The sequence below is a fragment of the Equus przewalskii genome, chromosome 15 (genome assembly GCF_037783145.1).
Source record: "Equus przewalskii isolate Varuska chromosome 15, EquPr2, whole genome shotgun sequence".
Classification (NCBI taxonomy): domain Eukaryota; kingdom Metazoa; phylum Chordata; class Mammalia; order Perissodactyla; family Equidae; genus Equus; species Equus przewalskii.
In genome coordinates this window covers 65,074,157-65,218,335 of record NC_091845.1, presented here as the reverse complement: position 1 = coordinate 65,218,335, position 144,179 = coordinate 65,074,157, and the positions used below count along the sequence as shown (strand labels likewise).

The following is a 144,179-nucleotide window of genomic DNA, read 5'->3' as shown; positions in this document are numbered from 1 at the left end:
ATGAATGAAGTGCTGTATGGGCTTGGAGGCCGTGATGGAGAGAACTTGTCTTATGACCGTTTCCACTGTACAGTTCAGGCTTTCTGTGGGGTGCAGACAACGGAGAGAGAGGGAGAGAGAGAGACTGATAAGAGGCTCTGATGGACAGTTCACTCCTATGTGAGCACCTGTTACATCAATCTGGGATTTAGTTGATTTTTAGCTACATCCTGTTAGTGGTCTTCATCGAAGCAACAGCCTAAGGTTTTCTAAGAATCAAGTGAATTCCACATACAATAGGTTTGATAAGTCAACTGCTGAATATCTACAAGTTTGTGACTCAAGAGTTTGGGAATAAGAAATCTAAAGAAATCTCAAAGTGACAGAGTGACCCTAGAAACACCTTAGAATGATGGATCAGAAACTCAATTGCCATTCAGGAAGGAGAGGCCTGATCTGGTATACTATACCCTGTTTGAGAACTGATAATAGATAAAGAATAACCAAAGAACAATAAATTGGTATTTCTGTTTCTTGGAAGTCAAGTAGGGTGATCCCTATTAGGCTGTTGAGAAAATCCATCTTCCAGTCAGATAAATCCTAATTTTGAAGACTTCTCAGTCTACCAAGTCTGATGCTATCAAACCTGCATGTTCCATTTCTCAAGTTTCTGGTAACTCTGATTTGCATTTGGTATCTGCTCTTCTATTTTGCTCCACATAGAGGTCGCACCACCCAACAACCTGTCTCTTTGGCTGTCTATAAGGACAGAAACTTATCTGTTCTTCCAAAGTTGTAGCTCCTTGTAACCCTTGAGATACTTTGCTCCTGCTTGCATGGGCACTCTCCCTCGCATCTTCTCTCCCTTGGCGTAATTCTTTTCCATCTGCCTACAGCATAGCTCCATTTCCTTCATATGAAAAGTAGGCCTTCTCTTGTTCCAACTCGGCTCTTATGTTACATGTATCTCTTTTCCCTTACTCAACCACTGAAACTCTTGAAAAAAATACTCCACAGTACCTGCCTTTGTTTCCTCACTGCTCACTTATATCCCAAGCCCATACATCCTGATTTTGGTGCCTACCATTTTGCAGAAACAGTCATGTTGAAGATCGCCAGTGATATTTTCATGAGCAAATCCTGTGTCTTCTCCCAGCTTGACTCTCCTTCATCATTCTGTATTGGCTGAGTCTATGTCCCACTTCCCAGTCCTGAAATTCTCTCCTTCCTTGACATTCATGATATCGTGCCTCTCTTGTTCTTCAGTCTCTGATTGCAATCTCTGATTGCTGCTTTTATGTTTCTTTTGCTTGTCTTTCCAAAAGTACTTCATATGTATATATGCTTTGTATATATTATCCAGAACTCTAATGGGCTAAGTATACGGTGATTGCCATTTTACAGATGAAGAGGCAGAGGCTGAGAGAATTTAAATAACTTGCTCAAAGTCGCATACCTCATAACTGATGGCGCTGGAATTTGACACCAGCTCTATCTCCGAAACACTGTCCCATACAGTCTGCAGCTAATAACATCAGAGGACTCTGAGATGTTTTCTTCTCAGAGCCCAAGGTGATGAAAAATAGACTCATTTATTGCATCTTATAACTCTGGCTTTGAGAATTCTTCGAACTTGTGAAGTTGCGAAGCCACAAGCAATATTATTGGAACTCTTTTACCTTCTGAGCCAGCCACTTAATACATAAATGTGTCTTCGTCTGGACGCATATTTTCCGCTTTTCCTCCTAGAACTATAGAAGAACAACTCCTTCCATTTACCCTCTGTATTCCTCTTAGGTTGCTTTCTTAAGATCTTCCTTTCTCTTTCCTAGTTTCATCATTTTTTCCCTCACTATTGCATCAGCTTTGTAGGCATGCAAGTCCGCTCCACTCTTTCCCATTCTAAAACAGGTCCCCTCTTGTGACCTTGTCCTATTGCAGCTTCTACTCCGTGTCTGAAAAGATTCTGCATTCAACTTTCTCCATTTCTTCACTTCTCGTTTATGTTTCAATCTATTCTGTTCTGGCTTACATCCCCACTACTCAACTGAAACTACTCTTGACAAGGTCTCCAAAGACCTCCTGTGGATTGCTTCAGTGAAACCTTCCTGATCCCACCCTGCTCTACTGCTCAGCAGTTTTCCTACTCCTTAATTGGCTTCCATGCTGCCACACTCTCCTGGTTTTTCTCCTACCTCCTGGCTGTTCCTTCTCTTCACTCTGCTGGCTCCTCTCTCTCTCCCCTACTATTAAATGTTGGAACGTCCCAGGGGTTGGTCTTTGGCCCTCTTTTATTTCATCTCTACCTCCATTCATCATTGATAATTTCGTCCAGTTTTGTAGATTTAAATGCCACCTATTTGACGACAATTTTAGATTCTTACATCTGACCTTCATTTTTCTGCAGGTTCCAGATGTAACTATCCAACTATCTATTGTTCAACACTCTAATTCAGATGGTAACTCGCATTTTAAGCTTAATTTAGCCAAAAGAGAAATCGCATTCATCTACCTCAAACTTGCCCTTCGGTAATCTTCCCAGTCTCAGGAGATGGTACCATCATCCATCTCAGCTGCTCACTGCAGAAATTCAGGAGTCGTATTTGATTCTTCCCTTTTCCTCACTCCCAACATCCAATCCTTTGGCATTCCAGTCATTTCTCCTCCAAATTATATTTCAGTTTCATCCTGGTTTCCAATTGCACTGCCACAATTCTTCTTCCATTTACCCTCATATCTTACTTTTGAACAGGCATCTTGCCTTCCATTCTTGCTCTCATCCAATCTGTGCATCACATATGAGCCTGTACTTTAAAACGGTAATCAAAACAGGTCATTTCCTTGAAATCCTTTTAGTGATATTCTACAGAACTCAGATAAAGCGTAGGGTTTACTCTTTATCATGACTCCCTCCTCTACTCCATCATGTACCCCTTACTCCCTCTCACAACCCTCCAGCCACATTCACCTCTTTTCTTCTCCTCAAGGACGTCTAGTTTTTTCATGTCTCAGAGCCTTTGCACATACAGATCCTTTGCTTTGACAGCTTTTCACTGAATTGAATTTTTTAAGTTTTAGTTAAAATGCACTCTCATTAGTGACATCTATCCTTATCACCTTATAAAGTGACCACCCCAGTCTCTAAATAGTCTCTGTCACATCCTCCTGTTTATTTCCTTGAGAGTTTTTATCATGGTCTAAAAATATCTTATTTATTCAATTATTTATGGTTTGTTCTGTCTCCACCCTCTAGAATAGCGCTATCTTAGCTATCTTAGAGAACTTTCTGCAAGGTTGAAATGTTCTTCTGTGCTGCCCCATATAGTAACTACTGGCCACATGTGGTTATTGGTCACCTGAAATTTGACTAGTGGGACTGAGGAACTGAATTTTTAATCTTAGTTAATGTATTAAATGCAAATAGACACATGTGGCTAGTGGCTACCGTAGTGAACAGAACCCCTCTCAAATGTATGCTCCATGAAGGCAAGGATCTTTGTTTAACTGGTTCTTTGCTGTATCCCCACTGCTTGCAAAAGCGCCTGAAACACAGATGATGCTCAGTAATTTCTGGTTGGGATGAAATTCTGGGAGAAAAGAAGAATTATTCGTAATTGTGGCATGCTTTGTAAGTAATACGATCCTCCTTCCAGAAATGTATTTGGACTATATATGGCTGTCCTGAGATTTTTAATTGGGATTCTAAGAGAGGAACCCAATATTGTAAATTAAATTTTTGACCATGTTGAAAACTTACTTGATTCTTTTGCTGAGTTTTGTTAACCGGTGATACAATTATGCTATCTGTGGAGTTATCATACGTAATTAATGAATTAATCAATTTACTTAAATCACAGGCAGAAAGATATTCTGTTTTCTAGTGTTGTCTACTAATTATGCAGTAAATCAAGGCTTTGAAGAGTTTCAACAACCATTCATTTTTTATGAATTAATCTTCCTTTGGCTTTCTTCTCTAGGGGTGAACAAATAATGCAAACACAGACCCAAGGATACATGAAGTCTGAATGCTAAGAGCAGGCAGAAGATGTAGCTGAATATAAAAAATAGATGGAATTAATTTTCAAGTGGTGTACTAACGTCGCTGGGCAAAGATAGGGTCAATCTGTGCCAAGAGCAGGCAAGACCCTGTGGTGCAAGGACAGAGAAGTGTTGAGGTCTTGCTCCCTTGGAAAAAGATGCTAAATTAAACATATTATCAGTAAAAAGATGAATAAGAATTTACAAGCAATAAATACAATTAAAAAAACAATGCTTGGCTAAAGTACAACTTTGCCAATTTTGATATTAATACCTATTTAAGAACAGCTACCACTATAATTGCTGTGACTAGCATTACTCCTGCTGCCATGCTACCTTTTTTTGAGAGCCTACTATATGCCAGGAACTATGCTAAACACTTCACATACATGGTTCTAATTAGTAATCAGATCAATTCAATATGAGGGATATTAATTTCTCCATTTCATAGATGGTAAAACAAGCTCAGTTTAGACTCATAGTTTGTGAGTGGCGAAGCTGCAATCTGGCCCCCAAAAAATCTGACTCCAAAGGCTGAGCTCTTAAAAAGAAAAAGGTTCAAAATCTGGTATTCTCTATGGCATTCAAATATAGACAAATGGGATTTTCTAGGTGTGTGGAATATGATGCACTTTTGAATATGACATTTTTGTAAAGCTGCTTCCTTTTTTCGAATCCAGTCATCAGTTAATATTCATGGTCTAGAGCAAAGGGAGAGCAAGTCATGTAAATTAATAAAGCAAGTGAAGTGTGAGGCAATATGGAGTGATGGAACCTGTGGCAAAATCAAAAACATATGTCTTTCCAAAGATATGAAAATTCATTTTAAGATGATGTTATGGGTTGAATTGTATCTCCCAAAAAGAAGATATTTGGAAGTCCTAACTCTTAGTACCTCAGAATGTGACTTTGTTTGGAAATAGGGTCACTGCAGACATAATTAGTTAAGATGAGGTCATGAGGGGAAGAGTATGATGGGTTCCTAATCAAACATGGCCAGTGTTCTTATAAGAGAAGAAGAGACACAGATAGGGACACAAGGAGAAGGCCACATGAGGACGGAGAATGAGAGTGATGCATCCACAAGCCAAGAAACAGCAAATGTTGCCGGTAAACCACCAGAAGCTAGAAAGAGGCAAGGAAAGATTCCATACAAGTTTCAGAGGGAGCATGGTCCAGGTGTCTCTTTGATTTTGAAATTCTACCCTCGAGAGCTATGAGACAATAAAATTCTGTGGTTCCACGCCACCCAGTCTGTGGTACTTTGTTACAGCAGCCCTAGGAAACTAACACAGACACACTGAAAGCACTATCCATTGTCTAGATGAACATACCAAATATAGTTGATTTGAACCATCTTAAACCCTGATACAATGGTCTACAAGACAAATATAGCCATTGACCGTGAATAAGTAAAAGCTAACTAAGGCATTTTTCTGATTTTATTTAACAACTTACAGAGCGTTAAGTATGTGCTATATATTGTACTAAGTGCTTTGTAAATGTTAACTCATTCATTCTTTATATATAATCCTATTAATTAGGAATTATCACTACCATCTCTATTTTATACAAGGAGAAATTTGGACACATAGCTTAAATGGCACCCATGGTTTCACGGCTAGTAAGTGGCAGAGTTGAAATCAAACCCAGGTAGTCTGGTGCTAGAGGCCATGCTCTTGACCACTGTACCATGCCAAGATATGTGAAGATGGACATCATTCATCGTCAGTGCTCTAACGCCACCCTTAGTTTTAATGACTGGTACATGACTGTCACACTTCCCCTACGTCCATCAAGTCTGCTCCAGAGGCTCTGATTGCCATGCTCTCTTCAGGGATGCTCAGTGCCTTTTGATCTGCTTTTTTGATATGGATGAGGAGCAGCAACTGATCCCTTTCTGTAATAGCCCTGACTTACTCAAAGATCTAAAGAAGAAATTCTGACGGTTGCTAGCAACATCTATTCCAACTGTATATTAAAATCTGGGGAATTAACTCTTAGAAGTATTCAAGATCCCATTGGGTCTACCATAAGGAAGAATTAAGTCAAACTTCCACTAAATTTTTCCTTTTCCCTGTGCCCAGTTACCTTGATACACATGTGCAGGCCCCTTTCTGGAAGGGCTACACAGAAAGTCTACAATAAGCACCAAGAGTGTAACAGCAGACTTTCTCATCCAGGGACTCCACCTTTCTCTCATCCTTAGACTCTGGGTCTATAACTGACTCAGGCCTGGGATGTGGTGAGGGGTTATGGGTCTCTAGGGTGATGGCTTAAGTTGGACTTCTGGTCACCAGATCTGGTGTTTTCGATTGTTTATTAAATAAATCAAGAAAGACTTAAGGGTGGTTGCTTATTAATTTTAATCCATGCAAGCCCATGTTTAATTAAGCACATCCAGAGTTATCTGTGGGTCAGAGTAGCCCCAAAATTTTGGTTGCCTCAGCAGCCTTGATGCCTGTTTCCAGTTGGCATCTGGTCTTTCTGCCACTATGAGATGATCCCCTTTAAAGTTAGAGGGAGTTTCTATTGTAGTCCTTTCCACGGGTGTTGCCATCTTAGAAAGAAGAGCCAAGAGAGTTCTTTCTATGGTTTCATGCTCAAGGCATTCATGAATGAGAGAATCTTCTGGGCTCTCTACAAGGGCATTGGTGTGGAGTGAGGGGGCAGAAAGTACCTGATAGAAACAAACCAGCATTTCAGCCTCCCTATCTTTAAATTCATTCCCCTACATTTGTGGTTCTTAAACTTGAACATACATCAGAATCTCCCGGAGGGCTGGTTAAAACACAGTTTCTTTTGATCCACCCCTAGAGTTTCTGATTCAGCAGGTCTGAGGTGAAGCCTGAGAGTATGCATTACTACCAAGTTCGCAAATGATGCTGATGCTGCTGGTCTGGGAACCATACTTTGAGAACCATTGTTCTATATTGTGTCATAGGATTTCTGGCTTTTCAATATAATTTACTGAAGAAAGCATTAGGTCTATGTTGCACTAACCAACCTAGAGAGCTTTTAGAACCACAGGCAGCTGTCTGAGCTACCACATTGAGGGAAAACATTCTGAAGCCATATTCATATCAAAGAATTCAGACAAAGCTTGCTTTTTGATCAAGTATCTTCAAAATCTATGCCCATGAATAAGCCACAAATTTTTATGATATACGTTAGCAAGTTGTGCAACTCTTTTCTTTGCTCTGACTCTACATTTTTCACCCCAGTCCATGCTGCGATCAGATTCTGAATACTGGCCTGTAACAATTGCAGGGGTGAGGGGACGGGTAGAGAGGAGGTAGTTATTATTAGTCTCCTCTCTGCTACCTCAGGCAATGGAGGTAGTAAGGGACTATTTCATGGGAATTTTTTAGAGGACGTTGGTGGGTTCAAGGCTTTGCAAGTACTCTGAATTCTCTCCAGATATTGTTGGGAGCCAGGACACTACCTAACCTTCACATAAAAGGCTTTATGTGGCTGTGAATTCAACTGTCACTATAATTCAGCAACCTTGTGAATCCTACTCTGGGCTCTGTATCTTGGTGATCTTACCCCTTATCTATATGAGGCAAGAGATTCTTTCAGTATGATCAGGGCAGTCTCTGAATTTCGATTGTGGCCTTGAGGCAAGAACTTATGTATCTCAATTCGCCATCCTCTCACCTTAAAGATAGCCAATGCTAACTTCACCCCAGTCCCAGAGTTCCTCATCCCTTTTTAAGTTGTTCTGTGGAGTTGAAACATATACCCTAGATTTTTGATTCCAATGGGCATATGAAAGCCAAGTATTCAGAGGTGATGACTTAGTTATTTTGCCATCGTGTCTCAGTGTCCTTTGCCTAAAGTTTCCTGTAATATTTCCAAATCTTACACATTTTCCTGATGGTGTTAGCTGTCCCCTGCTTCATGTTCCAATTTTTGTGTCAGGGTTCTTTGGTTGCAAATCAAAGATCCTAAGTAAAAATAATGCATGGTCTTACTGAATGGATATCAGATAGCCCTTAGAACTGGAGGAAAAGCTCCAACTCAAGCTTTGGAAACTACTAGAACCAGAACAGCTCTGTATAAATAGGTAGCAAAAGTTAACAGGCAGTCTCTTTAGGGATACGTGGTCAAAATGAATGACCTGCAATCATTTTTGGTCTCTCAGTAATTATGCTCAAGAGATTAATGTCTCTCACCATGTGCCCACCCATTTGCCAGGAGACCTTGATTAACAGTCTCACCAATATTGTATTCAATTAGGGAGGAGGCATTTCCCAAAGCAAAATTAGTCTGTTATTCCCAGAAGAAAGAAGAAAAGATGCTGGTAAAAGTAAAAGCAGGCAGTGTCCACTCCAATCACTGGTTACATTAAATACTCCCTAGTGTATGTGAACAGCATTTGTCAGTTGTAACAACTTTACATATATTCGAGATCTTTATTTTACTAAATCTTTGGCTTTGGGACAGCCTAGTTTCTGGACTGTCTTTGTTCTTATTTTGGCTACCGTGAGCGCAAAATTGTATGTAACTTCTTAATAAATCACAACATCTTTTAAGGACAGCAAAATGAAGGAGGACACAAGAGTGTAATAGCATAAACCTCCCTTTAAACTTAAACCACATGGGTTTACAGAGTGGTTGAAAATAAGTCTGAAAGGCATTAATAGCCTTGACTAAACAGAAACAGACATCGAGCTGAGCACACAAATAGCCAGAAAACAAATGGGATGATAGAGATAGAGATATACAATAAATACAACCAAAAAGACTCAATCAAATGCAGAATGCAGCACATCAAAGGTAAAACCTTTACCTATTATTAATTATGACAGTAATTTCTCTCTCATAACATTGCACATAGCAACTGTAACCAAGAACATCTGCATTTTAAACTGAAGGTGCCTCATATGCCGAGGGGAAGCAGGATATAAGTGCATCTTCTGGGAGCTATGGAAAATGGTTGCACAACATCCAAGCTTTCATGCAAACCACCTCTTGCCTTATTTGATGGTGGAAAAATAACATCTTCTGTATTACACAATGGTATGCAATTCTAAATAGAGGTTGGACAAAAAGGGAAGATAATGTAAGGGTCTTAAGTTTTTTTAGTTGCATAGTCTGTGTTTTATATTTCAACAAATGCCATTAAAAAATAATACCCTCTTTTCATAAGTGCCATTTAACCAAAGGATAAACAATCATAAATTCTTTCATCTAGAAATAAGAAGACAAAAACAGTCACAAAAGGCCAAGAATTCTTTGATAAGCAGGATTTTATTTACAATCAAATCTCTCCCGATTTCTCTCATGTCTGTTCAATCAAATTTCTGCTTCCCAGGAACCCCTTGTGTCTATTCACATGAATCGATAGAAGACTTGCACCTCCTTTCCAAGTCCTTCACCCCATATCTAGGCTTGTGGTCTCTATACTCACTGGTTAAGGCCTTGTTCTTGATCTTTTTAAAGTAAATTCGGGTTAGTGCTATGAGAGTCTTAGTGGTTGAGCTAATTTTTCCTGACAAACCATTAATTGGGGCTTAGTTTGTGTATCCAGGTCATACCCAGCTTCATATAACAACTATTAATAAAATCCATCCTTTTTTAAAGGGGTATTATGGGCTGAAAACCTAGTAAACATCTTCTGTGCATCACCTCAAGAGTTCCCTACTCCAGTTATGTCTGATAACACTGGCAGTGGACATCTGTTGTTTTGATAACACCCTGCATGAGTCCCACTCTCCCAAGGTGTACACAAACGTTCACCTCCCCAGGCTCCTTTGCAGCTAGGGTGGTTATGTGTCATAAATTCAACCTAACTGATCCACCCTTGCAAAACTTCATTCAGAACTGAGTGACCTGAGGCAAGAGGCTCTGCATGAGTGAGGAAGGGCCTTTGTTTTTCTGGCGTGGTAGAATCGGAAATGAGTGGCAGTGGTGAATTCAGAAGAGTTTCTGTCAACTGGGGCTCAGGAGGCAGCTGTAGGCGTAGCTTCCTCATTCACTCCATTTTTCCTCATGATTTAGGCCATTGTTTATTTTTGCTGAAACTTTAGAAATGAGCCTGTTACTTCATTGCTCCTATGAGCTGCTTAATATCCTTAAAAAATTCAATTTCACCTTAAAATAGGCAAAGTAGATTCTGTTATATGCAACTAAGAAACCCGAGAATACACCGCTATTAGTATTATCCTCCTTTTAAGCATGAAATCAATTGAGGTGCATGGTAGTTAAGTAATTTGTCTAATACCACATTCAAAGAGTAAATAAATGTTGGAACTAGAATTGAAATCAATGGCTTTTTAATACTTCATGTTTTTAACTTCTACTTTCATAATAGGCAGCATTTTGAGTGGTTAACAATCACATATTCCTCAGAACATGTTTGTGTCTGTTCATTTTTAATGACAAGTTTTTAGACCATAGGAACATGATAGGACATGAGGGAAGAAAAGAAGTCACAAAAAAAGTGAGTTCATTGTCTGGGGAGGACTAGAAGGAGAATAAATCTGCAAAGTGAAGTTTCACAGGTTAAACTCTTTTTCATGGAAACTTCCATTTAAGGCATATTCATTCTGGTCATGTCTTTTGTAAAGCATAGTCTGAAAATCAGAGAATACCATAGTAGGTGACAGCAAAACTCTTCAGGCTACTGTATCTTCGTGAGAGGGATGCAGGTTTATGTATTATGGTATTCAATTCAAATAAATTAAACTATTCAAATTATGTGTTGTCTAATTTGTTTCCAAGTTTTCAATGATATTGTCCCCCTCCCCCACTCCCCCCATTGTAGCTCGTATCCACTAGTGAACACACAGCCCTATTTTTGGTATCATGAAGGACTCTTCCAGCTTGTGTCATTAGCGAAACATTTGGAATTCCTCGTTTCTTATCTTCCCCACAGATTGTTTGGGGTTATATAACTCTCTAAAAATGTTTTGTTCAATGCCATTCGACTTTGAATTTAGCTTGTTCTCAAAGATCAGCAAAATGAGTTTTGAGATGTCCATGTCCCGTGAATAGACAAAAATTCTTGGTTTCTAAGGAAGCTATTTTTGTTTGTGCTTTGGGTGAATCGCTTTGTGTTGAGACCCTTTTATGGCCCTTCCTTGTTCCTTTATTAATTGGATCCTTAAATGGGTCTTTCAAAAACTAAAGTTCCCATTATTATATTTAAATCATGCTTTTATTATTATTATGTGCGAATTATCCATCATTCTTAAACTTCAATTACTCTTTTTCAATAGAGACTAAGCATAAACTGCCTGAAAAGAATATGGTCCAAGTTGGTGGGGATGAGTTTTCTCTTTCTTAAGCCCTCTTTAAAGACCACGTGTTCGGAAACTTAAAGAAAATATTCCCAAAATGATGACTACTAGGCTATTGCAACAATCCGGATCTACTCAGGACAAGAGAACTCACTCCACATCTTTCAATAGAGGGAAGTTTATGTTAGGAAATAATTAGAAAGATATTGTAAGAACAAAAGGGAAAAGAGGAGATGGTAAGGCAGCCCAGATATTAACAACAGCAGAAAGCTGCTCTTATCTGTAGGGCTAGAAGGACAAATGGAAGAGGTAGGATAATCAGAGCCAGGTGCCAGGGCTTCCCTCCAAAGAGCTGGACCAGAGAGGACATGCAGCCCCTGCTGGAGGCACAGCCCAAAGCAGGGAGAGGAGGAGAAATCCACGGGGTTTTCCCCTCCTTCCACGTCCAGTTTCCTGCGAGGACTTCCTATTAATGGAATCTGACTAAAGCCAGTTGGCAAGGGAACCTGGGAAACATACGTTTCAGTCCTTTGTGACACATAGCAGGGTAGGGGAAGGGTGGGAAGTCAATTGGAATGCAGGCTGATGATAACCCAGCAACCCAAGGAAAAGGGGATGAGACTAGAGCAGGATTCTGTCTGAAGCTGGCTGCTTCCCCTTATTCTTCTGCCTGCAAGTTGTTTAATGGGCCTTTCCGTAGGCGAGTGTTGTGTGAGGGTTCTCCTTGAACGAAAGGCTGTTCTGATAATACACACAAAACATTCTCTTATGTCATCAGATTATAGTTATTTTTTAAATATTAGTTTATTTGCCTTGCCTTATGATGAGCTATTTATTTTTCTTTCTTCTATATATAGAACTCAAGATAGTATCAGTGCTAATGAAGTCTTATAATAACAATTATTATTAGCACGCTCTTATTCCACAAACTGGCAAGTTTCCGGTACGCCTTCAACTGCATTCCCATTATTATAATCATGTAACGTCTAGCAGTAACATCACATTAAAATTTCAAAGAATTTTTCTCTGTTCCCTGACAAAATAAAATCTTTCCTTGGTTACAGATTGCCATTCCTATTTTTAGTCACAAAATGGGGCAGATATAAGGGATTTTCTGGTTGAAAATGCTGAAGGGAGCAAAAAGAAAACGTGGTAAAGGAAATTTCATGAAAGTGCTGAGTGACAGACAGTGACCAAGATGCCATGGACAAAGGGGAAGAGAGTGGTGGAAGGGGCAGCAGATGATCGGGAGGCGGCAGTGGGGACGGAGGGAGAGGGCAGTGAAGCTATTCCACAAATACTTAACAAGCACCTACCTCAGGCTGAGACTGTCCCAGCTGGAAATAGAGGGGAAAGCAAGACAGACAAACTCTTTGCTTCTGCAGATCTTATATTCTAGTGGGAAAGAAAAACAAAACTAGTTCAAGTCTCTGATCATTTCAGGTAGTGGTATAAGGAGGAGGCGATATTTGCTGAGTGGGTAACGTGGAGGGAGTGGCGAGGAAATTCGTCTCTGAGATGGTGCCTTGGGTACCAAATGAAGAACTTCAAGAAAAAGCATTCCGGATGGACATAGTCCCAGAAGCCACAACAAACTGGGCATTTTTGAGGAATCAAAAGGCGGCCGCGTGGCTAGAACACAGGGAGGGAGGGAGAGATGAAATGAGTTGGCTGCTGCAGCAGCTGCATTTTATTAAACCCACAAATTAGGGTGGAACCATTATTCCAGGATCACTGTTAAACAAACAACGCTGGGATTGTAAAGAGGGGATTCTGTTAGGCATGGCATGGTGTTCGGTGTTTAAAGGACCTAACAAAGATGAATAAGGCACAGTTCCTGCCTCTAAGGATGCCCAGGTAGAGAGGGAGAGACCAGAATCAAAAATGACTCAGGCCAAGAAAGGCACGTACAAAGTGCAATGGTTGTGTGAAAGAAAAACATTCAAATAAGGCAGCAAACCATTACAGAAGATGTGATTTTCGTAAAGAGATTTAAGACAAATTGCAATGCTTCAAATGTCAAACAAAATAGTTCAACTTTGGGCAAATGTTACAAGGGACCCTTTGATGTCTTCTCGTATTAGCAAAGCAGAGTTTGGATGATAGAGTTTTGGAGCTGGCAGGGACTTTAGTTATCACTGAGTTCAAACTCTTCATTTTTCTAAAGAGGAAATAAGAGAGGTTAAATTACTAACGCCAAGTCAGTAAACTGACACCTGCCCATGGATCTTTCTAGAAAATATCTTGCTTCTTTTGTGCATATAATAATAACGATCATACGTGTCAGCTTTAACCAATGCTCCACACATTCTGAAACACAATTTAAAAGTATTGTTCAGCTGATTTCATTGTTTCAACAAATATTTATTGAGAAGATGCCTATCACATGCCATTGAACACTGACTATACGCTAACCCCCAAATGCTGTTGAACATTTTATGCTGACCGTCACCCTCCTACACAGCGAAGCAAAAACCAAGTTACAAAAGTACAGTTGTTATTTCCCCTTAGCTGAATGTAATGGAAAGTAAGAAGTCATTATAAGTAGAACCATAATTTTCCCAAAGCACGACAGTAATTCTGGGCTTCCTGTCTATAAATACGTTGGTCCACTCTAAATGGACCCCTCTGCTCTTCTTTAAATCACGATTACTAAGAACCATCCACAAACAGCTGATTTCGAATTGCATGATCTAGATGAGCACACTTCATACTAGGGCATTTAAAGATATGTCTGTGGGATGACTAATAGCCTATCCACAGAGTGAAATGCTCAGCTGCTCAGAATTCTTAGCAGGTCTCTGAATTCCGTCTAAAAATATTGGCAGCAACATCTGCCCTCATTGTCGACACATGCTGAGAAGGCTTCAATATTCACCCAGAACAGGTAGGCTCTCGGCTTTCAGGGGCTTGAATAAAGATCCTCTACCCAGCAATCTGCGTAGACTGCATTTAAACTTCCTTGGAAATACTGAAAACTGCTAGAAATTTAAATTCTCATTTCATGAAGATTGGTATTTATTAAAGAATTTATTCACTGGGAGACAAGAGACAGGTTCTAACATCACCTGTGTGATGAACAAGTTGGTAGCTGTGAATGTCCTCCTGTCCATCCCCCATGGACTGTTTACTGTGCTCTAGGGGCCCCCAATGGACTGTAGATGGATGGTCTTCTGGTCCCCGAACATATCACGTATTTTCATACGCCAGTGCCTTTGTGTGTTTCCTCTGCCTGGAGTCTCATTGCCTTCTTTCTGTGCCTAAAGCAAAACAAAATAAAACAAACCTCTGTTCATCTTTTAAGGCCTAACTCAAAATTTACTTCAAACTTTAATCAGGAAAAGCGATCTCATCTTCCCCACATTCTATGACTTTATCATACGCAAGGTCTCACTATGTGCCATACACTTTATATGAATTGATCTGACTTAATTCTCACAACTATTTTCCCTCATTTGTTAAGAAGGGAAATGAGAACCAAGCTCAAGTTTCCAGCAATAGTAGAGCTGAGATTCAAACCTAGGAACACTTGATCGCGGACACCATGGCCTAGCTATCTGACCTCTGCCAGTCAAGCATATCAGAACTAGTTTTATAGATCTTTACTTAGACTGTGGAATATGAACTCTTTGAATGGAAAGACAAAGATCAAGGGAAGCTAGGACTTTAGGAAAAAGATCTGCTCATTCTACAAACTTGAGTTGATGTCGTACCATGTTGGTGGCAAGATTGAGATCTATTACAATAAAACAGTGATTAATTGGGCAGGTTTGGAATTAGAAAACACTATTTGTCATGGGCACACAAATTTTGATACTTCTGTTCTGCAGCTTTTCTATCTCCAATTCATAGAAGACACATGGTTTTATGCATCATTTTGCAACACGTCTGTGAATAATTCTCTCCCATTTTTCTGGAATTATTCATTTCTTCATTTATCCAATTAATGCTTAGGGAGCATCCATTGTGTTCAAGGTTCGTAGACGTATAAGATAAAACCCATGCCCTCAGAAACATACATAAGTGAGCTAAGACACGTACACGTGTAACTAATAATAGACCTTTATGTAACTATTCAATTTTAGGGGAAATACCATTTACATTTCATTAATTCAGATTCACACTTTTAAGCTATCACCAGTTTGCAATACATTTCCACTCTCATGCCTAAGACGAAGCAAGTTGAAAGTGGAGGGAAGGGAAGGGTACAGAGGAAGCATAGAAGGGATGCTAAAGTATCTGAAGAAAAAACAGACATAAGACACCATGATAGTTCTGAATAATATCTCAAAAACTCATTTTCACTTTCATTGCAAATGACAAGTTTTAAGTCAGAATAGTTACACTCAGATGGTGCACCATCCAGAACATTGCCCAAAACAGCAACGATATAGTATAAATACATATTGTTTCCTCCTCCCACATACATACATAACTACAGCTTACGTGAAGTTGAGGTCATTAGTGTCTCACCAGCCTGGGAGATTTTTCTATTCCTATAGCTCTCACTCTCGTTCCTTTAGGCAAATTAGTAGAGCTCCATCAAAATGCATTCTTAATTCATAAGCAGATAATACTTTGAGCTGGCAAGTCTCGTAGCTGCGTACAGTGCTGGCATCCATTCCTTACCCAGCACACCAGCCACTGCTCCATAGCCAAATCCCCTCTTAAGTCCTCACCACACTGTTTATGTCTCCTGTAGGGCCTCCAGAATATATTTTGTGTATCTCATCTTTGTCGGTTCAGAACCAGAAGCCCAACAATATTGGTTAGGACAAATGTTAGTTTGTTAATGGGCTATTTCTTCTCATATCCCATGTGCTTATTTATTCTTTACAACTCTCACCCTCGTATTCCCACCTACAGACATTGGTGAGTTGGTCCTCACTTTGGCACCAATGGTGCAGAGAACACTTAGGTGAAAATTACACCTTTGTTCTTTTTAGAAAGGAATTTAGAGGTAAAGAATTGTAATTTCATGAAGGCTTCTTTATGTTTCATCTTTTGATTGCAAGTGACATTATAGATTTGAAACTCTGAATTCATATTAAAATGATCTGAAGACCATAAGGCCCTTGGGGGCAGCAACTGTCTTTATTCCTTGCACCTCACACGAAGCTTCCAGAATGGGTTCTCAGTGCATTTGTTTTGAATCCAACTGAAGAAAAAATTCGGGTTCATTTTGCTTATGCTCCACATGGAAATCTGCTGATAACGTTACCCAAGTTTAGGAGGAAACCCTTGGATTTTAAAGAACATAGGTAGCAAGACAAACTGTCTGTGGAATGGGTGGAAGGGTTTTGCCTTGAGTTTCCACTACCGTGGGAAGGCCTTTAATCAACCTGTTCTGTTTGGCATCTCTCCCCAGTGCTATGGATCCTACCCAACACAAACACTTACCTATCAAGTTGATACGTGGACAAAAGGACAAGAAGAAGTGACTGTATATATATACATATATTTTTATATATATAAAAAGTGGAAAATCCTGCAACCCCTTTTATCCTCTAGAGCAGAGCATTTGACCTTGGCACACGCTCCCTTCATAGTTTTATGATTTGAATGCATACTTTAAAGTTAACCTGTTTTGTCAAGCGTGTGATAACTGCAGGAAGATACGGCAACTGTGTAGAGTGGAGACGGGGTGATGTCCTGCTGTTCCTTTTCTGTATTCACTTTATCAGCCAGAGGAATAAGTTTTCCCCTGTGGCTCCCGTCAGCTTGGCCGTCATTTTTCAGCGGTGAAAGCTCCATCAACAGATAGCAGCCTCTCCAACGGGAGAAAGAGGATCTGCCACTTTAAATTTTCAGCAGGCAACTGGCATTTTATTATTTACGTATTTCATGTCATTATGTTGGATAATATAACAAATGATGCAAGCAGATCCACGGGAAATTTAAAGTGGTGTACACCTGTTCTCACCTGGGAGAGGAGCAATAGCTCATACACAACTTCCCCAGCTGAAAACCAGCAGCACACAAAGCCTGTGCGTAGAACGTGCTCCCAGACTGACAAATAGGCCAAGCTGGAGAACGTGAAATAAATTCCTTTAACCTTCTTTGATGAGCTTCAGACTTGATTTTTATTTTTTATATAAAATGGCCTTTCCTCTTACTGAAAAAAGAATTTTTTTTGGTCCCCTAAACTGCCATTGAGGCAGAAAGGTGAAAACCAAGAATAAATTACAACTGCTTTTCTGAGCTCTTGGCTGAATTTGCCTACTAGTCCTAGAGATGGACCCATGTATCAGGATTGCTGCTACTTTTGTTGGGAAATTCAACGCAGAAGAAACCTGATAGTGTTTTCTGCAGTGAGTGAACCAGAAAAATATACTTCTCAAAAGAAATTAGCCATGGGTCATGCAAAAGAGCCAAGCACTCCCCCCAACCCCTCTCTAACATCTTTGAAAAATTTGGAAATTATTCAAGAAAAAAATGACTTAAATAGATAGCTGGTCTGGGGTATAGCTGCTCTTTGCGAGTCATATTGAGATAGTGTCAGGACGGATGGGGAGCAGGGACACTGAACACGCCAGTTCATAGCCAGTCTGTGTTACCAGGCCAAGTTCCTGAAGGAGGATGAACATTCAGGCAAATCTTTCTTTTCCTCATAAGGCTTTTATCCCAAATTCGAATGGAGTCTCTTAGCTAGTGAAGTTTACCTTCTAGGGCTTCCAGAGAAAATATAGGGCACCTGGTTAAATTTAAACTTTTGATAAACATATAATCTTTTAGTATAAGTAAGTTCTAAATGCATGTTAGGGATGTAGAGTGTAATCCATGCCCCTCAAAAATCCAATCTAGCGAGATAAGACATATAAACATATAATAAAATATTAATTATGGTAAAATATACTAAGTATTATATATATTAAAAATTTTATATTGAAATAATGTAAACAATATGCTTATATAGCAATTCCAAATATTGCATAGGACCTAGTTATACTAAAAAAATTATTTGCTGTTTATCTGAAATTCAAATTTAACTGGTCATTGAGGTTTTTTGTTTGTTTGGTTTGGTTTGGTTTTTGCTACATCTGGCAACCCCGCTAGGAAGGAAAGGACTCCCAGTGCGTGCCCTGCTTGCTGCCTTTCACCTGGACCCACACCTGCATCCCAGTCACATCCACCATTACTACCCACCTGCCAGCAAAACACACCGCAACTAAGGAAGTGGAGGAAAGAGAATTCCTCCCTAAAGGTCACAGCAGATGTGTGGAATCCTCTAAGTCCAGGCTTCACCAGGAATAAGCCTCCTCCAAAATGGGAGGTGGCCCATGACCCTCCATCGTGTCAACTGTGTATAAGAAGAAAGGAAGACTAGGAGGGGCCAGTCTGCTTCAGGGTCTCTGAGCTCCAGGGCCTTTGATCTTTACCCTCAAATCTCTACCACCAAAAGCAGTGGTCCAACAAATGACCTTCGACATGGCTCATCAACATCAGCACCCTCTTCCACAGGGGGCAGTGATGGCAAATCATTTATTTTCACCTAAGCACAGGGTAGCATGTTTCTGGGCCTCGGCTAATACTTACATAACGATGGTATGCTAGTTAAACTGATGGGTTTACAAGACGTATATAGTACACAAGATATTTTTTACTTTTTATTTTTCCAGCATAAATATATGTGGAATACCAGAACCACAGATGAAATAAGATCATGTTCTCACTCTCCTGTTGTTCAGTCAGACGCCCGGGATAGATCTCATCTTCTGAACAGTTATCCAGCTGAGTATCAGAGATGCTCCTGCCTCTCAGGGTGTTTTTGCTTCTTCATGACCATACTTACAAAAGGCATCTGTTCTTTTGACAATGCCCACTTTAATGGACATTAAGTAATGTCCATAGCTGTGACTTTCAAAATTTGTATGTATCAAAATCATCTGGAGGACTTATTAAAACATGGATTATAATGAATCTGCTTACCTGAAGTGTGTTTTCGCAGAAATTTCGAAAAAGCTGGCAACAGTAAAGGCATGTTACAAGCCTTAAAGACATTGAAGTGATTAAGGTTCCTGAAAATGGCTATAAGAAAATAAAAGAAAACAACAGCACAGGTTGATTCGGGGATTCAGCAGGTCTGGGTCTGGGGTGAAGCTTGAGGATTTGCATTTGCAATATGAGCCCAAGTGATACTGCTGCTGGTCCGGGGACTGCACTTTGAGAACCACTGGGCTATAGATTAATCTTCCTTATTGTGGCCGGACGTTGTCCTCTCATGGATGTAAGATACCCGTATCCTTTTAAAGCGGCCATTAGATAGCATCAAATCAATTTCAGAAGACACACGCATGTATGTGTGTACAAGCAAAGATGTTACAATATTTATATATCAATTACTTTGAGGGACAATAAATCCATACCTAGCTAGTGTTACATTAAATATAGAACACTGTGGTCTTCACATATCTTTACTCTTAGTGAGACAAAGAAATTTCTTTCTATAGCTGAGAATCTTTCCCTTCCCACCCCTAAACGGCTATGGATATAGTATTAATACTTAGATAGTATCTTCGCAAATAAATTAACTTGCAGTTATAAATTGCTAATTGAAATTTGGTTTTCCTTATTTTAATAAGTAGCACATTTTAATAGAAATATTTTAATATTTAATATTTTAAGAGCAAATTTAAAAATAAAAAAAAATTTCAGAATAGAGCATAGAAGTTAAACCTAATTCCACTGCCGAGAGAACCTCTGTGAACGTTATATTACATATCTTTCTGGTCTTTTTTGTTTTCTCATTTTTGCTGTTTCATGAAAATAGAACCACATTGTACATACAGTTTTGTAATTTTTTTACCAAATGATAAATTATGGGCATTTCCTTATGTTGTTAAATATGCTTCAACAATACGATTTCTAATGACTACAAAGTGTTCTTTCACAAAGATATGCCATAATTTATTTTGTTTTTCCCCTATTGCCGGGCTTTTAAAGTATTTCCTTGTTTGCTGATATAAATAATGCCAAGAGAAACTTCCAGGTTAAAATGCCATCGTGGCAGGTCGCCATAATAAAACTTCATCTAATTTTCAATGAAAATAACTTTAAAGACCAGAAAACAATGAAAACTCACAGCAACTCGAAAAACTTCTATTTATGAACAATTTAATTCTGTAATCTGGAAGGACTAATTTCTACCTATAACAAAATGAACGAAAAACAAACCTATTTAAGTTTCATCTCATGAAATGCCTAAGCTTCACCTCTGTGAAACCAAAACCATCTGGGGGAAAAAAATAAAAGATACCATATGTTCTCCCACTGTCTGTCCCCTACTCCGAATCCAAGATCGTCACCTAACTGAAAATTAGAAGCTGTTCTTTCCACTACAGCTGTTGCTTCTTAAGGATGCCACTCTATCCTTTCAATACTCCATTATTCTCCATCGCTACAGAAAGAGCTTTACCCAGAATGAAACTGATAAAACAAACAGGATGCTGGTGGTAATGCCTCCCATCCTAGGAGATGTAGCCCCATAAACAAACTCTGTAAGTCGGGAAGACAGAGATAAGCAGAATGCTGGGAAATGTGTATCCAAGATTGTTGTGTTCCAAGTATTCCACCTGTTCACAGCATTATAAAGCCAGACAGCAGCAATAGAAGATGCCACCTCAATAAAGCAGAGCTGCAATGGGTGAATGCCCTTTAGAAGGTAGGTATTGAACTTGGAATGAACTCATCAACTTGTCCTCTAGTTGTCATGATAAGTAAGAAATTTTACCATCATACAAACGGACGACACCAAGGGAAACCACACATCCTGTTTGTTGACGTATGCCAAGGTTATAATGGAAGTGAAAGAAAGCACCAATAAGCCTATGAGAAAATAATGCCAATATGGAAGGTTCAGATGAGGAGTGTAACTATGAGAATTATCAACTGATAGTTCAGAAAAAAAAATTTCATGGAACTCTTTGGCATTTTCAATTGATACAAGAAAAAATTACTTCAATGAAGAGAGGCTGAAATGTGTATGGTAAGAAAAACCCAGGAAGAAAGCCAACAAGTTGTCCTGAAAAGGCAAAAGTAAGAGATAAAAATAGATATGGATGACATGTGGAAGGATAGCAGATAAAATAAAATACAATAGCAGAATTTAAAAAGCTCTCGGAGGTCAAAATGAGCAGAATTGATATAGAGCACAAACATGTGATCCTTTATCAGATTACAGAGGAAAACACACAGATATGAAAGTTACAAAAGAGATATAATTGTAGAGAATAGAAAGCTGAAATAAATACTGTAGGATAATTAGAATTCATGAAGAAAAGCTAAAGAAAATACAACAGAAGAAAAATACCAAAGATATTATGGAAAAAAAATTTTACAAACTAAATAAAGATCAGATTACATAGGCTAATAATTTGTAGGGGAAAATTCAGTGAAATCATACCCACAACTGGAGTTTTCTGTGTGGTGGTTTTTTAAGAAAACGCCCTCAATTCTCTTATAATCCTCCCTTCAAGAAATGGATCTTGATTCTCCTTTCCTTCAGTGTGGACTAGATTTAGTGACTTGCTTCTAAAAAATCGAATAATGTGGAAATGACAGTGTGACTTAGAGACTAGAACATAAAAGGTACCACAGCTTCCTGTTCTCTGTCTCTCTCTCCCTCCCTCTTTCTCTCATCATTTGCTTTGAGGGAAGTCAGCTGCCATGCCGAGCAGTCCTGTGGAGAGGTTCACATCCTAAGGAACTGAGGTAGCCTGATGACAATCAGAAAGGAGATGAGGACTACAGCATCATCAGAGACCCTATGTCAAAATTACCCAACTATGGGGACTGGCCCTGTGGCCAAGTGGTTAAGTTCACGCTCGGCTTTGGTGGTGCTGGGTTTCGCTAGTTCAGATCTTGGGGGTGGTCATGGCACCGCTCATCAAGCCATGCTGAGGCAGCGTCCCACATAGCACAACCAGAGGCGCTCACAACTAGAATATACAGCTATGTACTGGGGGGCTTTGGGGACAAGAAGAAGGAAAAAACAGATGTTAGCTCAGGTGCCAATCTTTATAAACAAAATTACCCAGCTATGCCTCTATTGGATTTTGACCCACAGAAATAATAGCAAATGTTTGTTGTTTCAAGCTACTAAATTTTGGGGTAATTTTTTATACAGCAATACAATAGATAACTAACATCTTGGCAACATGTTTGAATTACAAATTTACTATGTTAATGTAAAAATTATTATATATAAAATATATAAAAATAGTTATGTGGTGATCATTAACAGGCACTCTACCTAAAAATTACTTAAGGGGCCGGCCCAGTGGTACAGCGGTTAAGTTCGCACGTTCCCCGTCTCAGCGGCCCAGTGTTTGCTGGTTCAGATCCCAGGTGAGGACATGGCACTGCTTGGCAAAAGTCATGCTGTGGTAGGTGTCCCACGTATAAAGTGGAGGAAGATGGGCACGGATGTTAGCTCAGGGCCAGGCTTCCTCAGCAAAAAGAGGAGGACTGGCAGTAGTTATCTCAGGGCTAATCTTCCTCAAAAAAATAAATAAATAAAATAAAATAAATAATAACTACTTAAGAGAACAAAAATAAAGATAACCTTAGATTTCTCTTCTACAACGCTAACTGGCAGACATCAGTAAAGGAATATCTACTGAATTTTGAGAAAATATTCTGACAGTGGTTTTATACAGAGTTTTATTTTATAAAGAGTTCTTGAAAATTAAGGGAACATGTATAATTTGGGATGTCAAAATCATAAAAGAAAGAATTAGCAGCTTTGATTATTTTTTAAAAAGTTAGATTTTTGTATGAAAAATAAACAAATTAACAACTTTGGAAAAAAGCTTGAAACATGTTTGACAAAGGATAATGTTCCTATGAATTAAAATTTTTAAAAGAACATATAAAATCATGAAAACAGAAAAATAGGAAAAATTGTCTATTGGTAATGACAAGAGGCAGACATCAGAATTAACAGGAAGCTCATAAATTTTTTTTTTTTTTGCAGAGGAGGATTCACCCAGAGCTGATATCTGTTGCCAACCTTCCTCATTTTTTTTTCCTCCCCAAGGCCACAGTACCTGACTGTGTATCCTAATGGCAAGTCCTTCTAGTTCTTCTACGTGAGCTGCCACCACAGCATGGCAACTGCCAGACAGGTGGTGTGGTTCCACGAAAGGGAAACAAACCCAGGCCACCAAAGCAGTGACAGCACCAGACTTTCACCACTAGGCCATCAGGGCTGGCTTCTCAAAACGTATTTTTTACAGAAAATAAAAGACTAAGAGTTCAAAGATTGAGTACTGAGTGGAGAAATTTTACTGCCTAATATGAAATCCAATTACAGAGCGTAGGCTCTGGGGAATAGGTCCGTGGTAAAGAAAATGGGGGTGGGCTTTTAAAGCAAAACATTGCATATACCTGCGTCGCATATTAAGAAGCAAAGTCTCTGAGTGTTGTTGGTTAGCTGGTGATGAACTGGAGGTGTTGGTTAAATAAGCATGGGCTGGCTGGAGACAGTCTGCTACACACATGAAGGCCCACCTTTGGACTGTGGCATCCAGCCGGCTCTGCTTCATATGTGAGGTGTCCAAATGGAAATTCCTACTTCCCAGCAGGTGAGGTGACCAGGTCAGGGTTTGTCATTTTCATATGGTTTAAATTTTTCCTTTTTTTACAGTAAGCATGTATTACTTTTATAACCAGAAAAGATAATAAATAAACTTCTATTTTGAAAACAAAATGTAAATTTTCTTTTTTTGTTTTTTTTTTTTTGAGGAAGATTAGCCCTGAGCTAACTGCTGCCAATCCTCCTCTTTTTGCTGAGGAAGACTGGCGCTGAGCTAACATCCATGCCCATCTTCCTCTCCTTTATATGTGGGATGCCTACCACAGCATGGCTTGCCAAGTGGTGCCATGTCCGCACCCGGGATCCAAACTGGTGAACCCCAGGCCACCGAAGCTGAATGTGTGCACTTAACCGCTGCGCCACACGGCCGGACCCCACAAAATGTAAATTTTGAAGTAAACTGAAACACGAATCCATGAGGCAACTCACAATGACTTTCAAGAAAAACCATAACATGACGGAAATATTTTTTTTAAAATTGTAAAACCATCACTCATATTTCCTAATTCTGAGGGACAGGAGTTAGGACTGAGAGTAATTTAAGGAAAAGACTGCAGTGCCTCAATGGGAGACCATTTTTCACTGCAGGTAGACTATTCCAGGGCCATTGCAGCAAGGCAAGAAGAGCCAAAGTATCTTGATAAATTTCGTTTTCCTCTGACTTGATGGACAGGTGCGGAAAAGGGGAATAAACTCCTAGGAGCTACAGACCCAGCTGAGATCGAACAGCCCCATAGCAACATAATTATGCAGGCATCCCAGAGAATAAGCTGATTAACCTGAAGAGTTTCTTTCTAAAATAAGTTGTGAGCTCATTAAAAAGCCAAAAACCTAGAACCTGAAACCCGTTCTAAAGGGAATCCAAAATGGCCCCAAGCCAATGGAACCGGTTTTCCGTGGAAGGTTTCAACAGATGGAAAGCCTGTGTGCTACATTGTATTATTGTATAAAGTAGGTGTGGTACATTGCATTATTGTACAAAGTATGTTCTGCTCTGTTCGCCCCCACCTCAGGAAAATTACACTCAGACCCTCATGTTTCTGTGGCCAAGAAGCAGGTCAAGAGAGCTGCTCAGCTCCCAAAGAGGACATGTTCCCCAAGGTATTTATATGTGGTAAAGGGGGAAGATGGAAAAGAAAGAGTCTCCCAGAGGTAGAATCCAGAGGCATGGAAAATAATGGACTGGGCAGCTACTGCAGGGGCAGAGCCAGGACCTGCAAAGAAATATTTTCCAGTGCTATGGTTCATGGTCCTGGCTACATACCCCTAGTAGGCTTTCAGCATTGTTGTGGATCAGTGGCTGCTATGGACATCCCTAGTCATTCCCTTTCCAAAATGCTGTGTTTATTGTGGTTATCTCCTTTTCAGTTCATACATCTCCAGATCAAAAAGAGCCACATGTAAATCTGCTATAGAGACTATCACAAGAATTCTGGTTCTTTGAGCCTGATACTATGATTGGAGGAGACTTTTGTATTGTCCCCTTTAAGGAGGAATAGAGTGTGTTTTGAATGCAGAAGGAAAGGAAGAAAATATTTATGACCAAGATGGAAGACTGCGATAAGACTGTATTATTGTTCAAAGCATTTGCTGTCCTTCCCTGTTGAATTACACATTCATACTCCATTGAAGTCAGTCTCTGTCATGATATGTGAGCCCCTACTGAGCAGAACTTATAAAAACCATTGCATGGTTTTGCCATTCTTTCTTTCCCCCATGCCGTGAGCCATCTCCCCAAGGTCTGCTCCAACATCCTGGAGATGGAAGTGAGAGCACAGATCTGCGGCCAACTCATGATGAGCATATAAAGTAATTTCCAAATAAAGCTTTATCATTGTGAACCAATAGGATTCTTGAGTCATTTGTTACCTCAACATATCTTAACCTAAGATGAATGATACAGGATCTACATTACCTGATTAAAGAGAATATTACATGATTAAAACTTTTCAGGGTCTCAGCAAATCCCTCTCTCCCCTGGGTTAAACATCTGCTTTGTCTTTTCAAACACTTTCGTATTTAAAAATGAAAGTATATGAATTTTCCTCTGAGTCTACCTTTGATCACAATGCACAGTTACAGATATGTAGTGTTGTCATCACAAGTTCCTAAATATTTTTGTAATTGTGCTTTTTATTTCCCAGTTGGCACAAAAATGAATTTTTAAATTTTTGAGTAGTTGGATCTTTAAATTTTAACTTGAAGTACTAATTTCTGTTTTCTCTGCATTGAAATTCAGAGCCTGTATAAATTTAGCTCTTTAGAAATAATGAAGATTCTTTTTGACGCAAATTTTTTACATGTCCTATAGTTTCCTAAAAGAGATGTATTTCCTGAAAGGTCTAAAGATTAATGTATCTATAACATTAACTTTATTCAATTATAGAAATTATATTATTTAGACCCCATATTTCATTATCTACTTTTTACCTGTACTATCTATTTAAAACTGAGTGGGTTCAGTAACTTGGTAAAATAGTGGTTTGTACATGGTTCCTTGTATTTCAAGTGGTTTTGCTCTGTGCATGTTAATGCAATGTTTGTCAATAATAATACTTCACATTAGTGATACCTAATATTTATTGAGCGCTGATAAGATGCTGGGCATCTTAGTTTTTTCTATCATTTACGATTTATTTTTATTCCTTTGTTTTCTTCCTTTTTTCTATATGAGCTGGATTTTCTTTTCTCTCTCTATCTCTCATCCTCTCCTCTTTTAAGAAAATATTCATCCTGATTCTAATTCGTGTAGAATTTCCCTCTACATTTTTTAAATTAAAATTTCTCTAATTTAAAATTCAGTATTCACATTCAAAACTTATATGAAATCACCAGGGTCAAGAAAATCCAAGAAAAAGAAACATGGGAGAGGGGACTAGTAACTATCAACTTTATTTAGTGAAATTATCATTTAGAAACAGCAATAACAATAACAAGAAACAATGGCAGCATGTGAAATTTACTGAGCATTTAACACACTAAGCACTTTCCGTAATTATGTTCTCTAATCATCATAGCAACCCTACTGCAAATACGATTATCTCCAGTTTCGGATGAGGAAACTGAGGTTCAGAAAAGTTGGGTAACTTTCTTCAAATCATACACCGTCAAGTGGCTGAATCAGAATTTGCACCCAAGTCTGTCTGATTCTTAGAAAAATTATTTTAAGGCATTGAGCATTTATATTGAAAACACTGAGTGACCTTACCAGGAAAAAAATTAAGTGGCTTTGTTGCCATTATTTGAGGTAGTACATGATTGATTTATCTATCCAAGAAGCCTCTAGAAGAAAATGTACAGCATTATAACTCATCTTCATATAAAGTGAGTATTTCATAAGATTTATAGACTTTCGTGGATTAAAATGAATAACGCTTACAGTGCTCTCCATCGTTTGCTAAATACAAAATTTAAACATTCTTTCCTGATTTCTTTACCCAGCATTTTACCACCTGGTGGGAACACCAGCTCCTGAGTGAACATTCCTAGTTTTCACACGTGGAAGAATACGTTAAAATGTTTGTGCAGTATTCTTCTTACTCATCCCCCGCCCCACCTGCACACACTAATCTTCCAGAAATAAATCTGAATAAAAAAGACGGCTATTTTTTCATTTTACTTATCTGGTAAGCTGTGTTAGTACAAAGGTCTCACTTCAACACATTGCCCAAAATAGATTTCCTTCCAGCTCCCCTATCTACTAAACTGTAGCACTGTATGCATGTGTGTCTCCAGCAACTTGACCTTGAGAACAGGATAAACTAATTGTCATTCTTCTTGGGTTTTGAGTCCAAGGATATTAAATGTGAGTTTCCGCCTATCCAACACTTCAGAAGGAAAGAATGTAAATCCTTTGCATTTTTCTTGCGGTGCTGGAGAAGAGGAAGGGAAATAAGAGTCAGTATGGTTGTATCAGGTGCAATTGGTTCAGCTTCTGTAAAAGAAACACCCCAAATAACAGTGGCTTAAATGGTATAGAAATTTATTTTTTTAATGTAAAATAGTTGAAGATACCATAGCAGCTCTGTTTCGTGAATTGGTCAGTGGTGTTCTTCAACTTTGTTCTGCCTTCATCCAGAGGGATTGCCTTCATCAGCATGGCCCATGGTCCACATTTATTTCAGTGGGAAAGAGGAAAAAAGATGCATTCTTTCCTCTCAAGGCTACAACCTGGAGGCTGCACAAGTCACGTCTTCTCACATCCCATTGGGCAGAGCTAGCTGCAAGGAAGACTAGGAAGATGGGTTTATTGTGTGTGGTGTGTGTCCAGCTGAAAAGTGCAGGGGATGAGGGAGTCCTTTACCATGAAGGAGAAGGGGAGAATATATAGAAGTCCTTTACCATGAAGGAGAATATTGGGGAGATATATAGAAGCGTCAACCACAGTCGTACAGCGAAAAGTGCCTTAGCCTAAAATGACAAGCGTTCTGGAGATTGGTTGCATAGCATAGATGTACTTAACATGAGTGAACTGTACATGTACACTTAAAAATGCTTCAGATGGTAAATTTTATGTTATGTGTATTTTACCACAATAAAAAACAACCACCAAACAGTGTCTTAGCCTAGAAGTTAAGAGACATGAGTTCTAGTCCCATCTATGCCATAATTAATTTTGTGGCCTTGGGTGATTTTAATTTTACTGAACCTGAGTCTGCTCATCTATCTATACAGTGAAACCATTACAGAATACCATTTTAGGTATAACTTATTTAACTCTATGTTAGCTATTTATTTTAAGTAAAAGTGAATTTATTGGAAAAATGAATAGGAAACCAGGAGACCAGAGGGACAAGTGAACTGGAAAAAGAACTACTGCTACGTTCACACATCAGGTCCAGTCCTGTCCACCCTACCATTGCGATGAGTTAACTCTGACTGTCCTGTGCCTTCTTGCTGTTTACATTAAAACTGTAAGCCATAGAAGAGTATCCCCATTAGCCAGCCTAGATCTGTGTCAGCCCAGGGCAGGAAGAGGATGGGCCTGGCCCCTTTAATTTCATCATAGAAAATAGGTGATACTGCTCACCAATGCTACTCACAATGAAGGAAAGGCAGAATGATAATCGAATGCCTGACAGTCAAAACAACAATATCCACTTTTTCTCTCGTCTTGAAATTCTCTTCTCTGTCAGCTTCCATCACATCACTTTCTCCTATCTTTTCTTTCTTTATTTTTTCAGGGGAAGATTCACCCTACGCTAATATCTGTGCCAATCTTCCTCCTCCACCAAAGCCCCAGTACATAGTTGTATATTCTGGTTGTAGGTCCTTCTAATTCTTCTATGTGAGCTACTGTCACAGCATGGCTACTGACAGATGAGTGGTATGGTTCTGTGCCTGGGAACTGAACTCAGACCACCAAAGGGGAGTGCACCGAGCTTAAACTCTAAGCCATCAGAGCTGACTCTCTCCTAGCTTTTCTCCTCTTTCTATTACATTCTTTGTTCTCTCAGGCTTCGCTTTCTCTCCCTGATTCTGAAATCTCTGAGTTCTCCAAGGCTCTTCTTTTAGGCCTTGTCTTTTCTTTATCAATACAATCCCATGACCTTGCTCAATATTTCAATTCCTGGTTCTGCTGATGGTCCCAAATCTCCATCACCTGTCTTACTTCTCTTGCAGTCCAGATGCATGTATATAACTGCCTTCTAGATCTACAACACCTTAAATTTATGACGTCCTGAACCACGTTCTTCAGCTCTCTGCTACATTACACTCCTCTTTTTTGGTGGTGTACCTGGTAAACAGCATTACAATCCACCTTGCCTCCAAGGCAGAAACAAACCAAGCAAATACACAAAACAGAAATTATCTTAAATTTGCCTCTCCTCATCATTATCCACACCCATCCAATCACTTTGTCTCGTGGACTGTGCCTCTGAAATACTTCCTGCTCCCTCACTTGCTCTTCACACACACTGGCAAAGCCCTGGTCTTCTTTATAAAGGCTACTGGAGTTAGTGTCTAAATCAAATCTGAGAAACTGACCATTATCGCTGCTTATCAAATCATACATTTGGGAGCTGCAATCTCAGCATAAGTTTATATTGAAGAAAATTCCCAATGAAAAGTAAAATTATTTATTATATTACATGATCATGTTTTAACTTTTTGTGTACTTCTTTTGGCGTGGTAACTTAAAAAACCAGAGCAAAAGCCACACTGGATGCCACAGTTATGTTGATACATTGATTTAACATGTGAAATCAGCTTTGAAAATATCACCATTTTGTAATCTTGGAAATATTCCAGCTCCAATGATTGGGACTTCATAACTTATATGAAAGACTGCATCATATCTGATTGTTTAAAGGAACTTTTTGGAATAGAATTTGACAAACGTCATCAAAATTTTCAACTGACCATGGCTGTGCAACCGTCAGTGTTTCCATTCTTTTATAGAATCCATGTCTTAAAACTGAAAACATCAAAGGTCAGATTTTTATTACAGTTCTAAATCTGAAGGTGTAGGTTTATAACTTAAATTCCTGTCATTTAAAACAAAATTAAAAGATATCGATGCATTTTCTTCTGCACGGAATTAAGAAGGAAGTCATTTCTCAGTAGAGATAGAAGAGTCTATGCTGTCAACAGGTAATACTTTCAATAAATGTCTAAGAAACAGCTATTTCAATATAAATACTCCCGATGGCTTCATCCCAGCCTTCCCACCTCTCTGCACTCTCCTTTGTTACTTACGCAAGTCTTTTTATATATACTAATGTGCACATTTATCCTCCTAATGGCTGATACTTTTTTATAAGTGTAAAGGGGTATTTTTCTGGCTTGACTTGGGACCAGGTGGCAAGCAGTAAGAACAACACTCACTCATTCCCAAGCCACCACCAGTATCAGGTGGCATTCACTGATATTCCTGGGGACTTTCATTTTGTGGCTAGTTGAGAAGGGAAGAATTTGGTTGAGAGCAGTGTCCAGAAAATGCGGAGAGGAGATGAGCACTGTGAAAGAGGTGATGAAGCATCTAAGACTTAGCCAGTTCTTGGGGCCGGGACTGGGTCTGTCTGGTGAAGTGTCTGAGCGCTACAATCAGATAGAAATACCTTCATGAGGGACTTAGTGAAACTCTGGGCAAGAAGCAAGTCTGCTTCAGGTTCTAGTGACAAAGTGTGGCATGGAGTCAGGGCAAGAGTCATTCTCCCTTTCTTTGCACAGTCTGCCATAATACATGGAAGACTGGTAGCTTTGGGAGCATAAAAGGCAGACTTTTTCACAGTGAGCTCCATTGACCATGACAGAAGTGAAATTTGAAAATGAATTTTTGAAAACACACAGCTCCCTGTGCAAAGCAGGTCGGAAAAGAAACAGGGGCCAGTAGTTGCCCATAGCATGTAGTCTAGTTTGTCAGCACATATACGGGTATCAGTGCAAAATATTTAACAACTTGACAGCAGCCAATTAGACCAGAAGCCAGCTGTAAATAACTGGTGTGCCAGTAATTGCCAGCTGAAGATCAGCCCTTTGGGCATTCCAAGAAATATTTAGAGGAGATTTTGAAAGTAGAAGAGGGTTCCAGTCTGGGAAGATGGGAGCAAGAACAAAAACTTTGGGTTCTTCAAAATTCATTTGCATATACAAAACAATGAGGTCTTGGTTGTGTTAGCAATTCCTAGGGATCAAGTCTCAAGTGGAAAGAAATATAAATTTACTTGGAAGTAACCAGCTCTCATCCTGGGAACGAGGTAAAGGATGCCCCCTTTTTTTTTTTTTCAACAAGTAGTAGCAATAACCCTTGACCCATATCATTTAGGGAGTAGTGTATTAAACTAAGACATTACTAATGGAGTAGCCTTTACATAACTTTAGTATGTGAGCTGGTAGGATGTTTAATAAAGAACTATATGTGATGCCAAGAATACATAATATATGTATTATAATCTAATATAATGGGACTTATATTACAATATAGTGTAAGGTATTATAATATAATATAATGGGATTTCATCGACCAATCCTGGCAAGCAGACCAGGCATTTTGTAAAATTTCAGAATCAAAATTAAAGCACTGTAAAACTAAGAAAACCGCATTCTTCCACTAGAACAATTCTTTTCCTTGTGAGTTATGGTCAATTGTAGAAATTTTTAATAGTTTTATTTTAGGACATTTAGAAATAACAGCAAAAAAGGGAACTTTTCTTCAAAGTCCTCGTGGTGTAGTTTCTTAATAGCATTCTTTTGTGCTCCCAGTGTACAGAACTTATTGACAATCTGCATGTGTCTACATTCATTTAGGCGCTGATTTTATTAACATCTTCACCAGGGCTCTAAGTCTCCAGGCATCACTCATTCAGTACATAACCCAAGGACTGTCACTCAGTCTTCTGCTCCTCGTTCTTCTCTCAAGGTGAAAGGGAGAGCTTCTATTTGTACCACTGACTCAATAGAAGGATATTATGATACAGAATATATTCATGAAATTGTCAATAACTCCGAATCTTTGGTGGCAGTGTGAAAATATTCAGCCGAAATAGTAAAGGCGATTTTGGTAGAAGTTCTATTTCTAGAAATTTGTTTATAAATTCTGGTCTGGATTCCATCACAAATTGATTGTGTGATGTTGAGTCTTAATGTCTCTGGGCCTCAGTTTCCTGATATAGAAATTTATCTAAACAACGTTTTGGAAAGAACAAATTGTGTGAAACACAAATCTTATGAGATGCTCCTTTTCAAAAGGGGCCTGAAATCAAACAAGTTTGGAAAATATGTCATATCAATGCCCATTCCTTGAGTCTATGTGATCATTATCACAAGTCAACCAACTTATTTAATCATGGAATCCTTTTTTTCAGATAATTATTAAATTATCTATTAAAATCCAGATAATACACTTTAAGAAAGGCTGGATTAAATGATCCATATGTCTGTTTTCAGCTAAGAAAATCCTTTAGAAATAATAGTTTTAGGTCTTATGAAAATTATTGATAAATGATAAAATCATAAAACAAAATCATAAGTCAGGTAAGACTTCAATAAAGTAAATAAATCTTTATTCTTATAGACAAATAATAAGGCAATACACAAAATGAAAATAGTCCTATTAGGGTGATGACATTAGGCTTTTATCTTTCAAAATAAATATTTTGTCACTATATTGTTTTTACAATTAAAAAATAACCTTTTCAAAGAAATAAAACTTTTCTCTCTGTGTCTAGCAAATAATGTAATTCCAGCAAATAATGCCATTCGGCTCATTTTTAGGTCATTCTTTGACTATAAACTTTTGGCTATTCTTTAGTGGGGTGTAGCTAACATAAGCAAATGGACATTTCAAACTTTCAGTGATGATTGTTTCAAGACGTAGCCATTAGCCTGTGGGAGCAGGAAACTATTGCACACACACAGTTGTATGTATCCTTTGCACTTGTACCAACTTCCTCGGGATATTTGGCCAAACCATTCAACCACTATGTGGCTTTTTCCACTGAACTAGAAAAAACACTACTGATCATATTGTCATGACCCATATTCATAATTTGTCCTGTCTGCCATGGCCAAATTGATTTGTGCATCCACGTGGATGTACTGATAAAATCTTGCTGGTTCCTCTCTGCTTAGTGAACTTTAAACTGAGAGATGGGTTCTGGATTATGCCTTCAAATATAATTTGTTGAAAATTTTAAAAGTTTATATTATTTTGATTTCTGTTTTTAATGATGTCAAGAAATCTCTTTAATTGAAGTTTTAACTGTTTAGTGGGTTGTCCTTTGGAAGAGTGCTAATCTCTATGGTTAAAGAAAATAAAGGAAGACTATTGTCCCAGTGAACCAAGCAGAGGGAAGAATTCTTCACTGATCCAAATTAAACCCATGTTAAGATAGAAATTAGATTTCAAGCATTAGAACCATATAAAGCAAGAGCTAAAAAGTCATACTTGTGGCCATAGCATCCCAGAAGAGAAATACCCCCTCTCATTTCCTTTCATTCTGGTTGTGAGTCCAAATCTGATATTAAGAGGAAGTGCCATCTCTCTTTTGTCTTTTCTGCTAGGGTGGTTCAAACAGCATAGTTGCCATTGGCAATAAATACCTTTGCCTCCAAAACATTCCTCCTTCCCTGCAGTCTTTGGACAGCCAGAGCCTTGCCTTCTGCCAGCAGTGCCAGTGCAGGCAGTCTGTCTGCCATTTTTTACCCTAAGCTTGAACTTGTTTCAGAAATACATGCACAGATCTGATTTATGCCTTCAACCAGTTGACTGCATATGTTTTCATCACACCTGGCTCCAAATAGTTCGAGCATGCTGTCAGACCCTTTTTCATATTCCAGGATGTTGACCAGAGGATATTGATTTCCTTATTATCCCAAGATTAGCGGAACCACCTGCCGCCTGAGGGGCATTTGAGTTAGAAAAAAAAAAAAGAAATGAAAAAGGAAAGAAAGAGAAAGAAAGACAATTCTAAGCCAGGTGGTTGGTAGAAGGTAGCATAGTGGTTGTCTTTTTATTTTAATCAACAATAATGAGATGTAATTTACGTAAATTAAAATGCACCTATTTTAAATGGAAAAATTCCAATCAGTGCTGAGAAATTTATCAGTGTATCTACCACCACAATTGATAATACTCTTCCATCACCCCAAAAGAATTTCTCACACCCCATTATACTCAATTCCCCCCAAACTGCTGCCTCAGGTAACCACTAATCTGCTTTCTGTCACTGTAGGTTGATTTTGCCTGTTATAGAATAACGTATAAATGGAACCATACAGTATATACTCTTTTGTGTCTGCCTTCTTTCATTCAGTATAATGCTTTTGCAATTCACTCACACTGTAGTATATATTAGTACTTCATTCCTTTTTATTGCTGAGTAGTATTCCGTAGTATTCCATAGTATGAATGTGCCACAATTTGTCAACCCATTCACCAGCTAATGGCCATTTAGGTTGTTTTTTAAAGCTTAAGGCTACAATGAATAAAGCTGCTATGAATATTTGTGTACATGTCTTCATGTGGACATAGGCTTTCATTTCTCTTGGGTGAATATCTAGGAGTGAGATGTCTGGGTCATTTGGTACCGGCTTTTAAAGGCCCAGTGAATGCTCTGTAAGCCGTCGTTTCTTCCATTTTACATTATCCAATGAGCTTTCTCAACTCCCTCGAAAGGCATCTACCTTCGAAGAACATGAATATAACCATCTGAAGAAAGGAGAATGGAAGCAAAGCAGAAGTTTATCCTATCAATGTCTTCTGCTCAGATTGTGCCTGACAGGACTGGCCAAGAGAAAGCCCCGGAACATTCCATTTACACAACACTATCGTAAATGGTCTTTTTAAAAAATTTCAGTTTCCAATTTTACATTGCTTATTTATAGGCGTCTGACTGATTTTTATTTGTTCACCTTGATTCCTATGACCTTGCTAAACTCACTTATTTTTCTAGAAGTTTTTTTGTAGATTCCTTAGAATTTTCTATATAAAGAAACAAAACAAAACAAAACATATGATCTGCAAGTATAGATAGTTTAATCTCTTTCCTTCCAAATTCTATACCTTCTATTTCTTTTTCTTGCTCTATTGCAAAGAAGAGGGGTGATAAGAGTGGACATCCTCACCTTTTCCTGATAGTAGGTGGAAAGCATTCAGCCTTTCAACATTAAGTATGATGATAGCTGTAGATTTTTTTGTAGGTGTCTTTTATCAGGTTGAGGAAGTGACCTTCGTTTCTTGTTTGCCGAGAGTAGGATTTTTTCAAATATTTCTCTGCAGTGATATGATCATGTGGTTTTCCTCTTTAATTGTTAATGTGGCGGACTGTATTGATTGATTCCCAAATATTGAAGCAGTGTTGCAATCTCTGGATCTCCACTTGTTCATGATATATTATTCTTTTTATGTATTCTGGATTCAATTTGCTATCTTTTTTGAAGATTTTTGTGTCTATGTTCTTGTGAGATATTGGTCTTTAGTTTTAATGTGTTTGGTTTTGTATGAGGATATTCCAGCCTCATAAATTGCGTTGAGAAGTATCTCCTCCTCCTCTTCTATTTTGTGGAAGTGATTGTGTACATTTGGTATTATTTCTTCTTTAAATGTTAGGTAGAATTAATCAGTGAAATCACCTGGGCCTGGAGAGTTCTTTTTAAAACATTTTTTTTTTTACTCTGAATTCAGTTTTTTAAAATAATTAAAGGGCTACTTAGGTTATCCTTTTCATCCTGGGTGAGTTTTGGCAGTTTGTGGATTTTGAGGAATTGGTCCATTTCATCTTGGTTGTAAAATGTACATGCACAGAGTGGTTCATAGTGTTCCCTTAGGATTCTTTTGCCATCTGCTGTGTCTCTAGTGATATCATCTCTTTTATTCCTGATATGATAATTTGTGTCTTTTCTTTCTTTGTCATTCTTGCCAGATTTTTAAAAATTTTATTATTGTTTTCCAAGAATTAGCTTTTGGTGTTATTTACTTTCTCTGCTGTTTTTCTGTTTTCATTTTTTGATTTCTGTTCCTTGTTATTTCCTTCCTTCTGCTCAATTGGGTGTATTTTGCTCTCCTTTTTCTAGTTTCTAAAGGTGGTAACTTAAGCCAGTTCTTTGAAAGCTTCTTTCTTTTCTAATGTAAGCATTTAATGCTATACATTGCCTTCTACATATTGCTTTAGCTGCTCCCACAAATTTTTACCTGTGGTATTTTAACTTTTGTTAATTTCAAAATATTCCCTAATGTCCTTTGAGACTTCCACATTGACCAATGGATTATTTAGGAATGTGTCATCTAATTTTAAGTGTTTGGAGATTTTCCAGTGATCTTCTGTTACCAGTTTCTAGTTTAATTCCGTTGTGTCTGAAGATATACTTTGTATAATTTCGACTCTCTCACATTTAGCCCTCCTTAATTTTTGACATCATCTGAACAGAAATTTCTATTCCAGTGAAACAAATGTTCTAAACATGGAAATGTATACTCAAATAGATTAAAATCAAGTTGATATAATGCCTAAGTGCCATTGATAAAGATGTTTTTCCAGCATATGTTTGTAATGAAAGTGAACTTGTTTTATATACTATCTTCAATTGAAAAATCTGAAAGAAATTTTTTAAATATTGGAAGCCTATTGTTGGGGGAGTCATGCGGATGACGTACTTTGTTTTGTGAATAGAATTCCTGTTCCATCCCACCTACTTATTTTGTTTTTTTTTTACTTTTTAAACGTTTTTTTTAAGAATTGAGACACAACCACATACATTAGCTTAGGCCTACACAGTGTTAGGATCAGCAATATCACTGTCTTCCACCTTCACATCTTGTCCCACTGGAAGGTCTTCAGGGACAATAATGTGCATATAGTTGTCATCTCCTATGATAACAACGCCTTCTTCTGAAATACCTCCTGAAGAACCTGCCTCAGCCTCTTCTTGAGGAGGTTTCACTCTTTACGGAAATATGTCCATGGTGGTTTGCTTGGTTTGTTTCTTTTGTTGTCATAGATTTGCCTGTAAGCAGATAATGCACTATGAATGTTCCTCTCTATTAATGAAAACCTTTCAGTGTTGGGGGTCCATGTTTTCAAACTTTTTAAGAAGCTCAATGGGGCCAGCCCCGTGGCCAAGTGGCTAAAGTTCCACATGCTCTGCTTTAGTGGCCTGGGTTTGCGGGTTTGGATCCTGGGTGTGGACCTGCTCCACTCATCAGCCATGCTGTGGAGGCATCCTACATACAAAGTAGAGGAAGATTGGCACAGATGTTAGCTCAGGGCTAATCTTCCTCAAGCAGAAAAAAAAAAAAAAGCGGAAGATTGGCAACAGATGTTAGCTCAGAGTGAATCTTCCTTCCAAAAATAAAAAAAAGAGAGAAGTTTGTTGAGGTCTGAAAAAGCTTCTGCCAAACCCTTCACTGTGAACTTTCTTGGGGACTCTTTTTCTTCTGCTGTTTCCTTTTCTCTTGCTTCTTTTTCAGCTATGTGTTCCTATTCCTGTTTCAACAACTCCTCATTGGTCAATTCCTCAGGAGCCACCTCCAGGAGCTCCTCAATGTCATCCTCACCCACACCCAGGGTAAAGTTGTTTGCTTTCTCAACCACTGCCTTGTCGATTTTTGCAACCTCCTCATTCTCGGCAAATCTGTGAAGTCATGGACGAACCTCTTGAGTGTCTTCTTCCAGATGCTATTCGTACACTCCTTGGAGACATCACCCCCAGCACAAACGAGGTTCTTGATGCAGTCATAGATGTTATAATCCTTCCAGAATTGCATCAGTGTTTCCTCAATTGCAGCAATAGCCTAGGCAAAGGTCCCCTCAGGTAGTAGGCCTTAGAAGCTGCCATAACTCCTTGATCCATTGGTTGGATCAAAGAGGTGGTATTTGGAGGGAGAAACACTGCTTTGACATTGGATGAAGATCACCAATAAAAAGAGGATGTCCAGGAGTATTATCAACACGAAGCAAAATCTTGAAAGGTATGGTATTCTCCAAATAGTACTTTGACATTTTGCTGGCATAGCAATTCAGGAAGGCAACTTGGGAGAGGAGCTGGGTCATCCATGACTTCTTACTGCTCCTGTAGTACAGTGATGATGTGTCCTTACTGACATGCTTGAAGGCCCTGGGGTTCTCACTGTGCCAGATCACAAAGGGTTTCAATTAGTAGCCTGAAACACTGCCCCCAAGCAAGACTGTTATCCTGTGCTTAAAAGCCTTGAAACCTGGCATTGACTTGGCCTCCTTATGGATGAAAGTCCTTTCAGGCATCCATTTCCAGAATAGGGAGGTTTCATCCATATGGAATATTTGCTATGACAAGTAATTTTTCTTCACAATCAGCTTATCTAGAGTACCCAAAAATTCTTCAGCAGCCTTCATACCAGCACTCACAGACTCACCACTCACTTTTACATCATGTAATGAATAATGATTCTTGAATTGTTTAAAACACCCAGAGCTGGAAGTAAATTCAATATTGTAGTCAGGTCCAGCTTTTTCTTTCAACATTGCAAGCAACCTTTTTGCTTTGGCCGTGAGCATCGTGGTGCTGAGAGGGAGGCACATCTGTGTCTAGTCTTTAATCCAGGTCATTAGAAGTTTCTCCATGTCTGATAGAGGCTATTCTTCAGTTTTTGTTAGTCTCATTGCCTTCAGCAAAGCAGATCCTTTGAAAGCTCCCATCACTTTGTTCTTGTTCTTCAAGATCATAGCTATGGCAGAATGGGGCATGCCTGACTGATGAGCAATAATCATCGCTGATTTTCCACCTTTGTTGTCCTTAATCACTTTTACCTTTGTTTCCAGGACAATTACTTGACATGGCTTCTTACTGGCAACATTAGCAGTGAATTTTGTACACTTAGGGGCCATGATGAACAAAACAACATGAGATCAAATCAAGCGCAAGAGAAAATGATGCAATCAAGAGACACGGGAAACATGAGATGTATGAGGCTGCTGTTGATGTAACATGGCATACTGTTTTACAGTAAACTTTTTTTATAAGTAGAAAGAGTACACTGTAAAATAATGATAAAAAGTATAGTACAGTAAATATATAAACCAGTAACAGTCATTTATTATCAAATATTATGTACTGTGCTATACTTTTATGTGACTGGCAGTGCAGTATGTTTGTTTACACCAGCATCACCACAAACATGTGAGTAAGGCATTGTGCTATGAGGTTAAGCTGGCTATGATGTCAGTAGGCAATAGGAATTTTTCAGTTCTGTTATAATCTTATGGGACCACTGTCATATGTGGTCCATTGTTGACTAAACTTCATTATGCAGTGCCTGACTGTATATACCACATTTTGTTTATCTATTCATCCATCAGTGGACATTTGTGTTGCTTCAACCTCTTGGCTATTGTGAATAGTGCTGCTTGCTGTGAACATAGTTCTGCAAATATCTCAAGACCGTGCTTTCAATTCTTTTTGGATTAATAACCAGAAGTGGAATTGCTAGATCATATGGTAATTCTGTTTTTAATTCAATAATTTATTGTTAACTAAGCTTCTCATTTTGAGAAAATTTTAGATTCATATGCAATTATAAGAACTAGTCCAGAGAGAACTATGTACACTTTACCCAGTTTTCTGCAATGGTAGCATCTTGAAAAGCATAGCACGATATCACAAAGAGGACATTGCCATTGATACAATCAAGGAACAGAACATTTCCATCACCACAGGGAGCCCTCATGGTGCCCTTTTAGAGTCATACCCACTACCATGCCATGCCCTCCTTAACCTCTGCATTGACCATTCTTTCTGTACTTGAAAAATGTTGTGCCACTTCCTTCCGGTCTCACGGTTTCCGATGAGAAATCTGCTTTTTCAAAATGTTTTCTCCCTATATGTCAAGTGTGGTTTCTTTCTTGTTAGGTTCAAAATAATTCCTTTGTCTTTAGTTTTCCAAAGTTTGATTATAATATGTCTTGGTATGGATTTCTTGGAGGTTTATTATATTTAGGGTTTGCTCAGTTTATTGAGTCTATCCGTTTATGTCTTTTACTGCATTTGGGAAGTTTTCAGCTATTATTCCAACTGCTTTTTCAGCTTTGCCTTGTTTCTCCTCCATTCAGTTGATTTCAGTTATTGAACTTTCCAGTTCTAAAATTTCCATTTGGCTCTTGTTTATATCTTCCATGCCTTTGCTGAAATTTTCTATTTCCTCATTTGTTTCAAACATATTTGTATTTGCTCATTGAAGCATTGTTATGACTGGTTTAAAATCTTTGTTAGATAATTCTAATGTCTCTGTAATCTCAGTGTTTCATCCATTGATTGTCTTTTTTATATCCAGTTTGAGATTTTCTGGGGTTTTGGTATGATTAATTTTTTTTTTACTGAAACTTGGGTATTTTGGGTATTAGGTTATGCAACTCTGAATCTTAATTAAATCCTCTGTTTTAGTTGACTTTTTTTGACACTGCTCTGGCAAGAGAGGTGGGGATACCCCCTTATGACCTCTAGGTGGAGGTGGAAGTGCAGCTTCCCCACTTGGCTTTCATTGACTTCTGGAGGGCTTCTCCTTGTTATTGCTGAGTGAGGAGTGGGAGTTCCAGCTCTCCACAAGGACTTCAGTGATATCACCGTGGCTGAGAGAAGTAAGAGTACCTTGTTACTGCTCTTCATGTGGCCTCCATGACACCATTTTGGGGGTGTGGGATTGTCTTGTTACCCTTGGGCAATGACGAAAATCTTGACTGTCCACTAGTCCTCCTCTGACACCACCCCACTGGGGAGGCCAGGGCACCTTGTTATGGTCTCTTGAGAGTGGAAATCTGGGCTCTTCACTTAGCTTTGCTTGACTGGGTGGGGGGTAGGACACAGTGTTTTCCATGGTGTATGGCTGGAGTAGCGCAGCTAAATGTTTAAAAGTTTTCTTTCTTGCTAGGCAGCCCCTTTTCTTACACAAATGATTTTTTTTTTTTTTTTTTTTTTTAGCGAGGAAGATTGGTCCTGAGCTAACACCTATTGCCAATCCTCCTCTTTTTGCTCAGGGAAGATTGGCCCTGAGCTAATATCTGTGCCATTCTTCCTCTATTTTGTATGCGGGATGCCTCCACCTCATGGCTTGATGAGTGGTATAGGTCTGTGTCTGAGATTCAAACCTACAAACCCCAGGCCACCAAAGTGGAGCATGCTGAACTCGACCACTATGCCACCAGGCCAGCGCCCAGGCAGCCCCTTTCTTTTCCTTTGGCTAGAGATAGCAGGCTTTGAAGGGGCTTCTTTTCTTTGTGCCCACTGGCATTTCTGGGTTTCTGGCTTTTTCAGCTCCAAGTCTGGGATATATGAGGCAAAAAGGAAACCCAGAGACCTTATCACTATGTTGTTCCTTGGATCCTGAGGTCCCTAGCCAGTTTACCTTCTTGCTACTTTTGGGGTCTTTTAGTGCTTGTTTTATATATAATGTCCAGGAGTTTTAGTTGTACTTAGCAGGAGGAATAAGGAGAAGTATGTCTACTCCATTTTCCTAGAAGTGGAAGTCTCAATAATTTTTATAAGTAAAAAGAAATTCTGAGACCAAAAAGTTTGAGAACTGCTGATTAAATTCAAAGATTCTTAGGTTTTAGATTTCATATATACATAAAACAAAATAAAACCAAAGATTTTTAGTGGTGGTCTCAATAAGGTTGCTTTCTATTCATTGCACCACTCAAGGTTAGTAAAAAACAAATGATCCTCTCATAATTTATCACCATCTTTTCACAAAAGAGATGTTTTACCACCAAAAAGTAAGAACCCAAAACTCTCAGAAATTGCCGTCCTTTAAAATGGACAAATAGAGCATTACAAAAACTTTTACTTCATCTTTCTTTTTAATTTTTCTCATCTCCCTTTGGTCCAGTGGAAACTCAGCTTTACATAAGTATCTATGGAGAGACAAGTATGTGGGAACTCCTGCTAGTCTAGTTTCCCTCTCAGGCAGGGGCGATTTTAAACTCACACTACCTGGCCCCTTGTAAGGAGAGTATAAAATGTTGTCAAATGAAATTCTCTTGAGATTCCTTTTGTAGATTTGCAGAGAAAGGGATCTTTTCACTCTTGATCTGTAAAGTCAAGTCTCTTGTTTCATGTAGGACGTTGTCTACATATACCCAGGCTCTGGAATAATTGTCCTATATGGTGTTGCAATAAGGTCCATGAAGAAAGTTGTCATGGCAGAAGCCTGTTGCTGTTTTTGCATAAACGTTTGCTATAAGTTTTTCTTTCTTATGTTTTTGCCTATTTTTTTACCCAGAGACTGTTGTAATAGGTGTATTTTTAGCACTAAATAAATAAATTAAATGTTGGGTCCAATCCAGACAGAATTAGGCTCTGCAGCTGCTTTCCCCTAGACGCGCTGACAGCATTACTCAGTCTCTGCAGGTTTCATGAGCCCAAGTGTTACAGGAAGGAGGGCAGGGCCCTTTGCTCCTCCTGGGTTCTCCAGTGGTCAGTAGAACATTTCTCCAGGACATGGTACTCAACCACTGCGTCTAGAGAAATAGCCTTTCTGAAATAGTGGAGGTTCTCTATGTAAGAAGGGATAATTTAAATCCCTGTGGTCCTGGTTTACTTCAACAGAACTCTCTCTAGACTAAATCATTTCCTGAAGGGCCATCAAGCCAAGTGCCAATTTAATCTTAAATCCTCAAAGGAAAAGCCTACAGTTGTCAGTGGCATGTCCTTCTCAGGATGGAAATAAGACAGATCTAGCTTTCTGCTGGGCCAGGAAGCAATGATTGCTGGAGAGAGCAAATACTCTTACAGTCTAATCAATCTCACAGAGCAGATGGGTACAGCAATTAGTGCAAAAACAATTTTGCCAAGAATATTAACACTTCTTGAGTTTATCAAGAAGGGGTGAAGTTTCTAGTCAATAATTTTCTAAATTTATGGAATAGTTACTGCTGAGCACCAGGGTATAGGATCTCTGATCTTGTACTCTTGCATAGGCCAATGAGGTATTTAGTAGAAACGAAAAAGTTAGATTCTTCATAAACATCAAGTGAGGCATGGAATTGAGAACAAAAGAGTTTTCCAATTAATATATGCTCCAACCTTTCTGAAAAATACTGAAATGATTATTTTGACACAAGTAATCCAGAAAGTTGCTTTAATTCTTTACCTTTGTAAACCTTGGCACAGCTTAATGATCTAGGGCAGAGGTTGACAAATATTTTCTATAAAATGCCAGAGAGTAAATATTTTAGCCTTGATGGCCATAAAGTCTCTTTCACAATCATTCTAATTCTGTTGTTGTAGCACAAAGGCAGCCATAGAAAATACGCAAATAAATGGGCATGGCTGTGTTCCAATAAAACTTTATTTATAAAACAAGTGGCAGGCCAGATTTGGCTCATGGACCATAGATTGCCAATCTCTTATCTAGGGCATTGACAATTGTTCTTTGATCCTTTCCAATATTATACATAGAAATATTTTATTTTTCCAAAATTAGGACATTTATTGGAACCACCAAACTTAAAAACAGGCAGTGTTTCTAGAATCATTAAAAGAAGTCAGTTTGCCATGTTGTTCCCAGAATTTCTCTTTCACTCATAATATGGAAATATGCAGGAGGTATGCTTCCCCTTTGAGTAATCTCACTTGCCAAGCAAAGTTTTTCTATTTCCTCCCCAACATCTTCATCTTTCTCTTCTTGTGTCTTTCTTCCTTCTCCTAGCTCTCTTCTCTTGATTTTATTCTTTGTATAATGCTCCCTCTTCTCCCTCCCATATTTCCACTTCATTTTAGTTGAATAGGACTTTGTGGCATAGCCAGAGAACCTAATCAAGAGTTGAGTGTTAAAGTTATGACCCTTGTGGTATGTAAGGATAGAGTAACAAATGCTGAGGCAAAAACTATAGCTATAGCACTTTCAGAGGTGAAAGAGTGGTTGAGAAATATATCCACTGGGGCCAGTTTCATAAACTGTGGCTCAGTTTAATTATCAATAATATAATGATAATAATGTATCTACCTTATATGGTCATTATATAGATTAAGTGAATTTGTATTATAAAGGGTTTAGAACGGTGCTGGCACATAAGTTCAGGAACAAGGCAGTGATATCTGCTCTCACTATTCCTATTCAACATTGTACTGAATGTTCTAGAAAATAAAATAAAGAAAAGAAAGAAGGCATTTAGATTGGAAAGAAGAAACAAAACTGTCTTTATTTGTAGATGACATGACTGTCTATGCAGAAAATCTGATAGAATCTACAAAAAAGCTACTAGAACTATTAAGTGAGTTTAGGCCAATTTGCAGTATAAAAGATTGATATACAAAATATCAACTGTTTCTATATACTAGAAATAAAAAAATTTTTAAACATCATATGCAATGGAATAAAAAATACGAAATAATTTAGGGATAAATCTGACAAAATGTGCTAGAACTATATACTGAAAACTATAAAACACTGCTGAGAAAAATGAAAGAAGACCCACATAAATGAAGAGATATATCGTGTTCCTGGACCCAAAGACTCAATGTCATTAAAATGCCAATTCTTCCCAAAATGATCTCTGGAGTTAAAGCAATCCCAATAAAAACCCAGAAGATTTTTTTTGTAGAAATTGATGAGCTGAATATAAAATTCATAGGTTGAAAAAACTCAGAATCACCAAAATGATTTTGAAGAATAAAGTTTGAAGACGTAGATTACCTGTAGACTTGTTACAAAGCCATAGTAAACAACCTTTCCTTGGTGGAAATGTTGACAGAGCAACAAAACAAAATAGAAAGTCCAGAAGTGACACACACATATATGGTCAATTGATTTTTGACAAAGGCACAAAGGCAATTCAATGGAGAATGACCAGTCTTTTAAACAAATGGTGCTGGAACAACTGGAAACATATATGCAGAAAAGAAAAAAGAAAACATTTTGATCACCTTGATACCTTGTACCATATTAAAAAATTAACTCAAAATGGATCATGGATATAAATGTAAATTCTAAAACTATGAAACTTCCAAAAGAAAAGATAGGAGAAAATTTTTGTGACCTTGGATTAGGTAAATGTTACTTATATACAACACTAAAAACAAGATCTTTAGAAGAAAAAAAAATTGTTAAATTGGACTTCACCAAAATCAAGAACTTCTTTCTATTCTCTAAAGGACACTGTTAACAGTGAAAATACAAACCATAGACTGACAGAAAATACTTGCAAATCACAAATCTGACAAAAGACTCATAACCACAATATATAAAAGACTCTCAAAACTTAATAAGAAAACAAACAACCCAATAAAATTAGGCAGAAGAACAGATACTTTATGAAAGAAGATATATGGATAGCAAATCATATGAAAAGATATTCGATTAGGGAAATCCAATGCATTACAGAAATGCCAATTAAAATCATCATGAGATATCACTAAATACTTTTAGACTGTTTACAACTAGACAGACTGACCATATCAAGTGTTGGCAAGCATATGAAGCAACAGGAACTCATACACTGCTGGTGGAAATGTAAACACTACACCCACTTTGGAAAACAGTTTGTCAGTTTCTTAAAAAGTTAAACTAATACCTATGATACGAAAAATTATTTTACTCCTAGGAATGTACCCAAGAGAAATGAAATATGTCCATACAAAAGCATGCATGTAATTGCTCATAGTATCTTTATTTGTAACAGCCAAAAACTGGGAATAATGCAAATATCCATCAACTGCTTAATGGATAAACAAATTACGCTATATCCACAAAAGGTAATATTTCTAAAAAATAAATGGAATGAACATGAATGATTCTTAAAACAATTATGCTTAGTGAAAGAAGTCAGACGAAAGGGAGTACATACTGAGTTATTCTATTTACATAAAATTCCAGAATATGCAAACTAATCTATAGTGAGAGATCAGTGGTTTCCTGGGGATGGTGACAGATGAGGATGGGAAAGGTGGGAGGGCAGGATATTACAAAAGGACACAAGGAAACTACTGGGAGGATGGATATGTTCATTACCTTCCCAGTTTTGTGTGCGTGTGTATGTAATATTTGCATTTGACATATACGTCAAAACTTATCAAATTACACACTTTATTTACATACAGTTTATTGTATGTCAACAATACCACAATAAAACTGTTAAAAATTTTGGTAGCCCAGTATAATAAATTGTATAGGATCTCATGACATGCATTTCTGTGCATCAAACATATTTTTTTCATTTTCTGTTATTTTCTATATGAATTTAATTTTTTCTTTCTTATTCTGTGTTATCGTACTGTATATGAAAGTCTTGGCAAATTTCTTTGGTAATAAGATGGGTATAAAAATGCACACAATGGGGCTGGCCCTGTAGTATAGCAGTTAAGTTCACGCACTCCACTTGTGCAGCCTGAGGTTCCCAGGTTCAGATCCCAGGCACGGACCTAGCAGCACTTGTGAAGCCATGCTGTGGCAGCATCCCACATAAAATAAAGGAAGATTGGCACAGATGTTAGCTCAGCGACAATCTTCCTCAAGCAAAAAGAGGAAGATTGGCAACAGACGTTAGCTCAGGGCCAATCCTCCTCACAAACACACGCACGCGCACACACACACACACAAAACCCAAACTAACAAAACTGCACACAAATACAACAATGTCATATTCAGCAGAACCAGGAGATATTAAAGGCTAACTGAAACCTCTTTACACATGGCAACTAAGAGGACTGTCCAAGGGTTATGCGTCCATACTACATATCCAACATTTCTTCTGAATTGTCTGATCTCATTCATTCATCCCTTCATTTACCAAGCATATTTTTCTGTGGCAGGATATGAGTAATCGAAGTATATGATATTTGACTTTACTTGATCTTACATGGTTGATTATAACCTTAGTTTGAGCATTACATTAAAAACTCTAGGTACTAGAGAGAAAGTTTTACTGATGGTAGACGCAGAGCTTCATCTCTGTAACATAATTTTATTTTCTTAGATGTTCAGGAGAAGAGCATCATCAGAATCATCCTGACACATTCTGACATTTGAGTGGTTTGATTGTATTTGATACATTACTTTTTTAAAAAAATAGGATAAATGCCAAATGCCTCTATGAACTTCAGTGTTTATGGCCCAGGATTATTAATTAAATGTAGTTCTTCATTTGAAAAATACCTTTCCTGGACTGGAGCAATTGGAGTGTGAATTAATTCAATGTAGTTTGAAATATAGGAATTACTGAATTCAGTTACCTTTTTACTCTGTTATTTCAATTTCTTGAAGCACACGCTCCTGTTCAGAGAATTGTTTTACTCCCCAGGCTAAGGAGATTTCTGTCCTTTTTAATTTAGCCTTGGTGGGCATGTTGCAAATATTCTCCCTGGCTGGGTTTTCCAGATCTATTGTAGTAATGCCAATTCTTCATTTCTCTGCTTCTCACCTGTTTCTGTCTATTTATTTGTGTATAAGATGTCAAAGGAAAATGAAAAGTAACACCTCCAAATACCACCTTGAAAAAGAAAATGCCAACAAATTCTTTTCTGCACCTGAAGCTTTTAATTCTTTAATCCACCATGGAATGCTGCTTAATTACATATTTTATTATGCATAACTGAAAATTATGTACTTTAGTTTCAACAATGATATGAAAGCATGTATTGTTTATAAATAAAGAGAGGCTGGCTTGCCTCTATTTTTTTATGTTACAAATATTTGAGGAATTCTCACAGGTTCTCCTTCTAAAATTGGCTTTTTGAGAATTCTCAGAGGGCTCTGAGAAAAAGTTCAAGTTTTAATACTTTTGTCCAGAAATCAGAAAATTCACTACTTTGCAAAAAAGTAAGATGATGTCATATCATTATGGGCAAAAGCCATTGAACAGTTGCGATATTTTCATAGACATTTCATCTTAATTTTAATGAGTTTCACAGAGTATTTATTAATGGAAAAATGTTACAATTGTTGAACTGGGTGGTGAATCTTCGGGGGTTCATTATACTGTTCTCTCCTTCTTTGTGTGTATGTGAACATTCCTATAATAAAGTGTTCATTTAAAAAACACAATGTGGTATATACGGATCTTCCACCAGGATGCAGAGTTTTGAAGTTAATATTTCATGATGAAACATTTCATACACTTGATTTCAATTACCTATTGATGGACTTTTTATATTAGCAAAACACGTTACATTATCTTTCTGAAAATTTTGAATTGCAATTAATTTTTTCTTCTACATTTGAAAAAGCTTTTAAGGAGAAAATAGAGATTGAAACTTGTGGCTAGGAAACTTGGGTTTGAGATTGATGTGGCCATTTAACAGCTGAAGAAATCAGTTACCCGGAGCTTCCCTCTCTCGTCTTTGAAGTGGGAATTTCAGGATCTGCCTTAGGAATCGCAGAGCGGAATGGAGATCCGTTGGTGGCACTGCCTTGTAAAAGGAAGCATTCTACAAATGTTGCTGTTATCGTTTTAAGTATATTTGAGGGCCAAGTTAGGAAGGAGGCCTCTCTGGTAAAACAAATATTTGAAAACAAAAATTCGAAACAAAAGTGGAGTAGGTGAAACTTGTCCCCACATTAAGATGCTGTTGGACAGGTCTGTGCTCTGGACAAATGCTCATTTTGCATCACATTGCCACAGACTTAACGAATTAATGGATACCGGTAAATATTTGAAACTTCTCAACACGCTCATTGAACAGGTACTGCTCTGTTCCACCCACCCTTTTGTGGGTGGAAAATCAGAGTGGCACATGGGACATCATTTATCTTTGGGGTGTAAGGGCACGAATTAGAGACTGTCACTGTAACAAAAACTTATTTGAATACCATAAAAAGCAAATATTCACTAACAGTAAAAAAAATTCAACTAACAGTAAAGAAATAACGTTCAACATTTAACAGTGCAAAGTATGTCAATTTAGAGTTTCTTTGTGTGTGTTTACTTTGCACGGCAACAACTCTAACGTACTGTTCTACTGTATTTCCTCAGCAACCACCTCATCAACCATTATCATAGAGAACAGGGCCACAGTCGTGTGCTTTTGATGACAGTAGAGATATTAGAAGTTGAAAATAGCTGATGGAAGAAACTGACTTCATACACAACCTTGGTATAAGGCAAGAATCCATAATGGAATTGGTGTAGAATTATTTTGATAAAATTAAATTTGGAAATAAAATACATATGATCTGCATAAGTAGGATAACATAAAAATGTTGCTCATCTTTTAAACATTAATTCCAAACTATTTTTATTTAACATTTGGTATTGTTAAACAGGTATAGTATTCTGGACATACGCCTTCCGTCACATTTCTTTAGTAAGGGTACTTCATATTTTATCAAAAATGTGTATGTTAATAGATTGTAGTTTAGCCTTTGTCAAAAGACATGCAAGTATTTAGTATTTACATTACAAGGATTGCCGGGAAGAAACACTGAATCCATAATATGCCCCCTTAAAAAGTAAAAAATATTTATTTGTAAGGTAGACTATAGCATAGATATCTTCTGGTATTTTAGATATGATTAATACTTTTGGACCTCCATTGGTTTTCACACTATCATGCAAGTTTCTGGCTTGCTTTAACACAGTAGTCCTGTTTTTATCGGCTACACAATAGGGCATATATATTTTAATTGCTTTTCTTGAAAATATCACCAGAAAATTCAGAATACCTCATTTATTGATAATATCGTGATAATCAAGGACCTTAATATCAGCCGATGATAACAATAGGGAATAGGGCAGAATTTAATAATGCAACATATGGGATTGTCATTTTTACTCAATCTCGAACCATTTGAACATGTTTTCTACTCAATCTATATATTTTAGATAAGCACAGTTAGATATAGATATCACTACTTGGAAAAAAATCCCACTTCTTTTAAGATCAGAATTCCTTAGGACTAAATGTTAATGGATACAATTTTTATACATATGTACAGACTTTGTAACCAAAGTGCCACACAACTAGGGCACACATATTAGTTACCTCGGTTTTCAAAGGTTATGTGTCAACTCTGCATCTTATGTGCCAAGGAGATACTATCGTTATTTTTTGCATAATGTGCAAGTATCATATGGCCACAGAGTGTAATACAAATTAGTGGCAAAGTGCTGAGGGAAGGAATCCATGACAGATTCAGATGCACAAGGTTGACATTACCCGTAAACTACCTGACTCTGCGAAGGTCTTAAGAGCACGAAGTGCGATGTCATGCCCAACTTTTAAAAGTCTCTAACACTTGGACACAATGAAGGTTGTTCAAGGAATTTCACCAGAGCCGCCCGCAACAAGAAGGCTGGTATGAGCGATAAATGACATTGTGGAAGATCACCCAGACAAATCTTTTCCAAAATGTGCCATCTTCTCTGAAAACAATTTTGCTCTCTCCATGATGACTGTCATTGTTTATTGACGTGTGCTTTTGTTGTTGTTGTTGTTTGGTTTGAAACATATTAAGAAAATTATGCTCCTTACGTTAAAGGGTCTAAGTGAGAATTTCGTCAGTATTTGTTATACTGATTTCCTACACACACGCATTGTTTCATTGAGAATGTTATTTCAAAAGTTAGGAGGTTACTGGGAATGGGAAAATCTTATTTGCAACCCAATTTCTCCTTCCAAAAAGATTAGTAAGTTTCACACCTGCCTGACACCTTATGTTAAGTGCTGGTCTGGTTGAAAAAAACAAAAAACAAAAAACCCTCTACTCTCTGCTCTAGCTTTTCCCCTTAAACTCAGAGAAAAGAAAGACGAAGATAGGATTTTTCTAAAAAACTTTATGGCGTACTAGTGTCTATTAATACATGAAAACCAATTTATATTTTATTAATTCAAATTCCTTTTGCTCAAATGATTTTCTGAACTCGTGAGCAAGAATGTTTCAAAAGTTATTTTCCAATTTAATTAACAGAATTGAAAACTTTTTCAAAACAATTTTAAGTTTGCAGCAAAGCAGCTGCCTTCAGAGTGATCCAGCTGTGCTTCCAAAGTGAATGGTACTTTTAAAGCTGAATCAGGAGTTTTCAGTGATCCCCTTTCAGTTTCTTGGGTAAAAGTTCAACACTAAAGCAGCCCCGGTGCTACTGATGAGCTTATCAGGGCCTGGGGAAATGACGGGCAGGAAGACAAGAGGCGATTTCAAAGCCAAGTATCAAGGGACCCAGATACTCCCACGAACATCTAGGAAACCTCAAAAAGAGGAAGCAAAAGATCAATGAATACAAAGAAAATAAGAATCAAAAACTGCAACACTGGACTCAGTCCTTTCTATGACTATTATTTAGCACACCTCATTTTGTATCTTGGGAGTTTATTGAGTCTCATGATACAAGAATTTTGAAGCTTGTGTTTAAATTTCAGGTGTGTTCCTATTTTCTTCATGTAGTTCTTATAGTTACAACATACACAACCAAATGAGCTCAGAGTTATTAACTTATATTCCATTCATAGCTTAAAAAAATACATTGCTAACTAAGGAGTTTTTGTACAGAAGGTCCATGTTCCCCTATTTTATGTTACTATCAATGGCCTTTAAAAATATTTATATATTAGCTTAAAAAAGGTGTTGCCATAATTGAAGAATTGTGAAATAAATGCAGATGAATCTATTCTAAGCACATAACTGCTAGAGACTGGATTTATGTTTTTGTTGGCGAGTCTTTTGACCATCCTGCTATCTCTGTTTATTAAGCAAAATGTTAACCAAAAACAGCTTATCATCTTCATTGTTTAACTTAAAAAATGAGCATGTCTGTGACTTAAATTTACAGTGTTTCAAGTGACTTTTCAACTGCTCTTCTTAAAAATCAGTAAAATATCAAGAAAGTATTCACATGCACCTAACTGAGGGCCATCTTTGACTCTTTGAAGTTACTTCACATAAGCAGACAAACCCTACCATGTCATACCATACAAACAATTTTAATTGTGTAGTTACAGTCAATATCCACTCCTAATCAGAACGTTTCTGCATAAAGAAAATTGTGATACACTTATAAAAACAGCCAGCTGTAACAAAATAGCTGGTGTTTTCATAGCCATAAACTCATAAAAAAGAAATACACCTTTATACAGAAATTTTATACAGATGTAGCTTTAAAATTGATTGTAAACCAAAGGAAGACACATTGCAAACATCAATTATTTTCACATTAATTGCATAATTTTCTAAGGTGATCTATTAGTTTTATTTACCTAAGCTTATTTGCATGATAGTAAAAATTGCATACAACAATAAGAGTGAAGCTTATAGTATGAATTGCTTGGATAACATAGAGCACTTTTTATAGGCAACTGTGTAAAGCACATTTTCTCTATTTAAAACTTTTAAGACACTTTGTTTTACTGCCCATCAAAATACATTTATAAATAGAAAAGAATCAGTATGGTAACAGGAGAAGCAATATTACATTTAACGGAAACTTCTAAAAAATTAATTACAACATGATGCTGCAGGATCTACAAATAAATAATGAGGACTAAATTGTGTTTCACATTTTCTTTTCATTTTTTAAAAAATCATGTAACAATGAGAATGAAAAAAAATTACAGTGAACTTTTATTTCCAAAATAAAAACAAATTTGAATTACGGCAGTGCCATATAATACAAGGCATTTGTTGGCATATGTCATCTTTAAACTGCATTCCACAGTCTATAGTTCTTTTGTAACATACAATAGAGTAACAAACTCTTTTTTTTTTCTTTTTTTAAAATAGGGGACGAGTTTCCAAAGATCAGTGTGGAGTGTTACAGAAATAATTAAAGGAAGGAAATGATAATCACAGAAGTTATAATGCTTGTTGGAGGCTCCAGAATAATAATAATTAAAAAAAAAAAAAAGAAATCACTGGTATCATGCTTACGGGGTACACACCTTGGTGTGTCCCGTGAACACAAATTTTAACTTTTAATACCAAACAATCCTCGATGCTTCACCCGGGGCTGCCCAGCAGTCTGTAAAAGAGCAAAACATTTAGTGCAGTCTGCATTATGCTTTCTCAACTTTCCTGTTTGTGCAAGTGTCTGAAGATTCATTGGCCAAACAACAAACAACAAAGGGTTTCTGAGAGAATACAAGGCGGACTTCTCATTTTGTTAGTAAATACCAGTGGCACTGTTGAATGAAAATAATACTTTGATCTCAGTCTTTCAAGTCGGCGTTAATGTCTGTGTTTCCTTCCACTGAGAGCTCTTCTTCTAGCTTCACCGAGAAAAGGGTGTTAGCATTCTTGTCTTGCACACTCTCTTCCAAATCCTTAAGCAACTCCTCTTCTTTGTATTCGGCCACATCCACCTCCAACCCGGAGTTGTCCTTCAGCTTGCCGTGGTGCTTGAGATAATACCGCTGGTTCTGAAAGAACTTGATGATGGTGTACTTGGGGAGGTCAAGCTGCGCCGACAGAGTCTGGATGGCCTCTTCGTCCGGGTACAGGCCCACGTCTTGGATGAAACTCTGCAGGATGCCCAGGGCCTCCACGGAAATCTTCGTTCGCGGCCGGGTCTTCTGCCGGTTCTCGTCCTCCGCCTCGGCGGGCGAGGCCACGGTGGGCTGCCGAGGGGGCAGCCGTGGCCCGGCGGGCTGCTGCGCCTGCGGCTGCGGCGGGGGCGGCGGCGGCTGCTGGGGCTGCGGCGGCGGCTGCTGGAAGGGAACAGGCAGACAGTCAGGGCTCGGTTCTCCGGGCGCCGCGCAGCGCCGGCTAAGTCAGCAAACGTGCGGTCATGGATCCCACACGGAGCTGCTTTGACGAGGACAGAGACTGAGGACGAAAAGGCAGCCAGCTAACAGGCCCACAGCATTAGGAAAACAATCAAAATGATAAGAACTAGGAAGGGAGGGATGAATAGGGCTTTGCGGGGGCTACTGGGCTTCCTTATCAGAGGTCAGTGGAGCCTCCCTACCCTTGATGTGCGGTCTGGCACACGGAAGTGAAAACTCAGAGCTCTGAAAACGTGAGCCATAAACTTTGCCAGAAAGATCCGCATCAAAGGCAAAGACAGCAAAGCAAATTATGATGTAAATAATTAACAAAGATTTAAAATGAAAATTGAGAAATAAGGATTTCAAAGGCATTTTAGAAAGGTGAGCTCCAGAGCCGTGGGGAAAGACATGTGCGCTTTGCCCCATTTCATGGGATGGCTAAGACGCAGCAAGAAGAAGACAGTCTGATTTAAACTCCAAATAAAATGGGTACGTGTCTGCTCTTCTTCAGCATTCTCCTTCATGAGTCCAAAGGGTTTCTGAGATTCTCACGTTTGTGAATTTCCTACCAGACAGTTCTAATTTAATACACACAATTTCTTACCAAATTGCGCCAGGCTGACACTGCAAGTTTTTTTCTTACTGAAAAATAAAGGTTCAATCCACTACCCAAAGGGCTAGTGAATTGTTTTGTCTATAGTAAACTGAGATGTGATTAGGATTTAAATTTAGTGTATACAGACACTTCTTCATAATTAGTGTCTGTATATGTGCAGTAATTTCCATACACAATTATACATAACAAATGTTTGACACATGCACATACTGTATACTCTCTATCCATAATTCTTATCAGCAAAGCAAATCAACCTGAGTAAGCAGCAAAATATTAGAATGTTTATACTGTGCCTAAGCATTTCCTTTTATCCCCCTAAGAAGCAATTTTATTAAAAACAATTTACATTTTCAAACAAGTACTTTTTTATTACTTAACATATATCTTTCTCTTTTTTGTTTTTGCTAAACAGTATGTTTTCCAGGCTTTCACAATTATTTTAGTGCTTGATATCCTAAGGGGTTCTCTTTTTCAATTTATCTTTAATTCATACTCAAGGATTTTTTTTTTCCTAGTGCATGGATAACCCTATTATTGTTTTTAGCTACACAGATATATACTTTTTCACCAAGAAATATATATCTTGGTGATACCAAGAATGTAGGTGATTCAACAAAGATAGTAGAATTTTAGGACTCTGGAAGGCAACAGCATTTTTCCTAAAAGGGGAAAGCTAAAAACAGCCCCTTAGATTTACCAGAAATAAGTTATACAGCTCAAATCCAGTCTCAACACACTTCCTAAGCAATTGAGGCCATGAGAGCACCAAAAAACTACCTGAACCCAGAGCTTTGCTTCTAGATGCTTAGGGGAGTTCCCTCGGTGGATGAATGGAGACAAGTCCCACGACACGACAAGCCAGGCACATGGCTGAATCTGCTGGCCCAGCGGTCTTTGGGCAGCACCATGGTTAGTACGTCCTTTGAAAGTGTGAAAATCCTGACCGAGGGAGCAGGTTTTTACGCCACCCCGTCTCCCTCTCTGGCTGGCATACATCACTTGTGCCTGCTCACCTGACGAGCAGCACCGAGCCATGGTGCAGGGGTCAGCAGGCCTGGTAAGAAAACGCCTCTAGACTCTCCTTTCCCAAGGGTGGTGGGAGAGGGGCTCTAAAGGAAAGACAAACAGACGTGACTCACCCCTAACCTGTGTTCTGTGAGGGTGTAGGGAGATAGCGGCAAGGTGAGGAGGCCCAGCAGTCTGAAGCCAGAGTCCAATTAGCTTTCCCTCCCCTCCTCTTCCTGGACACAATCCAAGGTGCAAAATTATAATTTGACAACCTTCCTCTTCAGAAACAGCAGTAATTCCTTTCCTCAGGGGCACTATTGGTATTAATTTAAAAAATAGGTTTTTAAATTCTGATTTTTAAAAACCAAAAAAGTTTAAGCTCTCGCACGCAAAACAACCCAATTCTAACAAAGACACACTTGCCAAACAAGAAGTGTAAAAGGGGGTTCCTGCCACTTTGGGGGTGTGAAGGGGGGGAAGAGGAACACAATACACATTTTGGAAAAAGTGTGTTAATTTTCCTTTTATCCCCTTGAGCAAGAAGGCAGTGTATTGTTCTCTCTTGCTAAGAAGCCTGTGTTTAGACTGGCGGGAAGAAGAGAAACGCTAATTTCCCTGCTAAGTTTAAAGCTCTATTTACTTAGTGCTATACTGAATTGGCCAAGGTAAACGAACCTGAATCTGCTCTGCTGGAACATGGATGATGTGGGGCGGCCTGTCGCCATGGTGATGTACCGCATTGCTCTCCTGCTCATAAATGGCATCACGTTCTGGCTGAGGAAGACTGAGGAACCTTCGGATCATGGAGAGGTTCTCCCACAGGGTCCTGTTTTCTGGAGAAGGATCTTCTTTCCAGCGTAACAGCTCACACAACCACCCCTTAGAGACAAGAGAATGAGAGGTCAGTTCATGCCTCTAGGGGGCTGACAATTTCCATTAGGAGCTTAAAAAGGAAAGACTTTGTGAAGTTAACTTTTTTCATAAGCTCAAAACACTCCAATCTGCTTAAAAAAAAAGTTTTAAAAACCTGTTAAAAGAAAATAGCTGTGGCTGTTGAAGAGGCAGGCTCTGTTTCTAATAAATGTTCAGATTTCCATCTTAAAGGAGAGTCATATTTTGCAGACTCCAACGGCAAGGCAGATAGATCTGCCACGGGCTTTGCAATATGTGAAACAGGAGGAGAACAGAGTAGAGTGTGCTTCCAGTCTTGCCCAACTTTCTTGTCTGATGAGTGGCCATCTGAGGTCCTGAAGGTATTTAAGAAGGGAGAGAACAAATTTTTAGAGTACATTTTTTTTTCTAAAAGGGTTCCCTAAGTTTATAATTTTTGTATTAGAAAGGACACTGTGTGTGACTATTTGTGTGTATGTGTGTGAGTGTGTGTATGACAGAGAAAGGACATGTGCAATTGTGTGTGCAAGAAAGCTGTCCGATGTAAGGCATAATGATTAGAATGGGCATTAGAAGAATTCTTCAGAAAAGAACGTTCCAAAAGGATACTTGGAGTCCTGTTTTTCTGCCTGCTGCAGTGTACACAATATGATTTGTCAGACAAGAATTTTAATAGATTTCCTGAGTTAAGAGAGAAGGAAGTGCCCAATGAATACCAAAGCTGAACTTCTCTGAGGGCTTCCAAGGCCCAGGTTTTATCCTCGGATTGTCTATCAAGAACTCAGTGGGCCAACAGAGTACATCGTCTAACATTTTCTAATCACCATCTCAGACTTACTCCATCTTGGCTGCCATGATGGACACTAAGCAATGGGCTGGAAAGGAAAAGGGGGGGCGACCCACCTAGACTCCCCTTCACCAGCCAAGGCAACCACCCCCAGCGGCTGTGCTGCCTGCTAACAGCTTTCAGTCACATTCTTCTCTTGAGAAATGCCTTGGGGCCATCACACCTGGAGATGCCAGGACAGTCACTCTAATTCCTCACTGACCCCCTCACTCTGGGGTGGCCAGGGACTGGCTGATCCATTGGTACAAAAATCTCTGTCCACTTGCCCCAAAGTGACAACTCACTCTACTCTTCAATTTACTCTCTAGAGATGGCCCTCCCCGTTCTTCCTGGTCCCTCTGCCCATCAGTACAGACTTCAGCTGGACCCCTTCCTCTTCCTTATCCTCCCTCACTCCTTCCAGGCCCCTCACCAACTCACGAGCAGCTGATTCCCCATCTTAAGCTCTGCTTTAGGGAACAAGATCTAAGACAAAGGGGTTTCTTGGAAATTCCAAGTCAATCAGTTGGATGGTAATGGAAAGAGTACTGTTACCTTTGGGGTGAGACCAGAGAATGGTATGACTTTCCTTCCCTTCTTCTCAAACTGGAGAGAAAATTCTCCTTCCAACTGCACTATACTGTGGGAAAAAGCAAGGCCCATTCTCCCCAAAATGGCCTTTTTGACAGATTTTATAAAAAAAGATAGAGAACTGATACATTAGCTGCCCAAGGCCCACCTACTAACCAGCCAAGGGTGCCTGCAGCTAAACCTCGAGATCAACTAATTTTCCTAAGAGAGTTTTGATTCTGCACTCGACAGGTCATGCAATTATGCACTCAGTTGACGGCACTCAATTGTATAATACGAAGCTAAGAGAGCAGGCAGTGAACTGAAAATTTATCTAAAAGAATATTAGCCAAATAAAAAATAATAATTGTGCTTACAGTGTCACTGAACACACTTCTCTTCTAACTATGGCAATTCTATGTTTATTTCCAGGATAATATGATGATATGTCATATTTCAGCTCTATTTATATGAGTATAACATTAAACAAAACTGTATTTGAGCCTTTGAAATATCTGAGACCCACTCGCATATGGTGCCCTGGAGATGTTTGTTTAGCTCTTACTGGCAAATATTTGCTATCTGGATTAAGCCATGAAAATATTTTCTATTTTCCTACATCTAAGCTATTTCTTTACATTTTACCTCTAAGTTTGGATGCTGTGCAGGTTTTAGATATATATCTTCCCGTAGGCTTGAATATTAACTATGTCTAAGATTACTTTCTTCCTCCCCCTTGTCTTCAGCTATAGCAATCGACAGGCCCCCATGCTTCAACACAGCAAATCACTAAAGTTTTATTTACCTTTCAAGATATGTTAGAAGGTTCATAAAGAACAGAGAAGTTTTTTTTTTTTAACTTAACTAGTGTTATACTAGTGCAATAGGTGCTAGACATTGAACATCTAAGTTGTTTTTTTTTTTTAGAAATATATGCTTGTAACTAAAAACTGCTGAAAAGTTAAATTAAAAACAATTCATGTAAGAAAGGCTTCTTGGAGAGAGCTGAAAAACTCCAATAATTTTTCAAATCCTTTAGAAACTTTTTAAAGTAACGCAGAGATCAGTGAGTACTCGGATATATGTGAGAAAACATGTGGATCACAGATGTTCTTTGGAAAAGAAAATAATTAGTTCTTTGAAAATGGCTAATAATGATAGCTAATTCCTAAACAATCACACTCATGCTGGTTTAACAAATATTTCAGAAAAAGAGCCCTGACTCATTCAACAAATATTTTGCTCATATTGTCACTTCTGTGTCTCTGTACTTATGAGACGGATCCTTATTTTTATTAATTGCCCATGACTAACATAACATTTCCAGTAGTTTGCTATTAACCTCTGCCCTTAAATAATACTTCTAATTCCTTATCTAAAAATAATTTGATGAATTATAAGTTTGGAGCATGTCTCTGCTAGCCTTTCAAGAGACACGACGATTTTAAGAGACTGAAATCAGATGCTTCTTAGAAAAATATTTAACGGTACAGCTGGGAACTGTTAGTTCTCCAAGGGTATTCCAAAAAAACAAAAAGGAGGGGAGTACTTTTCTTGATGTGCATGTTTCTTAAAAAACAACAGAAAACAGATATTTTGACACGCTAGTTCTTTGTCAGCAGAGAAATATATTGGCTCATTCCCAATTTACACTGGCAAAAATAAGATTAATTTATTATAATGCTATTTAAATACCATGGAATATTCTGACTACCTCAAATTCTATCAATTGAGACTCTGTGAATGATGACAGTAATCTGATCTGTTTTGCAGAAAGTGACTAAAAAAGCCAAATGCTTTCTAATTCCCCAATACCTTTTTCTAGGTCACTTTTCCATAAGTGATATTGTTAGAGCAAATGAACTTGGAAGACAATGAACATGTGAGAATGTTTGTAATATCTGACAGAGAAAAACAGGGATTCCCCTAAGTACTGTATTGGTTTTTAAATGATAAATGTAAGATTTCCCTGGTAGAGGACAAACGCGGAATGAAATGCAGTACTTTGTCACAAAATGTGAACGTAATTACTTTATTAAGAAAGGTCTCTGGGACTTGAAATATTGTCAGACCATAGGTGGGAGTAGGGCGCCACTCAAAATTAAATTAGGTGACAAGTGCTCTGAACAGTAGAAAAAGACAGGAGACTAACAGCCTTAAAATATCGAGACCAATCCATTCTCAGAAAACTAAAATGGTACAAGGAGCAACCTAACCTTTAAATGTAGTAAATTTGCCAAGCAACATTACACTGCATATAAAGAGGGCAAAATATAAACAGTAGCCACATGTAAATAAATTAGTAAAACTTTCAGGATGTTACTACTTTTCAAACTGACAAAGTTTAATTTGACACCTTCTGTTCTAAACCCTTTGTTTCTATTCAAAATCACGCCTTGAGCTGTTGCTATCAATCACTGCACTCCCCCCATTACTGAAAAAAACTGGCATGGACCCTGAATAAGCTGAAAATGCCATGCAGATGAATTCTGAGATAATATGTTCAAACCTGTTATATACAACACAAATCCTGTAAAGTTATGTATTGTAAACCTACATTTATTGAGAACTAAAAGTCTTAAATCCATCTGCCACAAAGGAAATACTGTTATGTACTTTATAGTAACCAAGAACCATCTGCAAATGTCTTGCTACCGTAAGCAAGAAAACGGTGCAAAAGATGCTGAACCTAAGAGCACATGAAATAAATAACATTCTTTTGACTGGTTTTGGTTAGGTATCTACTAAAGACACGTAAGACTGGGGAAAAAAAGGAAAAGGGAAAGTGCAGAATGACTGCCAAACCTGTCCTGAAAAAAAGCAAAACAAACTCAATGACAATACAATGGCAATTTATTATGGTCCATGAAACACACAACTGTATGCTCATTTTAAAGGAAAAATTAGCAGTTCTAAACTCAATATTCTAATGATGTCTTTACTGACAGAATCCTGTTGTACCACATTTAAATAAAAATCCTGGCACCTTCATCTCTCAGCTGCTAATTTCCAACCAAATTCAATCTCTGATTTCCACTCCACTCTTTTTAGAACAGTTAATTCAAGTCAATTCACTTCATTCATTTTAACGGATAAGGGGTGCGCAACGATTTTAACTCAGTCAAACAAGTAGCCTCATTTCACGAATGAACTTATTGTACCTCTGCAGTCTCAGACATGTAAAAAGACAACTCTTACAGGACCTGGTCGGTGACAAAGGTGGAAGCATGCAACACAACCAGTTTTCCAGGGAAAAACAGATTTCAGTATTCTCTGTGAAAATAAGTCACTTAATGTAGAGATACGTGTATTTTATCATCTGTACATATACATTTTAAACCCAAGAGTTCAAAAAAGAGAAAGAAAATGACAATTCTTGCTGCAACTAAGAAGGAAAAATACATTTTAAAAAATAGAATGGTAATTTGAGTTCTAAAAAGCAGAACATTTTATAGTCTGTATTTAGTCCCCTCACCCTCATCTTTTATGTGTTATTTGCGGGAGTATTTCGTTCCAATCTCTGGGGCATATAGTATAATAATATATGATATTAAAAGAAATCAATCTAAATAGGGAGGTATTTGATACAAACATTTTAGTGGAAAGCATGAATTACATTTTAGCAAGTAGTAGGAACAAGGATTAAGTACATAATCCATTAAATAGTACTTCTAACACAAAAAATTCAGTATTGTAGACTAAACTACACCAGGCATTTTGAATGAGTACATTTTCAACAACAACGAACTATAAAGCTAGCAATTTATCATTCAGCAAATAATTTTCTACTTTTAAAAGAATCTGTAAGTGTTACTTATGCTAATGAAGACAGTTTTTAATCTGCCCACAAACATGCTAAGAGAGGGCAATTTTTTTTTTATTTACAAAGCTGTCGGCACTCAGGGTAATTTCATACCAATGTTCTATAAGCTGGGGGGGGGGGGGGTGCCGGGGGAATGGGTTCTAATTGTCAGAGCACCGGGATCTCTCACCTTTAGCATAAAGGTTTAAAGATCTCACAAAAGATGCAAAGTGACTAATGATGTTTTAAACCACCCTTTAACATTCCAAGAGGGTTCCAGTTTCACACTTTTTATGCTTTATACACACCCTGCCTCAAATATAGCAGTATTAAAACATATACTTCTCTAGGGGCCCTAATGCAGAGACACACAAGGCCTGATGGAGGTACAACCCCACTTCGAGGTGCGACGCTTGGATGCTTCACGTGCCAACTTCTAACCGTTTTTCGAGAACAATCATAACACTTCGAACAGTGAGAAACAAAACAGTGGTAAAGCAATACTGAAAGCATTTTAAATTATTTACTAGGTTAAAAGGGTGAAATGATACTTTAAATACATCAAATTTCATCATCTAGGCCATTTTTTGGTGACAAAGTGGTATTGATCTTTCCAAATGCTTAAAATTAACTATTTTCCAGAAGGTCATTATTTGATTAAAGGCATTAAAGTTGAGGGCAAGAAGTGATGCACTTTTTCTTCTTCCCCATTCAAATCATCATATAATTTAATAAAAACCATCTCATCATGTCCTGTAATAAAAACACTTAAGATATTGTTCTTTACCTAACATATTAACCTTTAAATGTTATGAAGTTCTTTAGAAGAAAAACCTTTGCTAAAGCAGATTATTCTATAACATAATGAGAGGCACCCACCATTAACATTAATAAAGATACGTATTCTCCTCTATAGAATTAGTAGGAAATTCACTAATGTTTCTCCTCAGTTTAATAACATCTACACTGTGTATAGGGAAGAGAACCTCAACAGGCTCTGTGAGTAACTTCTCCTGCTAAGTTAACAGTGGTCTTATTAAAGAAAACATGAGAAATAAATTTGAACAGAGACACACCAGTAAATGCATTTTCCATTCTAAAAGTAGATTATATCCACTTTATTCAAAGATAAGTTATAAAAAGAAACATATTTAAATGGAATATATGTATGTGTATCTCCAAATATATTTATTTTCAAGGTGTGGTTTCTGATATTTGTATTTGCTGAAAAGAAAAAAAAATCATGATATTCTTTTAAATTACTACTATTTTTAAACTTCTAAACTGTTACTGTTTTAAACTTTTTCCAGACTCTACAATTTATTTCAGGGACTCAATAGCTTAGCCAAAAATCTGTGGGTTTCCATATTGTGGTAATAATAGGACATAACATGGCCATCCATAAATTTTTCACTTGGGTAAATTTTTGTCACTTTAAGAAGTTAAACACATCTAGCAGAGTTTCTGGAGGTTTGTTATTAGCAAAAAGAAATGTTTATACAATCTGGAGGAAAGCTCCCATTAAAACTGAGTGAATTTTGGAGGAATATTCAGATTCATTAGTAAATAATCTTTATTTTTCAATTTTGCTTAAAATTTAATCAAGCAAAAAAATGAAAATAATTTGCTTTCTATGGTTTTTATGTTTGCTTCTTTTCCACCTTCTCAAAGCCACTGACCTTAGGGAACACAGAAATATGGTGTTTTTTTCTTTTGCTACAGACTGTTTGGTCCATAATAAGATTATCAGATGACAATCTGGCCAGAGTAGATAAAAAGGGTTCTCACTTAAAAGGTTGTCAGGCAAGTTTTACAGAATATTTTCAGGGGGCAGAATCTAAGAAGGGCAAAAAAGGAGGAATGAAGATAAAACTATGCAATTCTAGACAACGGATTAAAACTAGCTAGCAAGAATTTAATCTCCTGATATGATTGAAATAGAGAATTTCCAAAGACAGCCTTAATTTTATTTTTAAAACATTAGATTTGGAAGATATTTAATTAAAGTTTAATTTTTTCATATACTTCAAACCTGCTTTCAGGATAGTTTCTTCAAAGCTCAAATGAAACAATAAAAATCTGGCTTATATGTCTGATACTTGAATTTGGTCTCTGAGAAAGAATTTCTTATGGTTTTTTCCCGCAATCTAGGAGGTATTTTTGACAATACACAAATTTCAGTGACACGATTTGGCTCCTGTTTAACATTTATACACTCTGCTTTAAAGTCTCACTTAAGTTTTTACTCTCTCTTCATTCTTCACAGCTAGCATCACTAAAAAACAGAAAACTCAATACTCCCCAGGTTCATGCTCTAATATTTTCATCCATTTTAGCTTCTGCTTCTACCATAAAGAATCTTCTGCTCCTTTCCATTCTGCCCACCACTGAATTGTCAGCACTAGGGCACCTCTTCCTTGAATTATGCTCTTAGGCACCAACATTCTTTTTAATTGCCTCCAAAGGACAATTATTCTGATTTCTGAACAAAAAAGCTTTTAAGTAATCATTCCTCTTCCTTTCCTAGGGGAAAAAGTACACCAATGATGACATGAGCTTTGATGAAGAATGAGAGAACAAGTGTTATCATGCACAGTTGCGATTCCTGAAAAAAGCAAATAAATATGATGTCTAATTTAGCCTATGGAACTTCCTGATAGGTAAACATACAGGTTTTATTAAGCTTTCTTGAATCCCCTTAGCCATCTTCGAGATGCTGTTGGAAAAGGGAGGCTAGGATGAAAATCACTGCTCTGGTCTTCCTCTTTCAAACTGCCCAGTTATCCTCCTGCTCAAAATGACCTTCAAGCCTTCCTAATGTAGAGAAAAAGTTCACACTCCCTAGAGCTGCCCTGAAGGTTCCTCCCAAGCGCACTCGTGTCCTCATTCACTGGCCATTTATTAGCTGTTGCCCAACACTTCCCCACATTCTATTCTCCATTCCTCAGATTGTTCTCTCCAACAGGAAAGCCTTTTCCCATTTTTTTCTACCCATCCAAATACTAACTCTTTTTCAAGTTATGCTCAAGCACCTCAGTATACCAGTAAAGGGCGATATCCTATATAGACATTTATGTATGTGAACTTGAGCAAATTACCTTTCTGGGCCTCAGATCCTCTTCTACAAAGTGCAGATAATAATGGTATTAATCTCACAGGACTGTGGCTGGTACAAATGAAATAGAATACATTCAGCCCAGTGCCTGTTCCATGATAACTACAAAAGGGTCTGATGAATTTAACTGAAAGCACTTGCCTTAAATGGCTCACAGTTTATCTGGGAAGACCTGGCATTCAAAAATAACTATTTGTGCATGGCAGTATGTGATAAAGGTCAATGATGGGCAGACATCAAGTAGGATCCAATTGGAGGGGAAGAAGAGATGGGTTGGGGTGGTCAAGGAAGTCTTTACTGATGGAGGATGATATGGCTTGGCTTTGGAGAATGGGCAATATTTAAAGTGGGGAGAATAATGAAAAATAGTGAGATGAATTAGCAATATGCTAGGAAAAAGAGGTAGACTAATTGCTTTCAAATTGAATATAGCTTCTTTCACGATAGCTCTTTACCATACTTTCTTGAGAATATGACTTAATTACTGTGACCTCATCTCCTCTATATACCGTTCTTCTAAGACCTACTTGTTAAGATAACCTAGGTTTTAATTTGAATTCCTATTCTACGACTTACTAGCGCTGTACTCCTGGTCAAGTGACTCAAGTTCTCTAGACCTCAATTCTCTCCCCTATAAAATGGGGGTAATTTTACCACTATTCATAGAGTTCTGAGAATTACGTAAGATAATTCATGAAACGGGCTTGACACACAGTACCAGTATGAAGAATAGTAGCTGCTATTGTTTTTATTATTGTTGTAATTATCACAAAGATAATCCAAACTAATTTGAATATCTAGGAGGTAATGAAAATAATCCAGTTACTATAGCCCAACCTGAACCCAGTATCTTCCTCTGACAAACTAGATTCTCCTCCTATGTGGTTGAACTCAATTAACAGCATCACCACCCACCCAGTCACCTGGGCTGAAAGGCTGTTATTTGAAGTATAAATTGGTACAATTTTTCTGAAGGGCAACGTGGAAATGTTGAATATAGAAATGTCTAGCAATCGCCTATAGAACACAAATGCCTTTTTTGATCCAATAATTCTACTTCTGAGAATTTATCCTAAGGAAATGATAAAGATGTATGTAAATATTTAACTATAATAATATTAACATTAGCATTATTTGTGATATCAAAAGTTGAATACAACTTAAATATACCTCAGTAGGGAATTAAAAAGTATATGTAGCATACAAATGAATGTATGACATACATATTCATATACACACATATATATGTATACATACATATACATATATAGGCTTGTGTGTATATAAAGAACATTAGTCAGGCTATCTCCAGTTAATTGGGATTATGGGTATTTTTCATGTTCTTCCTTATTCTTGCATTTTTTTATTTTTATATGGTGGCTATGTACTTTTTTTTAATTAAAAAAATATAGCAAACAGCTTCAATTAAATATCTGACTTTTTTGTCTGTTTCCTCCCGAAATGAACAATGAGGAACTCCTGTCAATTCTACCCCTTTAGGATGTCCCTTGAATTTGTTCCTTCTTCTCCGTTCCTACTCCTCTGGTTCAGGCCCTCAGCATTTCTTTCATGAACAAATGCTGACGGGTTTCTTTATTCCAGACCACCCTCATCTCTGCTATCTGAGTTACACTTATCATAAACAAATGTCAGCACAAATAGCCCTCTGAACGGCACACACTCAACTGCGCTTCACTCTAGGGGCCTGGAGCCGCCCTGAGGCTCACGCTTCAATGAACGGGTGTAAAAAGCAGCCAAAGAGCTCCCGCAACACACTGAGGTGCCAGTGAGTTGGGGGGACAGAGAAAGATATAAAAATGGTACACTTGCGCCATTCCTGAGGACATCCTGTACTGTAGCAAAGTCCAACGACTGATATGCATAATGACGTTGCTGCTCTTCAAAGAAATACAATTCAAACTGAGCTCAGCTCACTAGGTTTAAGGAGGCAGGAAGCACTATTAAAGGCATCTGTCAACAGCAAATATATTTGATTGTTGAAAGAAGAAGCTTAATGGGAAACTTCACTTTTTCCAAACCCCTCAACCCAAATATGTGCTCTTATACTGTAATGCTATGAAAAAAAATTTATCATGGTTTGTCCTAAAAAGTCACTCTTAAAATTTTACAATATTTTCCTATTCAAAATTATGATCACTAAGAAAAAATGTTGCTGAATATCCGTATATGCCATGTACAAAAAAAACCTGTAAAATTTGAACTTACAACATGAGTAATTCTTAGGTGATGATTTATCTAACACAGTGGTTTGTTTGCTTATGAAAATAATTTACTACCAGGTTATTTTAAACAAATATTTCTGCCCTTGCATTTTAATTGATTTATATAAAACTTTTCAATGCTGCAGATATCGCCTAAAATGAGCTATACTCCCCATTATGCATATTTAGGAGCTGGGAATTAAAAATTTACATCTTCCTTCTATGATATTCTAGGAGAGATAACAAAGAATTTTTAAAACCAAGGGAAGGCAATTCGGGATTGTAAAAGTTATGGCACTCATATCCAAAGAGGAGCAATCAAGCGGGCAGGGTCATTACGAGCTCCCGAGTTGCTTATGATTTTGCTGATAAAGTAACACCCACTTTGTGGCCAAAAACCACATCATTTTATCCATTATGCAAACTTACTAATCAGAAATTGGCTGAATTGAGGGACTCAAATCTTGTGATTCACAAGTAGGCATTAAAAAAAAAAAAAAGCATAAATATTTCTAGAAGCATCATGTGGCTCCCAGTGACAATGGCCGGGTTATAATTTTACCAGTAAAAGGAGACGAGGGAAGTTGCGGCTCTCTGCACAGGCCATCTGGGTTATTCCTCACAAGCACCGATCCCGTTTTATCCCTGGGGAAGACAAGCTCAGAGACGCCCAGGGGGAGAAGGACAGGAGTGGAGGCTGATCCCGCTCTGTCTTTCTGAGCAGAGTCCCCATTCCTCCCGCCGGGACACCCTTGGGGATACACTGGCTTTTATGAGGAGCAAAATAGTGAGCACGTGAAATCTGCCTCTGAATCATTCCATCTTTCCACAAATAATTTCTAAGCGCCATCTACATGCCACCTACTGTGCAGGCTAAGAGGAGATGTGGGGACAGATACACAATGGGGAACCATTTCTCCCAGCACTTACTGTCCAGTGAGCTAAGAACAGCTTAAACTTCAGGTTAAGTTGATGTTAAAGATATAGTTTAACTGGCAAAAAAATTCCAGTCTAAGGGCAAAGGCATTCTCGCAAAGTCCTGCACTGTATGTAGGCATCAGAATGCTGGAGAAAAGGCTGCCCGAAGTGGGTGGTGGTGGTTGTTTTAATCCCTGCTTACATGCTCTGGAAGTGAAGGGTACTTGAAAATAAGCATTAAAAAAAAGGTAATAAACAAATAACAAACAAATGTTTCCTAGGTAAATTCAAGAGTTCTTCAGCTAATGTGTAAAAAAATATATAATACCCACAACAAAGAATATACAACTATGTACTGGGGGGTTTTGGGGAGAAAAAGGAAAAAATTAAATCTTTAAAAAAAAAATATATATATATAAAATATTCTTTCCCTACATACAATTTGTCTAATCATTGACCTCATCTCTTTTGGACCATGGATCCCTCTGGTGAAGCCCATGGTTGATGCTTTTTCAGAACAAGGTTTTTATGTGCCTAAAATAAAATACATAAGATTATGAAAAAATCAATTATACTGAAATACAGTTATCAAAAATTTATGATACAGTAATATATGTGCTTTATTAACACACTAAATAAGATCTAGCAACAGATCTAATAACTACTGTAATTCTATAGTGATGAGCAAATATTTTGAGATATCCACAATAACTTAATGTGATATGAAAATACCTGTGATTTTTATTGGTGACAAATTCATAGGTATTGCTAATACTACTGTGATTTGTGGCCTAAATTGATAATTGAATAAAACGTCAAATTTCAGTAACATGGTAGTGAAAATAAAGATTTTTTTTTCTATCTAAGTTCATGGACCCCCTTGGGGGAAGGTGGGCCAGAGGTTAAGAACTCCTAAATAGAGTGTCTCCCCACATGTATGTGTGTGTATACACAGATATGTACACAAAATGTCTATGTTTATTTCAAATATTTTTCCAGAACTATCTTATATAAGAGAGTAGATCAGAAAATTTGACTATTTATGGATTCATGGAACAGATTTCCTTATGTTATTTTTGCCACTAAAGGGCCATGCCTCTTAGAGATGGGATGGAAGAAAACAGTTCATCATAGTACACTGGTTCCAAGACCATGGTCCTGAGGAGCCCAGGTTTCCATCGGGGCCTTTCAGCAGCGCCCTCCTCGTGTGTGTGTAGGGTTGGGTGTTGATGAGAAGGCCCCACCCCCACCCAATCCTCAAGTCACTGAGGGAGAGTCAAGCCATTGGGAGAAGACTTTTATCTGATTTATGTATTTCAGTTCTGGATGAGATTTCATTCATAAAACAATAGTTTTACAGCTTAAAATTTTTTGATTGACAATTGCATTAGTACACTTTTTCCCTGGTCCTGTTACAAACTCAGAAAATGGGTTTACAACCTCTGAATAAAGCATCCATATTCTACTTTAGTTAACTTCATACCATCCAAGTAAGCTAAACACGATTAGCAGAGTATCCTCTGAGAAATATCTAATTGCCAGGAGAGGCACACTAATAAGTTTTTCCAAAGACACCTGGGTTTCCCAAACACAAGGAGCTAAGGTAACAAGGCAGATAACAGGATGGAAGCAGGGAGAGGAAGGGAACAGTGGAACCGGCGTGCTACGTATGTGTGGGTGGGTGGGTGGGGGTGGGGAGAGCCATGAAAATACCAGGAAACCAGCAGTAATCAAATAATGGTCCTTGCTCTCACCACCATTTTTCAAAGAGCAGATGTTAATAAAGTATTTTCTGTAAGATTTGAGGACAGGGAAGAAGGAAGCCAGTCAAATAGAGGATTAAAGAAAGTGAGTAGGAAAGATGGTAAAGGGAAGTGGGGGGATAGGTGGAAAATGAGCACACAACCATCTCATCATTTTATATCATATGTAGCTCAAAGCTAAATTTATCCAGAAATATAAACACAACTTTCTGTCTGGAAATTAAGCTTGATGGATAAGGCTTTAGTCCTTATGGTTATCCAGGGTCCAAGTTATTGAGTCTCTTTAATCAAAATACTAAAATAAAATCATTATCCATTAGGCTATTACCCTTCCCCCAATCTCCAAACACACAAGCAAAAATTAATTGCAAGCCAGGAAGAAAGAAGGCAATTTAGACAGTAACAGCTTGGCATGGACTGAGCTGGGTTTCCTAATAACATTTGTCTGTTTGTGAATGTATGTTTTATTTACAGCCTTCACTTCCTTGACCTTATTGAAAGTAATTTATTTTTACCTAATCTGCATTTCATTTAAACCACCAAATACTCCATCAATGAACCAGCCAAGTAGCACCCATGATAAGTAGCATTCGTGTTGGGACCATAAGTAAAATGGGTAAACATTCAAAGGAGACATCTGGGGACGGGCACTCCTCAGCAGCTATTATTCCAGTTTACAAATTTGCAGATATGGGCTTCGAGCTAGTCCCTCAAATCAGCTGGCATTCCCTGCCTCCTCTTCCTTGTTTACTCCTTGTTTCACTAACCTCTTTCAGACCTGCAATTTCTCATGGATCGAGTATATTTTTTCCTCCTTAATATGCTACCCTTCCCAGAACTTATACCAATGCGAAAAAAAAAAAAGAGAGAGAGACAAGTTAAAGGTAGACTTTCAGGCATCAGTCAAAAAATCAGAAAAGACATGTTTAAGGAAGAAACTCTTTAGTAACCTTCAAGTCACCTCAGGGTGGCAACCACTACCCCACCACCTAGTAAGCCAAGCCCATTTCCCAACCCAACTGAGCTCATCTCCTTCTCTACTGTACTGACTCTGCCGGGTCCCTGACAATGAGAGGGAGATCTTCCGGTTTCCTCCTAACAGGTCTCAGATGAGCTGATATCAATCGTGAGCTCATCTCACACTAGGTAACATGGAGTTCATACACTGGATTCCAAACCATCAATTCTCCTCACTACACAACCACTCATAATTAATGCTTTTTGGCTACAGACCTCAAAATGGCACTTTGTTCCCTCAAACTAAGCCTGTCCATTATTCAAAACCTTACACCCTCTGTGACTTGTTCCCAGACTAACACACCTGTCGCAGTACCTTCCACAAAATAGCATTCTCTTTCACACCTGTGCACCTGTTCCAGCAACAAACTCACAGAACCTGGAACTTCAAGGGACGGTAGACATAATCTGACCCAACCTATTTCATCTTCCTGAAGGGGAAGTTCAAAGCCTGTGAGGTTAAGCAACTTGTCTGGGGCTACACAACATGGTAGCAGGGGAATTGGGACCACCACTCTTTGCAATCCTCAATGCTTTCTCCAAAAGATGAAGTCTATGGGCAAGCTGTAATACAAACCATGTCTGAGTTAGCAAATAAGCCCTATTTCTATCCAACGCAGACCATCAGGACTCATGCCCTCTCATTCCTTTCAGCTTGGAATAAAAACAAGAGCTACACTATAAATGATATTGATGACTTCAACAAAGATGATGAAAAATGCAGACAGAGGGTCCAAAAGAAAAGAGCAAACAGAATTAAAAGGAACCAATTTTCCTTCTTGTACATTTTCACGAGGATCTGAAAGCAACGGAGAAGAGCAATTGCAGAGTGGCTGAGGAAGGTGGGCTGAGCTGGGGCAAGATGAAGTTTGTAAACTACATTTCTACTGAATCCTCAACTGTGACCTGCTAACAGAGACATGAAAACTGTCCTTTTATAAGACAGGGACCTAGCAGGGTCCATAAAAAGAATTATGATTTTTTTTTGAACAATGGGCTTCTTGTAGTCTAATTAAATTTAATGGAAAGACATGCTCTTCCCTTGCATTCAAAATATCGAATATTCTCAAACTCCATACATACTACAGCTTCCCTCAACAGCCACTCTTTTTGCTCTCTTTCCTGTTCCCTTTTGCATCGATGGATATGCTAGGCACAAAGAAATCCTAATACACAACAACTGAAGTTTGCAAACATGGAAAACTAGGGATGATCTCTCAGGTTGTAACAAGCTTCCTTTAAGTGGTGAGCTCTACCAGTGATTGCAAAATGTGATTCAATTTGCATGCTGGCTTATTCCTAGCATATCTTGAAGGAGCTGTGCAAAAACTTCCTGGCTATTAAAGCAAGGGCAGTTGCAATGAAGTTATAAGCTATAATTTCTCTTACCTCCACTTATCTTATTTCTTGGACTCATCCCCAAATAACTATGCTATGTATATTAAACCTCTTCCTGGGAATCCTAAAATATAAGTGACTATAGCAGTGGTGGGTTGATCTCACTGATTAGCAACGGGTGCCTTCGGCCCCGTGTTAAGTTAAGAAGGATTCTGAGGTGCTATCTGTACTCAATAGGAAATAGTGTTGTGACAAATTGGTGATGTGAGGACTGAATCAAATCCTCCAAAATGACTGCTTCTTGTAAAATGAATATAAAGATAGATTTTGACTCTGTGAAGAAACTGACAATGATTTGATACTAGCCATGTGAACTGCTTAGCAGCTGAGATGGAAGAAGGGCTCTAAGAAAAGGCAGATCCTCTTTTTCCCCTCTAGAGTGATATTCAGGCCAGAAGAAAATACGAATAGGCAGAAAAATGTTAGACTTCAAAGTTGGAAGATGTTATGGCGCAAACACAAAACAGAAAAGAGCCGCGGGAAGAGAGAAGACAGTTCCACTGACAAATTGGGAAGTAAAGATTTTTTTTTTAAATGTGAGAAAATAACAAAGGAAGAGGGAAAATGGATAAAGGAAGGGAATAAAAGGAAAAAATCCACTATTCTATGGGAAATTCTGTTCTCTCTTATCAGTTAGGTAATAGGAGTCACCATAGAATCCTAGGAAGCAAAAAGTAAGGTTCATAACTGAAGTAGTAAAACAAAAATAAAGATAAAAAGAAAAAGAGTGTATTTTATTTGGCATTAAAAGACATTTAACTAGGCTATATCTACGCTTTAAATGTTCTCTAAAGTGGATTGTTGTGAACTTCTCTGGAGGTACGATTCTAAATCACCACTGATCCCATTTCTTCCTCCTCTCTTAATTTTAGTTCTCCACCAGCTTATTTGCCTTCTTATGGCTCCACCACTTTAATTTTTTTATGGCTGGATTCTTCTGAGACTGGTGATAACTTGGGTCTTATATGGTTACCTACTGTGCCTGCACTTTCTGCCAGCTTTTCTCCAATACTTCTATAGAAACAGAATTCACTGGCTTTCAACTCTATCTTTCAAGATGATTCTGTAAATTAACAAACATCTCTATGAAATAAATTTTCTGATTGGATGCATTTTTGGTTTTGGATTGTCTGGGAAGTGACTGTAAAGTCTAAACTAACAACTTTTCATTAAAAAAAATAAGGGAAACTGTCCTTCAAAAAATTACATCCACCCAACTATAGAAATTCTTTCAGAATTTATGTTCAAATAAAAGGTTTAACACTGAAAAAATAAAAAGGCATGGACCAAAGGGATATTATGGCTCCCATCAAAAAAAAAAAAAAAACTTACAGAAATAAACAGAAAGCCCAATGGAGAATACAATCTTTTACCCATTTGAGTTTTGGAGAAAGTAGAAAAATGGAATTTGATGAAGGTTTTGATAAAATAACCTGGGAAAACACTAGGCAACTTCTCTATTTTTCTAGACACTTCTTTTCACTGAATTTTATTTTTATTTAAGCACATCTTCAACACACACACACACATACCCCAACCCTTAGAAAAAAAAAGGGGCCTGAAATTTTAGTTACACCACATGTGGTTTTCATTTGTGAAAAATGAACAAGCTGTTTGTGGTTAAACTGTCTAATCGCCTGTTATCAATCTAGCACTGCATTCAAGATTTACAGGATACATCAGCTTCTGTGCCACATTAGCTGTAAAGGGTGGGGGGGGGGTGGGAGGAAAAAGGAGGAGGAGAGAGTTTATCCTGAGGAATAATATTTCCAATGCAGCCACACTCGCACTACATCTGGTTGTGCTGGTAGCGGCAGTTAAATTGAAATATTTCACAGCGTGTGTCAGAAACATGCAGAATGGTAATTATGACAGATCTGATTAAGCCGGAGTGCCACAAGCTCCCTGGCCAGCGCCGGTTGTGCAGGTGTGACCTTGTGCGTGCCTGCGTGTGTAAATAAAATTAATTACAAGCGAGAGGGTGAAGGCTTCAGTGACATCACAAAGCGGAGAAACTCCCAAGGGGGAGACCTAATGGAATATTTTCCCTCAGTCTAATAATACAGTTCATATTGACTTGAGGTAATTAGTGGGATCATTAAAGCAGTTTTCCCGGCGTATTTGGCTGCCTGATCAGATTAGTGAAAATGTTCTTCAGAACAAGCCCTGTGTGGTCTGCCAGAGAGGAGGAAATAAAAAGCAACAAAGCATATTTTGGAATGATAAGCAGCGCTGGACTTTTACTCCAGCAAAAAAATCTCTACTTCTCTCTGGAGCCTACCGATATAACTGTCCTGTCCATTTTAATTCTTCTATTCAACTTGCATATTCCTACACACATTTGCAACTATTTCTTTCGTTTCCCCTTTTTCTCTGTTAAATCAGACTGCTTTATCACTAGGAGCCATCCCAACTCCCCAACAAATCTCTTTTAAACAAGGCAATTTTAAAATTGGGGGAAAAGTATCTTAAATGACTGCTTTCCTGTTAACTGACAATATGGGGCAATTGGGAGAGGCAAAAAACAGGGGAAGGAAAGCCACTTAGAATTCACCTGCTAAACAAAAGATTCCTCTCTTATGTAACACATCACAGAGGTTTAAATATTTATTTGCATTTGGATCTCAAAATGGGTTGAGCATGGGCTGAAGTTGGGGCAAACATGCTTCCACTTGAACAGACACAGAGCCCTCGTCAAGAAAAGGGGCCATTTGTTTGAAAATACTCTATTGAGCATGCTCTACCTTGCCACTGGAATATGCCAAGCGCTGTCACAGATGGCAGGCTCTGACAGTTCCCATCCGTAGCGTCGATACTCGACAGTTCAGCACAAGATCAGTGACATTCTGTCTCATTAGAACCACGCTAATTATCACAGCTAGTTTCAGGGGAAACCATGTGTTGCAATGGTCAATTTGAAGGAGTCTGTGCATCAACAAACTGGTAATAAGGATCAGACACCTTATTATATGACAGCATGCTGCCTATGATCTGATTTACAGAATCAGAGGCACTGAGGCGGCCGAGGAGGCTGGCAGTTTATGAAACAGTGTGTTTAAACCCAATTCCTGAAGCATACTAGTTGAAAAGGGAATTGTTAAAAAAAACACACAAAAGCAAACGGAATTGTTGAATCAAGAAATCAAAGGAGAATATATTGATTCTCTATTAACATACAACAGAAGTAGATGAAGACTTAGAAAAAAGACAGCTTCATCAATTTAACAATCGTATGGCAACTCCACAAGCGGTTTGGAGCTTATATTTTTACAAGGTATTTACCGATAAATTATAGAATGGCTATATTTCTACTCACTTCTAAAATCTATACATATATTTTTTAAATGGGTGGTCTATGATTTAGTTGTGTCACTCTGTCACGCAAAAGAACCACATATGTAAAAGCATACCATCTATACTTATAAAAATGAATAATCTCGAAGGTTACTTTTTAAGATACTGAAGATACTCTTTTGGCAAGAGAGAAAAAATCGACGTTCGATTCATATTACCAACACACATCCTTCCACCCCTCTCTCAGCACCTTGCACTGATGTGAGATTTTAACAGTGCAGTTTCTTCCAGAGCTATTTTTCTATTGTCATTTTGCATAAATGCATTTTCATAGCTCATTCATTTCACAGGGCCTTTATTTTCATTTCTCATATGAGGAAAAAAGAAGATAAAGCTAAAATAAAACCTACCTTTACTATCAAAAACATAAAAGACAAATGTTGAGACTTCTGAGAAAACACGCTGCCTTTAACTTGGTGGTTTGTTAAAGGATTATATCAGTGTTATAGTTATGCACTAAGTTTAACTGAATGGCATTTGGTTTTAAGATTTATTCCTATTAGGAATTAAACCTCATTGGTTTGGTCTCTTCTCCACATCCATTTTGCTGACACCTGAAACTGTCCTGAAGAACTCTCTTGAACTGTCAAAGCTGATTACAGCAGAGCTTCCAAAAAGAGGAACTTTCATAGGATATTCTTAGTCCACACTTTTCAACTTAGACTTAGAATTTTAGGATAAAAGGTAGAGTCAGATTAAAGCAGATTCTACAAATACATAATTGGTATACCCAAGCTTCAGCATGTAATGCGCTGCCTGCTTTAACGTGGACCACTCCTGTGGAGACCTTCCTTGGACTTCCTCACGTGATGCTCCTCTTTAAAGAGCTGGCCCAGTACTCACAGAATGATTCTTTTCAAATCTTGTCTAAAACTTTCTTATGACACTTTCTGAAATGAAGAAACTGGGCTTAATGAGTTAAGACTATATTTTTTAACAGTTAACTCATTAGTTTGGGCCAATGTGGGAAAATGTGTTCACATGACTTTAGTTAATTAATTTCAAATTTAGGAGAAAAGTGAAAATTTTAAATAATTTGAAAGTGGCAATAAGATAACTAAAAATCTTCTGTTTGACTTGTTGAAATAGATAACATAAGCATCTAGGGGAAAAACACCCCTTTGCATAATTTTTAGCCAAAAATATAATCAGGAAGGGTTCTATTTAATAATTCTGGATCTCCTCAATGAAACCCTAGATTTACTAAAACATATGCTTGTTTTTATGATGCAGAAATATGAAAAGGGTTCATATTCAGAGCCACAAATCTAACTAGCTCTCAAAACATTGTATAACATACAATCATATACCTTGAAACTGTTAGAGTATGTTAATATTTATGTATTTAAAGCCATTAATTTCAACAGTCCTGTTTAGCAAGCAGCTAGAAATACAAAGACAGGTCTACATTCTAGAAAACTAAATCCAATATGGAGTCCTAAAATTTAGACAGAAGCGATTTCTAGAGATGGCTACCAGCCCAGAACACCCTAAACAGGAAACTGACGGCACTCCACATCCTTCTTACTCAAGAATGCAGCACAGCAGCCTCCACAAATGTGTGTTAGACTGAACATGGGCAGGGTGCCCAGGTGGCTCCCCTCTGGGTTGTCCTACTGCTCTCCTCGAGTACTCCTTTTGCCCCTTCCTCCTCCAGGGAAGGTGACCGAGGGAGACCTAAGCTGCATCTCCCCAGCGTCTTCCCTACCCATTGAAAGAAATAAAATACAACAAAATCAAGCGCTAGATGGAGAGTGTGTTAAGAGGCAGCTCTCTCCTCAGACCCTGGCTGAAGAAACTACCTGCCCAAGGGAAGGGCTATGAGGACACCATGTGAAGATCTTCTCACAGACTGCTAGAAAAGAATGTGGCACCAGAAATAACAGAAGCCGTGACTCGCCAATCTGCAGGGGCCTCCTGTGTGTCTTAAATAGGAGGCTACACAGGTGAAATCGTGTTGCAGCAAAGTCTGTTACATGAACATTCCAACAGAATGAATCAGCAGAGAGCTTCAAAGTGTAGTTTCCGCAAGTGCAAGTTAATTCTAACAAAATAAAAGATGCCTTCACTAACCTGCTAGAAGACAGACTGCAACCACGGTTCCAGGATTTTTCTCCTGGATTTTGTCTCTAAACGTTCTATTCCCAGCAATGAAAATTACATTTCTAGCCCCACTGATTTGTGACATATCATATCTTACTTGTATTTAAGACTTTCCAATCACCATCCAAGAATTTCCAAACCCAAAATTGAAAAGATAATTTTTTTCCCACCTACAAACCCAAGGAGTACTAAAGCTTCCTTCTTCCTTTCTTCTGCCCTCCCTTCTCTCTTTTATCCTACAGGTTTTGAATGTCAGTGACAAAGGTGTCTGAAAAGTAGACAGAAGAAGGCAAAAGGCTTTCAATTTTTTTGGTCTCTTCTGGTGGTCAGGCTATCTTCACAGAAATCCTTTTTTTAGTGTTTAAACTATACCTATCAACTAGCTGAAGTTATAGCTGCCGAAAGAGTTCTCTAACTCCCCAGGACTGGTGGGGAGAGATTGCAAAAGATTATAGAGCAAGCATGTTCAGTCAAATAGAATTTTCATCATCTAGTTCCCTTACCTAAAAGAAATACTCTGTTCAATAAAGCACTAGAGAAAAATCATCTTCTAAACACCAGCGGTGATGCAGCACGGCTCTGTAAAAGCCCTTCACTCTTCCCGCACCTCTGCAAACACGAAAATCAATGTAACAATTCAATGTACAAGGAAAGGCCTACGGTGCTGCTAATGTCCCCTTGCTGGACATACACCTTAAGTCTCAGAGCTCTCAGGGGGTTTGCTGTGGAATAAAATTAGATTCCAACATCTGCCACCATTAAGGAAAAAATTCCATTTCCATCTCCCATATGAAAACACTATAACCAATGAACAGTAACTGAACCTTGATACCGTAATGGTTATTACCCAAATCAACTATTTTTTTTAAACAGTAAAATTAGCGAATTCTGCTCTCATAATTATTTGAATGTTATCAGACTAAATGTTTGATAAAATTCCAATATGATTCACTTGGAAAAACTGCTGCTTATTTGAATACCCAGAATATAAAGGGTATTCATTTGTAGCTATTCACATTATGTTTAAAGCATATCATCTTTTAAAGTTTGCATTAGCTTGCTTTCCTACCCAAGCACAAAAAGTAGCCTACCTTCAGTTTTTACTTGCATATTTTATTCAGACATTTCTATTAAATTTAAAAACAATCTCATTTCTATTACTCATCGAAGAAATAATATAATACACGTGAAATTGTGGAATCTACGGAGTTGGTTTCGTCTACTGAAAATACTTTGTGCATTAGTCATTGCATAGCACAACTATGATGCTTCTGGTTCCATAACATTCTGGGACTGTAGTAACTTTAAAACTATTATGCTGCTTGTCATTCAGGGTATCTACCTAAAGCTTTATCTTTAAAAGTGAAAGGTATCTGAAAAACATAAATAGATAATAAATAAGTCACTGCATGGAGGTCTGAGCCTCTTACTTAGCACATTACAACATGTTGCCCATCTGTGTATAGTGAGGTATAATTTAAAAGCTCTTCTACATGTATTATAGCATGTAACCTCCTCCCATGTTAAGAGAATCTTGGGCTCAAAAAGGTTAAATAACTTCCCAATATTGCAGCACCAATGAAACAGCCTGGACCAAAGCCTCCTGTGAGACCTCCACTATGTATCTGGATTCCAAGGGCCCTATGTTGGTAAGAACCCGTATGCTATGAATATGTGCATGAAGAAGGGCAAGCCCCCACCTTTCCACTACCAATTAGCCCAATATCCCTAATTCCTCTTTCCTGGAGCAGGGTGTAACTTCAGGACTGAGGTGCCTGGAACTCTGAGGAGATACTAACATGGGAGGACAGAGGCAGAGAATTTGGGATTGGCTCTTCTGTTTATTAGTCGAATGCCCCAGTGTGTAAAATGAGGAAAACAATGCTGGCTCACAGAGTTACTCTGAGAACTCATTGTAGATAATGTATAATGCACGATGCAATCTAGCAAAAAAAAAAGTGATGAAGGTTAAGCTAACCCAGAGAACAAGGGCGAGACACAAGCAGATGGAGCCGAGACAAAAGTGACTCCAGTTCTTCCCTCTTCACACATGCTTTATTTGGGGACCTCTGCCTCCTTCTGCCAAACCCTGGCACATGTGTCTAAGGTATAAATAATTCTTTAGAAGTATTCTGACCATGAAAAAAATCACTCTGATTGGAAGATTTTTTTTTTGGTTTGTTTGCCAGTTTTTCCATTTCCTTCACAAAAATCATGGCAGGAGAACAGAACTTAAGTAAATGACTACCTTCCCTTGTTAAGTCAGATTTCCTTTCTTAGGAATACACAGTTTTTGGACTGCCTTATTTTTAGGTAATCATCAATCTTTTTGCATACTTTCATAAAGAGGGTAGTGCTAATATCTAAACTGAAGAGCTAGGAGAAAACTACAAAAATGCTCTGCGAGGAAGTTATCGTAAATTGGTAGTCAGGAATAACTACCCGAGAGAACGAAAGTTAACAGTTTGCCTGACCCCATAGCCTAAAACTGGCCCCCTGGATTCTCTCTCAACCAGTAATGAGGAGATTAGCTAAGAGCTTTGGGGGTTCTGGGAAACCCACCATCATGGTGGACACATAGAGACTGCCAATCAACGTTGTTGAAAGAGACTCACGGAGTTTTGCACGACAGGGGTACAAAGAACAAGGACGTTTAAAACCCCCCAGAACATCACTCACGATATTAACAATCAGTTGCTGCCACAGTCTGAATAGTTCCAAAATTAGTAACTCCACCCAGGTGGGAAGAATTTGGGATATCATTTGAAAGGAAGAAAGAATGAAGGTAGTGGAGGGGCTCTAACCTTAGGGAGCTATGCTATAGTCAGAAAGGAAATGGGGGGAGGGATGTGCTAGATTGAATTAAATGACAGATGACAAGCAACTAAATGACAGTTATCAAAAAGGTTTTAATATTTATTTTTGTTTGTCTGTGTTAAGGCTGACCCTCATTACAATAATACATGTCTAGTTTCTCTGTATATCTATTTTGGAGATTTGGGGAAAGTGGCCTTGTAGGAACATAGTCTGTTATTCTTGATAATTTAATTGGACAGGTCAGAAAAGATGTCGGATCAGAAAGAAAGGCAAGATAATATACGTTTAAATATGAGATCCTCATCATAATTAGACTAAATAGCCCAAACAAGAATGTGCAGGGTGGGTGGGAGAGGGGTAAAGTGAGAAAGGACATTTCTCCTTAATGCATAGTCTTGGCATGTAAATGAAGACATCTGAAGAAGCACACAGGTTTGAAGCGGCTCTAACATTCTATCATAATTAGAAACATTTCAAGAGCCCTGTAATTTCCAATCAAAATTACAGTAATTTCCGATATACAAGCCATGATTCATGACAGAATTTTACATTCCATGAGAGATTACGGTGGCCTGATGTATGACACGCTGAGTACAGCACTAACATAAACAATTCAGTTTAATGTTTAAACAGCACTTGATGTTTAGAATCTCACAATAAAAGAAACATATTATTGTAGAAATTATCACTTTGACAGTGATTGAAGGGTAGGCAGGCATGTGGCCTATAAAGCTATAATTTTTACAGTCCACAGCTTGAGTTTAATCATTTTTATATAACATTTTCAAGATATCCCTTAAGTATTTCATCCAGCCTATAACTTAAACAAGAACAACCTTTTCTATGGCGAAACTTCTATCAAGTACAACTATTAATGTTGAAGGAGTAAAATTTTAGGAAAAGCTAAAAGAAAGCATTGTATTGTAAATACATCATATTGTAAATACTGTCAGGACTGTCTGTTTTCATCAGAAGTTGACAGCAGACAGGCTGTTTTATAAAGGAGGGTCCATTAACGATAATGAAAATATATTTGTTTAAAATTTCAAGTTGTTAAAATCTCACCTGAGCCCTTGACTGCCCCTAAATTCTCACCTTGATGGTGTTATCAAATCTTTGTTTAAAGGTAAAGACAGTTTAGCATTCTCCTGGCCCTTTAAAAAGGATTCTTGGCTTTGAACTTGTTCATAGTTTATAGACAACTGTGAGTTTGTTCATACAGATGATCCTGCTTTGGATGAACATAAATTATCAATATATAAAAATTATACTGATAAAGGACTTCATTATCTATCCTTTGTTATGTTTTTATCTTGTTTTGTAGGAAGTTGCAAACTTTCCCAATTCAACTCTATTCCTTTATAATTCATCAGATTTGGACAATTTGTCTAATTGTAATTCAATATGTGTGTCTTATAGATATATATTTATAGAAAAACTAAAATCATTAATATGCAAAGATATGTGTCTGTATCAGTTTGTTTTAATAAGTGCACCTAATAGTTGTAGATGCCTGATTTGGAACAGAAGAAACTATACTGTTTGTAGCTGAAATCAAGTTCATATAAGTAATAACGAAATAGTAATTCAAGTTATTCGTTCCATTACAATAGACCAGATTGAGACACTTCCTATATATTACAATATTCTTCTTCTGAAAACAACTATTAACTGATTCAGAGATTTACTGAGAAATCCTTGGTCTGGAGAGTGGCTGTTGGAAGAAACACCACCAAGTTTCTACTACCTGAATCTGAACATTTTGTTTCATCACAGAGCTCTGTAAACAATCCTGGAGACTGTGACCGATCCATGATGCAAGTTCAGATCACAGATAGACACCCCTTTGGATGAAATTTTCACAGGCGTCACAGATAAACATTCTCAACGCCTAACAGAGGTTCTTACCTGGCTTTTGGTTGCCGCAACCTTTGCAAACAGTGCTTGGGACACTTTAGCGCGCTTCATTTCCTGCTGAATCTCATCATAAATGGAAGCATTAATGTTCATGGTATTGTTCTCTGGTTTCCCATTTCTCTCAGTGGCAATAGTAGCTGTTTTCACCTACAAAACATTTTGAACATGGCTGTCATTTTTCATTGGCCAAATTGTTTTGATGCTTCTCAGGCTCAGCATCCAAACTGGACATTGTTGCTCCTTTTATGATCAAGGTGATCAACAGTGCAGTCATTCAACATTAGTTATTACCTGAGATCAGATTGCTTAAGTTAAGGAAGTCACATTGTCACAGGTGATTGCATCTGTAATATGACAGCAACTGCCAGCTGACAGCCAGGAATTATAACGCCATAAAGTAAGTTTTCTGGAAAACGGAATAGTTACAAAGACTTGAAAACCCTAAACTAATTGTTTCCCAATTACCTTCCATTGCAATTCTAACAAAGGAAATCCACAATTAAAATCATAATGCACAGTGCTGTATCTTCACTGGGTGTCCAGTGCGTAATAGACAATTGTATCACTAATAGCTATTACATACTCTGGCCTTTTTAATTGTAGACTCTTTTTTTTATGCCTTTTCCTCTTATGTTTCATTTAAAAAATCTTCCATAACAAAGCCATTTGCAGAGCTGCATATTTAAATCTTCTATCCATCCATGAAACAGGTAGAGTGCCTTGCTTAATTATCATAAAGGCTGGTTGCATTTTACACGTGCATGTCCAAGCTGTTCTGTATAATTATTTCATCTTTTCCTGGCACCCCTGTATATAACTATTTCTTTTTGACTTGTGGAACCAGACAATAAGAAAATGTCGCACAATATTAGAGAACGTTACTGCAAGTTACACAAAATATATAATCAGTGACTTCACAAATATATTCAAAACAAATAATCTTGAGTGAAAAATTAGTATCAACGCCTTTGGTAACAATGATAAGCAGGTATTGGTAGGAAAATGCCACAAAATTTTAGGGGGAAAATCATCTCAATCTCAAAATTTATTGGTACTATTATTAATTTTTAAAATTCCAAATTTAATTTTTATTATGCAGTTATATGAACCAGTATGAAAAATTTACATATGAACTATGTAGTTGCTTTTTTACTGGGAAATTGACAAAAGTGTAAATGAAGCTGCCACAGAGGCAGGACCATGTTTCTCCCAGCAAGACGATTCACAACCGCATTTCTTATGGTCCTTTACCGAACCCAGTTTTTTTGTTCTCTAGAAACTTACCATCTTGGACAATTTCTCACATATACTACAAACAACAGAAAATGAAGTGCGCTTTAGGATAAACGAATGATTTTTTTGGTCACTAAGCGACATACCCTCCTAGTGCAACTGCAAGTTTTCCAGGTTTATTTCACTCTCCCCCAAAATATCTGGTATCAAGAAGAGCAAAGGTTATCCTAAAAGCAGAGAATTGAATCTCTGGACTTAGAGAGTTGATAAAGTCTTCTTTAAAACGTGCCTACTGAATCCTTCTAACATCTAGCCAGTTAGCCAGATAACTCACCTCTCGCTTATCTTGAGGAGGCAGCTAGATTTCTTCCACCTCGACACTACCCTTCTAGACACTGAAAAGATAACGCTGTGAAAGGGTTGGACCACAGGCTCGAAGTGAGGATACAGAAGGTGAGGCAGGAGAAGTGACCAACTGGCTGGGCCTCATTTGCTTCTCCTAAACTACAAACTGGAGACAGCAATGGCAAGAGTGTAGGCTAGATTTCCAGAGTGCCTCTTCCAGCTCTGCCACTCTGGTAAGCAAGGGCACTCACAGAGGTATATTAACGACTGGAGGCCACTAAGAAGTACACAGGGCTTTGAAGCAATAATCTGCTAAACACCACTTTAGGAGCCAGAAGAGTTAACGCATTACCATAAATTGCCTACAAAGTTGCTTTGGTGAGATTCGCAACTTTGCTCTGGGGTGGTCTTGCTTTGAGGCAGAAGGATAGATTTGATCACCCCATGGGGTGCCTTTTAATACCTATTTTTCTCACTGCTTAAATGAAAGAGAGAAGAAAAGCCATTTCAATCGCTTTGAAAATTGAATGTTATGGAAATGGGGGCACGAAGTCCAGTGCTGTGGAAGAACCAGTTCCTTGGTAGCCAACTGCTTAGCAATAGTTATGAAAGCGGGCTTCGGAAACTTGGGGTTTCATACGCTTTAAAAATAATTTTCATTCTTTTGTAAAAATTATGTTTAAGAATTTATCTCTGAGGTGGGCTATAATCATTTTTTCAACCCTGTGATTTTTGTCTCTAAAGATTTCTTTGGTTTAATTTTTTTAATAAAGCAATTACAACTTGAACCAAAAAGCAAGAATTTTAAACCATCAAAAAAAATCAAATAACTGTTTCCTAGTAGCCAACACAATCAAAAGTGGAAAAGAAGTGTACACAAAACATCAAAAAAAAAAAAGCAAGAGCAACAACTTTTAAAAATATAAAGTAAGAATCTGTCAGTATTACTCATTTAAAAAATATTTAGAAAAGCTCTTCTTTATCATCTTGTTGGCTCAGATATGCATCTTATCATAGATAAGCTATTAGAATTCTGGAATCACATTTTTTCCTAAACACAAGCTATTGCTTAAGGGGAACTGACTTGGACAGCTTTTCAAAAATATGAAAGCTGAATTTTTCCCCAGGTAAAAATGGAAACAAAAATCTTTTATACCTCACTCTACTAAGTACTATTTTAGCTTAGCACAAAAAAAATCTTCTTTAATCCTGGTTTAGCTTTTAATATTATATCACACATTAAAATTCATAAAGTAGTTCATTCCAGGCAAAACAAACTACTCTTCAGCTCTTCTCCGCAAATAGCACAGGAGGTAAAATAAATGCGGTTGCTTTTCGAATAGCTTTTATCAAGGTAGGGTGGACTACGCCATCATTACGGCGGCGGGCGCCGGGAAGTCGTTAAGAGCTGGAGCTTCTATTTACCCTCCCACCTGGGGATAGGTAGGGTGCAGCACTAGGGGCGGCTTTTTATTTCACTAAAAGTGTGCAGAACACAGAGTTTTCCATGAAAATTCTATTTTGCCTCTTCATGGATTGCTGAATGCATCAAACTGTACTGCAAAATGAACTCTACACACTACATACACACTGCGCACAAGGAACTCTACTGTGGTTCTGATTGTGGATGTGCCAGCTCTGGATGCAGGAGGAGCTGCCTGCAAGCACACGGCACGCACACACACGATTAAAGTTTGATGCAGTTTTAATAACAATGACAATGATAAAGGCTGACATTTATTAGTTGTTTATTATGTGCTGGGCACATAATAACCTACACAATGGCCCTGAGTAGGTACTATTATCGCCACATTTTAAAATTGAGAAAACTGTCTTAAGACAAAGAGGGTAAGTAATTTGTCCATGGGGCAAGGCTGAGATCTGAACTTAAGTCTGTCTAAGGTTAATGCTTATCTTAGAAGCCACTGCACCATACTGAAATCATGATGTTATACAGGACTTTATTTGAACAAAAATTCTTATTTTTTAAGACATGCTGGATGTGCTTTTTGGTGGCCCTTTGCTGACTCTAGCTCATTAAGGTCTAATTTTTAGTAGTAAATGGCTTTATTATTAATTTTACAAATCAAACCTGAATTTATTTTTCAAGATATGTATGCAGATTATAAATGTTTTCTTAGTAATGTTACATAAGAAATGTGCTATTTTGAGGCATTCTTATTGGTGATGGAAAATAGTCCTCAATCTCCAATTTTTATATATTAACACTGTCTTGAAATCATGGTTCTATCTTTTCGCACTTTTCTTCCTTTTGTAGGAACAATGTTAATTATTTTTTAAATCTGGACTTTTAAAAGATGACTAATAATGGGAAGCATTTTACAAGCACGTAAGATCTTAAAATAATGTTGGTCAAGGGATTTATAACAAATAAAACTTTGATCAAGTGTTAAGCTCCTGCCTGTAACTGAACCTACGTTTCATTACGTTATGGAAGAGTCTGTTGTAAAGAGACAGAAGGGTGCACCTACCAGATTAAATCCATTATATATTGCTTACAGGAACTTTGCACATTTTTTAAACCATTGCTATAAAATATCACATCTTACTTTAGAAGAAACTAAAGAATTACGTAAAGAGATGTAAAAACAAATAAAGGAAAAAAGAATATATAATTCAAGTAAGTTGCAACTTGTTAATTACAGGCTTTCAAACAGTCCTTATGAAAACAGAAATCACTAATTTAACTCCAAAAGTCACACATATTAAAATACACAAATAAAACCAGAAAAAGCACACACCTAAATAGAAATTATCAACTTAAAACTGATCTGTTCTGTGAAACAGACAATTCTCAGAAAATAATCATTATTATTAATAAAATTTCTCTTATGAACTCACTTGGAAAATTTGCTAAGCATAGTCAGAAAAAAAACTTTTAAGACCAGGGAGCTTTGGAGGAATTTGGTTCTCCCAGATATTTTCATACGACCAAGGTTTGGAAGGGGCTATTTTTTCCACAATCTCAGAAACGCCAACTGTCCAAAGTCTTTCAAAGTGAATCATCTGTCAAACATTTAATGTGTTCTACGAGGATAATGTCCTTGTAGGTGTTCATCTTTCTAATCTAACAAGAAAACTTCCCATCCTCTATGAGAAACAGAAAAAGGCCCCAAGTTTTATTTTCCCCTTTCTAAAATGTCTGTGTTTTGAGGAGGGCGCTTGAGATAGAGGAAAGAGCAACACACTTATCAGGGGATTTGAAAACTTTGCTATAACTTAGACCTGGTTTTCTCATTTTTCTCCAACCAAAAGGCTGGTATAAGGGTTCTATGAATTAACATATATGAAGGTGCTTAGAAAATTACAAACAACATTATCAAGTGCAAGGTATTCTTACTTCTTGAATTAGAGCATGTAAGTTGTGAAAACATGATTTCAGCAAACAGGTCAAGCCCAGAGCCTACTGCCCCAGCCAGAAGTCAAAGCTCATGGCATGGCTGCCCCTACTAAAGCACAAGGGACAGGTCTGCACAGGAGGTGTCTTACCTGGGCAGGGCCAGCCAAGAGCTCTGGTGATTCCCGAGGCTGGTCTAGGCTTTGCCAGGGGAGGTATTCCTAAGAATAAAACCTTGGCTTGACTAAAACCAGGGGAGCCCCTTCTGGAAGATGATTTAGAATCTGAGTCTCTCAATAGTTTAGGTCCTCTGTCTTGTGTGACTCAGGGACATCCCAATCATCTTCCATATGACCTAAAAACTACAGGGAAGGAGCTGAAAGAGAATTCAGTCTCTCAGGCCTAAGGTGGCCTGGGTCTGTGAGCCACAAGGGACCTCTGCCTTTAACAAGCAGTTCTTTAGAAAGAAATCAAGGTTTGGGTCCAACCCAAGCCAGAGTTGTCTCAAAATAGGTTTTGAATGTCTCCATTTTGGAGGAAATGAAATGCATAGTGATTTCACATAGACTCCTCTCTGGCAAAATATAAAATTAAAAAAGACAAGATTTTGCAGTCTGCTTCTGTATCTGTAGTTTCATCCTTCCTTTCTCAGCCATTTTAGTCACTTGTAATAAGCATGGTGTTAAAACCTTATATGTGTTGTACTGGCTCCAGTTTAAGCATTCATCTTCAATGGCTACAAAACAGTACAGTGCTAATTCAACCGCTCAGTAACACAGTTTTCCAAATCTAAAGTACTCATTTTACATTGATAATACTTTTAAGACATTGAGGAGTTCTTAAAATTTAATTCATTGAATCAAGTTCAAGGGTAAAAGGTGAACTGACTGGTTGTGAGCTCTATTATAACAATATCAAGTAATGCAAGGGGATTCTCAGTGAGGCAAATAAGATACCTTAAAGATTTATATTATAGCAGTGAAATAAAATTATACACATATATCAGATAATCAATTCAGAATGTGGTTAGATGGCCAATAAAACTGCATTAATAGAAATAATTATTTTCTTTGAAAGAGTTGCACTAAGAATCTACAGTATCTACACACTCCATATGTCCATTGTTGGCCAAGGGCTTGGTCTCAACTCCTCTTGAGAACAAATAAATACAGCTAAAGATGGCTCAACCAGTAAAATCAATAATTCAGGCCAAAACAAATGAAACTTTCTATCCCAAATTATCAGCATATATCGTCTTTAGACATACATATAGGAAAGCTACCCAAGAGAATCTTACTACTATATGAAAAAAAATATCTCTTAAGAATTAATGTAACTTGAAGAAAAAATTTGGTGAATAAGGACAGCAGAATCACATAAATAAAAGCAATAAAATCCTAGAAAAATTAGAAAACAAAACTTGCATTAAGGAACCATTAAGTCAAATATTTGGATAGATTTTTTTTAAAAAAGCAGCAGCTCAAAGCTGAAGTTCCTGCTGGTCTGAAGTAAGCCATTCTTTTGTTAGCATTTCAGATTAAGTGATAAGTAAAATAACTCTGCCCAGAGGCCTCTTGGTGATGACTATAGGAGCAGAGTTAACCTATGATGGTGTGTGTATTAACTCTAACCACTTTACACTAAGTGCTAAACCAAGTTCAAAGCACAGTATTTTTTAACAACTCTTACAAAAGTCATGTACATATTTTATAAAGAACGAGTTCCTCATTTTTTTTCTTAAGAAATATTGTATAGAAAGCTTTACAGATCAACTTCAATAACTGTGTGTATGTATAAGATGCCATTCTTTTCAGCTACAGAAACATGACGTTCTTATTCATACTTATAGCAGTGACTTCCTTACAGTCTGCTCATTTAAACATCAGGACCAAATTGATTTTCATTAAATAAAATGGAGAAAATGGACTTTTGTGGCGTTTCTAAAAAATAATCGTTTCAGAACATTACAATACGCAGTACCATACCCTCAAAGAAGTGGCTGCATATTATGTCTATTCCTTATTTATGGAGTATCTGTAGCAGTTTCATTTTTAGTGTTGAACGAGCTTGTATTTCTACATTTAGAAATATATGATTGTTTTTTATTATTGATGAAAAGAAATTAACACCAAATATAACTTCATTATGACGCCGTTACATGAATACTTTAAATTTGTATTCCACATTCACTTTTTATCCAGTTTCAGCTAACTTTATTTTTAAGAGTTGTGCATGGTACAAATTAAATGTGTGAGAAGATATATTTGCTTGTGGATTTTGCATCTAATCTATCATCAAACTTTTACCTAATAATTTGTACTGAAAATTAACTTCTTGAATTGTCATAATAGTTATAAAGCTAACTTTCAAACTTGATTAAAAAAATACAGATGTACATATACAGCGCTTGCATCGGTAGCACATATACTAAAAGTGGAGTGATACAGAGAAGACTAGCATGGCCTCTGCGCAAGGAGGACACGTAGATGCACATATATAAAGTTACCTGGAAGGTGACTTTTGTCCTTCCTAAAAAGTGCAAACATTTGGCAAATAGAAAATGTGCCCATTTCTGGGAATATGGATGGAATTCCTTATCAGCCCCATTTAAAGCTGCCTTCAAGGATTGTATTAAACTTAATTATGAAAGATTACAAATGAGATGATGTGTAATTGGTACCAGCTGCAGTTCGTATTGGAAAGCATAAATACAAATGGAATTATTTATTTATTTTTATTTATTTACTATTCAAATGGTGGTTCTAAAACTCATAGGGATAAAATTGACTTTATTACTTTTTTTTTCTATTGAGTTTAAAATACTTCTTAGTAGTAGTAGAGACAAATATCCCATTTAAAGACTACTTTTAAGCCCCAAAGAACCCCCAAAATGAAGCAACACAAAGCAACTGTCTTTCTTCTAATTAGTAGCTTATTGTTTTTATATGAGAATTAGTGATTTGGAAGCAAATTCTCCTCAAGCAACTCTATGAATTATTACTTTTAAAAAACTGTGTATCTATCCATCTATCTTTCAACTTCTTGTTGAGATTGTTCCTCAAACATTAAAAAGAACACACACACACAGCAATTAGAAGGGCATGGAGGAAAGAGACTTCACCTGGGGAGGGCGGCTGGGCGGTGTGCTTATCAGGGGGGCAGGACCCATTGCAGAGGCAGCATTCAAGCTCCTTTCCCTTTCATCCTGGTAAATTCGATCTCTTTCAGCTTCTGGTAACTGCAAGAAATTCTGCATAGCCCGAAGGTTTACCAGCAAAGACTGGGATGCAGTCTTGGGGTCCTCTTCCTTTCGGAGGATTTCTGAAAGCAAGCCCTGCCGGGAAGGAAAGGCACAGGGTGAGTGAGCTTGCTCCCGTGCTCTGCCGGCCAGCAGTGAGCCTTCCCTTTGCTTAGCCACTCGGCTTAGGAAATGAACAGCCAGAAGCATTAATTCTACATAGGAATATCTTAGTTACAACTGAGGTGGTAGAGAAGAGAGCCTCAATTGTATTCTTAATTTTATTAAGCATCTGCTTTACATATAACATAAACTGAAACTGCCTAATTGGTCTCCTTCCTTTGAGTAGCTTAACTTGGCATGAAATCTTTCACAGAGGGACGATGGAGGGAAGTTAAGAATAAATGAAATGCTCATAATACAACAGCACTGAACAGTATAGTTCTCAAGCTGCCTAGACAAAGGCAGTGGAATGCCAACAGCCCAACATGTAAAGAAACAAAGCCATTTCTAGAGAAACAGAACTTTCAAACAAAATACCAGAAAATGAATTGTAATATATTACAAGAAAAAATATTACTAAAGCATCATCTAAGATTTATGCTGTTTTCACAGGCAATACTGTAGGTTATTCCTTAATTTTCAAATTATTGAAATGAGAAGTGATTCTTCTATTTATCATTTAAGGGAACCATACTGACTACCTTAAATAATTCTAAACTCTATCTTGCTATATTACAATTCTGGGTAACAGGTTGAAATTTTGAACTTCAGAAACCACAGATTAAATTTGAAATACATAACCCCCTTTCCACATTGCAAAAATCCATCATAATGTGCCAATGAAAAGGATATTACCAAATTCTGTAATTATCAAATTTCTTAAGGAATAGAAATCCTTATTAGTGATGGGAGAAATTTACAAACCATTAGTAAATTCTTTTAAGATGTCCCTCTGCCCAAATAATAGAGCATTAATTGTCAACTACTTTTCTTGAAAAAATTTTTGAAAGAACACTTTCAAAAATGGGTGGATTTCCCCAATTTTGTTTAAGGCATTATATAAAATAGAAGGATTAGAAAAATTTTCTGTCCATTTGATAGAGGCTGAGAAGCCTTTATCCCTCCAATCTCGTACATGAAATAATGCCTGGAATACCAAGGCACATTTGCTGTCTACATTTAGCCAGAATATCAGTTTATCACAACATAGCTCAGAAGAAAAGATTGTCAAGGCCGAAATCTAATTTGCAAATTTCATTTCCCAATAACTCTGCAGAATGGTGAAAGGGTACACTTGGGGAAGGGGAGGTAAATGTCATGTCAAAACAATTGAGCCCCAAGATTACAACACTTGGGTTTTTTCAGGGTTTTCAAGAAGTGCATGTTTTGTCCTAGCTTTGTCCCCAATTCCTCAGGGCTGATGCACCATATTGCCCAAATATAATCTTTGAGTGCAGACAGTATAAAAGTACCGTCCACTTTAAAATGACACAGGTTACTATTAAAAAATATTCTCTGATGGGTTCAGGGGACTTACATTTTAGTTTCTTACTTGGTCTACACAACCAAAGCTTGGAGTTGGACCCAAACTTTTAGTTTCACCATAAGAAATGTGACTGAAGAATGAAGGGTACAGGTCCTTCCATTCATAATAGTGACAAGTAATGTTGCAATTGTGTTTATACAAGAGCAGAACATCTAGTCAATTTAACTAAAATTCAGTCAAACAGGCAGTCAATCATCCAGCTATTTAATTTGCACAAGGCCAACTAATTAGATTCACTGTGTTTTTGATGTGTCACACTGAAACCAAAAAATACAGGTCTCAAAAAAATGAAAATAGGTGTAAAAAATAGTCCTCACTTCACACTCTTCGCCATGAAATATTATGTATTAAAAGATGTGCTTGGCAAAGCAATATATCTTAACTAGACAGAAGCAGACAGAAACATACAGTATACATAAACACAATGTTATAAATTCCTTGAGTATAATAATCTAATATTCATTTTTGCCATCCCAGCACAATGTCTACCACATAAGTGTTTGATAAATATGTACTAAATGGATTAATTATGTGTATTCAGATCACAAAAGGAAAAAATTGCAAACGGGTTATGATAGAAACATAAGAACAAGGTATGCTACCTATGGGTAAATTCTAATGGTAATTATTAGTTTATCCAAGGTGAGCCTTCAATGAAAAGTTATGTGACACTTTATAAGATGCTTATCTACACTAATTGTTCAGTAATAAAAAAAAATAGATTAGGTAAAATGAGATCCCATGAATAGTTAGGATGTTATTCTACTTGAGAAATTTGAAATTAGACATTTATAAATCTCCAATTACAAAATAATATATCATCTTTTTATTATGTATGTTTCCTGAGACAGTAGAGAACCATAGTGAGAAAATTAAACATATGAAAAAATACATAATAATGTTTTCTATCAATTCTTGCTAACATGAAACGAAGTCATTTCCCGTATGGCTCAAAGTAGAAGACAGCAGGTCATGTGAGTGAGAATTTAGAAATTTTACTACCCATATTTTGATGTTGGCATTACTTCCCATTTGAGTATATGAAGTATTTTAATGGAAAAGTGTTTTATTTCCACTAAATTATTCTATTGGAGCAGGTGCAGCTTTTCTACCTGGAATATGTTGAAGGTCTAATGCAATATTTCAAACCCTGGAACACTCAAAGAGCTCTAAAGCCGCCAGTGTAGACAGTCTCAGGTGTTTTAGAAACCTTCGGGGTTTTTTTTTTTTTTGGCCCAGGCTTTCAAAGAGGGGAGTGCCCCCTGGTGGAAATGCTTGAAAATATTGTTAGAAAATGTTTTGATTAGAATGTGTTAATTACCACAAAAAAAAAAAATCATGTCACTTGAGAATAATTCTGGATGCAAAATTATTCTAATACCATTAGAATCTGGATAGGGGAATGCATGTTTTGGTCCCATTCAGGTTGTTGTTACCTGAGTAGCTGCAATTATGGATTCAAGATGTACGTGGCCCCTATTTCCCATTTCCCCATAGTCAAAAATACAGTTCAGATTTGTCAAGTTAGGTCAAGGTCATTTGTAATAATCCCTCAAGTGGATAGGAAGAGGGATCTCTTACCAAAAATTCTTCTTCGTGCTAAAAAATAATATGTCAAGGGCATCACGTACCTTACTTGCTACCTCAAGAGAATACGTTAAAACATCAAGACCAAAACATTTATCAGTATTGTATACCATACGTGCTCGATAAACTTGAACCAATTAAACAAAACCATTAGTCATTCTTGTTTCTGATAAGAACTTGAGAATCGTATGTTATGTACTAAGTTACCAGCACCTTATGAATATTAATTTTATTGAAAATGAGAAGCTGCTTTTCATTGGGACTCTGTATCTTCAAATAATTTGATATGTGCCCTATATATGAAAACACAAAATTATTCTGCATTGTCATTACATAGTGGTTAAGTGATAATTCTGACTTTTTCAATTAAAGAGCGAACTTACTGATGAATTCCTAAACCTTTTTTACATTCCAAAAAGAGTTTACAAGTTATTACAAGTAAAATTCATTAGTAATAGTAAAAGAAAGCAAAAACCTTCAATAAATATTATCAGTACTTCCAAAAGCTAATTATGAATTCTTTAAAACAGCAGATAAGCGAAAGAGACTGCCAATCTGAACAAAAAAGCCTGTCTGGCCTGCCGTTTGTCTCCTTTTTGAACATAATCACTGATTCAAATAGATTTTATCAGCTTCATGGAACTTCAAAGCCCTCAGAAGGAAAATATGATTTGCTGAAACCTCCCTCCTAAAAAGAAAATACACAGAATATTCTTCAAGGCTACCTGCCTCTGTTGTTTGGTGAATTTTTAATCACAGGTCCAGGTGAAAGCCTATTTTCAAATTCAAACTCCACCTTCTACCTTGGACTCAGGCCAAGTAAGTTATAAGCAGACGCATTTCTCTGCCGTTTGGGAGGCTACACGAGAGCTGTCATGGTGGGGTAATAGCACCTTTTTACCTTTTATTCAATAGTGATATGGATAGTGGACTTTTCTTAAATTACACTGTGAAGAATTATAGGAACACAGCAGCAATTTCTGTTATACTTAAGCAGGCAAATTTCTCTCCACCACATAATTTACAGAACTCAAATTCAATAAAACATTACATGATGGTCCATTACTGTTATCAGTTTTGAATAATCCATCTTCATTCTTTATTTTACTGGAAAATAAAGTGTGCCAAAGACAAGAGGAGGGGGGAGACAAAAGGAAAAAAGCCATAGAATGGGATCAGAGTTAAACTCTGGGTTTTATTTAAAAAAAAAAAAGGCACTAAAGACTATATTTTCATCTATCAAAACCTTTAAACAGCAATAATACAGAGAAGTGAATTGAAAAGTATAAATCTAGAAGCCTCAGCAATTATTTTTAGCCACAGGTTTCCATTAAAAAGACATCAAGTAGGCATAACTGAATGAATGACATATGCTAAAAGCTGATATCTTCAGTAGCAATTAAAGAACATATGCCCATCAATTCAGGAGGGGAAAAAGTCTTTAAAACAAGTAATTATATGAATTTCACCATAAATTTTCAGAAAAGGAAGACTTTTATTTTTTTTAATAGTCATGTGAGAAAGTCTTAAGAGGGGGTATGTTTTAATTTAGGAGACCCAATTAAGATGATGGGAAAATTCCCTAATTAAGAGTTAAAACATGAAATACAGGATTTTAAAGTTATATATAGCTGTCAATAACTAAAATATCTCAACTCATAACACATTATCTATTATATTAATATTTTAACATACTGTTTATAGGGCATCAATGTCTTTATCAGATCATATTATACAATTTTGCAATTGTATGTACACATTTTACATTAATTTTTAAACTCAGAGTTGGAACTGCACATTGTAATAAGTGTACACAAATGTGTGATGTGCGATTTAACTCTGCAGAGCTCCTTGTCTATACATATGCATTAGCATGTGTATTTTCGTACTCCACACTCACACCATACACTCTCTCTCTGCACCTGCTTTTATTGAAATGCATACACTTTGAAATAAACACACTACATGCATTCATATGAATGTATAATCATTAAAATAAATGCAGCTGTGTGTGCGCGTGCGAGCATGTGTGCTTTTTAAGTATGACCACCGAAAATACATGCATGCTTGTGTGTTCAAAAGCTAGTTCCCAAAATGTGAACACTTAAATATACATAGGAAATTACTCATTTAAATCAAACAGCTTCGAATATGGCCCAATATCTACTGCGACTGAGGAGTAGCAATTACCGATATAAAGGCTTAAAATAAAACCCCTCTATCACCCAGGGCTCCTAATAATTTTTTGGTAATGATTTTCTAAATTGGCTATTATTAATAGAGATCAGTATCAAGCTGTACTTTCATTCTCCTCTCATCTTCAGAAAAATAAAGTCATTGTTTTTAATGTTAACCATAGAGATGACTATCTTTTCAAAGAGATTAATATGGTATATAAAGAGAGAATTCTGCCTTTTTTCCAGTAACACATCCTATAGATATTCACGGAATTTGTCAACGTGAGAACCAAAGGCAGAACGAACGGTCAACTCTTCAGAGTAATGCCTGTGACATCATCACCCAAGAGAAGGAAAACTGTACCAACGGGTGTTGACCTCACCCTTATGTCTCTCAGCTGGACTCTCTTGTCATTCTTCCTCCAGATAAAACACACTTTCCTTAGCGCCTTAAGAAACAACAATTTGCTCAATTTTTAAAATGCTTCTCAGTAAACCTGTATGTCATTCGTGTCTATGTCAAGGGTGTCTTTGTCTGTGGGCCTTTAATTCAATTCAACAAGCATTTTAGTGAACTTTTATGTAGAGACCTGTCTATTCTTTGGCTGTACTGAGAACTACTGGCAGTTACCACTATTTACAAAAATAAAAAATGCTGCCAGAAATAGACTCGAGTATCTAGAAGGTTGATTTTTGATTCATTCATGCATTCACATCTTATTTTTTTTTAATAATTACCTCCCAACTGAATATAGGTGCCATGTTAAATTTACCAGCTAATAATGAACACATTTCTTAAGTTGTAAAAACATAGAACCAGCTAAAACCATAAGATTTTAACCTGAGACATAACCTTCAGCAACCACCCTTTTAAAAATAGATAAATGATGTATGAAAAACGAAAAGAAACTGAAAACAAACACTGCGTTAAGGGCTTTGTCAGGCCTCCTCACTCTCAATCCAGTTAAGGCAAGCCAAAAATAAGACAGCGGGGATTCTCCTAGGTATGGAAACTCTGCCAACAAGGAATTAATGCTAGATTATTTTTGTACCAGAATTTTATTCTTATAATCATGTAATAAACAAAACAACTTAAATATGAAAGGAAAGTATGAGTCAGGCCAAAAAAAAAATTTTGACAAAAGAAAGAACAGTGGTAAAACAAGAAAGTCGAAAGGACATAATGTCCTCATTCTAATCAAAGTTACACGTTCTTTGGGTTTTTCTTTTTTTTTTTTCAGTGTGCCTGGGCCAAGAATAAACACCATATATATCATACTAGTTTCCAAAAAAAGAAATGAAAAAAAAAATCCTCTCATTCACAGTTTAATGGAATCAATTTGTTTAGAACTTTTCAAATACCTTTGTCTTAAGCGTTCTCTATTATATATTACCCTTTCTCCAAGTCCCTGTAAACTTCTTCCATGCTGATACTATCTTCCCTGGAATTTTCCCAGGAGGACAAAGGTGTGAGCACCAGGGGTATATGCAGATCTCTGGACACTAAGGCCCACAGGCCAAATCTAGCCTAGGGCCTGTTTTGTAAAGAGTTTTATTGAAACACCACCACACCACATCCATTCATTTATTGTCTATGGTTGCTTAGCCCTCTACAATATGACAGAGATCCTATGGCCCTCAAAGCCTAAAATATTTACTATCTGGCCTATTGCAGAAAAGGTTTGCTGATCTCTGGTCTAGAGAATGAGGTTTGGGAGAACATTAACAATAATGTGAGGAGGGGAGAAGACAAAGCTAAGAAACATTTTATGTTAATAAGCCATATTTTTTTTTCTAAATGGCTGTTCAGAATTAAATGGCAGAAATTACTCTTGAGTCCCAAGATGTTTTTTTTTAAAAGTTGGAGAGGACCTTCAATAGGGCATATTTACATACTCATGTTTGACATGGGTAGTAACGTGGAAAAGATGTTAGGCAAGAAGCCTGAAATCCCGCCTTGACCAAGTCGTCAAACTTTTCTCCATCTTCTACTAAGAGCCTATGATTCCATTACGTGAAATCATAGGTAACGCCAGTTTGAAATATTTTGATATTTAATTTATTCTTTCAAGGCCCCTGAATCAGGATCAATCTGTACACAGCTTTTGCTTGGTCGAGGAGATGGATAATAGGGAAAGGAGTGATAAAATGTAGGCACCACAAGAACAGACAACGTGATCACAGGAAGAGAAGGATAAAATGTTAGTACAGAGTAAAAGAATCAAGATTAGTACAGATGGGACTAAAAAAGGAGAGAGAAAGAGAGATACAAGAACCACATCTAAATAGAACAAAACTGACCTGAGTTCTGTTAAAAGCCACACGTGCAAATACTGCCTGGGAGATTCCTGCTCGTTTCAGTTCATCACGTACCCACTGGTAGATTTCGGAAGACACCTCTGTGTTGGTTGAAACCTGTTGCTCCAAAGGCTTATTCATAGATCTACTGACAGGGGGAGGGTGGTTCAAGTATTGTTGGTTTAAGGACTGCTGGGCTAAAAGTCTATTCACTGCATACTGCTGGTTCAGCAGCTGAGCCATCACCAGCTGCTGGTTGACCAATTGAGGACTGATGGGCGTTGACACAAGCCCAGGGTGCAGGTTCGGAAGAGGGGTCCGGACAGAGGGCTGGCTGCCATGGGAGAGCTGCGCGGGGGACGGAGGCTGCTCGGCTGTGTTCCCTGGGACCGGCTGCTGGCCAAAGTTGACATGGTTGGCACCTTGCTGGGATAGTTCAGAAAGACTATCCATTTCGACTAAAGTAGACAAAAAGTAAAATCATGTTAAGCCAACAATGATGGGTATTGATAAAGATTTCTGATCATTTTCTAAATAGAGACAGTAGGCACAGGGCACATCGAAGATCCAATTAAACCAAAAAACTTTCAAGATGGAACTCTTCATTTTCCTCTTATGCACAATTCCACAAACTTTGAGAGTGGGACACTACTTCTGATCTAATTTTATAATGTACTTTAGGTTTAAGGCATAAAATCAATTATTTTCAAATTCTCTGCAGCTAGTTTTGGGATCAAACTATTATTCACTCTCACTTATTACCACTAGAAGGCTTATAAGCAATGTTTAGGAGAACTAGAGCTTCTAGAAAAACATCATTTGCTTAACGACAACTAGAAAGATGAACTGAGCTAAGGAAAGATCTCATATGCAACTAAAGGAAAAAGAAATACACAAGCATTTTCTCATGATATATATTAACTGTTATTACTCTAGGCAAAAGGTTTAAAACAAAAAAGATGACATAAATGTTATCTACATTCAATTTTTACCTAGCCATGAATATAAAGAAGTAACCAATATAATAAATAATGAAAGTGGTCATAATGAGAAGTAATAATAACTGCCTATTGAACACTGTGCTGAATATCTTATATGGCTTGTTTCATTTAATTTTAACCTTCATGGGCGGCAGGTGTATCTGCAAATATTTTTTAGAATGAAGCAGATAATTTATTGTATTGCAAGCCAGTATACCCAGTGTTGCTAAGACCCAAATGTTTCTTGAAGAAGCTATGACTATCACCAGATGCTAAAGTCAGTCTTTCAAGGAAGGGGCGGGGAGTTGTTCTGGCACAATGGTGATACTGTGACGATTTTGCAATTTATTACTGCCTACCCAAGATGAATGCTTCTCCCTTGGCTAGATCCCTCATGTGGACTGGCTGAGAGTCAGCTCTAAGTGTGTCAAATGCTTTGCTGTCTCAAGGAGACTGGTTTGATGCTCTTGACTGGAGGGCTGAGCATGGCACTGTATGTAAATAGGTGAGTCCTTCGAAATAGCACACCACAGTATAGACTCCGGCTTGATTTTAATCATCATTTCTCTTTTCGTTAGATATTCAGGTTTTATATTTAGAGGAACTTATCATATTGCTATAATCACTGATATATGCAAAATATAACTAAGAATTGGGGAGGAAACCTTTCATTTCTACTAGAGAAATCAGCCCAAGTGGGCCATTCACAGGGAATAGTAATTCAAGCAATTATTCCAAAAATGATGCATTGTCTTCATTACAGCTCTAAGCTATAAAAGGCAAAGAATCTGTTTTGGTAGATGGATGGTTTTTCTTCAAATATTAAAAGCTAAAACATGCTCAAAATTCACGTTCTCTTGTCTCTTAAAATCTTTAGGAAAAGTTATTATTGTTGTTATTAAATGAAGGTAACAGAAGTAAACAGAAATAGAATTACAATAGGGCATAATTCTATGCATATTAAACCCCCCATTCCTATATTATTTTAAAATATATTTGGAAGGTATAAGTATGTGAAAGAAAACATTAATAGAAATTAAAACATTAACCTTAATCACAGTGTTTGCTTTTGTGAACACTAACAAACTCAGTAGGGAGAAAAAGTCATAATCTAAATGCTTAGGTACAACACACAACTTTTATCTGTCATTGTACACTGCAGATAATTTTAATGTATTTCCTGTGTAACAAATATTGACCTAAAGTTACCGTGTTAAGATAGGATGCTATATTGGAATTAAAAGTTTAGAAATGATGCAATGATTTTTCTGGTATGGATGGTAAAGGACTACGCTCACCAAAGTGCATATCTAAGGGGGCTGGCGATTAGAGCTATAAAAATCACTTGATCTCAATTGTGGAAACTATAAATACAATTTAATTTCCTGAAAAATTGTGTGCAAAAACAGGCAATTTCTCTCTCTCTCAAACAAAAACAAAAAACATAAAAGCATGATTTATCTCTGAGAGAAATCGCAGCTAATATTAGTTATTCAAGACCTGGTTAGGGCTTCACTGAGATGTTAAAAAATGACAGCTCCCCTCCTCACGCCTCGATTTCCTGCACGTCTGACAACCAAGTCAGTTTGGCTGATTTAAACACAAACATTTATTGAATTTAATTATCTCATTATACTCATACCCACTCCCCACCCTCAAGGAAACATTCTAAATTGATCTCTAATTGGGCAATCAAAAGACCTGGCTTTAGATGTGACTTTGATAAACCCCCAAATGACACGTAATGGTATGTAGCCACTGCTGCAAAGGTTTTTTGCTTACCCATCATATCTTTTGTCTTCTTGAAATGTTTGTACCACCTTCCAAATTCTTGACATTTTGCTGCTGAGACATTTGCATAGTAAGTGCTGTTCACAATGGAAGAAATCATACTCTGCGTGAAAAGGGGGGGAAACATTTGTAATACATAGCGGCACAAGATGGAACACAGCAATGATTTCAATTGTGGAAACGTATTTTTTTTAAAATCAACTGCGTACCAACACATTTTTGTTTCATACTTTAGCCTAAAGCCTCGACTTCTGAAAATTCATTAAGTAGATCATCAAATGCTTATTTAAGTAGAAAGCAACAGCCCACTGAGACCAGTATAAAGCTATCAAATCCACAGACTTGGCTCTAGTATTTATGGAACCTCCATCAATGTCATCTATTCCTGGGCTGACAAACTTTCACCAATACCACCAAATCCAAATATGTGAAGAAGACTTTAGGACTGCAATTCACAAATAAACGCAACTTCGAGGTTTAGTGACTATACTCCACATCTTTGTTACTCAAAGTATGGCCCAGGGACCAGCAATACTGGCATCACCTGGAAGCTTATTAGAAATGCAGAATCTTGGGCCCTACCCCAGACCTAGTCAGTCAGCACCTGCATTTTACCAAGATCTCAGGGGATCTGTGTGCACGTTAACGTTTGGGAAACACCACTTACACCTTCCACTCCTATTATTTGGGTTTCAACTGGAGGTGTATTAACACTGTTCAAAGGTTGACGGACCACATTTAAGGACAAAATGGACTATTCACAGAGATCCTCTATCAGAAGAAAAAAAAATATTCTGCAATGCGATTGCTAGCTTCATCTGTAGTAAAGTTTGAGTTCTGAATTTCAAACTAACCATAAAAATTTTTAAATCTATGCCTTTCATGCTTACTAATTTCTCAAGGATACCACAGAAAAGAAATGACCTATTTTGTCATTTGTCTTCATCCTGCTTTTTAATAAAAGCCTGAGAAACAGAGAGTTGACAGTTTAACATATAAAAATGAAGAAAGACAATGATTTTGATGTATTACTAGAAGTTATTTTTTTTAACTTATTTTCAACAAAGAAAAGTGTTTTCTTCCCAGCAAATTTTGGTTATGGCAACTTCAGTGACTTAATTCATGGTTATTTTTAACCGTAACACCCATATTCTCTAGTAGCAGCTAAATTAACTTCCAACTGAGTCTTAGGAATAATTAGACTGTGCAGCCCAACCCATCCCCTACTCCTAGGTGTGGAAACATGAGAACTTACATCTCAGACTTCAGCTGGTCAGTGGTGAAATAGTTCACTGAAAGCAGCAGTGTTTGGGAGGGAAAAGCCAGTTTGGGGACAAAAGTATTTTTATATCATTACCTTCTTTAAGCTACTTTTAATTTAAAGCTCTTTTGGTTATTATTGATTCTCCTGACATCCATTATCAGTGTTAAGTTTGTGACATGCACACATTCCTGTGATATGTAAGTCTTGGGGATCTTTGAAGAACTTCTGGTGAAGGATAAGCTAGAGTGGCATTATTGATGTAAAACGTAGCTATCTTTCCTAAGAGGCACTGTGATATTTTTTGACACTTTCTACTTTATAGTCCTTTTCACATTTTCTCTAAAAAGATACTCTTAATGCGCTCATGATGCTCTGCCATTAATCCAGTAGCTTGCAATTTTACTAAGAGCCTCCCTCGGTCCAGAGCACAAAAAGATACTTAGTAAGGTTGCCAAAACCAGAGCCCTAAGATTACCTGATCCGGTTAACAATCCGTCAGCTTCAATCACACTTACTCTATTCTAATAATGGATCAATACAGACAGACACTAATAAAACTACTGAGATTGCTGATGGATAATGGTAATTCTGCAGATGGATGACAGTTGATGTTCTTCCACTTTGGTTAATTTTTAAAAAATTATTACTCTTATACTTAGACATTCTGGCAGTTGCTTAAATGTTAATATAATAGTGCATATAAGTCTTAGATGCAGTTTATGTCTTAATTTTCAGAAATATATGGAATATCTATATTTTGCTGAGGTTTTTGACAAACATCCAGTTTACTTTAGTTGCTAATAGTTCTATATATGAAATTTGCTCTTTGCTGCATACCTACTATGTGCCTAATACTAGGGACACAAAGATGGATAAGACACAGCCTCTGCCTACAAGAAGTTTACCAGCTATTAGGAAGACAGATACATAAACAGATCATTTTGATTCACTGTGATTCAGTATGACAACAATGAAAAAAATATATGGGGGGAAAAAAGGAAGAAGAATACATACTTTCTGAAAAAAAAGTCTGCAATATTTTTATAAAACTAGAGCCCATATGTAATAGTGCTATGCAGATATTATCCATATGTGGAAAATAATATCCATATGTGCAGGATCATCGAAGCTTCCCTCTGCCCATGTTTAACCCTACATTGGTAGGCTCTGTCCTTAAGTGACTTTCTGGGCGCCTTCTACTCTGTCAAGAGGTACGTGCTCAGGGAACTCTGATTAACGTAAATATTAGCCTAAGCAAGACACCAATCGAAAGCCTAATCCACAGGTTATGACACATACCAAAGCAACTTTTTAGATTCTCTCTCTTCCTGTGCTTTTAGGGGCCTGGGGAATATTCCATAACTCAGGTAACTTGGGGTCACCTCTATTTTTATTGGAACAACACATAGTAATCTCTACAATTAAATTGCTCATGCAGCCACTGAAAGAGGTTTCTGTTTTCTTTTTTTCTTGTAGTAAAATCCCGATTGAAGGCTTAGGTAGAGCATCTGACTAGACTAGTGAGTTTCAAGGGCAGGTGAGATTTCAGAATATCGTGGCACACATAGCTTTTGAAGGATCAGATTCACTACTATAACCCTAAATTTGGAAAATCATAAAGAAACACCTATTGTTTTGATAATACAAATAACTGAGGGTCAAAATTGGTAATATTTTCCTAGGTGGTGGGGATATATAGGGGGAAGACCAAGACCCATGTTTTTAAGGAGAGAGGCTTGGGATTCTTATGTCAATCAAAAGGAGATATTGGTTTAAAAAGATTACACAAAGCTGTGAGTTCCTCCAGGTCTGGGGCTCCATATTATTTTCCAGTCCAAATGCCTGGCATTTATTAAATATACACTAAATGTTCATTTGATGAAACAGAATCACCTAAATCTGCATTCAAGTCCAAGATGTGTCACACACTGGTAGTGTGACCTTAATCAAATTAATTGACTACTCTATCGCAGTTCCCCATGCTAAATGGGAACGAGAGCAGCACTCAGCTCAGGGGGCTGTTTTGAGAATCCGTTCTTATGTTAAGGCATTTTCTTGCATTCATTCAGTATATATTTACTGAACTCCTACTGTGTGCCAAGCACTGGGCAGGTCACTAGAAAAATAATGACCTGAAGAGACATGCTATCTACCCTTCGACAGACAATAAATAAAATAATGAATATGATGCAATTAGCACAGAGGCTGGGCAAACGAAGGATGGACTTAAGAGATATTAATTTTACTATAACAACTCTCTGCCTCCTCTTCCTCATTGGGCTTTTATTATACGATCACATTTCAGATCAGTCGAAAGACTATGCTTTTAATTAACAGAAACGTATCAGATAAAATTTTTAAATGATATATTTTAAGTCAAATTTTCTTGCAAAGAACGAGGAATATACTAATTAAATTATTAAGTTACCAGTCGACTCAAGTGATAAGAAGGGAAAACACCAAGGAAAAAATATATTTCCACTTGCAATATTCCAATGTGGTGGTATCTTCTGAAGCCGGCCTGCACCTGGTAGCTAACATCAGGAAGACACATAGCACTTCCGTGATTTAGATGTTTGAACCATGCCCCCTCCCACCTCTAGGTAACAGCTGCTCATCTCAGGATGTATTTCAGGGGTATCTCCGCTTCTGGGAGGCCTTTCCTGACTTCCCAGACATCCCACACAGAGCACCACTATAGCACTGGTCATGCTCTTTATTTTCTACTAGGCTCTGAGCCTTGAGTCTTATCTCCATGCAGCCTGGACTCATCACAGGGCTGTGCACATGTCAGGTGATCAATAAAAGATCACTGAAATAAGCCATTACTGTAGGCTACCAGAAAATCCTCCTCTCTTTTTTGTTCTTAAAGGTCAAAGGTAATGGCAGCTTAACTGTCACATGAATCTTTTAAATCTATTACTTTTAGCTGTCATGATAGAACTCATAGTTTGAAGAACCTTCGTTCATTAATTTGCAAGAGATCCCTTCCCAGGTTTTTCACAGATGTCTCGGAAGTCGCAATGCTCGGTGGTTATGTTACTCCAGTTTTCTCTTGGTGTCTATTTATATGAGCTCCCCAAAGCACTCTGAAAAAGGCACAACTCGTATTGCAAGTTTTCCTATTCAGTGGCCAGTCTGTGTAAAACATCAATGTTCAGAGAATAAAACAATCAGGCTGACAAAACTCGCTCGGTTTAAATGCCAAGTTCAAACGCTACACAGGACACCGACCAATGAATAGGCCACAGCTTTCAGCGTCGGGAAATACAATTTGAAAGTCGGCAGAAATTGGCTGTGGGTCTCATAACCCCAGTGTGACACAATATTCTCATCCTAGGAGCCAAGTTGTAAGCTTTTCTAAGATCCATAAAGCACATGTCTACTCGCTATGAGGAGCCTCGGTTCTTTCTGAGAGTCTGCTGAAGTTCCGATCTGAAAGAATGCCATCTTCACAGAAACCCCAGTACTCTAGAATGATACCATCTGCCACAGGCTGAGCTTCCTTTTCAGCCAAATACATTATTTATAACCTTTCTAATTGTGAAAAGGTAAGGATGGAATTTTTCTAAAGCCTGACTTCGACACAGTTAGAACATTCTGAACCTTTGCTCTAAGATACAGCAGATCTCCAAATTTGAAAATCAAAAAAACAGCAAAAAACCCACAAGGAATTGGTTGAGGTTACACAATTTTTCAAAATATTATATTCTTTCAAACCTCTGCTAGAATATGACACACACTGAGGTATGTATTTATAACACACTTAGACACTGAAGGCAGACAGTTTTATTTTTCTCCTTGGTCATCTCAGTAGCCAAGGAAGAGGATTCGGGAGAGGTGAGGCCTTCTGGGAAAAGGTTCGTCAACTGGGGAGAGCCAGGGATCTGATTACCCTTAAAATTGCTTTGTTGTGCCTTTAACAACAACAAAAAAACCCACCCCAAAACAATGCTAATCAGGTTATTCAATCATTTAAACCAAAACTGTTCATGCTTTTCTGCCAAATCAACCAACCACAGCAAAATCTGTTATCTCTGATTGCTCAGCTTCCAGTCAAAAAACAGTTAACCCCCACTATACCAAAAGTTTTCCAAAATACCCTCCCAGCTCTTCATTCTCATGGAGAATAAAGAGAAAGCCATGCCATCTTTAAAGGGTAATTGAGTACTGTACCATATTTGCATATTACAATATACTCTAATAAACTAAACAGCCTGTCCCGGAAGCCAGCAGCTCCCTAGCATTTCATGTGATCTCCATTCTGGCTTTCCGTGCACAATTTTTTTTTTTTTTTTTAACAGGACTGTGATATCATGATCCAAACTTACTAAAGACTTGTGGATGGTTTAACTTAGGTGGGAGGAGGTAGCAAGAGCATCTCCAAAATGGTGGTTCACCCATGTTTAAAGCTTTCAGGCTCCATCAACAGAGAGGGCAAAGGCTACCCATCTTATTTACACAATTATCTAAATACGATTAAACAGCTGATGGACAAATATTAAACTGGAAAATGTATAGTCATTTCAGCTTAATGTAATCCTCTTTCTGTAAACACCCAAGATGATTTTTTTCAACCAGAACAGTCCTGACATCTCATAAGCCTAAGGGTGAATAGCAAGAGATTGTTTTTGATAGTTATAAATATTCAAAAGACATGCAGACCATCTGCTTTCATAATACAGGTAAAGCAAGACTAAAATGGTGACTGCTGTATAAAAATGATTCTTTTAACAAAGTCTTCCTCTCCTCGAAAACTATAAAGACAGATGTCAAAAACTGTTTACACAGAGCAATCAGGAGCGTGCAAAATGTAATATTCCTTTTACACACAGTGCTTGCTAAAGAGATTTTTTTTTTTCTTTTTCTTCCCATCTGTGTGTTGCAACACATTTCTACAAGTTAAAAACATTTTTTTCAAACAGAGATCTCATGAATACCCAAAAACATGCTATCTGGTTTCTGAATGCTAATTAATTTCAACTAAGGAATCTGAATATCTTTTTCTGTAGGAAGAAATGTATGTTTTGAATTGGAATACTCTAGAGAGACAGTAATGGAAATAATCTTGCACAGGTTTAATTCTATAAGGCGATTTTCATGGCCTACCTTGTCTGTAATATGTATCTGTTATGTCCATGTTTTAAATGAAAGCACATCACTGCTAATGTCTTTGGCATAAAGTCTAAAATAATTATTTTCTGAAATAAATGTCTGCACAGGCAAAATGTATATACAGAAACCTTTAACTTCTCAGTCAATGCAGAGTGATGCATAGAGGCCTACAGTTAATTTTCAAGACTGCAACACTAATCTTGACAGTAACCTTTTTATGTATTGTATTAATGGCACAGAGGCATTAAGCACCTTTTTATAATTTTCAATAAAATGAGCATTTACTGAACAATCTGTCAAACTGCTGGCTCTCTATTCTTCTACATTTTTATTTTTTGAGGAGTGCAGCTTCATACATTCTGATGTCTCCCTCCTTTTTTCATGTCCTGTCTGCCTATGGCCTGAATTTTTACAGCAGTCTTATATGTGTGTGGAAAATTCAAAGGTCAAAGTTTAATTTCAGATCAAATGAATCAACTCCACATTCAAATACAATTTTAATAGGGATTCTCAGGAAATGGGGTTTTCTTTTAGTCCCAAAGGATATCAAAAACTACAAACAAGCTCTAAAAGGCATCATATGAGATGGTGACATGGAACGAATTTGCTGAAAATTAACAGGTAGTCCCCATCTGGTATTTGGGGGCGGGAATGAAGGGAAATGGGCTTCAATTTCTGAGAAGCAAATGGCAGGATTTCTAAGTGTAATATTCTGTTTGTGCATGTTAGCTTATGTTTCCCAAATCTTTCCCTCTGGATCCTCTATTGCTTTCTAAGCTATCCTCTTGGGAGATACAACTGGGGCATATTCGGAATCTCAATTTGTTGAGAAGAGACTAGTCACTCCTAAATTTTACTTAAACTCCAGTTGTCATAGTTATGGCTCTTGCCATCTTGATCGATCCCAGTGCCTGAAAACGACATCTTCACACAAAGTAACCCTTGTACCGCGCTAAAAGTGGAAACTCAGAACAGAGCTCCAAAGGAATACAAAACGAAGCACCAAGAGAACACATCCAATTCGAATTTTCTTATTACATTTCCTAAAGAGGAAAATGTGATCATTTCAAATCACAGAAATTTTAATTAATTATTTAAATATCCAATTCATAATTTTTACAGAAAATGTTGGTTCACAGTTCATATGGCTTTGCCACATAAGTAATTTTATGTAAGGTCCACATAATATCTTTTAACCAGATTCTCTGTTCTGTCCTTTTGCATAAGTACCTATCTAGCTCTTTCTCACTACACACTGAAACCTTACTCCAACCAACTGAATATGTCAGTAAAGAGTTTAAACTGGAAAACATTTGTTAAAAGGTGTATTATTACTAAGGGTATGTAATATTTCAAATTAACTGCACATAGAGGCTTACGTTTGCTCATCTGAAATATGAAGGGAATTGAACTAGACAATCTCCAAGGTCCCTCCTAACAGCTTTAAGATTCGATGAAATCCCTCTGTCTTCTCAAACAGAGGTCCTACAGGGTCTCTGTCAGTGACTACAGAAAATTCAGTTATCACACACACCATCCATTCGCAGGCACTCACTGTGCAAACATCTCCGTCTACAGTTTTAAAAATAATTTTAGGAGGGTTAAAGCCCCTTGGTATCTTGCTTATAATATGATTATTAAAAATATACTCATCGTTATTAAGTTAAACATTGTGCTTCTCCAAATAGAATTTTCACAAGTTTTCCATTAGATAAATCTAAATTCAATGAGTTTGGTTTTATAGCAAAAATCGTGTCCTAAGATTCTAAATCTTAAGCACTCTGTACAAACTTGCATATTTGGGGAATGTTTGCTTACTTTCTCTGATGGCGCTGTGTCGTGAAATCTCCCATCCTCTATGGAGATTAAAATTTCTAGCATATGTGCTTAGAAATAGCAGAAAAAAGATAGCAAATTTGTGTTAAGTTCCAGAGGTCCTAAATAGAGCATATTAAAAAACTTTCAGCCACAGAGTGAAAAAAAGAACTAAAGTAGTTTGAACAATCCATTTTTCCAAAAGTAAATACTAGAACTAGGCTCTGTAACTCTTCACAGATTTTATATCCTCTTTTGACATGAACACTATTAGATTTTAAGCCAAAATGCCTAAAAATTAGGGAGAAAGGACAGTCTGGCCTTTAGCTTTTTATGGAGTACAGAACTCTCTTTGGGAATCTCATGAAACCTATGAAAGCTCTCCCCACAGATACTCCCAAAAGTGACATAACTTCAGGGTCTGCACACACCCTTGGAAGCCCACTGCCAGGTCTGTGGACCTCACTCAGATCTGATCCAAGATTTCACAGGAGACTAAGGGCTAAATCACGTCCTTGATTTATGTGTTTTACTAGATATTGTCAGCTGTTAGACAAGACTTCCCATGTCTACTAGATAAATATAAACCAATGTTGCCTCTGGATTACGTCATAGAGAAAAATCAAATTAATCTGGCTCATCTCTATCAACATTACGAAAATGCTTCACGGTTCAGAAAAATGCCATATACCGGTAATCACCTCTTTAGGAGTTATGGTGAAATGGTAGAAATGTGCTGGACGGGTTGTACTTGATGAAATAATGAGCCCCGTCCATCAGTGGAGGTGTGTGCTCCAGGTTGAGCTGGTGCTCATGCAGAAGGGTGGACAAACCAAGTCCCTGAGGCCCACTCTGGAATGGCTGAACACTTATCTACACTTGCAGCTCTCTCTAAATTCAGGTGATTCTGGACCTTTATACAGCTGACTTTTACAAATTGTGTGTTTATAGTCCTAAACAGAGTCTCCAATGCCAAATGTGGTCTTTAGAACATCTACTGAGGGATGGACCTTGTGAGCTAACAAGGGGTGGTGCTGACTGTTAACATTTCCATGTTCATGGCATCAGCATATTCGTGTATAAATCATTTGACTCTGTTATTGAAATTTTCCCTCTTTATTTTCAAATATGAGAAATGGACAAATGGAACTAATAGTAAAAAAGTGTGGCTCTCAAATATAACACAACTGAGACAAAATAAAAAGTATTAGCCACACAGAAATATATGTTCGATTACAGAAGAAAAATTTTAAATGTGCCTAGAAATATGGTGTTAAAGATTGTGCTTAATAGTGACATTTAATTAGGTCTTTTATAGCATTTTTTCAGATCTCTGGGTCCCATATACTCCCCAAGACTATTGTTCTGCTTACAAACATATATTCAAGAACATGACAATATAAGTAAAAATATGGGACGGCTTCAAATATCAGTAGGTTTTCTCAGACAAAACTTCAGAAGTAATTTGCTTTTGGTTAGGTAAATTAAAAGTTCAGAATTAAATCTAATAGGAAAAATATTTTGTAAGGTAGGATACCACAGATACAAGTATCTATAAATTACTACTAATAAAATTACTGACAGTTTACTGGTTCATGAAATTAACATGGTGAAAATCGTATAAGGCTGTTTCAGTTTAACAAATATTCCTGAGATCCTACTGTGTGCCAGGATCTAGGATTGTGATGATGAATAAAATTTAGACCCTTTGTGGCAGTCAATTAGTGTACACTGAGAGCCTAGTTAGTCCACAGATAATTTCAGAACAATGTGGAAAGTGCTACAATGGGTGCATAAAGGTTGGACAGAGCCTTGAGTGTGGGGAGTGTGGGGAGTCGGGGTGAGGAGTGTAAAAGGAAAGGATATTGGGAAAAACTCACATCCAGACGACAGTCCCATGAGGCATCTTTATCTTCTTTCACACTGTCCAGTCTGAAGTATCATATTGCTTAACTTACAAATGTGCTTACTTAAACACATTTGGGTCTCCCCCACTTCCATTTTAGAATACATCGGAACTTTACAATGACTCTAAGAATGGTGCTAAAAGTGTCCCTTAAAGGTGAGAATGAGTTATAACCCATTCCTTTCATTGTTTCACAAAGGAAAAGCTCTTGGTTGTTTCCATAAGTGAAGCTTGCGTCAAAATCAAAATCTTCCATGTAGCAGCAAAGTCTCTTAGAGCACACAGTACCCACCAAGTGTGATTTCATCTCTCAATCCCACCTTTTAGAAAAACTAAAGTTATCACATACTTTAGAACTGAGGACTGTTCTAAATGTCCTAACAATCCTGAAAATTGACACTCTTCCCTTCCTACTTTACAGATGAGGAAATTGAGGCATGGAGACTCACCCAAACTCACAGGGCTCCATTCTTGATGCCTATGTAAGGAAAGCCACCAGCTTACTAATTAAAGTGATAGCAAAGAGCGATGACACCAAAGACTCACATAAAAAGTGACAGAACCAAGTTGGTGAAGAAATATATTAAAAGAAATAATTCCATTAAGAAATAAAAAGAAAACGAGATCAAGCTCTGTCCTATGTTAACATAAACCAGGAGTTTCAATACATTCTGGAAAATACTTTTGTGATGCTGCATAAAGTTAATACTTGTTTCGGTTAGCTCCACATTTCTGAACTGCTTGGGAACAAATGCTGGATTGACAGCAAAACGGGACAAGCCGAGGACAGTGGGTGGTACCCAATGATGAGTACCCTGTCTTGTCTAGATAAGAATGTGATCTCAAATAGTCCTAGAAATTAAAGCTTTAATCTTTCTCAACTTTCAACATATCGCCTGGTTTGCATCTTTAACCCCTCAGAGTAAAGTAAATTAGATTAGCATTTTTATGGGAAAATATTGCAATACAAGATAAACTTCTTTAAAAAGAGGAAAGTAAAGAAAAAGATGATGACTAAGGAGGATAAAGTTTTAGAGTAAGAATGAGAGAAAGAAAAAAAGACAATGAAAGTCAGCCACCTTCACTACAATGAGGAATTCTGCAACCTATGAATTGTCCATGAGGAAACTAGCACCCCATAATAACACTGCATATTAGAACACAATACAATTCTACATTTCTGTAGCACCCTTCATGCAAGCATCCCAGGGTGCTTTACAATCATTATGAGTTAAAATTAAAACTGAAGCACAAACAATTCCTAATAGAATCATTTTAAAAATGCTAAACAGAACAAATAACTTTTAAGTCTAGATTTAAAAGTCCCAACAGCCAGAGCGTTCCTTACTTCAATTGGCAACGAGCTGCAGAGCCGGGCTGACGCTGCTCTCTCCTGTTATGTTAAAGGCTCTCTTATGTTTTTTATACTCAGAGCACGTTATGATCAAGCAGTTTCCAATGAAAGAGGGAAAAATTGGGTGCGTGTATCTGTTTTGTTTTGATGATTCTGATTCTGAATTTAGGGGTTTTTATTTGTTCGTTTATGAGTTTGTTTGGGGCCCAAATCTGACATGAAATAAAGCAGATTTAAAAGGCAAATCCAGATAGAGCCCAACTTGAAATTTAAGTAGTAATTGTGAAAAAAGACACTCAAAAAGCACTCTAAAACTAGCTCTGTTTTAGCACGGAAATCAGATTAATTAGCATGATTTGGTTAACTTTTTAAAAAGACAATTAGAAAATAGCAGTGAATAGGCTTTCCCTCAGGCCGTGTGTGCCCCCCTAAGCCTTGGCAGGATTTATTATTCTGCAAATCAGAAAAAATAGGGGAAATGATCTCACGATATGGTAATTTTCCTTGCATTAGTGATTCTGAGGTCAAAGGAAACCTGTTCAGAGCTAAAACAAAGCATAGGTAAAAATCTATTAAGTGAAAATGAAGTACTTACACAGTGTTAAGCACGCTAAATTGGCACGGCTTAAACTCTTTTATGTTTTACTATTGTGAAAAGACAGTGGCTGTACAATATTTCAGATGAACCCATTTTAAGCTAGATGCTTTATTAAGTTTGGCTTTTTTGATTAATATATCTGAAAGGTTACAGAGAACTAACATCAAGCTACAGTGAAATCCTTATCTATCTAAACCGGCTACAAATGAGCCTGACATATGAGATTAAAAAAGGAAAACTTGCAATTTGGAGGATACTTTTATGGTAGATTCCATATACTATAATATTAACACAGAGCAGATATACCACTGTCTAAGTTGAAAGAGGAACTAGAATAAAGTAATAACTGGTTCAAAACACGAGGCAGAAAAAATTATCTGATGTAAGTTTAGCAATTCACACAACTACTCATATAAGATCGGTTGACCATTTCCTTTATGGATCTTGCCATTAATACAATTGTGAAAGTGGTAATAAAATCCAATTAGTATCAAGCACTTCAGTGCCTGGCAAAGCAGATATTCATAACCTCAGATTTCCACAGTCAGGAGGGTAAGGAATGGGAAAAGTTTTGTAATTTAAAAAAGGAAAGAAAAGCCTACATGGAGCTTTTCCCCAAAACACATGATATTTAACAACAAGATTTATAATATTATCATAGGAAGGGGCCAGTACAAAACCCTACAAGTACATCTCAAACAGGAAACTTTCTATTTTTAAATGGAACTTCCAGTTATAGCCTCGTCCATCATATGAGGCCAGTGGATGAGTAAGGTCTGCACTTTCAAATAGACTGAGAGATTCAACCGCCCACTGTTTCTAATGCAAATGCCTAACGTCGTCTTGGGGTTCAAAACAAAGGGCTATTAGCTCAATTATACCTACTGATCCTGAGGGATGTGAGAGGAGTGGGGAGAGAAGTGACTGCCACAGAGCTGTTACATTCAAATCTTTTGGAACCTCCCCCAAACCAGATGATCCCAGAAGTCAGGCCCTGTGGTCTAAATCGCCTTCTCGTAATTAGGGGCCTGAAACAATGGTACTTTGAGAGCAAGTCAATGTACCAAACACTAAATCAAAGGTACAAAAACAAAACAGATATGTTAAAGAAAAATTTCAGTAGTGAGAATTGGAAAACTGTAAGTAGTTATCAGTACTTCAGAGAACTCTAAGTATTTCATAAAACACATCAAATTAATTTGACAAAGGCATTAAAAAAAAACAGTCCTTTATCTATATACGTGACCACGAAGGATACCTGGTGAAGCTCACAAGCTATGGGTATGATGAATTCCTGCCCCCTACTTTTACCAGCTATGGAACCAGGGCCGCTCATTTCAACATTCCATGCCTCAGGTTCCTCAACCGAAGATGGGAATATAAAACCATCCACCCCTTCGCGTGACAGATGTGCTCTTGATACATCAAAAGCACTAAATGAAAGTTAACTATTATTACTTCAACTATTAAGATGTGTCACCCTTATTACTACACAGGAAATAGGGTCCTGTCACACAGCAGACTGTCAATACATATTTTTGGATGAATCAGTATGTGAACATGTGAATAAATTTCATAGGTCTCACATGAAATATATGAACACCGATGCTGGATAGTCTCTTGAGAGAATGTCATTATTAATGTCTATTAAAAACTTCAGAAAGGTCATTTCAGTCTAAAAATTATGAAAAAATAACACAAAGCACAGTTAAAAAAATATACATATAGCATAACTGATAGGGATTTTTACACTGTTGCTCCAGCGCTATGTATAAGACAGACTGAAAATCAACTGAACACAGAGGTTTATTAAATGTCTCTGGAAATGCCTGTCAAGTTTTAGAGAATCAGCATGGTTAAATGCTAAGCTTCAAGAGGGCAGAGCAATTTCTTTGTTTATCTGTTTTGCCAGTACCTAACAAAACAGTCTGACATATATTAGATCCTTACATGCTGTCAGGAAAAAAAAAAAAATCATTTTTCTCAATATTACTTCTAAACAGAATGTTCAAATTTAAATTAATTCTACATATCTTTTGCTATTTGAAAACAAAAATGACAATTCTCACTTTATGTAGGATTTGGGCTTGAAGCTACTTTTCCCCAGGTAAGAAATACAACAGAAAATGATCCAGTACCTTAAAAATGTGAAAGTTGCAATGTGTGAGTGTGTGTGCACATGTGTGCATGCATATGGTGGGAAGGACTGGTAAAAACGCACATGTCAGATTAAAATCTCTCAGGAATATCTGACCTAAACATTTTTAGAAGGAAGATGTTAAGCTGATAGAAGTAAGAACTGACCCTTTACTTACGGTACCTTTAACAAAATCAATCTATCCTTGTATCAAATGTATATATATTTATCCAGTGTTTAAGTTTAATTTCTAAAACTTTAGGGAAAATGAAAATCAAAATGAAACGTCTTATTGTAAATCAAACCGTTTACTTTTTTAAAAATCTCAATTTACCTCCCAAATCCATACTTTCAAAGTTCTCATGACCACAGGCTTTCTTGTCCCCAAATCAGACTTATTGTTTCCTCCTTACCTGCAGGTCAGAATACCACACCCAACTTATCTAACCACATCCACTGAAAAAAGCAAGAGTAACAACAAAATGCCCAACTTCAGATCTATAATAAGCTAACTGTTTCTTATGTCTTAGACCGTTTCACAAAAATAAACAAACACATGGTATAAAAAGTTTAATAAATGGATGTCAATCTATTTGGGCAGATTTATGATAGGAAAGCATTAGCAGAAATAAAAGCATGAGTTATAAATCAAACCACATGCACACTTACAGAATTTCTGCAGCTGGAGAAAACCTCGCAAATATTATCAAAGAAAACATTATTGTACCAAAATATAAGTATTCATTTTTAAATCTATACTTACTTTAAAATTTATCATTGAGAAAGGACTTTTGGGTCCATCACTAATCAGCATTTCGACTTTAACCTCTAGGGACACTGGCTCCTTCACCTGTCCAAAGTGTGGGAAGGATAACATCATCTAGTTCTAAGATTCCAAGTCCAAACTGGACATCTGGCTTGGTAAGTGTGGGACAATCCTCCTAAAAGCGTTGGAGGTGACACTTGTCAGACACCCCAGGCAAATTCCTGGTGACTTCCTGCTCCTGGTCCCCCGGTCTCTACTCTATAAAGGGAGTCTACTTGCCTACAGGGTGAATATTCGGCTAAGCATATTATCAAGGGATCCTATAGCCATACTCACTACTGGGGTATTTTATCATATTAAACAAAACCACGTCTTAATGTACAGCAAAATGGGTATGCTGAATTGTATGTTAAGAGTTCTCAAGGGAATGAATCAAAACTCTGCAGAAGGGAAACAAAATCTTAACACTTAGCTTGTCTTGGTGTTAGGTCCCATTTTGTACAAGATTGAGGCAGTATTTATTTGCTAGGCATTTTTCACCATAGCATCTTCGTCACCAATTCTCACCAAAGAGGAAAGAAAGAGTAGTTTTACTAAGCTCAGCATGTATTTTGGGCTTAGGCCTTAGAGTGCCTGCATTTCTTTTAAGAAAGAAGCAAATGAAAAATAGTTCATAATTAAAACATTCTGAATTGAGTATCAGATTCATGGATTCATTCTAGAGAAGGAAAGAGAAGATGATGCAGCAGAATATAAAATAACTCCATTTAAAGAACAGGTTGCATTTTTTTCATAATATTAAATATTAAATTAATTTCAAATATTTGCTGCCACAGCTAAACTATGCATAATTTTTTCAAAAAATTTTTTTAAAGAAAGGAAGATTCTGATTACAACCGATGGTGCAGTTACAGCCTAGTTTGACCACTTAATGATTACAGCGCTGTCTCCAGCTACCTAGGGCCACGTGTTCTTCTGAAGGCCTCTCTACAGAAATTCACCAACGTATGACTCCAAAACCACGTCCCGAATTTCATTTTGTCATTCTGTTTAACGTTATAATTGTCTGTATTCAATTCATTTCCCATGATAACATTAAGTAAATTCACAATTATATTTATAAGCTACAGTGAGGTGGAGGTTATTGGCTGAATGTTGATGTCATTTAACAATTATTTCTCACTGCCTGTATCAATAAATACTTGTACAAGCATCCTCTTCTCCAGCTCACAGTAGATGCCTTAAATCTTTGCCTGAATTTACTTCCAAAATCAATGAGGCATTTAGTAACATGAAGATGCATGAGATTCCTATACTGTATGTTTATAAATATTTTAATTCTGAGTAAAATAAAAAGAAATATGTATATATTTTTTTTCTAGGACATTTCAAATTTTCAAATGCTAGTAACCAACTGACATATTATCTGGAGTTGTGTGCAAAACCCAAAGTCCCAGAGGTAAGAGTCACCTGCTTCATTATATCATCCTATTGATTTAACTGTGTTTAATTAATTTAAATTACTTGTATTCAATGGTTATAAATTCACATTCTCCTTACTCCAAAAGTGAAAGAGGGAGGATAGAAGAAGATAAGCTAAAATAAAAAGAGTCTGCTCTGAATTTCAAGAAATGGACACTCAACAATACAGAGAATATTGTACTTGCAGCTATAGCTTACCTTAAATGAATACAGAAAGCCATCATTAATTATCAACTTTATGCTTCATTCCTATAATTGCTAACAAATATCAAAGCAAAGCTGATGGGTTGAAATGCAGCAAACCTGAAACGCACGAAGTTCCCACGAAACAGTAGCACAAAGACCATGAGCTTCCTTCCAAAGGTACCCAGTATCTTCACGAGCATCATATTAGAAATACATTTTGAGAATACCTCAGTTGTACAAATGTTCACAGCAGAGTTAATACGGTTCAAGTTCAAATGACTGACAGACTAACATTCATGATTACATTTTAAACTTGAATTAAAAGAAAAACAGAAAATTTAGTAAAAATCAAGGTAGACCAGCGCTTCAATTATACTAGATGACGGAATGACTGTACACTGGGTTTGGGCACTGAGGGATGGCAATATAACACCTTTATGCAGTGACCACACAAGCAGGCCCAGGTTCCCAGCACCCTTTCTTTTTTATGTGAAATCAGCTGAGCATTATCAACAATGACATTTGGTTTTAAATGTAAAAGCAGAAGCAGTCTCTATCTAGTTTTAGTTACCCTCCACCAAAATTCATTCTAAAAAATCAAGTACAATAATAATAAATCTTTGCCTCATTTCAAAAACCCCTAATAGTATGACAGGCATCTAAGAGGAAAAATTAAGATTCCACTAAAAAACAAAACAAAACAAAACGGTAAACAAATGCCACGAAACTGCTGACAAAATCCTGACAAACAATAACTATTCAACCTTTAATTACCAGGAAGAGACTCCTTATTTTTATAATTATTTTTACTAAATGCTTTCTCTTCTTTTTTTTGGTAATGAACAAAGTATCCAAAAACTGTCCTCTTATTTTCTTCAGGTAGCATGGTGAAGTTTTGCATGTTAACGCTTACACTGCCATTCACATGACCGAAGGTTCTGGGAAGTCTTACCACCTTGAACACCTTCTTAAATAAGGGCAGTAATGAGAACGGAGCTTCCATGCTCAGAGCACTTGGAAGAGAAATCTAAAAAAAAGCTGGTGTAGTCTTCTGCTGAGCTGTTTTTCCTTCGCTCTTTTCCCCAAGGGAGAAAAAGTGTAAGGGCTCTGTTCAGAATGAATCAGGCATATTTTTAAAAGTCACCAGTGGTCAAGTCACTTTGCATTTTTGGCAGGTTCTTGCTTCAGATACCAGTTGCTGTAAACTATGGAGCCCCATCAAACCTCAAATCAGGGCTGCCCATGTTGTCTTATTATTTATTACATGCTATGCTAAGTACCTGTGAAAGGGGGCACTCCTTGGCCAACGAACTCTGATTCATATCTTTCAGTAAGTCCTTCAGAGCATTCCTTACTGTGGTGTGCGACCATTGTTCGGGAGGCAAGTCTTCTAGTTTGGGGCAACTATTTGAGACATAGATTAGAAAGGGGATTATTACAAGATTGCATCCCGCTGCAGAACATTCCTTTAAGACAGACAGATTTCATTTTGCGCATCAAACAGATGCATCTGGAGATTGCTCTCGGTCTCCTGATTGTTCCGATTAGTTAATTACTTTATACAACACATCTGCTGTATCGATGCATGAATTATACATCAGCTGCCTGTGGTGGCTATTTTTTCATGTTACTTCTACCTTCCTGCTCTGATGCGCTTGGGAAGACAATTTAAGGTGTACTGCTTTCTCACGAGCCACCGTGAAAAGCATTAACGTATTAACCGTTTTCCTTTCATGACTCTGTTCTTACGAATTAAAATGGTAAAAAATATATAAATAAATAAGATCGCAGCAATAGTGAAGAAGGCATTCTTTCACAAAATGTACACAGATGGCAGTGTTCATGATATGCAAAAATATTTTTCTCTTAAGTAAACTTTATGTAAAATGCCTTCTTGTAATGCATCATTTAATTGACTAAATATAAAAAGTCTTATCTTTCGATAACCTGCACAAACCTATAAATTTGGGGGGAAAAGTTGCTTTTAAATTATACATTGAAGTTAGGAAAATAAAGCAGAAGGTAACAAAACCAATTTGATTAACCTTTCTGAAACACAGAGTAAATAAAAACTGAAGGTTGACCAGAGAAGCTTTATTTCAAAGATCAGGTAAGAAGGATGTCTTGCCCTAGAATTGCTGTCCTGACTCACCTGTGTAACTGAATTTTCAGTGTGACCACATGATACACGTCTTGAAGCATATCTGCTACCGTGGCATCAGGGGCATCTGTCACATAAGACAGTGGAACTGGATTCCACTTTCCAACCTGGATTAGCCCTATTACGGATAAAGAGAATATGTCACTAAATATTTTACCCCTCAGATAACCTATCTAGTAGAAGGAGGTTTTTTTTCATTGCCCCCACCACAAGCAATATTGTTATTTCTGTTTGAATGATTCCCTTCCCTCTAAAAGGCAGGTCAATGAAAATATTCACAGCTAAGCTTTCCAAATTGTGAAATTATGTAAATGACTGTAGGGTTGTTTATTATTTTGGAAATAAAACCCCATCAATAAAATCTATGTATAGGCCACATTTTCCTAACCTAACAGGAAGTTCTAATAAGACATAGCTGAACCAGTTCTAAATGGCTTTACGATTTAGATAAGATTCTCTATTGCAATGGGAATCAGCATTGAAAAATACTTTACAGCCCATAAAACCATCAGAAACAGAATAAAAGAAACAGAACTAGATATTCAGTCATAAATGCAAATTGACTCTCAACAGTCCATCTGCTCAAATACGCTCCTCACTTCCTTGTGGGTCCTCAGTGGAGCAGATTATTAAGGTCAATAAGCATACTAATGATTCAGCTGAAGTAATTTAAAAAAAAAATCTACCTCGACATTCCACATGAGCAAAATGTGTGTTAACTAAACCAAACTGAATTAAGCCAATTTTTTAAAGCCCCAGTCTATAAGGAACCAATGTAATACACAGGCTACAGTCCTTTGAATAAAAATATTCAGTGCTTTCTCTGCAAGGTAAACAAAGGATGCCAAGCAATGTTTCCAAGCCCACATATGCAGTATTTACCTTTGGCCTGGGCAGCAGAGCTATGCGAATAACCCAGAGACAGCAAAGCCATTTCTATCAGCTGGTTGAAAAGCATATCCTTTCTCACCAACACAAATTCCGCATGCTCCTCCTTGCAATCATATTCAATGGCGTTTTCATAATGTTCCACCACGCAGAAAACTGGAAGCATGGTTCCTATCAAAGAGACAGAGAAAAAGAGACGCAAAGCAACAATCTTCAGAAATACAGTCTGGGGGGAGGAAAAACTAAGCCATGAAAATAAATCCTCGCAACAGTGAGAGAAGGGGAGACTGCGTTTCCAAGGCAGACAGGGCACAGAAATACAGGCACCCACACACAAACATATACATTCTTTTATTTTTTTAAAGTTGTAGGAGAAATATTTAAATAGAATGTGAACTTGGTCCTAAGGTAACTCGGGCTCTGCTTTAATTTTAACAGTGCATTTTCCAAAATCAGTGAACGCAGAATTACCTTTTTGAACAAATAATAATGGTGACAAGAGAGAACCAAGTGTCTGGTCTGATTTGCTGTGAGTGATACGCAATGTGCAAACGTAACTCACTATCATCATCTTCAGAAGAACCCACCTGTGTGCTCCCCACATGCTTTTGGTAATATTAAACTTCCCCTGTTTGTGTCCAAACAAATTATCTTTGGCCACAAAATCATTAGCATTTTCTTCCTTTTTAAAGATATTTACTTGAACGGTTCCATAAGAGAAACACAAAACTTAACCAAACTGATGCTCATAATATATGATTTCAATAGGTGCATAATGTAGATAAATAAGATTTATTGTTATGGCTACTCATTTGATCTACCTGACTAAAAAGATATCACCGTAATCACACGTCTTTAAAATGAACAACCTTTGCTGTAGCAAATGGGATAAAAATGAGAGAAACAAAAGGAAACTGGTCTCATCAGGACATACTAGGATAAAGGAATCTGCATAGATTTCACGTGTTCTCTCTTTATTTACTTTAATCCAACGCAGTAACTCAGTAGCCAGATGATTGATAAGCCCAGGCCACACCGTTAGAAAAGAGGTTTCTAGAAACTGAAATCACAGAGTGCTGTAGTCCTCAAGGTGTTTATGCAGCGCACTGTCAGACTTCCAGTGATAAACGGAAAAGGGTTAAAAGCAGATGCATCTGAACTGTACTGTGGCAAACTGCCAGGAGGGTATCATCTTTAGCATAAATGATGACAAGGGTTACTTTAACAGGGCACCCAGGATCCCCAATTAGTCCTGTAACATTAACGCCTCTATAAGCTCTGCCCTCTGGACTCGCAGAATCATACCAACTTCTGAAGATGTCTGGTGCATGCCAACCAGAGCTAAAATTCAGCATTTCCTACTGACACCAGAGATGCCCTTTAAAAACGCTCTATTTGCTTGTTTCCGCTGAACAAAAGCCGGCAATAAAACCGCTACATTTTTCTACATGTGCATCTTCACCAAATCTTTAGTGAACTGTTCACAAGAGATCCCAGCTCTGACAAATAAACCCCTCTAGGTTTACTTAGGAAAGCTCACAAACTCAATCAGAGGTACCCAACAGGCTAGGCATGAAAAACAAGCCGCAGAGCTTGCCAATATTCTTGTCATTCATTCAGCTGTTTTATAACAGACAGAGAACCCATCAGGGCTCAGAAGAAGACTTGGGGAGACCACAGCAAACACAGCAATATGCAAACTGGTGATTTCTTCCTTGGCTTGAAGGTACTTTGGCAGAATCTCCTAAACAAATAAACAAAAACATCCAACCCCTTTTTCTAAAGTAGTCTCTCTCATCCCAGCCACAATTTTTATCTAGCACCTGTCAAACAGAAACCATGCACATGAAAAATAAGATGAAAAAGAAAAAAACAACACACCACCACCACCAAAAGGCTTTAGTAATTTTGTTGTGTGAAGGAAGCAGACAACCTTCTACAATTAAACTGCATTTTTCAAATAAGTCACTATGAATGCAACGCTTAAAAAAAAAAAGCATTCGAGCAGGAAGTGAAATTACTGTACTTTGGTTTCTCCTCCCTCTGTCCTGATGTCTTCAAAGAGTTAGGTTAGTACAACAAAAACATACGCATTGATTTTTCCTCTTACAGGATAATACAGATGAGTTCTACTTTATGCGGCTCCTTAAACCCATGAAATAACTGCAGGTTTTTCAAACCGTTGAAATATATTGGATTTATTTTGGACTTTCCTGATCAAGTTTAGAGGTATCCTGTAGATAATAAAGGTGGCTATTGATAAAGTGACAATAGTATCATTTAGTTCCAAGTCTAGCTGCTAAATCTTCTAGCAAACTGTCACGGTTGCCCTCCTGATAACTGGGAGTAATGCTGAACAGGAGCCTTCCCTGAACTGTCTGATTATTTGTGCTAGTGTTTGGCGAGACTTCCAACTACAGCAACTTCATAACCTTCCAGCATTAAAAGGGGAGTGCACTGGTCACTGCTGAATGCTAAAAATACCACATGATTTAAACCTGGAGGCAGTCTTAGAAGCTTTTGCTGAAGGTTTATGAGCCTGTGTAAACAGCACGTCTGCCATAAGGAGCAGTGAAGTCTGTAGAATCCTTGTCTAAAACTGTCCTGGCATTAAAGTTTGCTGTGCAAATATCACATAATACCAGAGACAGCTGAAATCTCCTATTTAGGAATTTATGGAACTTATATGTTTGCAGGCGTCAGAAAGTCTTTTTTATAGAGCCCCAGTGCTTCACAGTACAATATTAATGCACTCTGTTTGAAAAGCCGTAATAAATTATATTTTTAATGCTCTTACCCTGGCTTTCTTAAGATGCATACATTCTTGGCAAACAATCAATAAATAGGGTAATCATGAGTAGAGGCCAAAGAATTTGCTGAAGTGCTGTTTTTCCATTTTTAATAGATAAAGATCTAACAATACGGACTGCTGTGTCCGTTCATTTCAAGATCAATATATTCTTTGTTTTCACCAAACCAAGGAAAAAATAAATGATTGTATGATAAATGTTATGCATCAAACACAATGAAATTCCTCTGCCTTCTAACTTTATCTACTTAATATTCTTGGTTGCTAAAAGATGACATTTTCATCCCTTGCTTAGCAAATGTAAGGAAAATCTGAATCCTATACGCAGTTATTCAGAGACAAAATAAAGACCACTCTGAGGCACACATGTTATACCCAGTATAGGCACAGCTTTACACAAATGACAGTGTTGAAAAGAAAGTTGTTAAACTTCATCAGTTTAATATAAAATTGCTAGAAAGGACTCACACAGTTACACATCCTCCCTTTACGAACTTGCCTAAATCTGCCCTTCCTTTATCAAACATACCCAATTATAGAAAAGTCAAAAACTAGAATCATTAGGTTTTTCACTGCTAAATAATAAATTTGTTCTTAAGAAAACAAGCCACAAAAAATGACATTAGAAAGCTTCTACATGATATCACATAAAATTTCCATTGTCTTTGAAACTGCCTTACAACTAGCAATCCTGTGAGAAAAAGCTAGGGAGGTACTCAACCTAAGTGTCTTATTCTTAATCAGGATTAGTTTAATCAAGGTTAGTTTAAGAAGTAGCCACCTAAATATTCTCTACTACAATAACACCTTATCAATGGAAGCCTTGTGTAACTAAGACCATTATATTTAATTCAGTCCTTATCATCCAATCTGTCCAGTGATGCCAGTCTGTAGTAGAGTAAGATGCTCCACTCACGCACACAGCCTACACTTTCAAAATATGACTGACACTGCAGCCAGGAATGTAACTAATTTCACATCAGATAGAGAATCAAGGAAAAGCACATAGAAACACATGTTCTGCCCTCCACCCCCTCACAAAGCAACCTTGGGTAGACGCAAGGGCTCGCAGCTTTCCAGGATTTGGCTCAAAAGTATTTACCTTTCCTAAGGTTGGTTTTCATCAGATGGCCCGAGTGTTTTAAAGGCACTCCCTGCATCTTTGCACCTGTACTCCCGAGCCTTCCTCTTCCCAGCGGGCTCCCGTTCTGCTCCAGGCGGGCAATCTTGGCTGGTGGACCCTTCGGATCGCTCACATTGTTAGACATTTCTGAATGCTCTTTCCCCTGAGTTGCTTCGTTCAAATGATCCATACTCAGTTACCCTCTAAAGATCACCTGCCAGAATTTAAAAAGAAGACATGTTATAATTGGGTGGGGGTTTCTCTCTCTTTCTCTCTCTCTATACACGCCATGTAAATGTTTTACCTCTAGATAGCTCTCCCCACAAATATATTTGTAAGATTGCTTAACTACATATATAATACAATGCAGATGCTACTATATTTCTAGATAACAGCATTACAATTCTATTCAAGGTAATAGAATAATTTGTGGAAACTGTACTAACATATATGAATAAAAAGGCAACTTGTCACCTACAAACAAAACTAGGAGGGGAAAATGCATTTACTTTTAGAATAAGAATTACCACAAGTATAGCTAAAAACAAAATAAACTGTATTTTATGTAGTCCTAATTTTTTAAAATTATAAAACTTATTACAGAACAGCAACAGTTTAATCAAGGATGGAAAGATTGTCACAGTCCAAAATACCAGTTAAATTTGATGTCTATCTTTACACTTTTACATAGTTTAATTTTCATAAGGAAAAAAATAGACATATATACCATCTCAAAAGAAGGTAGCAAACATTTGCTTTTTAAGTTCCGTATTGGGTTCATAGGTTAATTCATAGAAAAAGTTTTCTACCATCAAAGTTTCAAGAGTTATGTGACCTGTTAAAGATCTAGGCAAGTTTTGGCTCAAACACCTGATTGGATCATTTCACCCCTAAGCAAATGGGTAGAAGTAGAGGATTTCTTCAAATATTCCACATACTGAAGCATTACAACTCACATGTTTTAGACTTAATATTCAGGTGTTCATTAGTAACAGAATGCTGTTAACAGTTTAATTAGCAAAAAACTTGAAAATACTTTGTGATATGTACATTAGATTGAAGTGCCAAACTTGCTTTCTAAAAAAATCCTGGTGATTTTGGTAAAACACAATTGCCAGTGTTCAAAAATAATCTCAGTACATAATGAAGTCAACATCTTAGCTCACGTCAGAAAAAAATGAACAGATAATTATTTTCAGTTATATTATACATTGGACATCAATTTTCATACAATTTATAACAAAGCAATTAGCACAGTAGTATAGTCACTTCTAAAATACAGTGTGAAGTAGAACTGATAAGAACAGGTGATTAGAATTATTTTATGAACTTTCATGACACTTGAAGAATTGAGCTTAGCAGTACTAAGGGGGAGGGGATCATATTTAGGAAAACCAGAGTGAACAGGATAGTTAGCATGTTCTTCCAGCTATCTGGTAATTGGACATATCTTGTAATTGAAAAAAAAATTATACTGAAGAAACTATTTAGATCCAGATTTGCTGAAAGCCAGCTTTTATTAGGATGGCCTTTCTATAAGCATTTCTGTCCTCTGTTTAACCATAGATTACTTTGTCCATTATAATCAAGAAAAGAGGTGAATGGAGAGGGGGGAGCAATGGTAAACTGCAGGTTTAAAAGCAACCTTAAGAATGCCAACTGAAGAATTATAAAGTTTGAGAAATAATGGCTATTTATCCTTGTACTGTAGCGTGGCACGCTGAGAACTAAAGGTTTACCGTGATCGCAGTCCCATCTGTTTTTGGTTATGAGGTTCATTAACAATAAACGTGCCTCTTTTAACCACTTTTTATCAAGATTACTCTTTTCCATTATATTAAACTGCAGTCTAAAGCCAAAATTAGAGTGATGATTATTAACTTATTCAAAACACTCTTTATAATGTTGCATCTGGATTATAATACAGAGCTGCTTTTTCTGAAATTGGTTGCCTTACCCTAGAGCAGAAGCTGAATTTTAAAACATATGATTTGAAAAGAAAATACATAACCCGTGGGGCAATGTAAGAGGGGAAAAAAAGAGAAAGCAGACAACAGCATCAAAGTTACTGCTACAAAATATATTAAGTAGTCATGAGGCTTAACAGCATTATAAGCTACAGCAAATGAAAGTGATAGATTATAATTTAGTTAATGTATTGACAATCAAAACATCATATAGGTCATGTAAAATTGTCCTTCGAATACCCACCTATAAGTGTCTATTAAACACTCAAGTCATCTTGTAAAAAGCTTTACATTATAAAGCAAAATTACGTGCACATAAAACACCCAATTTACTCATTTAAACTCCATGCCCAAGGCTGAAGTTCACTAAACCTCAGTTTGGAATTGCAAACAGCAGCCTCCACCAGGCCTGCAGGACTGACAGCCCAGGAACTAAGAGTGGTCTCAACAGATGCCAGGCTCAAGAGTTTCTTTTGAGTTACACATTTTATTACCCATTTTAGTGTAACGTCTGGTTGGCACACAGAAAGCAGGCTACTTTCTCAAAATCCCATTTCCCTGCCCATAAACTAAGTCCGTATATGATAATTACTGAATAAAACAGTGAACTCAGACACAACGATTATTTCCTCTAAAAAGAAAGAGAAAAGCACGAAATTCCAGTTCCAGGAACCTCTTTTTTGTAGTGTGGGATCCTTTTCAAGGAGTTCCTTGCTGGATCGCCTCCCTCGCCCCCACAGAACCCCATAACCACATTTTAAGAGCGTGTGCCCTTATCCATTCCATATGGCCGGCACGATCCAGGCCAAGCTTTCACTGTGACCTTTTAAAGAGACAAAGAAGCAAAGTACTATCTAGAAACAGAAACACTGCAGTTTTACTGAGTGAAATTAGCAAAACCGACCTGAAACTCACCACTTCAAAACTTGACAGCATATAAATAATAAAAACAAAGGAGATTTCCTTTGCAGCCCGGGTTCTTGAAGAGAAGTTCAAGACTGATGTTTTCTATGTCCTTTTTTTTTTAATTAAAAAAAAAAAAGCAGCAGACCTGAAGGCGACTTCCCCTGAAATTGTATTATTTTCTCTTCCCCTACCCCGCCCCCCTAAGCGGGGGAAGGGCAGAAATAAACGTCTAGAAGAGCAGCCATGGGAGAGGGGGGTTAAAAAAAAAAATCACAATTCGAAAAACAACATATATGGTTTGTAAAATGTCTAACCTCAGAGAACGGGGTTTTCGATGGGGGAGGAGGGGAGAGTGGGAAGTAGGGAGGAGGGAGAAGATAAAATTGATCTGACAAGTGATTCGTTGGGGGGAAAATCGTAAAAACAAAGCAAAACCCGTTATGAGCTGTACACTGTGGTGGTGCTGGGGAGGCGAGGTGGTGACTGAGGATTCTCTTTAAAAAAAAAAAAAAAAACCCACTGCGGACAAGGTCTCCAGAAAGGAAAAAAGGTCCCCTCGCTTCCCTCCCTCCCTCCTGCTCTCTCGGATTCTTCGGTGTAAGGACAGAAAGTCTACTTCTGGCTGTCACTTGCGATATTATTCTCCAATAACCCCAGAGAACGCAGAGAGGGGACGGCCACCTCGCCTCCCTTCCAATCGCCCCCACCCCCCTCCCCAACAATTGCGACTAATATTAACAAACCTTAAACTTTCTTCCCACAGCCTCGCACCCCCAACGAGGGCATCTACCGGGGGACAGCGAGGGTGGGGGGCAGAAGGTCGCGAAAAAAGCCCCGGAAAGGCACTAAAATGCCACTTTTGATTCGGCCCTCGCTGACGACAGCCCCGAGGACCCCCTCCCTGCCCATTGACGCGGGGCGGTGAGCGCCTGGGGAGCCGAGTGTGTGAGGGCGAGAGAAAGAGGGTTTGGGGGGAGGGGGAGAGAATCCGGAGGCACCCCCAGCCACCTCCACCGACTCGGCGGCGACAAACTCCCCGCCCCCTCCCCCGAAAAAGTCGCCAAGCTCTCACTCCGCCGGAGTCCGAGGTAAACAACGAGCCCCCACAATGGCACTAACACTTGGGAGGAAAAAGAAACCCAGAAACCCCAACAAAACTGATGAGGAGTTTCCCGAGATGAAGGAGGGGGGTGGGAAGAGTCCTCTGGAGTCGCCCCGGCTTTATGCTCGGTCCCCGGGCAGGCTAGAGGGCGGCTGTGGCTGTTGTTGTTGTGACGAGGCCGGTTGTTGCTGGGTGGCACAGGGAGAGGTGTGTGTGTTTGTGTGTGTGTGTGTGCGTGCGTGTGAGCGCGAGTCCCCGGACGGGGCTGCTGCTCTCTCTCTCTCTCCCTCGCTCGCTCTCTCTCGCTCTCCCCCTCGCTGCCGTCTCTGCCCCCATTAAATTATTAGTTGACTCATCCCGGCCGCTGTCGCCGCCGCCGCCGTGCCCCGCTCGGCTCCGCGCGTCCGCCCGGGCTGCAGCCCTCCACGCCGCTGCTCCTGCCGCTGCTGCTGCCGCTGCCGCCGCCGCCGCCGCTGTGGCTGCCTCTTCTTCCTCCTCCTCATTTTAATACAAAATCACCCCGCTCGCAGCCCCAGCCCCGAGCACGCAGCCTCCTCCCGGCCGCCCGCCGCCGCCCCGAGCCCTTCCCCAGCGGGGCCGGCTCAGCCGCCGCGTCCGGGGAGCGGGAGCGAACGAGAAAGTGGCGGCGGCGGCGGCGGCGGCGGCGGAGGGGGGAGGGAGAGGAGGAGGAAGGGGGTGCGGAGCGGAGGAGGAAGGCGGCGGGGGGGGGGGGGCAGGGTGCAAGGAGAAGGCGGAAAAGGGATGGGGATTAAAACCCGGGCTGGAGGGCCGGGATTGGGGGAGGGGGCGGGGGCGGCGAGTTAAAAAGCAGAAAGACAAGTAACTAGTGAATGAGTGAGGGAAGGGGTGGGGGGAGCGCACGATTTCCGGCCCCGGGCGCGCAAGAATTTGTAATGAGCTTGATTAGAGTGAGGCGGCCCGACATTTATTACACACAATACCCAGAATAACAGGGCGCCGCGCGAGGGCCAGCGCCGGCCGCCGCCAGGCGCGCGGGGAGGGCGCAGGGGGAGGAGGAGGGGGGCTTCCCTGGCAGCGGCCGCCGCGGCGGGGAGGGGAGCGCGCGGCGCGCGGGCGGCAGGGGCAGGTGTGCGAGAGTGAGCGGGGCGGAGGAGGGGCAGGACTGGCGGGGGGGTGGGGGGGTCGGGGGATGAAAGTGATGGGGAGGAGGGGGCGAGGGCCAGGGGAAAAAACTAACCACCCACCCACACGCCACAAAAGCCACAAAAAGGAATACGTCGGGAGCGTCGCAGGCGGGCACCCAAGGGACAGGCGAGGCAGGGAGGGCGCACCGGCCCCGCCGGAGAGGGGCCGGGACACGCAGGTGACAGGCGCTGAGTGCTGAAGTAGGGGGACTTCAGGAAGTGGCTGAAGGGGACAATCGGGAGGTAGATCTCTCCGGAGGAGCGCAGAGGATGCAGAAACGTCTGCAGAGGAATAAAGGCCAGAATCCTTGAAACGCTCTCGCAAATATCTATCCTCAAAGGAGAGTGAATCCGGAACTATTAAGAGCCAATGTCGAAAAACACCTGAGTAAGAGTTTTCTGTAGTGGTCAGAGGTTGGTTCAAAACTCCCTCACTTCTGAGCCACACAACACGCTGGAGGAAGAATACGCGACTCATAGTGACCGACTTAAAATTTGGGTCACTTGAAAGAGACCTGACTTATTACAAAGGAGAAGATGCCACCATTCTTGAATTAATTTACACCGGGTGAAAGATAGGAAAGTTTAGATGGGCAAAAACATCTGTGGTAGCAGTAAATACTTCTGCTGAAATCTAGGGTAAGTTACCGAGTTAGATAAATGGTCATACATAATCTTGATCCCCTTATTTAGATAATCTATTAAATATAGTTCCTATAAAAATGAAGAACATTACAATCTTGCCCAAAATAGAAATGCAGTGTTTATCGCTTAGGTGTTAGTACTAACATCTTAATACCCTGAAGGCAGTTAATCATTAAACAAAACCAAAAATGTTATAAGAATTATTTTTCAGAATACACTAGTAAAGAGAAAAACCAGTCAGATAAACATTTTGTTACACATAAAAAAGCAACAAGTTAGCACAAGTACTGAGATAAGAGGGAAATATGCAAATTAAGCTCTTTAAAGCTACCAATACACTCTTAGAGACACAGTTTACATTAGAAATCTAAGAAAAGCAGAAGGTAAAGCAGAAGATAAAGTATAGGAAATAATGGCCTCCTGGGGAGGACAAGTTTAGGAGAAACACGATGAAAATATATCACTCTAATGGCCCCCAAGTTTCACCCACAAACCGGAAAGGTTAGTCAAAATCGAGGAAGGCAACCGTGAATCCTGGCACATATAAATCCAAGCCTTGAGCAGAAGAAAGAACATGGGATAATAAAACACAACAACACAGCATCAAAAACAAGAAAAGAAATATAAGGCAATTTTTCCTAAAAAGCTCATGATAGCACATTTTTAAAAGTTGAAATGTGGGGAAATCTGGAGGAAGATATTTTAATTAAAGTATAAGAAATCTACTCAATAAGGAAATACACAAACATGGCAAAATGTAGCACTGGTGTCAGAGTTGGTATTGTGGATGGAAGTACTTAACACTTATTTAAAAAAAGGTATTTGACATTTAAAAGAAAAACACAGATATCAATTATCTCCATACTGACAATGATTTTTGCAATATGATAGGTTAAACTGGGAATTTCCAAGACGGATATTTTAGTAGTTGCTCCAAACTGGTGACGCCTGACATGCTTCCCTGAAACCTGCCTGGTTTTCTGAATGGACAGTGCATTCTAGTAACATGCTGTACAAATTTACAAACAATAGCAAAAGAAAAAAAAAATAAAGAACAATGATAGTGGACTGCGGAAAAAAAAAAGAAAAACATTTATCCATGCAACTTCACTTAAAGTTGAATGTTTTCAAAAAAAGAAAGTAAGTTGTTGGGTAAAACAAAATTTGAGCAAAGAGAAAAGTACTAAAAAAGGGTTATTGAAAATATCAATATTAAAACACACTGTAATAAAATATTGTAAATATGTTTATCCCATCATTTACACAAATAAATGAGACAAAAAGCTTCCTGATTACCTGAGCCCCCTAATGACCTGGTCACTGCTAACGTAACATGGGGATTAAAGTAGTAATCTTTAAATATGAAGAGCACCTTTTATACAGGAATTACAAACTAATTCTCAAACATAAAAGATAAAAGTGTATAATAAGGATAGACATGGCTTTGGAAAATGATAGAATAAATGAAGACAAAGACATCTAATAATGACTTTATTATAAAGAATAACAATATACTACTATTATGAGTCTATTAATCACACATATATAATTTTCCCTTAAGCACATTCTTTATTTCAGAACTATATGGTTATATGAAATGACGTAAGTAAAATGGCACACAGACATTTATGCCCTTCAAGTCATGCGTCCACTGATGAACTTAATTATTATATATTATCTACCCTTTAGAATACTTAATATGGCCACTGAGCATTGGCCAGTGTAAGCCCAGCTTAAAATAAAGAAGAACAGAAAAATAATTAGGAAAATACCACCTTCCTAGGCATACGTGAAGATAAACTATCATGGTGGAGGGAGAAAAACATCAATTTATTCTGCACAGGCATCTAATATTTGGCAAAAGATGCAAGGAAGTATTGAAAAAAGTTCACACAAAATAAACTTTATAAATCTAGCTATCAAAATAGAAAACCTCAGGACCATGAAATATTGCAAGTCAAATACATGAGCTATTTAACATGCATGTACAGTTAAAACAGAGTATATCAATTTTTTATCATACAAGGCGGCATTCAGACTGGCTACATAAAGGTAGCAAAGACAAAATATTGTAACAGATATACAAGATTTTTTTAAAAACTTAATAATGAAAGGACTACTGCATGTTTCAGATGGCATCATATTAAGATAAATATGCAGGCAGATATCCGAGAGCATTAAAACACATTCAGAGTTCTGAATAGCACATACATTTGTAATAAACAGAGAAAGCATTTAGAATTTGAACGCTTTTAAGATACGGCAACGCCGCCAGTGACTGTGTTAGCAAAGCAATGCTTACCACCAGAGCACTTTCTAAGGACATGGGTGGGATTTTTTTTTTCCCCGTCTTTTTAAATTCAAATACAGTTGGCTATCTCTCTACACTCTTAAAGCAGCACAATTTATGTAGCATATTGCTCGTTTTGTCGTGTTAACTCTTTGTTTTTTGGCTTTAGCTGCAGGTGGTGTTATCTAGATATGAATTTCTGGGAATATGGTCTGCGTTGGCCATATAAGGATGTCTGTTTGAGCCATATGCTTTGCTGTCATGTGTCTCATTTTGTCTGTCTCGGATGTCAGGACTGATTTCCACATCATTTCTTGAATGGACCAAATACAAATTTGTAAGAGCAGAGAGGAAAAAGCTGGGGCTGGAGCCCAAACAACTTTGTCAAAACATATATTGGAGAGGAAATGCAATATCCTGTAAACATTTGCACCCTTCTTCTCACATCTTATCTGTGACTGACATCATCACAACTGCATAGTTTAGGAGAGAAGCGACTTGATCAAGTTCAGAAGTTTGCAGTATGTGTCTGCATGCAGCTTAATGAGACAGACCCCACATCTTCGGAGGTCATGACATGGCAGAGGTTAGCTGCCCTACACTGAGAGCCCTGGATCCTGCAGCCAGCCTGACCCAGCCTTGAACTTGGGGAAGGGAAGTCGCCTCAAGCTTTTCTTGTTTAGTGAATAAACAGAACTCTGATTAAAGTTTCTGACTAATCTCACAAGAAGATATGGCCCCCATTTTATACTCTCCTAGCCTCTTGCGTTTCTCCTTTGCAACAATCATCACAGTCTTAATCCATTAACAATATGGATAATTATCAACTTAATAAATGTCTGCCATACCAGACTGTAAGCCCTATGAGAGCAGAGACTGTGTCTTGCTCACTGCCATATTATCAGGCATTCATACAGCATCCTTGCAATATTTACATTATTAATAAAGAAATGACAGCAAAAAGCCCACAGTGTCACTTGCAACCAACTTCCACTGCTAAATGCAATGCCAATTCCTTTGAGAGACTGCACAAGTGAGAGGAGGTAACAGTGGGGAAGGCGGTTATATCATTTAAATTTGAATTAATTGAAATTAAATAAACTTTACAATTTAGTTCCTCAGTTACCTTTCAAGTCTGCAATAGCCCCATGTAGCTAGTGGTTATCCTACTGGACAGTGTAGATTACAGAACACTTCCACCACTGCAGAAAGTTCTACTGGACAGCATTTATCTAGAGAACTTCTATAAAAGACGACTAAGTAAATCCAGTTCCTAGCCAGGAGTCTTCGAGGTGATGAATGGTTTTCAGACATTCTAATGATGTCCATACTGAAATCACTTTCCATTTTAGAATTAGCCCATAGATCGGTTAAGTTGCATGGAATGAGACTTGTGTGCCACCGAACACAAATTTAAGACAACTTTTGAGACATGTCTGTATTTGAAAGGTCCTGTAGTACATTTGGAATCATATACATTTACCCCAAATGCTGCTTTCCATGAACATTTAAATAGCTCATAGATGAAGTTAGAAACCACAGAGTCATTCCCCACCCTCACTCCCACTCCCACATGAAATAAGCGTAGTTGCCATTAGAAATGGCTCTTTAAGAAGCTTTAATGTAGATACCTGCTCAAACTGGGAGGGCATCCAGATACCAAACAAATAATGGTGTACTGCAGAAAATAACAGCAAAAGGCTTGAATACGTTTCACGGGAGAAAAAGGAGAAACGATAATGATCTCTAAATATGGGGCTTAAGGGGTTTTGTTTTTGTTTTTCCCCTAATAAGTGGGGTTTCAGTTATAGTCAGACTGATAGTGATCAAAAGTTGTTTCCTCATTACTTTGGGATGGATGTAAATACCTACTGGTAATTTGTGATATGGTTTTAATAGAAAAGGTCATCATTAAAGCTGAGCAAAGAAAGGCCAATATTTAAGCTAGTTTTGGGAAAGCAGAATAAAGGAAACGAACAGCCATGGTAGTTGGCTTCTAGAACATGACAGGCTATCTGGGCCTTTTACCCAGAAATATTACCCATTTTTCTAGCAAGAATTTATTGGGCAAAAAACTTTTAAAGCTACTTTTTCTTCCATAGATGTCAGTATGGATCATAACTTTGACAACGCACAATGGTAAAATTCCATCAAAATTGGTATCTCTATCTAAACCTAGATCCAAAATTGAGTAGGGGGTAAGGAGGAGGATTCCGTGATTGCTGCTGAGTCCTCCAGTGTAGATATCACCACCAAAGTACTTACCGTTTCAGGCTGCCTCATTTTTTCGGCCATTGCTTCCGGAGTACCCTTCCTCCCCCTTCTCACCTGGGGACCTCCCTTCTACCATATCCTTTAATATGCAGCATGATTGCACCTCTTCCGTCCAAAGCCTTCTCCAGCTGTTATTTCCTTCTCCATGCTCCATCACACTAACCTGTCCTTCAGTGTGGCATTCTATATTTGCGTATCTGCCCCTCTCAACTGCAAGTCTCTAAGTATCTTGAGGGTGTATTTATGTCTGTATTCCTGGAGTCTCTCACAGTGCCTGCCATCACAGGGAAAAGAATCCAAGAACTGTTTTTATGAGTGAGTGCCTGTAAGAATCTTAGGAAGATTCTCGCAATCTTAGTAAAGCTAGGTGCCGGGATCAGTAGTTAGCTCAGTGGCTCTCCAAATTTGCTGCACGTTAACATCACCTGAGGAGCTCCTTCAACAATCCAGATGTCCAGGCTGCACCCCAATGAATTAAATCAGAATTGCCAAGGGTGAGAGCCAGGCATTTGGCTGTTTAGAGGTGATTCCAAGTGTACAGCCAGGTTTGCCATTCAACGGAATAGGTAATGGTTTGGAGATAGGAAATCAAATATACCTGCTAGGACATCCTCAAGTGAAGTTTTTAACCCAATCCTGGGGTCACCTGGAAAAGTTAAGGCTGTTCTAGGAACCAGCACTCACCCAAAATTTAAGGAATTTATGTGTGGGCAAGACACTTCTTCCAAACAAAAGAAGGGGGGTGGGGGGCCAGCTATTAGATCATTGATCTGGCAAATAAAGGTATGCTGTTTGAGGAATCACGATAAATTAGCATTTGGGCACTTGCTTGAGATTTACTGGGGAGCCAGAAATCCTGTGCAGGTATATGATTTATCATCACAGACATAAGCGACTAACCACAAAATTACACATGGAAGTAAAGTTCTAAAACCAGTCTATTATTTACTGGAGCCAGAACCATCCAGGTTTCCTCTCATTCTTTTTTCAACATAGTTGAGCATGATTTTTCTCCCAGAAAACTTCACCTGTGAGTGGACTTCTTCAACAGGTGAAAACTGCTTAAGTTAGTTCCAGACTAAGTCACTGCACTTAAGCAGAGCTGAATATGTGTTGTCCATGCCAAGGAGGCAGTGGCAGGGCATCACAGCCCGAGCGGCTGTGCAATACTCTCAGGGAGCTCAGGGAGGTTTAATTCCAATGAAGTCAAACAGCAGCCGCTCCCAGTCAACCTTTAGCCAAGACCTATCAACCAAGTCTTCTTAGTGATGTGAATGTTATTGCTAATCTTTGCTGGCTTACCTGGAGGGAGAAACAGTTTGAGGTTACACTGGCCCAAAATCCTAGTCCAGGTTGTTTTGGGGGGTGTATCAGCCAAAGTAATATCTGATGTTGTACTGCCATGCCCATCACCACAAGGCACTGGACAGGGGTCGTGCTTCAGGAAGGAAAGCCACCAGCAGAAGCAACTGCATCACACCCGGACAATGATTAAATACCACTGTCATGGTTGCTGTTTTTTGAAGCAAAGGAGAAGTTTAATTCAAAGCTAAAGCACCTTCTATTTGGAATGATGGAAAAGATTTGGAAGTGGATTGTGGTGATGGTCACAGAACAGTGTCAATATAATTAATACCACTGAATTGTACATGTAACAATGGTCGAAATGGCATATTTTATGTTATATATATTTTATCCCAATAAAAAAAATTCTTAAACAAAAAAACTAAAGTAAAAAACCTTTCATCTACTCCTAAGACTGGCAGATATATATATATCATCATAAAAATATCATGCCAACTAGAAAAACAATGAGCTACAACACCCTGAACAACCCATCCTCACCACCAACCTTCCACTGCTCTGTCCTTACCCACCAACAGCCACAATCCAGTCTATGCAAGATAATTAATTCATATGATGAATACCTGACCTAAGGATAATTAACACGAATTGGTAATTAGAGACCAACATCCCACCCAACATAGATAATCTGATTGTCCTCTGATGCAAGAAAATGGTTCTCTTTTCAGATTTTATTCTATACTATTGTAGCTTAGAAAAAGAAGAGAAAGAAGCATAGACAAATAAGAGTACCTTCAGTCCAAAAATTCTTTTTGGATGTTTTTCAAGTGAGTAAAAATTAACTATACTCATGAAATAGTAGACCCTTCCAATTAAACGGTACTTAGAATGTCGAACATTTACATGCGGTACAGCCACAATGTGTAACAACTGTATGAATGTTGTCACTGTGGGAATTTATAAATTCTCTTTGTATAAAAACTTTAGTTTCTATTTTTTAATAAAAGGATATGTATTTTTTGTCATAAAAAGCCCAGAAGGCTTTCAAATTTAATTGTATCAGTCACTTTTCAGTGATAGTAATTAGGATTAAAGTATTTACTTCTGCATGCAATAATTTGTCATATCTTTTTCTATAATATATTGTCCTATATTCTGTTTCCTATCATCTATTTTTACTGATTTTATTATTAAAGACTTTTATATTAATGATGGCATTTTTAATGTATTAGAAATTCATGTATAAATTATATCATTAAAGTTCATACCTTCATATATGTATTTTTCTGATGCATGACTAAGGAATATGAATACATAGTGAAGCTAAATTAAAATTACATATTTACCATGTATAAAATCATAAATAAAATACTAAAAAATAGTTTCATAGTGTAGCTGTAACTACAGCATATCCAGTTACCTATTTTTCAGGTGCCTTTTTTGTCATCAGTGTGTTTATTGTGGAATTTAATTCATTAGATAACTAACATGGACTATAAATATACATGCAAATTTCCAGCTGATACGAAGCAAAAAGTTGATAAATAATGCTTCAGTTTAACTTTAAAAACAGAACTAGTGAGCCTTGAGGCTATTTTTTAATCATTTATTTTCATTTATTCTGTAAAGAGTATTTTCATTTGTATTTATATATATATATATATAAATACACTTGGGAGAGAAACAAACAGCATATTTATGAAAAATTTTGATGGGGACCAGCCTGGAACTGTTTTGAAACTGTAGTGCTTTAAAGATGGACAATATCCACTGTGCTATTACTTCTCCAGCTGAACAAACACAACAGATTCACATTATATTTAATGAAAATTAAACATCTCTCCATGGAGGTAACAAGGCTCTCAAAAATAACTTTTTAGCTCACTTTGCACCAAGGGATTTTATCACTACCATTTACAACACTGCAAGCTATTGTAAAGGCATCTTCGGGGCTGGCATATGCCGCAGTTCAGGATCTCAACCAAATCTTGGGGCATTCTTAATAGATTTAGAAAATCCAATTGTTTGGCCAATATCCAAGTATGAATAAACGTTTATGTAACATACATATAGCATAACAGGATATGTTCATAGATACTATGTGCATGTCATATAAGAGACTATGACACAATTGAAAACTACTGTACCACAGTTTTCTTCAGAAATTCTTTAAAACCCCGAGTTACCATAACACCTATATTATTAAGCAACTGTCACAAAAGAGGATAAAATGACAAAGTGAGAAAAATACAGGAGAAAAAGTAGAGAACCTAGGGTTTGAGACTTGAGACTTGCTTCTTCCTCTCCCAGCTAGCTGAGTGACGCTTCCTAAGATAAGTAGGATGAGGTTCTGTATCTATAAAGCGATGGAGAAGAATGTGATCATCTTTAAGATCACATAAAAAATTCTCTGCCCTTAAGTTTAATTTAAAAAATCAAGTTCACTTTAAAGAGAATGTAAAGATATAAGGAAATTTCTCACACACTACATTAGATGTTTATCCATATATAAGAGACAGGTGTCAAACAAACAAATAAAAAAAAAAAACCACTGAGGCAAAAAGAAACTTTAACTCACCAGATTCCATCTGTTACATTTGAATTCATGCATAATTGATTATCCATGACTGGTAAGTTCTTTTCTCACTAGCCGACCACAGTTTTCTAAACATTATGTATTAAATCACTACTAAAGTAGACTACATTTCAGAAACAGCAAGGGCAGAATAAGAATATTTTAAATGAAAAATTACATGCCGGTTAATAATAATACAGCTGACCTATGTTTAAGGGAGAGAAATTTTAATCATGTGCATATTAAATATTAATAACCTATTCTGTTATTGTTATAATAAGGTTAAGTAGGCTTCTCCATGCTTAAGGAAAGAGGGAGAAGTAGGAATGCATAATGGTGCAAAAAGATACAGAGATGAGAGACAGACATAAGGAAAATGTGTCAACAATAAACAAGAGGAAATGAGAAAAAAGGAAAAGATGAAGGTGGAAACTAATCTCTATGTGTCATTATGACTGCCAGAGTACTGGCAAAGCAGCAGCATCCTTTTATTTCAATTTTAATCATTTCTGAATTTTAATACCCAGCTCCTTTTGTAATTCTCCTGGCATTCCCCATATGCCTCCATCCCAGCCAAAACACCAGTGTAAATTAAATGGCAGGCAACCACACCACTGATGTAGCCTCCCCAAAGGATCTACCAGGTGACCAAACGCAAAAAAAGGTATGTCTCCCTTACATCCCTGAGGACCTCTAACCAATTAACTGGCCGAACGTTCTCTACTTTCTTTAATTTTGAAAAGAAGGACAGTAGTTAGGTAATCTACAGATAGAGAATCATTAAAAAAAATAAAGCAAGCCAGTAGTAATACAATAATCAGTGACCATCAGGGCCTGGAAAAATGAGTTTGCTCTCACTGGCACTAAGGAGCATCACATGATTATTTAATTACAGCTCTAATTTTTGTCTCGTGGATGGCAACATATCAACAATTAATAGGGCAAATAGAGGAGACTGTTTTTAAAGAGACAGAATATGCATGACAATGTAATAGGTCACACAGCAGTGTACTGCTTAAGAATACTTTCCTTTGTGTAACTAAATAGGACTGCCTTGCAAATAGCCCCATACACATTTTTAAAAGAAAATAAATTTAAAAAGGAAGTGGCTTTTTGAGATAACTTTCATAGAATGCCCAGAAATTTTCAGAATGTTTTGGATACAGCTAACACAACCCTATTGCAAATCTAGCGTTAATTTTAAGGAATGGAGTGAGATCTTCATTAATATAAATACCCTACATCTTAAAACATTTTTAAACAATGTATATAGCTACAATGAAAAATATCTTTTTATGCAATAATCATGGCTAACGTTTATTCAATGGGATCTTGAAAAAAACTCACTATTGTAGGAAAGAACAGGTAGAGGTCAACCAGCTTTAGGCCACCAGTCCATTGTATTTTGGTCCCAAAATCTCAGAAGGACTGTCACATGGTGGCCTGAATGCACGGACCTCCCCTGAGGCCCCCAGTACACTTAGTTACCACAACCAAACACCAAGGGACCATGAACCTCAACAGGGATATTTCACCTAATCCTGGAGGTCAGACAATGAGGATAAAACAGACCCTGGTGCCACTGTCAAAAAATGACAGAGCACACAGTTAAAGAAGAAAAACATTCAATTATCCAGAAAACTGGGGCGCATGTAGACTAAGTGTTCAGATAACCCCAGTAAAAACAGAAAATCAGAAAGAAAATTCTCTTTTTCCATTAAGTCATTATCAGCACAAGCTAAATTCACTGTTATTTTTAATTTAGCAAATCTTTAATGAATGCTCACTACGCGAGCCACCGAATACTGTGAAGTTTCTCATATTTTGTATAGTCATAGACATGTACCTTGCACCAAATTTCTTTTTTGTGGTTTAATACTTTGTAGAAATAAATGACAGCAGCACCTAAAAATTCATGAAGTGGGAATAGTAGCGCATTTTAAAGTGCTATCTTACCAGTTTACAAAGTCTACATATCCAAATTAACCAAGGGAATTCAAATGGTTAACCAATTTGATGGAATTGTGTAATAAGGCTAAGTCCAGCTTTACACTCCTCTGGTTTCTGTCCCCCATTGTTCCGCCATGCCAGGAGCCAAAGCAAAGACCCAGATGTGAGATTCGGAAAAGGAAGCAGTCTCAGAACTACCACTATGATCAACTGCTCAAATGTATCTTAAATATAAGGTTATGGAGAATTGTAAGAAAACACAACTTGGCTAACCTAAAATGATTCCACAAAAAGAGGTGCTAAATCAACTCAATAAGCTCTTGATGGCTTATGTTGGCCAAGGTCATCAGAAAACTGTGGGCGTCTCAAAATACAACGTGGGAAAAGCTGAAACTGCTGAGGGGCCATCATTTCTAATGCCACTGATAAAAGCTATCAAGCCGATACTAATCACAAAGAAAGGGGGAAAAAAAGAACAGGGAGATAATTTTATTTCCCAGTGAAAAGTTTTAAAATTAAGCTGTTTTAGTAGAAAACATTGTGATGATTCCAGACCAAAAATCTGACTCCATACATTCTAAAAGAATATTGTTAAAAGAGTCTAGCAAGCAGCAGCTTGTATGTAAGAGTATACATCATTCTTTTTTAACATGACTGTTAATATACAGTTAACATGTCTCAGAAAAGGCTGTAATTAACTGTCTACTGCTCTAATAACACTAATAGGCGTAGAGTATTATTAAAATACAATGACTCCATACAAAGTAAGGCTGTCATTTTTTAACTTTTAAGATAATGTTCTAAATTGTTTTTGAGTCCTCTTAAACCACCCAAAAGACAGCCCACCTCTAAGAAATTTTTCTTTAGAAAAGCGTAGTTATTAAAATATTGTTTTCCTCCCACAGTCTGGAGAGATCTATCTAACATGAAACAGGACATCTAGGTATCATTTCAGTTGGTGAAAATACAATGGGAACACTTGAATTGTTTTATCAGTTCTGTATATTCTTTTAAAATTTACAACTGCAAGCATTTTAATTTAGTACTTCATTCACTGATAAAAATCAGTCAAAGGGGAAAGAAAGGTTTGCTATGTCAAGAATCACATAGCCCTGTTGTGAATCCGCAATGATTTCCATTGTCTGGTTCACTGGAACAGGAAAACTCAATTGCATTTAACATCAAACAGCTAATTATGGATACGCTATATTCAAGACTATCTCCATTTCAAGATATCTGCATACACTAGGTTCTATTTTATTTATAATAATTATTACAATAAAATATTTATAACATAAAACCTCTTTTACCTTAAAGTCCTTCACATTATAAACAGTAAAAGGCCAAATTGTCATTTACACGCTCTTAACGGCATATCAGAAACCATTGAGCAATCAACTCTACTATATGCCTGGCTTCCTGGAAAACTGAATCTAAAGAATTGCCCCTCACACAGATTACTGACTAGCTTTTCTTTAAATACCTCAAGGAAAGAAGGTTTAATAATTTCTCCTGGGAGCTTCTGACCATATTTCACCACCCCAAGAAGAATGGCCACTGAAGAATTTTTGTTGGTATCTGATCCCAAATCGTCTCTAGCGGAGAAAAAGCAACATCCCAACCCAGAGACCTCCTTCGGACACTCCATGCCTGTCTCTCCCTGTGGCTACAGCTCTGATTCTCCAAAAGGAACTGATAGGAACTTTTCTGGCACTTACCCTCCAAATATCAGAGGCTGCTCTCTGAAGCTAGCCCTACAGGAGAGCTCTCAAAGAGTAGTCTTTGATGAGGTGACAGTGACGAAGTTCTCTCTGGCACTGCTAGCAAGGCAGAAGCATCCCCAAAGGAGCTGGTTACCAGTTGCCTGTGAAGCAGCTGGACCATTACTGCAGTTCTGAGGGTGCGTCACAAATCAGGTCACAGCTCTGGGTAGAGTCCACCCACTTCACCCGGTGTAACGCCCTCCACTTCCTGCACACCTGGGGGGAAGGGGTACAGAGGAGGGGGGCCAGTGCAGGTCCACAGACATTCTAGTAAAGGCACAACCAGGTGCAGCCTGACATCTGCTTCTTCTGCAAGCATTTCAGCTTCGTTCGGGGGACCTGTACCCCGAGGTACTCAAAAATTCGTGCAACAATCAGCGGGCTCTAAAATGAGTGATGAGCGTAATAAAATACTGCACAGTTAAATGTTTTATCCAGCAAGATCTTTCCTCCACTGGAAACCGAATCAACTCTTAATTTTTGATTACAAGACACTTCACTACCAAATGTCAAATAACTGGACTGAATAAATTTCAGCGGAATCTAGGGACGTAAATGCTGGGTACCAGTTAACTAATTTTCATCTCTCACAACTAAGCTAGATCACCGCATAAACTGAATTACATCCTTGAAAGTCCATTGAAAGAGGCGATTAGAATTTCTATTACGAACCTTCACACAGCAACAACTGTGGAAGTAATACAGAATAACTTGAAAGAATAAAAATAGGCCAATATGCTGGAGAAATGCTACACTACCACATCTCACCCTGAATATATATACACACAATCTGTATCTATTTACTCTGAAATGAAATATCTGATCTTAAAAAAGACTTTAAAAAAATAAACAGCAAAAGGTACTTTTGGCATAAGTTCAAAAGTACTAAATAATGTGTGTTAATGTGTTGATCACACTCTATGAAGACATCAAGTTGAATTAGACTTACCATTGAGAATAGCACTTAGGAACGATATATAAATTACCATAGTAGACACTTTTTCTTTGGTATAGTGAAGAAGAACCTTGTGTAACAGATTTGATTTATATGCTGTATTAAGACCACATTTTGCTCTGATGTCAATGGAATATGTGATTAGACATTGAGAACTGTGTGTAGATGATGAGTGCAAGAGCTATTTATGGAATGTAAGTAAAATAAGCATTTTCTCAAATTAATCATAAGTTTTGGAATTCAACTTTAACAGTATTTTGGCCAGGGGTCTCAAAAGAGAAGGGGCTTATAATTTTAAAAAATGCATTTAGTATTATAAGAAAGTTGCAATCTCCCTTATCTTAAGGTTGGCAGATTAACAAGAAGACAAATAAAAGAGGCAAGAATATTTTCAGAGGAAAGCTAACAGTATCACTCACTTGCTCGCTCGCTCACCCACTCACAGAGCCCCACTTTGTACTCATATTTGCAGATTTCCATTAAAAACTGAAGCATTCCATCTAAGACTTGGAAGGGAAGACACTTTATCAAAGTTATTATCTAAGTAATCAAATAGTTTAAGTAATCTATTTGGAACTTTGTCGAAAGTTAATTTAGCAAACACACACTTGAATGTGTTTCAACATATATGTCCTGAGGTTGTTCTAAGCTGACTATTTTAAGTGGCATGTGGATTCTTTTAGAGTTTTGATGTTATAGTTGAGGTATGTAAAGTCAAAGTGCCTAACATTTCTTTCAACTGGTTCTCACATGACAGAAAGGAGAAGATGAAATTACTCTTCTTTAAAGTTTTGCCACTGGGAAATGATCAGAAAAACTCCTC

General features: G+C 37.7%; 1 protein-coding gene and 2 non-coding genes across 9 annotated transcripts; 2 read left to right on the top strand and 1 right to left on the bottom strand.

Annotated features, from left to right (window-relative positions):
• Positions 1–19,175: 19,175 nt before the first annotated feature.
• Positions 19,176–19,300, top strand: LOC139076290 (small nucleolar RNA SNORA33). Its single transcript, XR_011527701.1, has one exon. It is a non-coding gene; the product is annotated as a small nucleolar RNA SNORA33 (small nucleolar RNA).
• A 32,863-nt stretch (positions 19,301–52,163) lies between these two features.
• On the bottom strand, positions 52,164–142,540 carry SATB1 (SATB homeobox 1). 7 transcript variants are annotated; one of them, XM_070577516.1, is made up of 11 exons: positions 142,357–142,540; positions 124,438–124,672; positions 120,521–120,697; positions 119,630–119,756; positions 118,758–118,881; positions 100,846–100,957; positions 98,087–98,541; positions 90,356–90,568; positions 82,290–82,445; positions 56,261–56,464; positions 52,164–53,901 (listed from the first exon to the last, which is right to left on the bottom strand). In XM_070577516.1, the coding sequence occupies exons 2-11, from the start codon at positions 124,646–124,648 to the stop codon at positions 53,404–53,406; spliced, it is 2,277 nt and encodes a 758-aa protein (XP_070433617.1). In that variant the 5' UTR covers positions 124,649–124,672; positions 142,357–142,540; the 3' UTR covers positions 52,164–53,403. The 7 variants fall into 7 exon arrangements, with proteins under 7 accessions (XP_070433617.1, XP_070433620.1, XP_070433618.1 ...); XM_070577519.1 differs by having other exon boundaries at positions 52,164–53,898; positions 142,357–142,534; XM_070577517.1 differs by lacking the exon at positions 142,357–142,540 and adding an exon at positions 127,341–128,939 and having other exon boundaries at positions 52,164–53,898.
• On the top strand, positions 89,638–89,741 carry LOC139076282 (U6 spliceosomal RNA). Its single transcript, XR_011527694.1, has one exon. It is a non-coding gene; the product is annotated as a U6 spliceosomal RNA (small nuclear RNA).
• Positions 142,541–144,179: the final 1,639 nt, after the last annotated feature.

What these genes read in the sequence shown, in the direction of transcription:
- SATB1 (XM_070577520.1), bottom strand. Translation starts at nt 124,648, where the DNA reads ATGGATCATTTGAACGAAGCAACTCAGGGGAAAGAGCATTCAGAAATG. An exon ending in CTGAAAATTCAGTTACACAG is followed by an intron (nt 118,882 to 119,629) that starts GTGAGTCAGGAC and finishes TGTCTCAAATAG; the next exon opens with TTGCCCCAAACTAGAAGACT. An exon ending in TGGCTTTTAACAGAACTCAG is followed by an intron (nt 90,569 to 98,086) that starts GTCAGTTTTGTT and finishes CCTTCCCGGCAG; the next exon opens with GGCTTGCTTTCAGAAATCCT.